The following is a 137,299-nucleotide window of genomic DNA, read 5'->3' as shown; positions in this document are numbered from 1 at the left end:
TTCATCAAAACGGAGGAGCTTGATTAGTGTATTGATGTTTTGGGGTAAACCTTGGAAATATTTTGTTCTAAGCGATTCATAACATGGACAGATAAGCATAAAATGGTATTCGTTTTCAATAAATGTGGGGCAAAAAGGACAAAAACGCATATTTTTTTAAACTGAGGAAAAACGACCCGTATTACATACTAAATTGTTCAAACCTAATCTAAAACGTGTAAAACACACTCTTAGTTTTCTGTCTGTTATTTCTGTTAAGTACTGTTCTGGAGATAATGTTGTAATCAAATGGGTCTTAATTTTTTCGGAAAGTGCTTCAAATCATGTAAACACCTTGGTTAGAAACATTAAAAGATTTGGAAAATATCTGTTGATGCCGAGTTGGCGGTACGCATGTTTTTCAAATCCTGGCCAAAATCTGCAGGTCAATTCACGAACCGGATATCAATTTCGTTAAGTTATTTTGAAGCGGTTTAGTCCAGCCAAAACATAACTCCATATTTCCACCCTAGTTCGGCAAGGGTGGAAACTGGACTTTTATAGTCAGTTAACTCCCTTGCCTCAGGAAGATGGGTTAGGTTACCAATCATGACTGGTAATACAATGTTGACAGCAGCAGTAAATAACAGACACTGCTGTTTTGATCAGTGTACCCATGACTGCCAGTTGAATGTCTGGATGTCTCAGTTGAATGTCTGGAGTGAGGCACCAGCTCTGTTCTTGATTCGTAGAAGGGAGCTTCGAACCCCCCTTCGTCTGGCTGTTATATAAGGACAGCAAGGCCGTACTTAACTTTTTTTTGACAGTTTTATTTGAATAAAGTTGGGGACAAGTGATACTTGTACAAATAGTTGCCCCCCTGTAAAAAAAAGTTAACTATGGCCATGTAAGCACAAAAGGTTTGAGCTCAAACTTTCTAACTGGCGCACATAAGACAAGTAAACCTGTTGTACTTTACATTGTTGCTAGATTTTCTCCATGAGTTGAACTTATGTTTCAGCTGGTCTGAAGACGACATTGCAAGATATCAGATATCCCTGCACTGTCTCAGACTCGTGGTTGGCGCGACAGTATTTGGTAACTGGCGTTATCCATGACAATGACACTGACGTTGTTCAGACTGGGCCGTAGTCAGTGTTCCAACCAATCTATGAACACATCACCATTCGTCCCCTTATGCCCCCTTTCACTACGACCACGAATGTCCCGACTCACCCCGAATCGGAAACTTTCGAAATTCGTGATGATTCGGCAATAATGCAAACTTTCGTGGAGAATCGGCAGGAGGTACGAAGCAGTTACGACAAACGTACGACGGAGTTACGAAAACTCGTGACTAATCGGGTTGAAATATATGAAGAATGCCAGGAATGGGTTGAGAAACATGTACGAATTACAAGATACATGTACGGATCATGCACGAATTGTAAGAATCACCTACGACTAAGTGACGAATATGCCGAATGCATGTACGAATGCAGGACGATCGCAACGAATAAGATACGACTAATACGACATATTTACGAACAGTTTGCGGAAATCGGTACTTTTCCTGACACTTCGGCATGATCTTGGGTCCCGAAAGGCTGACCAACCCATCATTTCCACCATGGAGGTTCAACGGAGAGTACGTGTTGCTCTGGTCCTGGTCCTTGTCCTTGTGGAATCGTGTTGTTCTTACCTAATTCTTACATAATTCGTAGTTGACTCGCGACATTCGTTGCTGTTTCGGGATGTTTTCGGGCTGAGGACAAGAAATTTTGGGAGCCACGAATCGCTAAGACTAGCCAAGAATGCAAAAGAATCGATTACGAAGCTGTTACGGAAGATAAGAATTAATTACGAATGGATTACGATACAGCCACGAAATTGCAATTCGGGGACTCTTCCACGAAAGATTTTGAGAAACAAAAACTTTCTCGCCGATTCGACGAACTTCCGCGAACTGTACGAATGTTTGGGAATCAAATAAGATTCATTTAAGAACTTCAAGAAATAATTGAGGTTTATCTACGATCATGAAAATATTTATCTTCGGGATACTCGTGGTCGTAGTGAAATGGGGACATTATGATAATCACCAGTGTATAGAAATCACATCTCGTGGAGACCAATAATTAATGTAATCCAGTAAGATTAATTGTGTCTTTAATTTCCTCCCGAATTCTAATGCAAGTCCGGGGTTAGTCCTGCACCATGACCGTGAAATATATTTATTTTATGAAAAATAAATAAATCTAGAAATGCATACAAAAGCAAGTCTAGCCAGCTCAAGCTAGCTCTGAAATCAGCATAGGGAATTTTTTATTATTTTTAGAGTCAAGAAGGATATTGTGTAATTTAAGATTTCAGAGACTAAATGTTAGTCTAGTCCGGGGTTACCCTCCTCTCATAAAGTGTGTGGGGCGGTCGGGTAGCCTTGTGGTTACAGCGTTTGCTCGCCACGCCGAAGGCCCGGGTTCGATTCCCGACATGGGTACAATGTGAAGCCCATTTCTGGTGTCCCCCGCCGTGATATTGCTGGAATATTGCTAAAAGCGGCGTTAAACCATACTCACTCACTCACTCATAAAGTGTGTACACTGTACGCCTCATTACCCCTTTATGGAAGCGGTCTGATATCCTTTTGCGTCCCGGTTTTGTTTTTGAGACGACCCCTACCTTCTTTGTTTTATCTATCATACCATAGACTTTTGTATGAAAGCCCCAGAGCTTGGTCAGTTCGGTAATACACCTTATATGAATTAATAGATCGCTCCCCTCTATCTCTCTCAAGTGTAAAGAACTTGTGTATATTTCCTACCACAGACTCTATGTCGTGTATACCATGGCTATGGCTATGTGGTGTTATTCAACAGGCATCATGGGAGCAGTGTTGACAAAACCACTGCAGCGTCATTTTGTTATTTTCTAAGATGCAAATGTAGATTTTTCTCCAATTGACTTTTTGAGTCGCATGCGTATATTTCTAAAGTCCGTTTCAGACTTCCCTCATTGGACTACAGATCTTGATTACCGATCAGAGTGTCTTCACTGGGCACCGTCATTTAGTGGGAAGGAAATGCAAGTGATAAGAGAGGTGGACTCATAGGAGAGACATAGAAGGGACATAACTCGTAATAACCACTGGTGGCGCTACGATCGAGCCCAGAATTCCAGCCTAGTTCGGCAAGGATGGAAACTGGACTTTTACAGTCATTTAACTCCCTTACCTCGGGAAGATGACTGTATATATACTCTCCTAAATGTAGGGGATAATGAAATATAAATGTTACGCTCTCTCGTCAGAAGAGAGATCTGCTTTCAAAAATGACTACAGGACACCCCAGCATTCTCAAATGTTCAAGGAGTCTCAGTCTGTGATTTGCAGACTTGGAGGTTTCTGCAGACATAAATTATGAATAATTGGCCCCCCACCCAGGGCGCCCTAAGTCTCCGACCAATTGATCAGAAACCAGACCATAAGAAATCGAGCCCAAACGGCCAATCAAATCGCTGTTCATTTGCGCTCGGCCACCGGAGTTCAAGGTCCTAATCAGACAATTAGAAATCGTCTGCATGCAGCTTAACTCATTATCGGCGACCAGGAGTTGTACCACCGTCAACAAATCGACACATCTCGACAAATCTAGCCAGACGCCAATGATGTTCAGGGTGAAGATACTTGGTGAATCGACGATTGTTTCGTATAATGTCTCAGCCTTCAGACACAGCCATGCCTATCCAGAAAGTCCAGAGTGAATCGAAACTCATCTGAGACATTAGTTTCCACCCTTGCCGAACTAGGGTGAAATTCCTCGGCTCGATCGTAGCGCCACCAGTGGCTATTACGAGTTATGTCCCTTCCATGCTTCTCCTATGGACCAATCAGATTCCACCCCTCGTCTCACTTGCATTTGCTTCAAACAAAATGACGGCACCCAGTCAAGACGATCTGATCGATAACCAAGATCTGTTTTGTGATAAAACGGATCTTACATCGCGAATTGTATCAAATCACGTGAGCACCTTGATTAAAAACATGAAAACATTTGGCAAATATCTGTTGACACCGAGTTTGCAAATCCTGCAGTCGACCGAAATCTGCATGACAGTTTACGAACCGGATTTCGATTTCATTGCGCGATTTAGATTGGACAATGCATACACTCGTTAGTCCAGCCAAAGTCTAACTCCATGATACCAGCCTTGTTCGGCAAGGGTGGAAACTGGACTTTTAAATTCAGTTATCTCTCTTGCCTCGGGAAGATGTCTATAGAGTGGTTTATTACATCTTGAAAGGTATCGATGCTAAGATGACAGTAGTAGCATTTGAAATATGGCTGTAATAGTTACACATTACTCTCAAATGAGAAGAAATCGTATTTTGTAAACTATTCGTGAACATACAGTTCAATACGTTTTTACGGGTATACCTCTTTCCGACCCCACAGATACTTCCCGAGAACGAATTGAGTTTTCTTACCTCAACATGTCTTTCAGTTTTGAATGAGGATTGTTTTTATTTGGAGAATATATGTTATTGTAAGCAATAGCATTGTCATTTTCTGTTGTAATGATGATGATGTCGTATTTCAATGTTTTTGCTCAATATTACTGGTAACTTGGCCTTTAATTGATAGACATCGTTACAGTATACAGCAAAGTATTTCATATAGGTCATGTGTAAAAAATAGCAAACATTACATGTCTGTGGGTCCAGTTGTTTTCATTTGACCTGCATGTATGTCATGCAAATAGCCGCCATTTTGTATGTCATCCGTTCAAAATGGAGGGCGTAATTCATATCTGTGTTCAGCGATTCCATACCGAGGGAAAGGCCGAAGTCTTCTGAAGTCATATACATGTACCAGAGAAATAAAGTCATGGTTCACGGGGAATGTCCTTTTATTAGTAGAAGGTACAGAATCTCGTGGAACACATCTGCATCCTGACTATCCCCAAAGGTTCCACTGTTCAACTACAAAAGGGTTCAGTAACAATTAATATGTTATTTTCTTGTACCAGGGCACTCTCGGTTCATAGCCATTTCGCAGAGAAACCCGACGTTGTAGGTGTGCTTGCAGTCGTCGTTGGTCAGTTTATTATCTTGTTTGTTGTATTGAAGACATATCTTGGTGAAACAGCCGCCCATTTCCATTGGCACACAATACGCGATGCTCCTAAGAAGACATTGACAGATGCTGAAATTAGAGCAACTTCGTTACTTCACGTGTTTGGGGCGGTGGGATAGTCTGATGGTTGAAGCGTTCACATGTCACGCCGAAGGCCCGGGTTCGACTCCCCACATGGGTACAATGTGTTAAGCCCACTTCAGGCGTCCCCCGCCGTGATAAAGCGGCGTGACGAGTGACGAGTTTGTAGTTGGTTTGTTGTTTAACGCCGCACTCAGCAATATTCCAGCTATATGACGGCGGTCTGTAAATAATCGAGTCTGGACCAGACAATCCAATGATTAATATCATGAGCATCAATCCACGCAATTGGGATCGATGAGATGCATGTACCAAGTCAGCGAGCCTGACCACCCGATCCCGTTAGTCGCATTTTACGACAAGCATAGTCACCTTTAACGGCAAGCATGGGTTGCTGAAGACCTATTCTACCCCGGAATCTTCACGGGTCGACGAGTTTGTATACCGTATTTCCTTGAATAAACTCCCGAGAGTATATTTCTTTCGTTTAATCGCAAATGTAAGAATGGGAAGTATTCCGTGCATAAAAAAACTCTACGGGGTTTAATAGAGTTTCGAAACAAAATAATTCCGATCTGGTTTTATGCATGTACTATGAAAGCCATATTGAAATTATAAACGGATAAACGTATATCTTAAATAACAGGTGGTTGATCCTTCTCACTCACTTTCTTTTCGAAGATTAGTTTTTTCAACAACATTTTCACAAAGCCGATACAATGCTATTTGTTCACCACTCACTTTAAGGATGTGTTCTACAACTGAAGCAGCGAGTTGCATGACAATACATATTCACACATCAAAGTGACCCTATCGCAAGCTATCCGTTAGGCTTCGGTGACAGCACGTGGAGCCGTACAATCAATGTAAACATAGGATAACTACGCAAATGGAAATAGTTTTTCACGATTTAGGATATTTTCTCAATGAAAGTTAACCATTCGACGCCATATGTTTATCTAGATATGTAGACTTGTCAAAAATGAAACAGATAAAAAACACATGCAATATCTTGAATGGACTGTGTAAGATGTGACGAATCGTCACATTGCGCTGGCCTGTGACAGAGGCACTATGCTGGTCGTATGGAACTCTGGGTAGGAGAGTGATTCATTGGGAAATGAATGCAATAACACAAGACGAATTCAGCTAATCAGAATGCAGGAATTTTAATGAACACTAGGTTGGTTGGTTGGTTGTTTGGTTGTTTTACGCCGCACTCAGCAACATTCCAGCTATATGACGGCGGTCTGTAAATAATCGATTGTGGACCAGACAATCCAGTGACTGACATCATGAGCATCGATCCACGCAATTAGGATCGATGACATGCTTCAACCAGGTCAGCGAGCCTGACCACCCGATCCCGTTAGTCGCCTTTTATTACAAGCATAGTCGCCTTTTACGGCAAGCATGGGTTGCTGAAGACCTACTCTACCCCGGGTCTTCACGGGTAATGAACACAAGGAAAATGTAATTATACCCACAAGGAAAATGTAATCATACCCCTCTATGTTTGCCCTCGTAAGTAATAAATATGTAATATGTGGAATCTATACTCAACATTTGGAGAGGACATGGGCGATATAGAAGTTCTGCAGCTCAACAGTCTTCGGCATTGCCAGGTCCCCGTGATCCCGTTTGCAAACACGCCGCCCCTCAGGAAATGTTTTTGTTCGTGTATACATCCTGTAGCAGACATCAAACTCCGTGTTGTATTTATACCCAAGACGATCCTCACAACAACCTGATGAAGAAAAGAAAGAGTGCGCAAAAATACAACCTCAATTATCCAGCGTATTATATCTCCATCACAGACTTTTTGTGGCTTAATTATCGCTATCTTATATATGTATACGAGTATCGGCTGAGCGTCTCTTTGTTCCAGGAGAATATTTTGATGAATACCCCTGACCTATTCACCCCCATAGGTTCGTTCACCCTAATGAGTGAGTGAGTGAGTTGGGTTTAACGCCGCTTTTAACAGTATTCCAGTTATATCGCGGCGTGTCAGCTTAATGTGGGAGGAAAGCCAAAAGTGATGCAGGTCTCAGACGTTTACCACCTCGGTGAAACCCACGAGCACGGGTATGGTGCTGACAAACCTAGAAACATAATCGGGGCGAACCGGGATTCGAACCCACAATCATAGGTTTCTGGCATGCCCAAGGGACGCAACTCTGCACAGCGAATCGCGGCGCCTTAGACGACTGGGCCACCTGTGCCCCCTCACCCCAATGAGGTTTGCGGCTTAGAATTGGTTCCCAGCAACCTACGCTGGTCGAAAGAGGCGAATAAATGCATCGGGTAGTCATGGTTGGTTACTTGGTTGACAGTGTGACATCGTACACCGACAGCGTAGATCGTTGCTCACAATATCGACCACCGGATTGCCTGTTCCAGCACGATTATTGCTGGAATACTGCGTCGTTAAACAACAAATACACACAGACAACACAGCTTCGTTCGGAAGTGACGTCGCCCCGCCCTCCTGTGTCGGCAGCCTGAACTTAGTAGCGGGTTCGTTTTTCGTTATTCGTTATTCGAATAACGAAAAACAATGAACACACAAGGCTGATTGGGTTAGATCGCTGATTTTGTGTGCTGGCTATTAGGTGTCACACTCTGGAAGTGTGGGTTCGAATCCCCCAAAAGTACTCAACCCCAAAAAGTACGAGAATCTGTACTTTACTCAGAAAGTGTTAACCAAGATATAACATTTGTTACAACGGAAAAACAAAGGCTGCTGCGGATTCATTATTGTGTATTAGACTGTATATTAAACAACAATCTCATTCAAATCCAATCTCAATTCTCGCTAACGCTAACCAAGGTCTGATTTAAAAGAGATTGAATAAACAACTACAGTAATGTGGTCAAATACACTGAAATTCAGTGTATTTGCTGTAAGTTAACACGATTGGAATCCATCGAATGATAGACCCGGGGTCTAATAGAGGCCTGTCTCGTATTTTTTGGACAGAGCTAGGACCCTGTGTCAATTAGATGCTGTCTACTAGAGAAAATACAGTATCTTAATTTTGTTATACAAAGTTTAAATAACCGGAACCCGGTGCTGGACAGCGTCATCCTTTTCAGTACAGTTGTTGAAAGATTGCCTATCTTATATTTGAAAGGAATGTTGGACATAAACTGAATAATGAGCCCGGTACTGTCTTGTATTTCGTTTTTCAAAAGTACTGAATAACCAAACTGATTTGGTTAATGGTATACCTATCGGACGAACATTATTCCATGAGTTCAGGACCCGTGAAGACCGGGGTTAGAACAGGTCTTCAGCAACCCATGCTGGTCATAAAAGGCGACTGTGCTTGTTATAAGAGGCGATCCGGTGGTCTTGGTTGATGCTTGTCATTGTATCCCAATTGCATGGATCGATGCTCATGATGTCAATCACTGGATTGTCTGATCCAGACTCGATTATTTACATACCTCCATTATATAGCTCGAATATGTCTGAGCGCGGCGTAAATCAAACAAACAAACAAACACGAGTTCAGTGTGTTTCACCACATTACTGTACATGTATTTTCTTTATATACATCTTTTGAATAACGAACCAGGCGCTGGCTTGTTTTCGTTATTCGAAAAAAACGAATAACGAAAAACGAACCCGTTGCCAACTTCAGGCTGCTTCCTGTCATTGCTGTTGTTGCCTTAAATGTTTAAGAGGTCGTATCTGCCTTAGCAATTTCTGCTGACCTGTCCCTATTTGTGACTCATGTGTGTGAGTAGGGTACACGTATCTATTTGAGAGTTTAAGAATTCATAAAACTTTTGTTTTTGTAATGATTAAAATTCTATTTTCGAATATTGATATGATTTCATTTTTTATCTTTGGCTACTCTGTTTATAAACGTTCGAGTAGATGTCTATCTCTCAGTGTTTGGTCCACACTCGATTATTTACAGATATATTTTTCATATAGCTGGAATATTGCTGAGTGCGGCGTTAAACAACCAACTAACCAACCATCTCTCAGACATAATAGAGTTAGTTTGGCCTTCGCTATTGCACCTATTGGCTTTAGATAGCTGATCTAACTGCAATTCCTGTTTTAACGAGCCGGGCTTGAGCATGGTTTTGACATTCCAGTAGAAAGTGAGCAATGGATTCTGGCGTGAGATGGCTACGCGAATTTTCTTTTCATTTGAGTATATGGCTTTTGGTGGATCTTAGGTTGAATTTTGTATAGCCATCTGCCGACCTTACTTGCGTCCCACTGGGCTTGCCATCTTTGGGATATGGAGGCTTTCATTTGCTTTTTATTTCTAGTTTCCTGAATGGAAAAGGCTGTATCTCCGCTTTGTCTAGAGCTAGCTTCGCCAGTGTGTCTGCCTTTTCATTTCCATGAATATCTAAACGAGCCGGTATCCAACATAGCTCCACCTGTTGTTCTCGGTCCGATGGTGAACCCCCATTTAGTGCACAATTGATCTACTCAGTCCAGGGCTGACTGGAGTGTTTTTCGGATTTGTGGAATATCTCTCTGTTTTACCAATATTGCTCCGTCATCAGCGAATTTAGTTTGGGTAGGAGGGTTAACATGATCAAATAGATCATTGATCATGATATAAAACAGTGTGGGGCTTATAATGCTGCCTTGTGGTGTGCCATTGCCCAGTGACATAGGATCAGATTGACTGTACCATATTTTAACTGATAGTGACCTGTCTTGCAGGCAGCTGTCTATGAAGTTTGCCATGTTCCCTTCTACTCCATTTTGTGCTAGTTATGGAGGAGTTCGCCATACCATACCATGTCAAAAGCTTTGCTTAAGTCCAGAAATACTCAATTTCATTAAAATCAGATCTTAGTTCTCGCTATCGCTAAGCAAAGATCTGAGGACATCCCATTACGGGTCACGTCAGAACGACCTTTCATCAAACCAATCAGAGCGTCGCTTACCAGATCATGAAAGGAATGTGTTTTCTGATCATGCAACCTCGAAATATTTAACAGAGCGTATTCCGAACGACAGTTACGGGTTTTATGATTATATCCATACAATCTAGGCCATCTGACAGCCATTCAAGAATGTTCTTTTTATCAGTTTTAAAAATCTTAACCGAGAATACGTCAAAATATGTTTCGACGCGTAGTCGCCAGTTTGAAACTAGTGTCGTAAAGCTCGATAAAGCTGCCTTCTGATTGGCTAATGTCGATTTCATGTAAGTCATTTCATTGATTGGTCAAAGTTTGCGAGAGGTCGTTCTGACGTGACCCGTTATGTGATTTGGCGGTAGCGAAAACTAAGATCTGATTTTAATGAGATTGAGAAATACTGCGCCTAGGTATTATGTGTTTAATTGAGGTTTTTTTCGTTTTAATTTCCAGTCTAAGTATATTAGCTAGACATGAGCGTCCCTTCCTGAAGCAGTTTTGATAAGGTTTGATATGGTATTCAGTTTCAAGGTGATGCATGATCCTTTTGTAACCATGGCTTCCATAGCCTTGTACACGTTTGAGGTGAGTGAGATCGGTCCTTAAGAAGCCTATAACGCTGATGCGGACTAAAATGATCCACCTAACACAGAGAAGACAAGAAACATTCGGAGCTCACCCAGTCAGTCTCTCCGAGTTCTGTGACCTGTAGGAAACTCATGTGGTTTGGGTAATCGACAGTTAGATTACCGGTTTTATGTATTATATGTGAGAAGTGTTTGTTGGATGAAATCTATCACCTACACTTCTCGCGATCCGGATCATCTCCTGACCATTACGAAGCACCAATCCAACGACTAACGGCCTGCTGCGTAGTTTTGTTTTAGTTTTGTTTTAGTTCGTGAGAACTTCGCGTTTGCGGCGGTATCTGGAACTAATGTAACATAAATACCTACCTCTCCGATTGTTAACCCACAACTGATGTGCCGATATCGCGACCGGTGTACCTGTAAAATATTGCAGAAAGTGAGGGCATAAATATTATATTGTGATTTTAATTGAGATGTTAGTGAACGTATATTTTATATCCCCAGAGTGTGTTTGAAGTCGAATAATCAACTTATAGATTTGTTTTGCTTCAGTTTGCCGTTTGATTTAGTTTGCCGTTTCAGGACACATTCCGCAAAGGATCTTCCTACGTGATCCATGGTTGATTTCTGAAAAACGAGCACCTGCACCACTTGATTGCCCAAACACCATGGGTCTCCCGAACACTGTTACACGACCGAAAAGTGAGTAAACTAACAGGATGTTCATCTTAACTTGAAAACCCCTCAACAAGTAAACAAACACAGTCAACATACTCGTATTTTCTTCTCAAACGTATTTTCTTACTTTCTCTGAAACCATGATGTCATTGAGGCAGACCATGGTGTCATTGAGGCAGACCATGATGTCAATGAGGCAGACCATGGTGTTACTGAGGCAGACCATGGTGTCATTGAGGCAGACCATGTGTCATTGAGGCAGGCCATGTTGTCATTGAGGCAGACCATGTGTCATTGAGGCAGGCCATGGTGTCATTGAGGCAGACCAGGGTGTCATTGAGGCAGACCATGTGTCATTGAGGCAGACCATGTGTCAATGAGGCAGGCCATGGTGTCATAGAGGCAGGCCATGGTGTCATTGAGGCAGACCAGGGTGTTATTGAGGCAGACCATGGTGTTATTGAGGCAGACCATGGTGTCATAGAGGCAGACCATGGTGTTATTGAGGCAGACCATGTGTCAATGAGGCAGACCATGTGTTATTGAGGCAGACCATGGTGTCAATGAGGCAGACCATGGTGTTATTGAGGCAGACCATGTGTCAATGAGGCAGACCATGTGTTATTGAGGCAGACCATGGTGTTATTGAGGCAGACCATGGTGTTTTTGAGGCAGACCATGTGTCAATGAGGCAGACCATGTTGTCATTGAGGCAGACCATGGTGTCATTGAGGCAGACCACGGTGTCATTGAGGCAGACCCTGGTGTCATTGAGGCAGACCATGTGTCAATGAGGCAGACCATGGTGTCAAACCCATCTTCCCAAGACAAGCGGGTTAACTGACTATAAAAGTTCAGTTTCCACCCTTACCGAACTACGCTGGAATTATGGAGTTACATGTTGGCTGGACTAACGAGTCTACGCATAGTTCAATCATAATTGCGAAACGAAACCCGACGTCTGCTTCGTAAACTGCCGTGCAGATTTCGGTCAATTGCAGGATTTGCAAAGCACGTGTGCTGCAAAGTTGACATCAACAGATATTTCCCAAACCTTTTCATATTTATGGTGAAGGTGCTCACCTAGTTTGATGCACTTCGCGAAGTAAGGCCCGTTTAATCCCAATATAGATTTCGAATATCGATCAGGTCATCTTGACTGGGTGCCGCCATTTTGTTTGAAGCAAATACACAAATGAAATGAGAGGTGGAATCTGATTGGTCAATAGGAAGGACATAGAAAGGACATAACGTGTAGCCGCAGACCGTGGTGTTATGGAGGCAGACCACTTTGTCGTTGAGGCAGACTGAATTAACTAGTGGGGGCGGCACAGGTGGCCCAGTCGTCTAAGGCGCCGCGATTCGCTGTGCAGAGTTGCGTCCCTTGGGCACGCCAGAAACCTATGATTGTTAGTTCGAATCCCGGTTCGCCCCGATTATGTTTCTAGGTTTGTCAGCACCATACCCGTGCTCGTGGGTTTCACCGAAGTGGTAAACGTCTGAGACCTGCATCACTTCGGGCTTTCCTCCCACATTAAGCTGACACGCCTTGATATTACTGTAATACTGTTAAAAGCGGCGTTAAACCCAACTCACTCACTCACTCACTCAGACGGGGTAGAATTGCGAATGGTGAATACCGTGTTTGTGTTCGCCTTTGCATGTTGGTGTAGACGATACTGGTATGCTTTTGTTTGTCGAGTCTGGGCCAGATAATCCAGTGATTGACATCATGAGCATCGATCTACGCAACTCGAATACGATGACATGCATCAACCAAGTCAGCGAGCCTGACCACCCGATCCCGTTAGTCGCCTTTTACGACAAAGCATAGTCGCCTTTTACGGCAAGTATGGGTTGCAGAAGACCTATTCTACCCCGGGTCTTCACGGGGGACTGGTATACCTACTTTGTAGTAGTACATATATTCATACTTACTGAATGACAGGCAGACAGTTCGGTTTCTGGTTACCACACATCTGTTGATTGTGTTAGAGGGGCAGTTATTGGTTTTGCAGCCGCCCGCCTGAAATGGTATACATCGATCGTGAAACGGGTGTAACGGGACATTCGTTAATACAGATATTTTCTGTTAATCTTCATCAAATCAAACATCTTTGAAGTGTGTATAGTTCATTGTTGACTTACAGGCCCAATTTACGTCAATCAACTGTTAATTGTTGACAGCTGCAGATTTCATAATGCTGCTTAACTGACAACGGACATCTAGTCTAGCTTCAGTTATCTGACAGACAGTTGATTTTCGTGTATTAACTGAACCACGTGTTCCTGAGACAAGAAAGACACGTCAACATCGGACAAGTTATCGGACTTGTTTTGTGACTAGTTATCGGTTTTGTTATCGGATTAGTTATCGGATTTGTTATCGGACTAGTTAACGGACTAGTTATCGGATTGGTTATCAGACTAGTTTTCTGACTACTTATCGGATTAGGTATCGGACTAGTTATCGGATTAGGTATAGGAATAGTTATCTGATAAGTTATCGGACTAGTTATCAGACTAGTTATCGGATTTTAAAGGATCAAAAAGGAATTTCTTTGCGCGTCTGCATTCAATTTTATCGTTGGTTAACAACGTATTGGGTCAATGGCTTTTGCAATTATACACAAAGCAGTTTTGGTTTATACAGTTTCAACTGTAACATATCTGTCGAATGTGTATAACATATTGCGGTGGCATATTAAAGGAGGGATTCAAATAAACCTAATAAGTCTGCTGTCCCGAAAAAGGGTAACACCCCATAAGAAGCCTGAAATTATATACTGCTGGGCCCAGTATATACCCATTTTGATTTTGGCTAAAATGAAACATACAAGGAATGCTTATGCGATGGTGATGTACACCTATTTGATAGGGGTATCATAGTTTTGGACCTAAAACTTTAAGTGTTTCCGCGACTGTTTTCAGCCAAATAACTTCATGATAATTATTTTTGTCAAATCTAGTTTTCAAGTGTAAGAGGCGAATAACGGGATCGAGTGGCCAGGCTCGCTGACTTGGTTGATGCATGTTAGTGTATCCCAATTGCATGGATCGATGCTCATGATGTCAGTCACTGGATTGTCTGGTCCACACTCCATTATTTACTGACCGCAGTCATATAGCTGGAATATTGCTGAGTACGGCGTGAAACAACACACAAACCATACCAAACCAAAAATTAACATGACGGTATAAACTGACCTACCTTCACCAGTCGGTCCAGGCTGGCGTCTATTTCATCTTCAATGGACTGGGGGCACATGCTTCTCCGCAAGGAGCACGGGAGGATGCCGTGTCTATATGCGATTAACTCACACCAAGACGTCTCGACACATTTACTGGTGCACAGTTTTACCCCTACTTTGGAGAAGGGAAGAAAACACTGGACATGAACAAGATTAGCAGAAGCTGCCTGGCTCCCAGCATAGCAGAGCACCCGATCCCTGAAAACAAGAACGGTACCGCCGACCAAGAGAACCCGTACCAATGTGTTAAACATTATCATGGCTGTTTTATGGACGAAAAACACCAACCCGACGTTTTGCAGCAAAGTTCAATATCGACATGCGCATTTTGTGAAAACCATGGTTTTTCATTTGGGAGGCAGTTAGTAAAGTTTGATAATCGTGTTCCATTTCACCCACGTAGTCTCAAAATAATGATGTCTAGAATGATGTTAAAGCCTGAATTGTTAATGTTAAGTGGGTCTGTTGCTGGATAGTGTTTCTAACTGGAACTTATCAAATGCACAGCAGATGAATACATGGCCTTTGAATGGTTTTTTTTAAAAACTATACTACTCAGCATTTGGTAAGGCCCAAAATAGTCATCTTTAGCCAATGTTTTGGTCCTTAGGAAATATTGAGCAGTACATGTGATATCAACGACAGCTCAAGGACACATCTGCCGGTAAACCATGTGACTCACAACTTTAAAAAAAGTCGCTGTATTCCTATATTTCGTGTATTTCCTAATATCTTTCTACAAGCAGGAAATATCGCCTGATTTGCAAACACCTCTTATCTTTACATTGATTCGTGATTTTTGAATTTGTTGCTTGATTATTTTGTTTGGATTCTCCATTTTGTTAGACATATGTTGATTGTAACTCAGTCTCATTAAAATAAGTTATTTTACTCCAATATTATACCTTTCTGCGTGAAGATTTGATCTGATTTGATCGAAAAAAGAAAATTGTCCTAGAAAATACATTGTTGCAAGATGTTTTTAAAAAAGAAATATTTTGGCTGTGTTAAAGTTCATTATTTAACATTCAATATTCCATATTTATAACTGGAATTTGATGAAACTTGGCATACATTATCACTATAGAGTGGGGTCTCAACCACTTCAACTTATGGGAGACCTCTGCATAAGGTCAAGGTCACATGAAGTCAAATTATTAATCATGGCTAAAATGTTATTTAATTTCATGGATATTCATGAAACATCGAATCATTTTCCAATACGTTATGATAGAATCAAGTAATTAACTCAATGCCTGTCATATGTTGGGGCGCCTTGCAGTTTAGCGAAAAAAATATATTGTACTGAAAAATGCTTGAAAAACATAATTATGCTTCAGACTGTTAAACAAAAAGAAATTGTCTTCCACAAAGATACATTGCAGCAAGATGTTTAAAAAAAAGTAATATTAAGTTATTATTTATGACTGGAATTTGATGAATCTTGGTATACATTTTCACTAAGGTGAGGTCTCAACAGCTTGAACTTATGGGAGACCTCTGCATAAGGTTAAGGCCACTAGTAGTCCAGAAATAAATCCTGGCTTAAATATTATGACATTTCATGTATATTCATGAAACACAAAATCATGTTCCAGTAAATTATAGACTCCAAGTAATTAACTCAATGCATGTCATATGTGGGGGCATGGTGAAGATCCGGGGTAGAATAGGCCTTCAGCAACCAATACCTGTCGTTAAAGGCGACTATGCTTGTCATAAGAGGCGACTAACGGGATCGGAGGGTCAGGCTCGCTGACTTGGTTGATGCATGTCATCGTATCCCAACTGCGTAGACCGATGTATGATACAATGGAACAATGACTATAACAGGGATCGGGTGGTCATGCTCGCTGACTTGTTTAACGGCGGGGAACATCAAAAATGGGCTTCACAGATTGTTCTTATGTGGGGAATCGAACCCTGGCGTGATGAGTGAACGCTTTAACCGCTTGGCTACCTCATCGCGCCTGTCCTTGAAGAAGAAAAAACTTCCACTGTCGATCGTATTTCACAAGTTTCCATAATGCAGACAGGTTACAGAAATTCTTCAACAGCTAAACTACATCATGTCTGCATCAATAAACATTACAATCTTATTTTGCTGAAGACTGGTGATAGTTTTACTGGAAGATAGATCGTTAGCTGTCAAAACTTGAAGACGCACGACGGGAATAATACAACAAAGATAACATGATGAGATCCATTTAGCTCGAGTGAAGTATTTTCCTTATCAGACGTGCGTTCTACGACAAACATGTTCTATTAACGTTGAACAGGTGAGGTGAAACGTTACTCCCATGACAATAGTGGCACAATGCATTGCCTTGGCCTGGTTCATTTGGCTTGTCATCGTTCCTGTTTCATTTCACTTGCCTCGGACAGGTTTCAGCAACTTTAAATTACAGTAATGAGAAGTTTAATTTTAGTTAGCAACAATAGATACTTTAATTCCCAGAAAAGTATTTGCCTCAATAATATTATAATATATATATAAATTACATTACTATTTTCAATTTGACAATTTATCATTATATTTTCACAATATTATTTATTCATCGCTTCAATTTCATTCTACGAGGGTAAAACAATCCTTACGAATTGTTGCCTTTAAGACGTAAGTGCAAGTGCGAAATGTACCCCAGGGAAAATGTTATTGTGACGTGCATAGTTTTCACTCACAAATCTAATTGTGAATTTTGGGATTTTTGAGGAATATGTTTATGAAAAATTTCAACCACCAAAATATCACTAGAATTGCATGTTTTTTTGTGCAACATAACTAATTTTCGGGAGAAATTGCTTTAATTGTTCTCTATAAAAAGCCAGAATTCCAATCCCATATCATTGCCAATCTAAGCAATCTTCGGAAGTGTTCACAAAAACACCACTTCTTATCGTGACGGCACTGATATGTCCTTTTAAGTTGAAAAACGAATGGAATGCTTGAATTCGTGAAGTCGCAAGTCACCCCAACGTCTACAGGGACACTTTGACCAACCATGTAAGAGATCGTCCCCGTAGTAAATTATGGATTCGAACCACGCTTTTCGACATAAGTTCCAGACAGCACCTTTCACAGTCCGTACCATCCTTGGCAGACCGATGACATCTACGTATCTAAAGCATCCACGTAATGCGCCAAGCCAGATGGTGATTCCCGACTGCAGACCCGTGAAGGTCCGAGGGAGAATAGGTCTTCAGCAACCCATGCTTGCCGTAATAGGCGACTATGCTTGTCAAGTCAAAGTCAAGTCAAAGTCAAAGATGTTTATTGTATCAAAGGCCATCGGCCCATATACAAGTTCAGATAAATACAGTGGGTGAGAATTTACAGATTGGGAGATACAACAAAAATTATATAAATATAACATTCATTTAACAATCGGTGATAATCATGAGGACTTTCAAGGGTGAGGTAATTAAAATTATGAATTTCCACTCAACATGTTATTTCGTAGTTCCATCCCATGTTTTACAATTAAAGACAGTTTAAACATTACATCGGCATCATTCGATGACAAAATAGAAACAAAAGCTATTCTACTCGTCTTAGATAAGAAACATTCTGGTATATATTTAGTACGTAATTCTGCATAATAAGGACATTCAAAGGTAAAATGTATTTCGTCTTCTATTGCAGAGTTACAGAATGGACAAATTCTTTGTATTCTTTCAAGTGATATATTCCGTCCATATTTAATCATAAGTTTTGACAAGCCAAGTCTGTATTTAATATATCCATTTCTTAGGTGACTATTTGTTAAAACTGATAGATATTTTTCTAGGTCTAATAGAGTCTTAAATGTTCTGTACAAATCATAACGTGAACTATTTTCCAAGTTGCATTGCCACCCTTGATAGAACATATTAATTGCTATTTTACGAAAATCATTTAGAAATAAATGTTGATCACCAACAGATTGGTTAAGCCATATATACCCATATCCATGTGAGAATAATAGTGTCCTAATATGCGATACCCATGTAACCTTACCGATACTATCTAAATGAAAGAGCATGTTATAAGCTTTTTTCGGAAGCCGATGTTCTGGCATACGGATGATATTAAACCAATATTTTAAACACTTTATTTGTGAATTAATGTAAAGTGGGTATCTTCCACATTCTCCATATATCATATTATTTGGTGTTGCTATTCCAACGCGAAGAAACTTTTTACATGCCAGTAGGTGAATTCTTTCTAAACATTCATATCTTCGGTAACCCCACACTTCAGATCCATACAATAAAATTGGCTGTATTTGAGTATCAAATAATTTGAAAAATACTTTTGGAGTAATAACTCCAAGTTTATGTGAAACAGACATTATATTAAGTAAAGCTCGTTTCCCTCGCAGTTATAAGTCAGATACACATTTGTTCATATTTAGTGTTGAATTAAACATTATGCCGAGATACTTATAACCATTAACTACATTAATTTGTTGTCCATTTAAGTACCATCTTTCCCTAAAATTTAAAGGACCCCCTTTTCTGAATACTATAATTTCTGTCTTATCTAAATTTACAGATAAATTCCATTCCTTAGTATATTTATCTAATACATTCAACTGATTCTGTAGACCAATAACAGTGTCAGGTAGTAAAATAACATCATCGGCAAAAAGGAGCATAAGAAGTTCAAGGATGTCAGGATACATCTGTATACCATGCTTGCCGTTACATGGGATTTCATAATATAATTCGCTTATGAAAAACGAAAATAACAGAGGACTCAGTATACATCCCTGACGTAAACCAGATTGGCAATCGATAAAATCAGTAACACCATAATCACTACGTACACATGACTTGATATTTGAATACATTGATTGTAGTATATTCAACATCTTCCCTTGTAGTCCAGCTTTTCTTAAACAACACCATAATTTATAAAGATCAACTGTATCAAATGCCTTTTTAAAATCAATAAAAGCAACGTAAACCTTGTGTTTACGACGTGTTAGACATTTTTGAATTGCAGCATATAATGTAAAAATATGATCTATGGTTGAATATTTTTTTCTAAAACCAGCTTGAACTTCCGGTATCTTATCTCTCATATTCGCCCAGTTAGTAAGCCTTTTATTCAAAACAGAGGTAAAAAATTTCCCCAGAACACTCATTAATGAGATCCCCCTGTAGTTGTCAGGGTTTCTCGGATCGCCTTTTTTATGTAGAGGGACTATTTCTGAACAAGACCAACTGTTTGGAAATATTTGATTATCAAAGAGTTTGTTGAAACATTTATGAAGAAATGGCATAATATCTAATTGGGAACATTTAAGCATTTCTATCAGCACTTGATCGGGCCCGGCGGATTTTCCTTTTTTTAACTTATTTATTGATGATGTAATTTCATGTTCAGTTATCGTAGAATTTAGTATGAATGCATCAATATCTGTAAACTGATTAGAACTGAGTTCATTTTCATCATCTAAGTGAGGAGAAAAAACATTGTCATTTGCAAAAACCTCTCTAAAATGGCACAGCCATTCTGCTTTCGTTATATGATTCTTCTGTCTGGGTTTGTTTTGTAATGATCTTATCTGTTTCCAAAAGCTAGATTGACTATTTATGCTTCTATGCAATCTTTCAACTGATTTCTTACGTGAAATGGATTTAAATTTTCTGCAACAAAATTTATAATGATTTCTTTGTCTACAGTACACAATTCTGTTAGCGACTGTTCTTTGTGTTCTAAATCTCCTAAGTGCCCTACGTGTTTCTCGTTTCGCTTGTCTACATTCTAGACTTAGTGGTTTGTGATTGGCAAATTGTGGATTATGTCGTATTGTCTTTTTCATGCAGCTAGCAGAGTCTAATACAATGTCGACAAAGTGGCTAATTGCGTTTTCAATAGCATTATCAATTTCTTTAAGGACCATTTCTTTGTTTTCAGTAAAATTATATCTCAGGTTATCAAGAAACAAACTGGAGTAATGATCATTCCATACAATTTTCTCTGATGCTTGTGGATCCATACATGAATCATTGTTGCACCTCTTACCCATATTTGGAAATCTACACATCAATTCTAATGGAAAGTGATCAGAATCAGATCGATCACCGACAGTGAACATATTGATAAACTGAAAAAAATCTGGCGAACTTATAAAATAATCGTTCACACTAGATCCATGTTGGCTACAATAAGTAAATTCCCCATTAGTATCACCATATACACGTCCATTTACGATGTAAAGTTTAAAAACATAGCATAAATCCAACAACATTTGACCAAATCTATTTACAACTGTATCCTGTGAAGTACGATCCTCAACAGGGTCATCCTCCTCCTCAGGGAAAGGGGAGGTATGATTGAAGCTATCATCATTATTGCTAATATCAGGGTTATTTCTCTCACCTGTTCTCGCGTTCATATCTCCACAGATTAAATTGTATGAATTTGAAAACATTTCATCATTATCTATTAAGAATTCTTCTACTTTTACAATGTTACTATTGGTGTTTACATGATTATAATAAGGAGACCCCATTGGAGGGATATAGGTACATAACAAATTCACATTTTTGTCAATTCTAAATAAATCTTTAGATAACGAGAGACCAATTATGTTGTTATCTGCTTGTATAACATTACAGAAACTACTCAGTGATTGACGTACACACAGACAAATACCACCTGATAAACGTCCATAGTTTGATAACTTAACTGCAGGACAGTAAAAAGTACCATACCCATGTAGCCAATGTTTTCCTGGAATATTTACAACAAATGTCTCAACAAGGCACATAATATCAAATTTACTGATGTAAGTTAAAAAGTCAACATCATTTATTTTGCTGAGAAGACCACCAATATTCCAACATACAAAGGAGAACGCGTCTCTGTTGACATCAGTAACACTGTGAGCGCGAGTATCACCGGTGTGCACATCAGAGGTTCCTTGTGGGAGATGACCGGGCCATGGCCATTGTGCTATTTCCCAGGGCGCGACTTACTTCTGTTTGGCCGAAGTCTGACCGACATTCGGTTTTCTGAGTCTTGATTTGTAGATCCACGTTGGTCAGCCGACGTACGAGGCATCGTAACAAGCTTGCCATTCTTGAAGAAGCCGAAATTTCCCGTTCCTTTTAGGGCTTGCAATTGTTCGCGTTGACGCGTGGTTAAATCACTTCCAATTCCAAGTCCATTCGATTTAAATGTCGCTCTGGCTTTCAATGTTCGTACCTTGTCGTCGGAGAGTACCAGTTTTGCAATTATTGGTCGTGGTCTTTCACTACCAGGCTTCTTCACACCGAGGCGATGGGCGCGTGCAACGTCAGTCGGTTGCCAAGTTTTGAATGTTGCGTTTTCATTAAGTACGGCGATCGCTTTTTCTTTACAGGCTATAGATTTTTCGCCTTCATCTTCATCAACACCATAGATAATGATATTATCTCTTCGGCTAAACGACTCGAGTTTATCAAGTTCAACATCAGTTTGCGAAAGTTTGTCATTTATGATATCCACTGTCTCAGCAACCGCATCGACGTCAGATTGCATTACGTGGTTCTCAGCTTCAATTTTCTTCATGTCTGATTTCAGTTCCGAAACTGATTTTTCTAGATTGTCACACTTAGTTCCGATACTTTTGACTTCTGTTCTTAGATTAGAAATGTCGTTACCTAGGTCGGATTTGACGTTTCTCAGTTCGGTAAGGATTGCTTCTTTTATGTTGTTAAGATCTTGTAGGGTAACACGCCCGGGGTTTGTCTCCACGTCATTTGCACACAGTAGCATAAGCGCTATGACACGCTTGTCGTAATAGGCGACTATGCTTGTCGTAAGAGACGACTAACGGGATCGCTGACTTGGTTGATGCATGTCATCGTATCCCAATTGCGTGTATTGATTCTCATGATGTCAATCACTGGATTGTCTGGTCCAGACTCGATTATTTATAGACCACCGTCATATGGCTGGAATATTTCTGAGTGCGGCGTTAAACAACAAACAAACAAACAATATTGTTGAACAGCATCACGCTCACAGTACTGGAATGTCTTCTGGTTTCTTGCAATTCTTTAACAGCACTGTTGCAGTAAATACTTTCTTTGGCGTCCATTATTGGCTGTGCAGTGAGGTGACAACCGGGACAAGTTTAGGACAGTTCTCAATTCAGGGTGGGGAGGTATTATAATTTGCCAGGGTGGGGGTAATTGCAAACTAGTGGATAAGATTCACACATTCAAAATAAGTAAAAGAATAATACTTAATAAAGTTTGTTGATATATAATATAATTGTTCAGCGTCTTTTGTAACTTTTTCTGTAACCTGTGAGACCCGACAAAGGAAGATGTCACTTGATTTCCAAGAAACCACTTAGTTGAGACCATGCAGTGGAAATATGCAACGGGTTGCAATCAAATGAAAACATGTCTGAAATTAAAACATATCTTCGGTGGATGATTTGACAACTTTAAGAAAAACCGTTATTATGAACTATGAGAATTTTAATTTTGAACTTCAGTAAAATTTGTTACATTGATAACTACCTGTGACCCCTTTACGGAATGTTCTAAGATAGCGGACTTTCTACCCTGTGTCGTTACGCGTTGCAAGAGAGCACCGTTTTTAAAGCGTTGTTGCCGTCATGGTAGAATGGCGATACACCTCCGCTAAACCGCTCGATTCCAAATTAAAATACGGGGTATCTACTCTATAGTTGGACTACATCAAATTTCACAGTACACGGTAGGTTTATCTCCTAAATGATATGCTAATGTTAATAGTGCCATTAACTAACGATGCATTAAGAATGTAATGTATCATTAGGATGTAATGTAGCCATTAGTTAATGAAGGTCTCATACCATCGGGTCCTGATCATTGTCAAATCAAAATGGATATGGTCACTTTAAGTCAATAGAAATTATATTATTTGAGCTTTAAAGCACTTATACAATAATCATTAAAGAGTTTTAAAAAATAGTATAATTTCTTTTTAATTTGTGAGAGGAAAAAGTGTATTTGGAAAGTACCTTTGAATTTGTATTTAAAATAGATCTTCGTTGGGTTCTTAATTCCGTGTCTGTATGTTTTAAAATATTAAAAATACAAAATTACCACATTACTATCTACCTTTTCCCGATCACACTTGGGATGTAATCATATTATTTGGCAACAAACAGCTACCAATCAGTCATACAAATATATGTTTTTATATCTATATAACAAATACCAAAGACTCGCTTTCTCTCGTCAGATACTAGAACTACTCACGAGTTTCATAAAATTGGTATTACACGGGAACTCGTTTAGTTTTCTATTTTTATATGAAATGTAATGATGACATAATGTGTTAGTACCTGTTTCTTTCACAATTTCCTGAACATAATTTTCTCACTTATTTCAGTAATATCCCTACTAAATACCTATGCTGCTGTCAAAATTCACAATTTTCTGACCAACTGTTCGTGCTACATAAGACCTTCACATTTCGCGTACCATAACCTTATCACCTCATGCACGGTGTAATATGTAGCTCCACTGCTCGTATGATAGCCTTTAATCATCAACACGACGAGGCATAAAAAATCGGCATTTGTTTATATTTGTTTTTCTATTTTACAACCTTGAAGTAAGTTAACATAGATCATTTCTTAATCAACTCATAGCCTTGATTACGCTTTTATATAAAATATAGTTACGTTCGTGATAATATAAGCATTATATAATTCAGACCACAAAACGTCTGCTACGTTAGATATATGTAATAATAATAGGCTGTGTACACACATACCACAGGAACTCGTTATTGGTCAGTAAATAAAAATATATACCCCCTATATGTAAGTACATATAGTGGGGTATTTATTTTTATTTACTGACCAATAACGAGTTCCTGTGACACATACATGTCGCTTCGTTGCCGGCTGTTCACTTCACGGACTGTGATGCATATTTCCTCGAAGGACGAGTGATTCACTTCTACTGTCGACCAGTCTCAAGTGGTTGTATTGTGAACTTCTGTTTCCTGACAGATGGCAATATCCTCAGATGATTTCAGGCCTCGGGTTTGTTTTTATTGAGAATTTACATGTGGGTGAGTAGTACAGAGTACCAACGTGTCACTGGCCATGGTATAATGTTTCCCACCAAAAACGACTAATACCCAGTCTTAAAATATCGCGAGTGCTTGATTAAAAATAAATCCTCACTCACGGGAACTAATTTCTCAGAAATATTTTCAATCTAACCATGGCCATAGAAAAAACTCACAAACTTTTAATTCTACCAAATTATCTTTGCTATTATGAATCTTGAAATAGTAATTACTTACGGTTAGGGTTAAACAAAAAACCTGGGCCATCACTGACAGCTACCCATGGATATTCGAACTAACTACATGCTCCAGATTATAACAATGCCTTTATATAAACAATGATCAATTACGATGAGAAATTAGCCCGGGCAGGAATTGATCTAACTAGTAATTAAGTTCTTTGGTTCTTCTGGTTCCTGCGTTTTGACTAGAAATAAAGATGAAAGTTATGGACGCTATCACTATAGTTATTATGGCTAGCACACGTTTAAAATCTCATATTCTATCCATGCGACCGTTTTGGCCACTAAGATGCGATGTAATAATTTATCGCCAATGATAATCATGCACATACCACAAACAGATTACCACTTCTTCACGGTTGTTCCTCACACAACATATGGGCTCACGCATATTGCAACAGTTTTTCGTTCGGCGTTTTTCAACAGTACTTCTGTATTTGGAGCACATATATTAAATATCTTTTCTACATAAAACATTGATTCGGTGCCCCGGTGTTTTCTTGTTGGATTATGTGAAGTACCTGATAAAACATTACCTAGCGGCATTCCACATACACATTAAGTGAGAGTGGTCTCCCTTTCGTCGCTGTCAGTCAAGCTCCTTCCCAGCGCGTGACACCTCCGTTACACTCTCGGTCTATATAGAGAGCTCCGCGAACGGTCTATCGCGAGGAGCTTGCTTGACGAACCAAGCTCCTCACAACTATAGCCCGTTCGCTGGGAAGGAGCTTGCTTGACGACCCAAGCTCCTCACAACTATAGCCCGTTCGCCGGGAAGGAGCTTGCTTGACGACCTTAAATTTAACCAGTGACTTCCGAAGTCCAAAGACGCCATTGTTGTTTCATTATCTTCAGCATGTCTCTTGGGTTTGAATAATTTTATTTGCGCTATTTTGAACATCGCTTTTGATCGCTATGCAGTCGAGCAGTTAGGTTCAATTAAGGTACAATTGGGTGTAATAGCTTCCCAAAAATTCAAATGCCAACATAAACTAGTGTTTAACATTTCTCTTGTTTTATCTTCCTTACTCTCAGCGTTGTGTGACCCGTCCCCACCCTCTGCCCCCCCCCCCCCCCCCCCCCCCCCCCCGCATTTGTGTCAGTGAACATCACTGGTCAGGTCATCATGGATGACACTGATTTCATTGAGATACTTCTTTGTGAAGATGACGCGTGTGAATCCCCAGTCTTTCTTGAGAGCCTTCCTGTCCCGTGTGATCAACATGATCAAGAGAGTGTTCACATCCAACAAGATGTATGCTTGAAGCAACATTTTGTGTTGTCGTGCCACCCTTAAACCTTTGTGATTATTTTGGGACTGTTTAACAAATCATTAGAACATTTTGGGAAATGCACAATAATATTGTGTCACTAGTTTTATGTGTAAATATATCTGTTTGTTGGTGATACCCCCTTGTTTCTGACTTTGTTAACCACAGTATATGGCTTGGTTTGTATAATGTGCCAAGGACTTCCGTTTCAAATGTTTATCCCATTAAAGCGAGAGATCGACGATGATTTTAACGGAAACAGCCGTACAGCCCCGTGTTAACCTTTTCGAGGTTGCATTCTGACTTTCTGACTTTAATTTTCGCGATCTCGTTAGCGCCGCTCAGATTTGTAGGATGAAAGGTCGTTCTAACCGCGGTAGCGAGTACTACTACAATATTTGATTTGAATGAGAATGGAATAATTGCATCTATTTCCAGGCAGCCTGTAAATAATTGAATCTGGTCCAGGCAAACCAGGTACTGAACACACGAGCAAGGGGTCCGAGCGTTGCCATGGAATCAGCAACTCCCTTACCAGCCTCATCTCTGATAGTATTGGATCAACTAGTTTCATTGCACAGCAGCAAGCGCCGTGCCTTATTTGTCATGGGTTTGAGAAAATTACATGGGGGCATGGGCCATGGGGAGTAATCGTTGGAAAGATGTAACCAAACTTTTAAAATAATTTTACCTTCGTCTCACATGTGTATAATGATGTTCGTACTTACAAATACATAAATAATTATGAAATTATGTTTTTAAACATTCCTAAATGTAAATTAATACAGGGAGCCACGTCCTTTCCTAACCTGGTTTACCTGCCCTACAGTGCTTGCGCAACAATATTAACAATATCCGAGTGTCTTTTGATATCAAATATATCAACACGAGTTAATAGTGGAAAGACTCGGAAGCTTGCCGAGGAGTTTTTCTACTTTTATCAACGAGTGTTGATATAGTATTTGAGATCCAAAGCCACGAGGGGGAGATTTTATTTATCATCCAACATCATTCTTCCAACTTTTTCAGTTTGTAGACAGTAATAAGCAGTGTTTTAAGTGTTAAAAGTACTGCTAACAGCAGAGTGGCAGTGCGATTAGTGATATCATTTGGCTGTGACGTCATGGTAACCAATGACGTCACAATGGTCTACAAAGCATTGTGATGCAATTTCCCTGCTGTGATATCTACAATGTAGATATCGCTTGATCTCACCCAAGCATATCTCCTGTGGGAGCCAGTTTTGGATGATAAAACATTGTAGCTATTACTTTAAATAATTATGTCACTGTATTAATAACTTTACCTCTGTAGATATATCAATGTCAACAGTATTATGCATACCACTATGTGTCAACTTAGTACCCCATGGTCCTTGAAAATAATGTAACATCTTTCAGGAAGTCACTTTTGTGAAAACATATAACTGGTTTTGTTTTCATAATATATTTATTTTCTACTTTCATATTACATAAGTATTAAAACTGAAATGTGCCATGTTCTCATTCCTGATTCTGAAGGTACCACATGCAAATTCCAATTTGTTTTATCTTCTGAGCTACACGTGCGCATTATGAAAGTATAAGTACTTGCATCAAAAGGTAGATATGCTACAAAATTTCTTTTGCGCCGTGTTCATACTCTGGGTCAAAGTTATCTTGAATCACGTGGAGATTACACTGAGAAACCAGTGGTTGATAGTATGAGTAACATCACACACCGTCGGTGTACGATGACACGCATTCAACCAAGTCACAGACGTGACCGCCCGACCCATGAAGTCGCCTCCTACGTCAAACACAGGTTACTGGTGACCTATTCTAACCCGGAACCCTACAGGCCCAAATACATATTGATGCAGGTCGTGTTAAAGCTACACAACCTGCTTGTGTTGATAGAATATTATAATTATTATCCAGTAAATATGAGTTGCTGTACCATTGTGTCTGAAGGACTACACTATGGCGTTATAAGTCTTGGAGGCAAACAATCCCCAGGTGAGGTGAAATGACGTGTAACGCCGTGTTAATCTTTATTGAGATTATAATGCGACGTGTGTGTGTGTGTGTGTGTGTGTGTGTGTGTGTGTACTTGTGTCTGCTTGTACTAATCCAGACTAATGCCGGTGTTATAGTGTCAGTTGGTCGTCTGGAATACCATGCCGCAGTTTAATATGAATACCCCACTCAGAGACAGTATACTGACTCCAAATCCGACCAGTCCTTGTTTTAGCTCCTTAATGACGAGAGCCGGGCAGCGTAACAATAAGAACCATCTTTTGTTGGTTTGATGCGGCCGGGGATCGCAAACCCGACCTTCCGCTCTCTGGGCAGACGCTCTATCCACTACATACCACGGAGGCGGTCGGAAACCATCATGAATCTCACAGGTGCTTTGCACAACAAGAGACAGGAATGTAATTGGTCGATCCTGTACACCCCTGGTTTTTCTTTAAGCAAGTGCATTACTGCACCTGTTCATTCACGGGGGACAGGGTGGTGGGGTAGCGACTGGCCCAGTGGTTAAAGCGCTAGTTCATCACGCCGAAGACCCAGGTTTGATTCCACACATGATTGATAAATAAATGATGTGTGAAGCCCATTTCTAGTGTCTCCCGCCATATTATTCATAGGATATTGCGTAAACACACTGTGTAACATAGTTTGTTTGTCCGATAATTGACTAAGTGTAGTGTATATCTAACCTTGCTAGTCCCAAGTATAACCGTACGAGTCCGATAACCGGACACATGAGCAATATGTTCCATTTTCAGGGAGTGTCTGGAAGGCAGGGTTCGGGATGTCTGACCTCCGGTTTAGTGGAGACTCTCTGCAGAGGGACAGTCAGTCAGACAGACAGACAGACAGACAGAAGTGTTTATTAAAGTCTCACTCTTAAATATTACATTCAGTAAATAATTTTTTTATCATGTATAAACATTTAAGATCAAGCGATTTATGGGAGACTATATTTGTACATGATAATATATATTGATATGTCCGGAGGTGAAAAAAATCAGTGACATCCAATAACGAGACAAATAGAGTCTGAGCAAATCTGGGCTAGGAACGCAAATCTGCTCGGCGAATTTGGGGTCTTCGACCAGTAGATATTCTGCATGACACGTAACAGTGCATGCACGCACATGCTCGGCATTGAGCTCGATGGAAGCTAAATGCTTTGGGAACCAAAATAACCTAGATTGATGAAAGCCCAGTAAACTGAGGAGCAATAATTCGCTGTGCAGAGTTACGTCCCTTAGGCTCAACGGACATCAATGATTGAGGGTTAGAACCCAGATTCCCTGTGTTTATATTTCATGGTTTGACTGCATTATACCAGTGCTCTTAAAGGTTGTAGCAAAGTTGGTAAACGTCTTATCACGGCAGGCATATAACGGGAATATTGTTCAAAGCTGTTTTAAAACAAACTTTCTCACTCACAATAAGGTGAGGTGAAATGGGGTTTAACGTCGCGTCCAAGATTATTGCACTTATATAGCGACGTGCATGTACGTGTGTGTGTGTGTGTGTGTGTGTGTGTGTGTGTGTGGCTGTTTGTACTAGTCCGGACTGATGCCGATTTATAGTGCTAGCTCACTGAGATACCATCCACAGTTTAACATGAATACCCCACTCAGACACAGTATACTGACTCCGAGCCGACCAGTCCCCTATCCCCTTAATGCCGAGCGCCAGACAGGGTAACAACAAGTACCATCTTTTAACGTCTTTTGGTATGACGCGGTCTGGGATCGAACCCCGGACCTTCCGCTCTCCGGGCGGACGCTCTACCACTAGACCACTCACAATAAGTGAAAACTTGCCTGCAAACTGGTACCTGGCCCTCTCGTCTCCTTTGTTTAAAGCCGCACTCAGCAATATTCCAGCTATATGACGGCGGTCTGTAAATAATCGAGTCTGGACCAGACAATTAAGTGATTGATAACATGAGCACTGATCCACGCAATTGGGATACGATGACATGCATCAACCAAGTCAGTGAGCATGACCACCCGATCCCGTTAGTCGCCTCTTACAAGCATAGTCGCTTTTTTACGGCAAGCATGGGTTGCTGAAGACCTCTTCTACCCCGGATCTTCACAGGTAGGGGAACATGGCAAAGAAACGAACAAATATATATATATATATGTTATTGACACGAAGCATTGTCTGTGTTGCTATCTTACACATCTATGTTAAATTGGACCATAAATAAAAAGGTAGTGATTTACTTCATCTTGAGAGTAAGAGGTTATTTACTTCATCTTGAGAGTAAGAGGTTATTTACTTCATTCCCAGTGTAAGAGGTTATTTACTCTCAGAGTACATGTCCTCAAGAAACTGACAAAGGCAGATAGCGGTGCGGACGTGCCTGGCGCCATGTTTGCCCTTGAGCCGACCTTCGTTGTAGGCGGAAGTATAGTCACCACAGTGGTGTTGAATCAGCAGTGATGCCTGTGAAGACAAGTTGACATATTATACTTCGAGGTTACGAATACAATTGAGAGTGAAATTTTACGCACATGTGCTGGATGTAATGAATGCAACCCGTGTAGATCCGGGGTAGAATAGGTCTTCAGGAACCGATGCTTGTCGTAAGGGGCGACTAACGGGATCGGGTGGTCAGGCTCACTGACTTGGTTGATGCTTGTCGTCGTATCCTAACTGTATGGATCGATGCTCATGATGTCAATCACTGGGTTGTCTGGTCCAGACTCGTTTATTTACAGACCGCCGTCATATAGCTGGCATATTGCTGATTACGGCGTTAAACAACAAACAAACAAATAATGAATGCAGATAATCCACGATTCAAACTGCGTTTCGGTTTACCAGGCCTTAGCCAGAAGTAAAATCACGCAGCCAGCTTTGCCGTTGACATGCCCAAAACCTACTATCAGCGTCGCCAGCCCAACCTCACTGCCTTCATCACCGACCGCACCCCTACTACCTGCATCACCGACCAGACCCCTACTGCCTTCATAACCGACCAGACCCCTACTGCCTTCATCACAGACCAGACCCCTACTGCCTGCATCACCGACCCAACACCTGCTGCCTGCATCACCGACCAGACCCCTACTGCCTTCATCACCGCCCCAACCCCTACTGCCTTCATCACTGACCAGACTCCTACTGCCTTCATCACCGACCAGACCCCTACTGCCTTCATCACCGACCAGACCCCTACTGCCTGCATTATTGACCAGCCCCTACTGCCTGCATCACCAACCAGACCCCTACAGCCTGCATCACCGACCAGACCCCTGCTGCCTGCATCACTGACCAGACCCCTACTGCCTGCATCACCGACCAGACCCCTACTGCCTGCATCACCGACAAGACCCCTACTGCCTGCATCACCGACAAGACCCCTACTGCCTGCATCACCGACCAGACCCCTACTGCCTGCATCACCGACAAGACCCCTACTGCCTGCATCACCGACCAGACCCCTACTGCCTGCATCACCGACCAGACCCCTACTGCCTGCATCACTGACCAGACCCCTACTGCCTGCATCACCGACCAGACCCCTGCTGCCTTCATCACCGACCAGACCCCTGCTGCCTGCATCACCGACCAGACCCCTGCTGCCTTCATCACCGACCAGACCCCTACTGCCTTCATCACCGACCAGACCCCTACTGCCTACATTACCGACCAGACCCCTACTGCCTGCATCACCGACCAGACCCCTACTGCCTGCATTACCGACCAGACCCCTACTGCCTGCATCACCGACCAGACCCCTACTGCCTGCATTACCGACCAGACCCCTCCTGCCTTCATCACCGACCAGACCCCTCCTGCCTTCATCACCGACCAGACCCCTAGTGCCTGCATCACCGACCAGACCCCTAGTGCATGCATCACCAACCAGACCCCTAGTGCATGCATCACCGACCAGACCCCTACTGCCTGCATTACCGACCAGACCCCTACTGCCTGCATCACCGACCGGCCCCTACTGCCTGCATCACCGACAAGACCCCTACTGCCTGCATCACCGACAAGACCCCTACTGCCTGCATCACTGACCAGACCCCTACTGCCTGCATCACCGACCAGACCCCTACTGCCTGCATCACCGACCAGACCCCTGCTGCCTGCATCACCGACCAGACCCCTGCTGCCTGCATCACCGACCAGACCCCTACTGCCTTCATCACCGACCAGACCCCTACTGCCTTCATCACCGTCCAGACCCCTACTGCCTGCATTATTGACCAGCCCCTACTGCCTGCATCACCAACCAGACCCCTACTGCCTGCATCACCGACCAGACCCCTACTGCCTGCATTACCGACCAGACCCCTCCTGCCTTCATCACCGACCAGACCCCTACTGCCTGCATCACCAACCAGACCCCTAGTGCATGCATCACTGACCAGACCCCTACTGCCTGCATCACCGACCAGACCCCTATTGCCTTCATCATCGACCAGACCCCTACTGCCTGCATCATTGACCAGCCCCTACTGCCTGCATCACCGACCCCACTCCTACTTTCTTCATCGCTGACCAAACCCCTGCTGCCTGCATCACCGACCAGACCCCTACTGCCTTCATCACCGACCAGACCCCTACTGCCTGCATCACCGACCCCACTCCTACTGCCTGCATCACTGACCCAACCCCTGCTGCCTGCATCACCGACCAGACCCCTACTGCCTTCATCACTGACCCAACCCCTGCTGCCTGCATTACCGACCAGACCCCTACTGCTTGCATCACCGACCCAACTCCTACTGCCTGCATCACTGACCCAACCCCTGCTGCATGCATCACCGACCAGACCCCTGCTGCATGCATCACCGACCAGACCCCTACTGTCTGCATCACCGACCAGACCCCTACTGCCTACATCACCGACCAGACCCCTACTGCCTTCATCACCGACCAGACCCCTACTGTCTGCATCACCGACCAGACCCCTACTGCCTACATCACCGACCAGACCCCTACTGCCTGCATCACCGAACCAAACCCTATTACTTTTCTTAATGTATCTTGGCTCTGAGACTCCTAGATTTAGGGTTGAATGTCAATTGCATTCACAAACAGATTAATTTTGGTGATCGGCAAGTTCTACAGCTTCTGATCTGCCGAATGTTCGCGCTCGTGACTAGACTGCGCTTTCAGTCTTCTATGTGAACATATAAGGAAGGTGTGGTACATATACTTATTGATAACATTCAAAAAAATATTAATGTTATATTTATTTTGTTATTGGAGTCATTCTAAAAAGTCAAGTGTGTCAGCTAACCTTTGATGTAGTTAAACCCATTTCGAGATCCCTGTCTTCAAGAATGGTTTCCAAGAATTTCTGAAAGTAAGTCAAAACATACATGTTAATCATAAACCGTAAGCTCATATCATGTGTTTGTTATGATTTAATGTGTAAGTTGTCGAGATTTATTACACACGCGAGATAAATATCATAAAATAGACTAATCAGTCTCGATTATCCCCGGAAGCAGATTCGATTGGACGTAGAAGGAAAAAATAACTGTGAAATTGTATGAATGGATCACCGAAAATCAGTGTTGACACCAGGTGTTCTCGAAAAGGGTAAGCATGTCCTGCCCAACTGGTAGCACCCGCCATTCGTACAATTTGCTTTAAAAAAGTTAGTGTTTGTTTGTTGCCTGTCGACGCGTAGGAGTGCTCCGGCCAAACGACGGCGTTCTGTAAACAATCGAGTCTTGACCATACAATCAAGTGATGGACCCTTCAATTCAGTGACACGAAACCACATTTACTGTTTTTTGTTGAATTATAAACGATGAATTGAATATGAATTACGTCTGCTGTGTACAAATGCAGAGCTCACAAGATTTGTTTCCTGTTTAACACCGCACCGTATACCAACACTATGATGTCGGCCTGTAAAAAATCGAGTATGCATGGACAAGACAATCCGGTGATTGATATTATGAGCAAGGGTCCAGGCCATCAGACCACGATGAAACCCATCGCATGTCATTTCCGGAAAAAACAGTACTATTGCTCAACTATGACTATGTCAATATATACTTTTCTCAAGAAAATTTCATCGAAAGAATCACATATGGTTTAATATGATCTCAATTAATTCACATTTCACACAGTTAATAAAGTTATTGTCTTTCGTAAGAATACCTAACACTTGCATTTTAGAGGAATTTACAAATATGCAAACACTGAACAATGACAATTCACATATTGCCGATATGTCATTTTAAGTTAAGGGCAAAATTAAAATAATTCATCGCATGAATTATTTTGTACATACCTTGCATTCTGTTGGATCATAAAACCAAAATTGGAGCTGAAAGCAAACGATGTCAGTTATAGACACATATGGTTAAAGTAATAAATGCTTTGAATGAAGGATGCTAGTCACAGGTAAACCGAAATATCGTTATGCCTCTTCGTTAATGTTCGGGTTGGACACCAAATACTGAGTAAGTGAGTGATTTTAGTTTAACGACGCTTTAAACAGTATTTCAGTTATATCAAGACGTGTCAGCTTGATGTTGGAGGATATTCCATAGTGATCCCAGTGCCGTAGCCAGCCGGGGGGGGGGGGGGGGGGGGGGGGGGGGGCAGTTTTATTTGAGTCAAGTTGGGGACAAGTGATACTTGTACAAACTACGGCCTTGGATGCAGGTCAAAGATATTTACCACTTTTATGAACCTAACTAGCACACGTATGGTGCTTACACGCCTTAAAACACAATCAGAGCTAATCGGGGTTTCGAACCCATGGGACACAACTCTGTAGAGCGAATTACGTCACTTAGACGACTGGGCCATGCGTGCTTCCAAGATACCAATGGTGTTTGTTTGTTTGTTGGTTTGGTTGTTTAACGCCGCACTCAGCAATATTTCAGCTACATGACGGCGGTCTGTAAATAATCGAGTCTGGACCAGACAATCCAGTGATTGACATCATGAGCATCGGTGACCACCCGATCGCTAGTCGCCTCTTACGACCGCATGGGTTGCTGAAGATCTATTCTACTCCGGATCTTCACGGGCCACCAAGGGTGTGATGACATTTATGAAACTTTGTATTTTATGTACAGGAGTCACATCTTTGATTTTACAAGTGTATAACGTCATGTGTACTGACAAAGGTCCGGGAGAGAATGCAGCCGCCCGCTTGTAACTTAAATCCCACGATTACATTGTACTTCAGAAATATCGTGTTGACTTCAGCAACTGCCTTGCGGAGTAGGCACCATCTCTGAAGCGAAAACAATAGGAAAATACACTTATATTTCAGCTTGGCCATTTTTGGAGAAGGCGAAATAAGGAAACAGATTAATCAGGTATTATTCAGAAGGTCATAATCATTTATACTTTTTCATAATACTCAGGTCAAGTGTTGCTCATATTGGCTGAGAACAGACTTCATAAAGAGCGATTGTATGGAGTCGCCGAAATTCGATTCCTATGGGCGGGGGTGTGAGGGGTGTTCTAAACCACGCTTAGCATTACTTCAGTCAAATGAAAAAGAATGCCTTTACATATTTTACCCCAACGGGGAATCGAACGAGGGCTTTGTTGTCTTGAGCAAACGGTATAGTCCACTAGGCTACCCCGCCGGCCTCGGAGATGCATATGAAAATTAGCGAATAAATAAACATCATGAATAATGGATACATACGAAATTGCAAGCCCAATGTTAACCACCCCAGGGTCTTGCATAATAATTGCTTTTAGTAATATTTTGCGAAGGGTTTAAATTTTAACATTATAACTTATATATAAGCATGGCATACGAATTGATTCCGACGCACATGTGATGATTGCATATTTGTTGCACCAATGACATCTTTCTGAGCCAAGCCTATATCAGTCTACCCTTGCCATTTCAAGCCTAATTTTCTGTGCTAAAATATGAGAGGACTGTCGCACATATCGATAGCCCAATCAGAGAATGTTTAAAGAAAATCAACATCCGGATTCATCGTGACCAACTCATTTTTTCCCGTGACAAGCCGAATGCCATTCGTCACCACTCGCCCCTTTCCGTAACCTGTCCCGGAATAACACGAGTTGGTCACGAATGGCCGAATGCAGGCTACGGAAAGGGGCGAGTGGTGACGAATGATCCGGATTCCGAAACGTGGGCGGTGCTATGGCCTCAGCCATTGACCGTCGAATTTGCTCCGAAAATCTTCCCAAAATTAAGCGAAGACAATTATTTTTGAATTGGTTCAAAGATTTCAGTCAACTTGCCCAATTACTTTATGTACTAGTATTTGAGTGCCAGCCCAATCGCAGTGACTGAGATGCAGGGCTAATTCTCGACGACCCCGTGCTGATGGTTTCATGTCACTGCGATGTGCAGTGTTACTTGATACTGTGTAGTTTGTATAGCTATATTATTATATAAGCGAAATGAGGCAGTACTAAGTATTTTACTGTGGTAATCTATCATTGTGTGTGTCTATCAGGGATGAAATCTCGAATCATTTCGTTGCCTGGTCGACCAGAACGTTTTTGTGAAGCCACTCAAAATAAGAAGAGCGATGTGATTGGATATCGCGTTTTCATCACAAGGGACAGAACTCGTCTTCTATATGAGGTGGCGCCACGATCGGGCAAAGGCTTGAAATTGCAAGGGTGAGAACTGGACTTTGATATTGGCAAGTGGACACTCCTGCCTCGGGAAGATGCACCCATGAGGATCCGAAACACACTGCCTACTGGCCTCCAATACCTATAGCTTGCAACATGGCAAGAAAACACAGACACCTTCCGCAATTTTGGAAAGGAATGCGCACGAGCTCATTTAAAATACTTAGTCAAGTTAATCAATGATGTTAATTTGAGGTGTTTATGTATTACTTTGATATAAAATGTCGAGGTTTAATCCAATGAAAACTGGGTAATATATTTTGCTTATATTGAGTTTTATCGCCCTATATAAATACACTATAAAAGTACTAACATTGTCGCGTGCAGCCATACCGTAACCGCACACAAACATGGCAGGTAGGGGTCTGGTAAAATGCAAAATGCGAAAGGATACATTGACAAAACATCATTGCCGAATTAAACGTAATAAAGTGTGTGGAATGTTAGACATACTCGTCAAGAAACATCAGTTACATTTCTGTCAATGTACTTACCATCCTTCTCTGAATATAAAATGTTATAGCGATGGATGACCAAGGCAGCGATAGAGACCAACAGAGCGTAGGCGTTTGGTATCCTGTTGCGAAGAAAAGTACAATGAACATGATTCCTAAAACGAGTAGGCACGCAAAGACTGGCACACAGCAAGGTCCGAGGTCACAAAACAGTCGACAGAAGCACGATGCAGAACGAATGATGTCCATCGCCCGCTGAAACTCATCAGTTGGAACCTGCGCAGGCAACAAGAGGAGTGGGTGAGTGAGTTGGGTTTAACATGTTTAACGCAGCTGTAACAATATTCAAGACATATGACGGCGTGTCAGCTTAATGTGGGAGGAAAGCCCGAAGTGATGCAGGTCTCACGTTAACCACTTCGGTGAAACCCACGAGCACGGGTATGGTACTGACAAACCTAGAAACATAATCGGGTCGAACCGGGATTCGAACCCACAACCATAGGTTTCTGGCGTGCCCAAGGGACGCAACTCTGCACAGCGAATCGCGGCGCCTTAGACGACTGGGTCACCCTCGGCCCCCAACAAGAGGAGGCATATGTGAATGGACATATTCATGAATGAAGTGACTGTCAAGATATTGTGAGGTTTTCATTTGATTGAACTGGTATTTCTTCTTAATAGTCCTACGTGCATAATCTGTATCTACTGTTTCGCATACAATTTGATTAAAGCCTTAAGTTAGCTCCACAAATCATTTTGTCGACTGGCTGACCCAGTGGTATTTCAGAATATATTAGTATGGTTCGGAATAACAACATTAAAGCAATGGAGCTGAATTTGTTTCGAAGTAACAAACACATGCCTGGATACCCGATCACAGTACCAAACACACACCTGGATACTCGATCTCAGTACCAAACAAGCACCTGGATACTCGATCTCAGTACCAAACAAACACTTGGATACTCGATCTCAGTACCAAACAAACACTTGGATACTCGATCTCAGTTCCAAACAAACACTTGGATACTCGATCTCAGTACCAAACAAACACTTGGATACTTGATCTCAGTACCAAACAAACACTTGGATACTCGATCTCAGTTCCAAACACACACCTGGATACTCGATCTCAGTTCCAAACACACACCTGGATACTCGATCTCAGTACCAAACAAACACCTGGATACTCGATCTCAGCACCAAACAAACACTTGGATACTCGATCTCAGTACCAAACAAACACTTGGATACTCGATCTCAGTTCCAAACACACACCCGGATACTCGATCTCAGTACCAAACAAACACTTGATACTCGATCTCAGTACCAAACACGCACTTGGATACTCGATCTCAGTTCCAAACAAAACACCGGGCTATCTGGTATCAGTAACAATCATACCTGGCTATCTGGCATCAGTAACAATCATACCTGGCTATCTGGTATCAGTATCAAACACACCTGGCTATCTGGTATCAGTAACAATCATACCTGGCTATCTGGTATCAGTAACAATCATACCTGGCTATCTGGTATCAGTATCAAACACACCTGGCTATCTGGCATCAGTAACAATCATACCTGGCTATCTGGTATCAGTAACACTCATACCTGGCTATCTGGTATCAGTAACAATCATACCTGGCTATCTGGTATCAGTAACAATCATACCTGGCTATCTGGCATCAGTAACAATCATACCAGGCTATCTGGCATCAGTAACAATCATACCTGGCTATCTGGTATCAGTAACATTCATACCTGGCTATCTGGTATCAGTAACAAACACACCTGGCTATCTGGTATCAGTAACAATCATACCTGGCTATCTGGTATCAGTAACAAACACACCGGGCTATCTGGTATCAGTAACAATCATACCGGGCTGTCTGGCATCAGTAACAATCATACCGGGCTATCTGGCATCAGTAACAATCATACCTGGCTATCTGGTATCAGTAACAATCATACCTGGCTATCTGGTATCAGTAACAAACACACCTGGCTATCTGGTATCAGTAACAATAATACCTGGCTATCTGGTATCAGTAACAATCATACCTGGTTATCTGGTATCAGTAACAATCATACCAGGCTATCTGGTATCAGTAACAATCATACCTGGCTATCTGGTATCAGTAACAATCATACCAGGCTATCTGGTATCAGTAACACTCATACCGGGCTATCTGGTATCAGTAACAATCATACCTGGCTATCTGGCATCAGTAACAATCATACCTGGCTATCTGGTATCAGTAACACTCATACCTGGCTATCTGGTATCAGTAACAATCATACCTGGCTATCTGGCATCAGTAACAATCATACCAGGCTATCTGGTATCAGTAACAATCATACCTGGCTATCTGGCATCAGTAACAATCATACCAGGCTATCTGGTATCAGTAACAATCATACCTGGCTATCTGGTATCAGTAACATTCATACCTGGCTATCTGGTATCAGTAACAATCATACCTGGCTATCTGGTATCAGTAACAATCATACCGGGCTATCTGGTATCAGTAACAATCATACCTGGCTATCTAGTATCAGTAACAAACACACCGGGCTATCTGGTATCAGTAACAATCATACCTGGCTATCTGGCATCAGTAACACTCATACCGGGCTATCTGGTATCAGTAACAATCATACCTGGCTATCTGGTATCAGTAACAATCATACCGGGCTATCTGGCATCAGTAACAATCATACCAGGCTATCTGGTATCAGTAACAATCATACCTGGCTATCTGGCATCAGTAACAATCATACCTGGCTATCTAGTATCAGTAACAAACACACCAGGCTATCTGGCATCAGTAACAATCATACCGGGCTATCTGGCATCAGTAACAATCATACCAGGCTATCTGGTATCAGTAACAATCATACCGGGCTATCTGGTATCAGTAACAAACACACCGGGCTATCTGGTATCAGTAACAATCATACCTGGCTATCTGGTATCAGTAACATACACACCTGGCTATCTGGTATCAGTAACAATCATACCTGGCTATCTGGCATCAGTAACAATCTTACCGGGCTATCTGGTATCAGTAACAATCATACCAGGCTATCTGGTATCAGTAACAATCATACCTGGCTATCTGGTATCAGTAACAATCATACCGGGCTATCTGGTATCAGTAACAAACACACCTGGCTATCTGGTATCAGTAACAATCATACCGGGCTATCTGGTATCAGTAACAATCATACTTGGCTATCTGGTATCAGTAACAATCATACCTGGCTATCTGGTATGAGTAACAATCATACTGGGCTATCTGGTATCAGTAACAATAATACCTGGCTATCTGGTATGAGTAACAATCATACCTGGCTATCTGGTATCAGTAACAATCATACCTGGCTATCTGGTATCAGTAACAATCATACCAGGCTATCTGGTATCAGTAACAATCATACCGGGCTATCTGGTATCAGTAACAATCATACCAGGCTATCTGGTATCAGTAACAATCATACCTGGCTATCTGGTATCAGTAACAAACATACCTGGCTATCTGGTATCAGGAACAATCATACCAGGCTATCTGGTATCAGTAACAATCATACCAGGCTATCTGGTATCAGTAACAATCATACCTGGCTATCTGGTATCAGTAACAATCATACCTGGCTATCTGGTATCAGTAACAATCATACCTGGCTATCTGGCATCAGTAACAATCATACCTGGCTATCTGGTATTAGTAACAAACACACACGTAGCTACCTGAAAAATGTATTAAAAACATACCTCGATACCCGGCCTCAGTAACGTCTCAGGTATATAAGGGACCCTCATTTGTTCTCCAAAGAGACACTTGTAGTCGGAAGATAGTTCCGTCAACAAATCCATGTTTCCTTAAGACGGGAATACAATCATGCACATGAGTATAAAGTAGCAAGTTGTATTGTGATCTTGCAATGTGTTACTGTTTGTGTTTTTAAGACTCGTACCGTCAGCATCAACATTACCTTACATTCTTTGAATTCTTTCTTTAAATTGGAAACTGCACAATACGTTCACATACTCGAATGTATTTATTTCTATTTTTTACCAAGTTAATGTTGTTTTATGCATAATAAACATTATATCAACATTGTTATTCACTGATACGCAGACAGTAAGGAACCATCTGACATGGCGGGAACAGCTTGGCGGCGCAATTCACGTGATACCAGTCTCACCGTGTCGGGGTTCGATTCTTAGATCCTTTGTACCCGTTAGATTACCGAGAAGGTCATCTGAAATCGTATGGTTCCATTTTTGTTTAAATAAGTAAGTTCAAGTAATATCGCGACATATTTCTTGAAAACTAAACGGCCGGGCAAAAGAAAGTATAAACCCATGCTTGATGGTGGCTCAATATTAAACACACAAGAAATGGTTATTCGATGGTGACGTATTTGATAAGGGTATCATAGTTGTGTTTTGGACCTATTCGCAGTGTTTTAAAAACGTTTGTAATTTTTTGGTCAAATCCAAGTTTCAAGTATACTTTATTTTCCCCGGCAGAATATTATTTCAGTGTTCTGAACCGACAAAACTCTTTCGTATATATATGTTGAAATGATTTCAACTGTGAGAATTAAGTTTGTTGTCATATGAATCTGCTTTCCTTATTATGTGAGCCGATGTTGACATAAACAAATGTGTAATTAATAATTCGATATAAATAGGTATTGTAGTATCGGAAAGATGAGTGGAGTTTAATCATTCAGATCAATAAGTTCCTTCATAATCAACCAGGGAGCGTAGTGTTATAGAATAAGTACACTCACCTTTAGAAACTATGGCGTCAATGAAACGCTGCCACCACTCATGGCCGGGAGTTGCGTCGATGTAGGTGAGAGTCTTGATACTGTCAGGAACACGGCACTGCTCCACCATGACTGGCACCACCAGAAGCTGACTCTCCTCCATGCTCAGGATCATCCCCATCTCTATCTCAAACATGCACCAGTGGCTCTGGATGAAGTCTGGAGACAGCACTAACACCGTCTTCTCAGACAGTCGGATGTGTTCAGTGATGTTTTCAATGATGCGCTTGCCGCCATGAAAGTCTCTCTCGTGCATGCTGCACTTGAAGCCGAGCTCTGGCGACTCTAGCTGTTTGGTTACCTCCTCCACCCACTCCCTGTCGGTGATTTCATAGGAAAAGAAGACGTGGTACTTCTTTCCTTCTGAGAGCGGAGGGGCAACGTTCGTACATGGTGGTGAAATGGCTTCTACTGTGATCGCAACAGGGTGTGCAGATTCATACGAGTGTATCATTTCACCACATCGAGGCCGGGTGGTCACGTCTCTTGAGCCTGTGAAGTTAGTGATGTGGTCAGTTTGAAAAGAGTGATCAGTTAGTTGGGTCTGACGCCGCATCGAGCAGTATTTCAGTTATATCACGGCGTCAGCTTAACGTGGGAGGAGACCCCGCGGTCATGCAGGACTTCATCTTCCCGAGGCAAGAGAGTTAACTGACTTTAAAAGTCCAGTTTCCACCCTTGCCGAACTAGGCTGGTATTATGGAGTTACATTTTGGCTGGGCTAACGAGTCTATGCATAGTCCAATCAAAATCGCGCACCGAATTCGAAATCCGGTTCGTAAACTGTCGTGCAGATTTCGGTCGATTGCAGATTTGCAAAGCATGTGCACCGCCAACTCGCTGTCAGCAGATATTTTCCAAATCTTTTCATGTTTTTAATCAAGGTGCTCACGTGATTTGATGCATTTCGCAATGTAAGACCCGTTTTATCACAATATAGATCTTGATTATCGATCAGATCGTCCTGACTAGGCGCCACCATTTTGTGCGAAGCAAACACAAGTGACACGTGAAGTGGAATCTGATTGGTCCATAGGAGAGGCTTAGAAGGTACATAACTGGTAATAGCCACTGGTGGCGCTACGATCGAGCCCAGTAATTCCAGCCTAGTTCGGCAAGGGTGGAAAACTGGACTTTTAAAGTCAGTTAACTCTCTTGCCTCGGGAAGATGGCAGGACGTAGACGTTAACCACTTTGGTGGTGACAGTAAGTTTGTTTCTTAACGCCGCTCTTAGCAATATTCCAGCTGGTGTATGGTGCTGACAAACGTAGAAATCGGGTCGAATATGGGATTCGAACCCACGATCATAGGTTTTTTTAACATGGCTAAGCGACACAACTCCGGTACCCCCATCTACCAAATCTTGAAAGAAAATTAATTAAGATATGTGATGTAAACCCTTTCTCATTGACGATATATTTTGTTTGTTTGTTTGTACAAGTGTATACATCCAAGTTACATATGGAAGTTACTTAGCAAATTAATCTCACAGGGACTGTAGCATGCAACCCTTGGTTATTATTGCTAGTCAAAATCGCGTTGTTACAACATACAATGATTCTGTAAAGTTTTCAAAACATATTATGGTATAGACATGTGGAGCACCTTTTCAAATTTGACGCATCAGTGACAAATATGATGCCGTATGTAATTCCCTATTTTGTTTCCCTGATTTTTCAGGTGAACAATTGACTTGCCCTTGCATGTGTTTGTTTCGGGTACCAACTTTTAGGCATGATATACGTTCCCCTTTTCAAGAACACCTGCGGTACCATCGCCATTTGATAGTTAATCATAAACACATGCTTATGATGTTATCGGAATCGTACAATGAACTCTGCTTTTGGAAGAGATTTCTATGATTATGGAAATGGTTTTTGTTGAGTTAATTTATCAAAACGCATTGTAAAAAATGTTGTCCACACAAATGCCTATGACATGTATGCAAGAACAACGGCAAATATGTGGTCCTTTTTACCTTTTGTAAGAGGAGGAACAGACCCCGAGCGACTGTCTGCCACACTCGTATAGGTGTGGTTGCCATTGTGGCGAGGGTGAGCAGATAAGGCGCTATGGTCACTGCGAGTCTGATCACTGTAAGTCGGTGTTGAATGAATGGGGCTACGTCGTGTCATGTCCACTGCAACTGCATCATCATTCGTCAGATTAGATGAACAAACGACTTTTCTCATAGTTGGGTCTTGTTCCCCTTCGTGTTCCTTTAACCTGTCGAGCAGGACATTCGTACTGAGAGACGTGACGTTCCTGAAGTCGATGCCCGTCGCTGTGATGTCGTCACCAGGGTTTCTAACCTCAACACCACATCCAGCTAATTCATCCAGGGATGGGCCCCGAAGAGGCTGTGGAAGATGATATGGGGACCCTTGCATGGACCCATCATCAGGTTCTGACAGCAGAGGCGTCGTGTCCATTGTGTACGAAGGACAACAACGTGCGAACCGATTTACTTAATTTTGGAATGATCCAATTTCTGAAACATAAACTGTTAAACCTTGTACTGAAACCAAACTAATGATTTCATTATAATTGTCTTGTGATTTAATTAATAACAAGGTTATGCGGCTTTCCACTTGAATGACACCCCTTCTGCTTTTTGGATTTTGTTTTAAATAGGTCCAATGCCACTAGCTCCCTAAACAAACAATTTGCACTTCTGGTCTAATAACCTCGACCTTTAGTACATTTTCAAATTGCACGCAAATGTGATTTTATAAATGGAAAGTCACTGTAACAAGTTGTTATTAAATTACAGGTTTCTTCTTCACGCTTAATGTCATCCAATCATATTGAGTGAGTGAGTGAGTATGGTTTTACGCCGCTTTTAGCAATATTCCAGCAATATCACGGCGGGGGACACCAGAAATGGGCTTTACACATTGATCCCATGTCTGGAATCGAACCCGGGTCTTCGGCGTGACGAGCCAACGCTTTAACCACTAGGCCGCCCCTAAACCTATTGAGAGGAGAGAGGTCAAATTTGAGCAAATACGTACGGAAGTCGCCCTTACAGCTAGGCTCTGCTAAATAATGTATGCGGTTTAAAGGGGTATTGTATGTACCTTTGCCGTTAAAGGCTCGCTGACCTGGATGATAGATGTCATTGTATCCCAATTACGTGGATCGATGCTCATGATGTCGATCACTGGATTGTCTGGTTCAGACTCAATTATTTTCAGACAGCCGTCATATAACTTTTTTATTGCTAAGTGCGGCGTTAAACAACGAAGAAAGAAAGAAAGTACCTGGGAGGTCAGGAATATACATTGGCACGTGAAGGCGAAGGTCGCAGCAGAGTAAAAAATATTCACACAAAACAAAAGTGACCTTAAATACTGCACATACTTCTCAATAATATAAACAGGCGATTATGCTTGTTGCAAGAGAAGACTAGCGGGATCCGGTGGTCAGGCTCGCTGACTTGGTTGATGCATGTCATCGTATCCCAATTGCGTAGATCGATGCTCATGATGTCAATCACTTGATTGTCTCGTCCAGGCTCGATTATTTACAGACCGCCATTATATAGCTGGGATATTGCCGAGTGTGGCGACAAACATTTCTTTCGATCAACCAGATCGCGAAAGTGAAAGTACGAATGTGCTTTCCAATAGTGCAACCTCGGAAATGATAACACGGGGCATTCCGAACGATATTCATTGCTCCAATGGGATAAACTTTTGAAATGAGAATTTTATAGGTCGAAAAGACATTTCAAAGAATTTTCTTTCGTTCAATTTAAAAACTTTGAATCTAGTACTTTTTCATTATATTTTTCAAAGCGTTGTCTGGAATGAAAATCGCCATTTTGAAACTAGCACCGTAAAGCTCTGTCTTTCTTGCGGAAATTTTTAAATGACTAGTTTGTTCTGAAACTTGCCACACAAAAAAAAAAGTTACAGTTTTTTTGCAGTGGGGAAAATGAATAGTTTGTTTTGTAGAAAATACCCAAACGTCACATATATTTTTGTGTTAAAAGTGAAAATGAATTATATATATATTTTTTATGGTGCTCAGTAAATTAATAGTTTGTTGAATGTAGCTGGGGAAAAAATTGATTGTTCTCCAAACATTCCCACCCACCTCTTACAAATCAAGCACCGTGAAGATCCGAGGTAGAATAGGTCTTCAGCAACCCATGCTTGCCGTAAAAGGCGACTAACGGGATCGGGTGCTCAGGCTCGCTGGCTTGGTTGATGCATGTCATCGTATCCCAATTGCGTGGATCGATGTTCATGATGTCAATCAGTGGATTGTCTGGTCCACACTCGATTATTTACAGACCGCCGTCATACAGCTTGAATATTGTGTTGTTATAGTGTTGTTAAACAACAAACAAACATACAAATCAAATGGATGCTCCCTAAATAGGCCTACTGTTCAATTACTCCCATTCGAGTCCGAGGGCTCAATTTGGGATTTATGGTTTAACACACTTTTTAGCCGATCAGAAGGTTTAGTTTAGCCCCTACCATAGTCATGGCGCCATATATTGTGGGATACTATTTCGTCGCAGACAGCCTCCTGATCGTCTCAGATCCTGCTTCATTCGACATCTGCGACCTCCGGCGACGGCATTACACGGGAATTTGTCGCCGCTTACGACAAACACGGGTTGCTATTCTAACCCGGACCTTCACGGATGGATGATAATATGGATGATAAAGAGATTATTACATTCTTAACCATACACTGTTACATATAATCTCCATCATATTATGAAATCAATGTAATTAAAATCGGATGTGGTTTTAATGACGTTGTTGTTATTATACACGTGATTCATTCGCAAAAGAGTGTGTGAAGCAACAACTAAACAAAAAAGCAATCAATAACTAGTAATCTAATTGTGAACACAATCTAGTTACTGAATATTTTCAAAATGATAAGGAGGATACCTACGGTCCTTCCTGGAATCAGTGGAGGCAGCCATTTTGATCTAAAATTAGAACACGACGCAGCTGGTTCCACCACCACACGAAAGGATGGTGTTTCCCAAACTTATGCATGTTAGGAAATCAACGTGTCTTCCGAGGCCCATTTGACCATAGTTTGACATGTACGTATCATTTGGCCGCCAAATGTGCTATCATTGCACAGGTCATGACATAAAAGAGCATTCAATGGGCTATGAACATATATGACAGAGGTATGTAAAAATTGCCATTATTGCGCCTATTTATAAGTGAATTTATTCGTGTTAAATATCTGCATTAAAACTTAATTTCGTACTTACTTCTCTTTGATCAGCCAAATTCTAAGTGTTACTCAGTTTAGGATTTTTAAATGTGCTGTACCCGTGAAGATACGGGGTAGAATAGGTCTTCAGCAACCCATGCTTGCCGTAAAATGCAACTAAGCTTGTGTAAAAGGCGACTGACGGGATCGGAGGGTCAGGCTCGCTGACTTGGTTGGTGCATGTTATCGTATCCCAACTGCGTAGACCGATGCTCATGATATCGACCACTGGATTGTATTGTCCAGACTCCATTATTTTACAGACCTCCACCATATAGCTGGAATATTGCTCATTGCGGCGTTAAACAACAAATTAACAAACAAACTGAATGGGTTAGCTGCGTGGATGGCCAAGAAATATATACCTGTCTGAATCTCCAAATAAATCTTTCAGGCAGGGTACTGGCGAGTCCAGAAGTGAAGTATATATATAAATATATATATATATATATATATATATATATATATATATATATATATATATATATATATATATATATATATAGTACATGTCAAGTAGCAGTGTGCAATGTTTTAGATAAATGGAAAGATTAACGACAGAGAGACATCTTAAGATGTTAGCTTAAAGAGACACATTGTTTCCATATATAGAAGGCAAAGAAACATATAACTCTTCAGCATAGACACATTCAATCATAGCCCTACTTAATACCAATCATTGTTTATTTTTTTTAAGTACATGCATTATACATGTAGGCCCATTCTTATCCAGCATTTAGTGTGAGTGGGTTTGATTTTACGCCGCTTTTAGCAATATTCCAGCAAAATCACGGCGGGGGACACCAGAAATGGGCTTCACACATTGTACCCATGTCGGGAATCGAACCTTGGTCTTCGGCGTGACGAGCGAACGCTTTAACCACTAGGCTACCCGACCGCCCCTCCAGCATTTAGTTGCAAATAGCATATACAACATTGGGAGATAAAGTTATTAATACACTTCCATGTATATTTGTTTGTTGTTTAACGCCGCACTCAGCACTATTCCAGCTGTATGACAGAGATATGTAAATAATCGAGTCTGGACCAGACAATCCAGTGATTGACATCATGAGCATCGATCCAGGCAATTGGGATACGATGACATGCATGAACCAAGTCGGCGAGCCTGAGCACCCGATCCCGTTAGTCGCCTCCTTCGACAAGCATAGCCGCCTTGCAAGCATGGGTTGCTGAAGATCTCTTCTGACCGGGATCCTTGCGGGTCCGGCCATATATGATACAATGGAACAATGCCAATAACCGTCTTTCAGGTGCACAGACAGTCTTTATACTCTGAAGTGACAATTAAATATTTTCACCTGTGGTGAAAACACCAAATCTGGTGGTCAAAGTATTTTAAGAGAGGAGTTTCAAAAATTGTGATCGTGACACCATCAACGAAGCTCAATCATGAGTTTTAATTTCCTTAAAAACTGAATTCATGCATATGTTCTGTATAGTATAAGTTATAAACCGATCTCGAGGTGTACATGGTGTGTGGGCGTAACCGAGCCGTCATTTATTACTGATATTCATTCATACAAACCCGGAATATAATTATGTCCGATGCTTCACCGAGTAAAGCGCTTTCATTCAGCTATTTTGACAGCTAGCAGACGACGAAAACGAACCGAGTTGCTTCCCTTTACCCAATGCATTCGGATACTATACACTAATGCGAGATAGGCAAGTTACCTAAGGTGTTTTCCGATTGATTTCTCAAACAATGGAAGATAATTTCCCGCTCCTTAACCAATCAGAAGCTAGTATTTTAATGTAAGGTGAGATAACACAAATTGTACGAAAAGGGATGATTAAGTAGCCCAGTGGTTACAACGTTGCCTCATTTCGCTGAAAGCCTGGGTTCTATTGCTCATAGCGTTTACGTTGTAAAGCCCATTTCCGGTGTTCTCCGCCATGATATAACGGTAATATCGCTAAAAGCTGCGCAAACCCAAACTCAATCACATACTGACAACGAAAATTGATATATTTGCTGTATTTTATTTAGACCATATATGTAATCCCGAGTTCCGTATTTAGCTGAGCGTGAAACCTAGCGCAACACAATCTCATTAAAATCAGATATTAGTTCTCGCTATCGCTAAACAAAGATCTGAGGACGTCCCATCACGGGTCAAGTCAGAACGATCTTTCATCCGACCAATCAAAGCGTCGCTTACCAGATCATGAAACTGACAGTCGGAATGTGTTTTCTAATCATGCAAACTCGAGCGCAACACCAACACAACGAAGCACTCGTAAAATATACCATATGCATCGTGTTGATTTTCAACATGTACACCTTGCAGTTCAAAGCTTAAATACACTTGGTAATATATTCATTTAACATTATGATATTTCCTTCTGAATAATGACCGCGTAATGTGTTTATTATTTATTATTTCGTTTAGTACCAAAGCGCGTGCACATGTACTGCGGGAACAAATTTCTCGAACAAAAATTGAAAACTCTCAACATCCCTTGGCCTATTCAACGACAGATAGATCACTGAGAGGAGTAACTTCTTTGATAGGCGTTGAGAAGTTGGAGTACTAAGTAAGGATAAGAATTTATGGATGAACAACCTCTTTATTACAATTAAGAGCGACGTTTCGGTGTAGGTTCTAAAACCGTTATCAAATATACTGAGAGGAGCTTATGACGTTACTTTTGACGTGTTTGAAGTATTATTCTGTTTAACTCAATTGGATTATGCTGTGGATCGCGTAGATGTCTGCCTATTCACACACGACAGTGAAATTCTAAAAAAGCCATTAATGGCAAGTAATACATATAATACTAAGTTCGCTCCCGTGTAATGCCAATTTTATGAAGCTAGTTACACGGGAGCTCGTTTAGTATTCTATTTACACACACATGATTTGAATAGTTGGAATATGTGATATTTTTATATCAAATATATCGACACTCGTCAAACAAGTTCTAAACTTTTATCAACTTGTATTGATATATTTAATTTCACTCTGTGAGATTCTATATATATATATAGGTACAAGTTAGAGACGTGCGTTATCTTGTATTCAATGTAAACAAATGCACTTTAGGGGCATGATATAGTATTTATCATCCAAAACTGTCTTCCACGGGAGATATCACTAGGGTGAGATCAAGCGATATAGCCTTGGTCTGAATGCTTGTGGCGTCATCGACAACGACATTATGTTTTCCGACCAAACCTGAAATGATTCACTTGAATGTGAAAAAAACCCATCTCCGTCTTTCTGAAGTGTAAATTAATTGAAATGTTGGTTCCAGTTAACGAATAACTGACAACCAACTGTCCATTCCTGAAAAAAAATAATGGAATGTTCAAACAATAGAATGACGTCACAGAAGTGTATTTATGATCTGGTAACAGCTACTCGATTATTTACAGATCATCGTCATATATAGCGTTATATTGCCAGACGTGGCGCTAAACAACAAAGTGTCATTGTGGGGTTGTAAAGGGGTGTCTATATACGCCGTATGCCCGTGTTCGTTTCTCCATAAAGCCCATTCGTTTTTCTTCTTCTTTTTGTTTGTTTGATGTTTAACGCCGCACTCAGCAATATTCCAGCTATATGTCCGTAAATAATCGAGTCTGGACCAGACAATCCAGTGACTGACATCATGAACATCGATCCACGCAGTTGGGATACGATGACATGCATCACCTAAGTCAGAGAGCCTGACCACCTGATCCCGTTAGTCGCCTCTTACGACAAGCATAGACGCCTTTTACGGCAAGAATGGGTTGCTGAAGAACTATTCAACCCCGGCTCTTCGCGGGACTGAAGCCCATTCTTACCATGGTGTGATTGAATTATTGCCCCTCTACGTGAAGATCTGAGAACACCCGGAGCTTTGAAGGATGCCTGGGTTCGTAAGCAAATCAGACGTCAGCTTTCTGGAGCGATGGGGCTCATTTTCTTTATGTCCTATATTCGGAAATTTCAATTTAACAACAACAAAAAACCGCCCTAGACGTCAAATATTCCATCGATGGTACTCTCTATTGGGTGTACAGGCCATGGCTTTCAGAAACGACAGCGTGTATAAAATATCCACAACAATATAATGACACAGTCTTTATCATTTTCATTTTGAACAGGCCGATTAACTTTGATTTCGAGATCCAGAAATCAAATATAAAAGCCTCGACGCTAGAACGTTTATCTGGCGCGACCTCCTTAGAAATTTCCTCAGATCTTCACGAATATAGGGGGCGTATCGGAGTATAAGATCTGATTTTAATGATATTGTATTATTGCAACAACAAAAAATGTAAAAAAATCCATTACTCGCTCACGCATTATCAACCAAACTCTAGATATTTAAGGGTATGCCAGGTCAAAATGAAACCCCCATTTATCCTTGTCCTTTTATATCTTTTAATACTAGTATATATTCAAGTTGCAACGCGACAGTATATATCAGAAGTCAACATCCAGTGTCTCCCAAAGATCTTGTCCGCCTCAGTCCTCCAGATCATTTCATACAGGCGCTGTGGTCTCAGTATAATTACTCACGTTTCCAGTATCGACATATAGCATGAAGACAAGCGTCTCTCAAACGCTTACGATAAATATTTTAAACAATCACACGAGCGATTTTTACGGTCGATTTTCGTCTAAAAGCCATATTGCCTTCCGGACGTAATGCCATTGAACGGCGTCATCTGACCATACTGGAAAGAAATCGGATCGGACGTCACAACATGGAGCGTGGTTGACCATTGTGGGTGACCATTGATATGTATTGTTTTGCTGTCGCCATGTTTGGTCTGGCCGAGTATGTACATAAAGACGGCAAATATTTGTCGCTCGTTTTACCTCACCGTTCACCGCAAGAATTCGATAGGGGCATATAACGTTGTTTGAACGCAGGGATATGCGACTCGACGATGTTACATTTATTCTTAAAAAAAATGAAACGATTGTCACTCCGAAAACCAACATGATAAAAGTAGTAACTTTTTACTGGGAATGTCTGTATTATTCTTTCGTAAATAACAATATGATGAGGAACTAAAATTTTCGGCGTGCGTCCTTAATATGAACGATGGGATGGGGGTAAATCAACAACTTATTTTCAAGACCAGTTTGGAAATACATGTATTTATTCAAGATTCCGAGGCACTGTACAGATGTAATATTAACGGCATATACGGGTTCCTCGAAATGTGTCTTTAAAGACAACTTCACAGTCGAATGAACATGATCCATAAACGTTTTAACAAGTACGATTGTGTTTTATGAGGGAGTGAGTTGAGTTTAACGCCGCTTTTAACAGTATTCCAGTTATATCGCGGCGTGTCAGCTGTGGGAGGAAAGCCAAGTGATGCAGGTCTCAGACGTTTACCACTTCGGTGAAACCCACGAGCACGGGTATGGTGCTGACAAACCAAGAAACATAATCGGGTCGAACCGGGATCCGAACCCACAATCATAGGTTACTATGGCGCCTTAGACAACTGGGCCACCCGTGCCCCCTGTTTTACGAATACCCAGGTCGACTTATGGGCCTTACTGCATGTATATACTATGGGACAGACCCGGATTTTGTACACCGAGAGAAAAGTACGGGATCAGTAAACTCGTACGACTTGCCTTTCAAGAATTGTAAAGATATATAGTTAGGTGTTGCATAGCTGGATTACTGCTGTGCGACGTCAGGCAACAAACAAACAAACACTTACCTTTTAAAGCAAATTGTGTGAGTGGTAGGTGCTACCGGCGGGGCAGGACATGTTTACCCTTTCGTGAACACTCGGTGTCGTCGCTTACTCTCAGTGGTTCTTTCATATACTTTTCACCGCGTTTTTGCCTTTTACTTCAAATGTTATTTGTTTCGGCGGATAATCGAGACTGGTTATACTCTGGCGTTGATGTTCTATATTTCTATATTGATATTTCACTTATGTAGCCAAAACTGATGTGGAGGATCATCCAGTTGCATGGAACTTAAGAGATATGATGCCTTGGGTATAAACACTATTTTGTCCGGCGCTGTCGACATGGGAAATAAACGGTTTGTTATTGCAAAGTCTGACATGTGGTGCAGGTTCCACTGAAACGTTTAGTTCATGACCTCACAAGACTAATGTGTCGTAAACCCGTCATATTACGTCATTGACTTGACACATTGTGGGGTAAGCCTGGCATAATTATGTCAATGACCTGACATATTGCACCCTGACATAAACATATTATGTCATATTATGTAGTAAACCTGACACAATGCATCAGTAGCCTGACATTGTCTCAAGATCCTGACCTGACGATCCGGGTTAGAATATCTGGCATTTTGTATCAATATTAGTTTATTTTATCAGCTACACCTACAAAACTAGATATTATTTTATTGAAAGCTATGAACCTGAATTCCTGTTGGTAAGAAATCACCTTTCAACAATGGATTGTTTGTGGCAAGCAATTTCACTCTTTTTTCAACAGTATGAAGCTATATCAAATACTAGTAGTTGGTCCCTGAGAGGCGACTAACGGGATCGGGTGGTCAGGCTCGCTGACTCGGTTGATTCAATGTCATCGTATCTCGGTTGCGTAGACCGATGCTCATGATGTCAGTCACTGGATTGTCTGATATTGTGCCTTAAACCTGACATATTGTGCCTTAAAACTGACACACTGTGTCTTAAACTGACACATTGAATCATACACCTGACATACTAGATCCATGGCCTGACATGTTGCATGGTAAATCTGAGATGAGTGTCGTACACCTGGCGTGCTGCATCCTAACCAAGCTTGTGATGCGGTTTGGGTTTATTGCCTGGCCTTGATCGGTACGTCAGGTGTATCACAACGTGTCAGTGGGATTTATCATCCCAAACTGGCTATCGCATTCGTGACCAACTCGTGTTATTCCGGAACATGCCGAATAGTCTTGCATGTTACGGAAAGGGGCGAGTAGTGACGAATGGAGATATCGCTTTTGCAGCCCATTGTGACGTCATCGGTTACATTACGTCACAATCAAATGACATCACTAATCTGTGCGCTACAGAAGCAGTACTTTTTACACTCAAGACACTGACAATTTAAAAATAACAAGCCAATTTTTTTACCAGGAATAATCTCACCCTGGTATTCTGAGAAGAGTCTAACACTCTCATTGAAGTGCGATTATGTTATACCGATACGTTGGATATAGGGGAGGTGCGTGTCTACTTTCTTAATAGTTATTCTGCCTTGGCAGGTTGGCACTACTTCTGCACAGCCTGGAGGGTTTGATAAATACTGCTTTTACTTTTTCGATCGTAACGTAATCCAGAAATCCATATAAATGCCAATACATTACGATCTACACTTGAAATGACCCACTCATCAGTGATCCTCGCATTCTTTCCAACTAACAAGGGGGCACGGTGGCCCAGCCGTTTATGGCGCCGCAATTCGCTGTACAGAGTTGCGTGCCTTGGGCATGTCCGGTTCGCCCCGATTATGTTTCTAGGTTTGTCAGCACCATATCTGTGCTCGTGGGTTTTAACAAAGTGGTAAATGTCTGAGACCTGCATCACTTGGGGCTTTCGTCCCACATTAAGCTGGCACGCCGTGAAATAACTGGAATACTGTTAAAAGCGGCGTTAAACCAACTCTCAGCAACCCATGCTTGCCGTAAAAGGTGACTATGCTTGTCGTAAAAGGCGACTAACGGGATCGGGTGGTCAGGCTCGCTGACTTGGTTGATGCATGCCATCGATCCCAATTGCGTGGACCGATGCTCATGATATCAATCACTGGATTGTCTGGTCCAGACTCGATTTATTTACCGCCGTCATATAGCTGGAATATTGCTGAGTGCGGCGTTAAACAACAAACCAACCAACCAACCAACCAACCAACCACTCAAAATAACAAGTAAGAACGCGGGGACACGTGTGTTGTTTACCCCTCGACTGGTGCTATATGTATGACAGATTCCCATAATACTCACGGTGTAACCTAGTCTGTCATACACACCCTGAAACAAATATATCCAATACAGCCCATGCAAGTCTACAATATTTGGCAAGTCTAGATTACTGCAGTATCACGGGGTCACTGGGCTCCTTTTTTATTATATTTTTTATGACTATAATTTAACAACTGTTTTTATCTGTGAAATATGTTCATTTAAGGGACTAGATTTTAGCCAAAAGAGAACCCTGTTCAAATGTAAAGAACTTTATATCTCGGCTCAGATTGTTTCATTTTTGTTTTGCTTAATCCTATATCTTTTCTGCTCTATTTGGTTCTGCATCTTCAATGCGGGTTTGCTTTGTATACAACCCGCCTCCATGTTCTAGTGGACAGCATGTTTGTCTGGAGAGGGAAAGGTAGGTAGTTCGATCCGCGGTCGAGTCATACCAAAAGAAGTTGAAAGAAGGTACTTGTTGTTACCCTGTCGGGTCGGCATGTAGGGGACAAGTGAGTGAGTGAGTGAGTGAGTTGGGTTTAACGCCGCTTTTAACAGTATTCCAGTTATATCACGGCATGTCAGCTTAATGTGGGAGGAAAGCCCGAATTTATGCAGGTCTTAGACGTATATCGCTTCGGTGAAACCCACGAGCACGGGTATGGTGCATATACGGGTTCCTCAAAATGTGTCTTCAAAGACAACTTCACAGTCGAATGAACATGATCCATAAACGCTTTAACAAGTACAATTGTGTTTTATGAGTGAGTGAGTTTGGTTTAACGCCGCTTTTAACAGTATTCCAGTTATATCACGGCGTGTCAGCTGTGGGAGGAAAGCTCCAGGTGATGCAGGTCTCAGACGTTTACCACTTCGGTGAAACCCACGAGCACGGGTATGGTGCTGACAAACCTAGAAACATAATCGGGTCGAACCGGGATTCGAACCCACAACCATAGGTTTCTGGCGTGCCCAAGGGACGCAACTCTGCACAGCGAATCGCGGCGCCTTAGACGAATGGGCCACCCGTGTCCCCTGTAGGGGACAAGACATGGACTGCATGGACGGCTCGGAGTCAGTATACTGCATGTATCTGAGAAGGGTACCCATGCGCTAAAGCAGTGTGGTATCTCGGTGGACAAGCACGATAAAACCGGCATTTTTCCGGACTAGTACAAGCAGGGGTGGTGGCTGTCGTTCGCTCGTCACGCCGAAGACCCGGGTTCGATTCCCGACATGGGTACAATGTGTGAAGCCCATTTCTGGTGTCCCCCGCCGTGATATTGCTGGAATATTGCTAAACGCGACATAAAATCAAACTCACTCACTCCTCCAACACGGAGTGTTTACGTGAAGCACATGAAATGTTAATAATGTTGGTTATGTTTCTTTAGATATTATGAGACGTTGATACGATTCAATGTTATAAAACAAAGTCTGATTCAATCTGGGTAGAGCTCTCCCGAGCTCTTATCACTTTAACACGCCCACCTTATCGTGAGACGCTTTAAGGTCGATATATTGAGGTGATCGGATGGTTTGTGTCACAAGCTCTCGGCAGCAGTAGATATACCCTAATCCCCGACCTATAGACACTGGGGCTCGCTTCGAAACACAGGCTAATAGGTTGTCTGAGCAAGAGCAAATTCCACTATTCCGGTGGACGTTACTATTTTATATACAAACACTAAGGAACACAATTGTGGAACAGATACTCAATGTGCAAATCCGGGATTTAATTGATTGAGTGACTTCGATCTTTGTCACTAAATGAAAGAAATAAGTATAAGTAGATAAATAATGAGAAAGTATGTGGTTGATTTGTTTCTTTTACACCGCGTTATGCATTACCCTTATCATGTCACGGTGGGTGACACCAAAAGTAGGTTATCACCCATGTGGAGAATCGAAACTTTTAACCACTTTCAGCTATCGAGTTCTTTTTATATAGACTCTGTGATATCTTTACCTTCTGTCTTACTATACATGTTAACAGTTTTTTTCACGAAAGAATAATTGACTACTAAATGACTGTGATATTGACAACCGAACGTTAACCATTGACTCACTTACGTCACCATGCCTCCACATGCGTATATATATATAGAGTGAGTGAGTGAGTGAGTGAGTATGGTTTTACGCCGCTTTTAGAAATATTCCAGCAATATCACAGCAGGGGACACCAGAAATGTGTGAGAGAGATATAGATATTGATATATATAGATGCGTCATACATGTATATCCCCGTTTTATGGGTTTTCGGACGCTTAGGAAACATTCGTAGTTTTCTCTCTATTCATATGTACAACTGTTAACATCTCATTCAATTTTAAAAGACAACTTTCTCTTTAAAAAAAGCCATCATCGGAATATTTACAATGTCTGTGTTCTACTACACCCCCGTTATAGTGCGAGTAATCCCCATAACCTATGATCCGACGATATACCTAAACAAGGTATAACAAATAATACAGCGAGATACACAAATCAGTAATCTGATGTGTGTGTGTTTGTTTGTTTGTTGTTGTTTAACGCCTCACTCATCAATATTTCAACAATATGAGAGCGGCCTGTAAATAATCGAGTCTAGACCAGACAATCCAGTGATTGATATCATGAGTATCGATCCATGCAATTGAGATACGACGACATACATCAACCAAGTCACCGGGACTTACCACCCGATCCATTTAGTCGCCTCTTACCCGCATCCTGACATCCAAATTATATTTGTAGATGCATATATGCACAACAGGTTTATTACTCGTTTCTAGGGCATTGATCATGTGATTAGATAGGATTGACTTGAAAGGTAAAACAATAAATACATCACAAAGTATTGCTACTTTAAACAGGCACTTCATTCATAGATCTTTCATGCGTTTTCATTCTCGTAAATATATCATTGATCGATTTATTTCAGCCTTTTTCAAATAAAACAGAAGAAAGTATGAACACAAGGAACGTAATATCTGGCTCGATGAGACTTCCGTGATGCCTACGGTTCTTTAACCACAAACAAACTAACACTCTTGTACTTTAAGTGAACGCAACTGTTTGCTCATAGCGATATAAACACTCCTGACACGCATGGCTGTCGCTAAACGTGTCATAGCATACTCCAGCTCTCATGTTTATAACTATACTTGAAATATTTGAAACTGGCGCAATGACACGCGGCACAGGAAAGACACTCTGAGTTTTGGAGAAAAAAAAAATTGCACGTGCTTTTTTTTAAGTAAGAGACATATTAAGACAAAATTGTTATGGATGAGCAACTTCTTTATTACAATTGGGCCAATTCTTTATGCCCAATTGCAATAAAGAAGTTGCTCATCCATAATTAGTTACCATTCCAACTTCTAAATGCCACTCAAAGAAGTTATGAGACATATTACAGAATAACGTACGTGTATTTGGTCTAAAGCATATTTCAAAATCATTGTAATTATGTTTAAATAACAGTAGACAGTTGACCCTAATTCAGATTCTTATCAAGATCTATCATTAACATTATAATTATAATTCTATATCAACTAAACCATGATATTTGCGTTGTATATAATTACATGTTTCATTAATTGGGTTTCGTAATTTTGATTTTTAGCTATAAGGGCCAACAGATATCTCTCACATTTTGCCTCACAGATGCGTTTGTACCCATTAATATAAGTAAGTATTTATAATATTTGTTATTTTGAAGAACAATACCCCCCAACACAATATTTACTCAAATACCCCGAGAATACCTCAAACCTCAGTGTTTGGTGTATTAATATACTGAGTCACATAATATTGATAATCGGATTTGTTATTATCATTAACATCAACGCCCAATTGTTTAAATCATACAAGTAACGGTAATGCCCCTATTATCAGTTTACAAATGTATCCTGATTGATTGTTTCGGTTACGGTCTCATTAATGGGTCAAACCTCCAGCGCGCCTGGCGGTACAGTTATGTTCTCGTGAAGCGGTGTTTACGTTCTGCTGTCACGTGGCTTCGGGTCGCTTCATGTTGCTATGGGCGACATCGCAGTTCATACAGGCGTACTTGATCACATCGCTGTGAGTAACTAGTCCCTGGGATGAAAGTATTTTACACCTGGAAGTAAATATTTGGATGTGTTTAGTGTTTAGTTTCGTGAAAAACACATATATGTGGATTTATTATACTACTTTGTAGTGCTTGTTGTTGGTGGAATCATTGACCATAAATCAAACCGCGGAAGAATATCACCATTCAACTGTCTGCTTGCGATAGAAGCATGTTACTGTCATGTTAAAGGTAATCACAGTTTGCTGTAATAGATTATTTTAGCTGTGTTCATTGAAATCGACGCTGATTTCATATAACCGGTAGACATCAGGTAAGTGTCGAGTATCTCTCAAGATGCCGACAACTTTGCCTTTGTCGAATTTGGTGGACCTGGCCCTTGGGACACCTGAGGTGGGGGCTGTCAATTTCAATGTTTTACACACTTTACTCCATGCGATGATCTCTAAACTAAACATAAGAGATGTCAAAGCCGACATCAATGAAAGTGATCGTGATTTCCTTTCGTCGACCAAATCCCAAAGAGTGATGACAGGCCTTAGTGATATTGACAGTGGCAAAGGGGAAGATTCGGAGGATGCATTAAGTGAAATACGAGATTCTAGTGAACTAGACTCCCCTGCCTCCTCAGCCAAACACAAGTCGAAAAGATCAGTCCCGTACCATCATCTTGAACTACGGGTAGAAAAACTTGCTGAACAATTAGAAAATTTAAATGCGTTGCCTACAAATTCGGATCTGTTTGAAAGAGCCAAAGCTAAAGGTGATGGAGAAAGACCTATAGCTGATATGTGGCAGTACATGCAACTGAAGAAACGTGTGGATGCCAATGAAGAAGGCGTTGGAAAGGTAAATATATGTTTCTCATTAAAAATGTAGATCTACATAAAGAATATCTTGTCTCAAATACATAGACCTATTCAATATTGAATTGAAATATCTCAGAATGTTCTGTTTAAATATATTGTCAAACTGACAATGATATACGACATTTCAGCGCATATTAATGGTAAGGGCGGATAACAATATGTGACTGGTTTCAGTGACATAAATCAACTGATAATGCTCATGAATGGGTGGGGGGCATGGGTTGCCCAGTCGTCTAAGGCGCCGCAATTCGCTGTACAGAGTTGCGATTGTGGTTTCAAATCCCGGTTCGCCCAGATTATGTTTATAGGTTTGTCAGCACAACACCTGTGCTCGGGGGTTTCACCAAAGTGGTCTGAGACCTGTATCACTTGGGGCTTTCCTCCCACATTAAGCTGACATGCCTGCGATATAACTGGAATACAGTTAAAAGCGGCGTTAAACCAAACTCACTCATGAATGAATGGGTGTGAGTGTGGTGGGGTCGGGGAAGTTTATTAACAGCATCGGCAGATCCAAAGGGGGATCCGGATGTAGTATGTTGTCGGCTAGGGACGAGACCAATTTTTTAGTCCACTCGCCCTTATAATGATAACATAGCAAAACCCATAAAATAGCAAATTTCTACTAGTCCTTGTGATACCTTAGACATTGGGCAATTTGGCAAGGACTACAGGACTAGTGCAAATTTCTAACGCTTCATAAACTGAAGTTGACTGAAGTTAAATCTTAATTCAAACATATAAAGTCAGAAGAAATGCGTGCAAAGTCAGAAAGAAATGCAAACATTAGTTACTTATAGTGTAACCATAGAGTTCTAGATAAGTTTTGTCATTAAAATATATATCATGTGGGTCCGGGTAGTCCTTTGGGTACCTGAGTACCCACCCGACCTGAGTACCCGAGTTACCCTCCCAGCCCTATTGTAAAGCTGACCTATGAGCTATGAGGAATAACGGATTATACCCCCTAAAATACTTACCTTTAACACTAACATAATTATATTGGCAGAGCTAGTGGACAAGTGCTAATTTCCATCCCTGGTAAATTAATGCTGTAAGTTCCAAGCCTTGGTGATAATGTTTTTCCTGTAAGATTAGTCATGGAAAATACCCATAATTCCACTTAGCTTATAGGTAATTTAAAATTATAATTTTTTATCCATGATCCTTTTTTTTCTGAGAAAATGTAATTTTTTAAATTGAAAATCACAGAAGGATAATGTTGCTGCTAATGCTGGGCATCAAATATTGAATGCTCAAAACCACCCACAAATATAAAACATGTTACCTATCTTCAAGTGACAAACCTTTACCATGCTTTCAAACTGCTACAGGAGAGCACTGGTCCCATGCTAATTTTCATAAGTGTGACAGTGGAGTTCAAGGCTCAGTTCATGGTCAGTTTCATGTTGACCAAGGGAATGTGATGTCAGTCTGTACACACATCTTATAGTCACTTATGAACCAGTGAGACAGTGATGACAAATATTGATGTACACAGTCCTTGTCGTTATCTGCAGATTACATCAGACAACGTGAACATTGTCTTGTCCAAACAGAGTTAATAGAATCTGCTGGGAAATTTCTACTCTTATGTAAATATTACTGTAATATGTATGTCTTGATTATCTAAAATCATCATAATCCTAATCAGCACCATAAAACTGAGCTGTGTATGAGTACAATTTGATAAAACCACCTTTCATTTTGAAAATTTTGATATAGATGTCAGGCATTGAAAAGTTATGTCGTTTGACAAAATCACTTTACACTGTAAAACGTGAAATTAATACGTCTCCAAAAGAATGCGACCGGTGGCCCTTAGCCAAAAATGTGACTCAATATGAATGCGACACCCCCTCCTCTCAAGCATCAGTGGATTTATATCTAAACAAAATGTCCTCTGTCAGGTTTACAGGAGATTACTCGCCTTGATCCAACCTTACATTAATCCAATCACACACCAAATAGCACCGCTTATTAGCGCTGAGTAGAGTACTTCTGCTAAAACAATACGTGCACGCTAGCTCGTGTCGGCCTTTGATGCAGTTGCAAAGAACAAAACCACTGTGTTGGGTGGGTGGCGTCTGTCTGGACTTGCAGGTGTGATCAGTGATGACATAAGTGAGTAGAACGCTTGTCTTGACGACAGCGTGGAATACATAGTTGTTTGTTTTCAGCGTATGTCTAAGTTGGTATTTCTGCTATACAAAATGTCTTATTGTTCATATAAATGCGATGTTTAATAATGCGAGCAAAGACCACTCGCATTTTTCGCATTTAATTCACGCTTGCGTTAATTTAAAGATTTACTGTTTTATTCCGAAATTGTTTTCATGTATCATTTCACTAGGGACCATATAAAGAATTGCATCATATTGGCTGAAATCTCCCACATCTGGTGTGTGTGTGTGTGTGTGTGTGTGTGTGTGTGTGTGTGTGTGTGTGTGTGTGTGTGTGTGTGTGTGTGTGTGTGTGTGTGTGTGTGTGATTCATTAAGTACTATCGACATGCTTAAATATATTTCAGCAATAGTAGAAAAAGATGAGTTACAAGCCTGCCCAACAAACATTTCAATTTGGACAAACACACATGAGTGTTAAAACATTTCTGGGGGTCTGGGAGTCGTTGAATCTAGGAACACGCCCCATCCCTCCCCCCTTGATCCAAATGTTTAAGTTTTAATGTAAGTGTTGTGATGAGGACCTCTTGATTTCAGGTGTAATTTCGAACATTGTCTTGTAAATTCTAGATTTCTTAAGGTACATTCACTCCTATTGTAAGATCTGACTCAATTTTAACAACAAACAAGCCCAGATGTCATGGATGTTTGCTCATGTGAGTGAGTATGGTTTTACGCCGCTTTTATCAATATTCCAGCAATATCACGGCGGGGGACAGCACAAATGGGCTTCTCACATTGTTGCTCAGGTAGTATACCACTGATTTGCCTGGCTCTACCTCTTATCATAATTACAGGCTGCAGGGATGTAGCTGAACTTGATGACTTTGCTGTAAAGGCAGCATTCACTCAGACTTAGGGTTATAAGTGATTCCTAGATGCTTGCCCTTGTTGTAAGGTGAAGGTGAAATTGGGTTTAACGTTGCGTCCAAGATTATTGCACTTATATAGCGACGTGCATGCATGTGTGTGTGTGTGGCTGCTTGTACTTGTCCGGACTGATGCCGATTTATAGTGCTGGCACACTGAGATACCATGCCACAGTTTAACATGAATACCCCACTCAGACACAGTATACTGACTCTGAGCCGACCAGTCCTTGTTTTAGCCCTTTAATGCCGAGCGCCAGACAGGGTAACAACAAGTACCATCTTTTAACGTCTTTTGGTATGACGCGGTCAGGGATCGAACCCCGGACCTTCCGCTCTCTGGGCGGACGCTTTACCACTAGACCATGGAGGCGGTCCTGCCCTTGTTGTAAGTGGGGTCAACTGATCAGGTTGTCAGGCTTGATGTCCTGGTTGATTATGTGTCCTTGTACCCTGATGGTGTGGGGCATTCATAATATCAATCACTGGTTTGTTTGGCCCAGGCTCGTTTATTTACGAGACTCTGTCATATAGCTGGAATACTGCTGAGTACGGTGTTACACAAGAAATGAACAAACAGTATGCCGTAAATCGCATCATCGTTGTTATTATACATATCTTGTTGTCTGAGGTCATCTCACTGCTAACGTAAGTCAATTCATGACATTGTTACAGTAACAGACCAACAAGAAGAGAGTATAGATAAGATTGATTGACCACAGATAAGTGAAAGTGGACGCTCACAGCCCACGCATTCTAACACCTTGCTGTAATTTGTGTCGTCTAGAGTTCCCAAGTCCTTTTCACTGATCAGCAATGCTTCATTGCACACGCTCAGACATTTTATTCACTTCTATTGTGCCACTTGACATAGGCCAATACCGTTATCCTGTTATTCTGGCCTATACATTCGTGTCAACTGTGTTACTAAACTCATACTGGTATATTCATGAACAGGGCCTGTGCTTGGGGCATGTTTTGTTGAATTGGACTTCTTTCATGGGGGTCTTAGAGATCTTGAAGGATATGGTATATTCTGACATGGCTCTTTGTTACACATTCCTTCCATTATGGGTCTACCCTAGAGTGAAAAACTTTCCAATAGGTGCAAAGTAGTGTGATTACTTTCACGTTTATCGCTTTAGGTTGGTTTTATACTTGATAAAGGGCGTAGCTGCTGAATTTGTCTTGAATAATAATACAATTTGCTGGCTTGATTTTATTAGAAGTTTGTTTCTAAGTATTTAGAGTCTCCTATGACTATGACTGGGACAAGTATCATATAATAGTTTGAGTAGGGGGCTCATATTCATTTAATATCTTGTTTGGTGACTTGTTATTAACATTGCAATATAATTATATACTACTCAAAAGAAGTTAAGGAACACCCAATTTGTTCACATGACTACAGTTAGTTTGTCATGGCTGGTGTGTATTGCAACACACTGCCTTCCAATTGGGGGTGTTCTTTAACTTCTTTTGAGTAGTATATAATATACCTATTATGTACATGATGTAAGTAAGTGTCAGAAAATTAGCCTTACTTATCAACAAAATCAAATTAAATTCAATAAATGATATCAGTAACATTAGCATAATGAGCGAGTCATGTTTTGCTTACGATTTTAATTTGAAGTTAACTATTAGGCTGAACGGCCAAAAAGCTAATACTTCTTTTGGCATTTAAGTTTTGATTTTATTGTGAAACCATTACTTACACAACGGGATCGGGTGGTTAGGCTCGCTGACTTGTTTAATGCATGTCATCGTATCCCATGCGTGGATCGATGCTCATGATGTCAATCACTAGATTGTCTGGTCCAGACTCGATTATTTACAGACCGCCATCATATAGCTGGAATATTGCTGAGTGGGCGTTAAACAAAACAAACAAATAACTACATAACTGCTGATATATTAGCACTTAATATGATATTAAGAAACTGCTGGAATGGATGATGTGAGAGTTTCCAGACCTATATGATGAAGGAAGATAGGCACATAGCTGCAGATGAAGCAGACATTTGACATATTGGTGCTGTATATTTAAGGAATACACGATGAGTGGGAGTTGTTTATCACACCATAAATAGCTGCAGGGAGAATAAACTATGATGGGCGCAGAGATATCAACACTTTGTACAGCCTCTTTAATGCTGTTAACTAGAATGTACAAGCTTCATAAATATTTACCCATATTTAAATGATGATGACTCCCTTAATATAATCCGACCTCGGCAGTGTGTCCATTTTATTAACAGGGGGTTACGTTAGTATTGCCCGGATATTTTCATAATTTTCATGTCCATTCTATGTACCTTTTCTCCCAAATACAGATTGTCATATCTCTCCCACTTTCGAATGTGATCGCGTTTGGTCATGTGTTCATCTGCAATGCCCCGCTAAGGCTATGGGGATCATCTTACTAGACACTTCCCTCTCAAAAATACCATTGTCAAATGTACAGCGTCATCAAGTTGTGAGTGCATGTTCGAATCTCTAGAAATGATGTCATGATGGAACATTGTTTTATTGCGAAATAAACCGTGTTTGGTTCTTAATTGTTCTTTATCGCGTAGCTTTCCTATATTAAAAAGATTAACTACCAGTTATGTTTGTAACAGGGTCACAAATAAAGGTGACCAAAAACACTGGAGAACTTGTAAGTTATCTACATGTGCGTACAAGTTATGTCAAATGGCATTGTGACTATTCCAACTTTTTTCCCCAGTATGTTTACAAGGACTGAATTAACAGGAGTGAAAATGATAAGCTATTGAAAAGATCATTGATAACTTTCATGTGTGAGAAAGAAATTTGAAAGTCCTCTTCACTATTTTAAATTACAGTCTGATATTTTGGTATGCTCTTTCAGTCTTTGAATATGAACAGATTGTAAACCTTTATGTATATTGAATGATCAGCTGATGATAATTTACGATGGGTAATAGTTAACTGTAATAAATCTTCTCAAGTCCTTTGAATACTGGTGAAGGTCCAATTGCTAGACCATTGCTTGGGTGCTACACATATATATTATACCTCTATAAAGGCAAAAGATTATCAAAGTCAATCTTATAAGTACATATATGATAGATACGAGATAAACCGCAAAGAACAATGAAGAATGAAACATTGTTTATTTCACGATAAGACATTGTTCTATCATGATGTCATTTCTGGAGATTCGAACATACGCTCGCAACTTGATGACATGGTAAATCCCTCTTTCAGTCTTTACAAAATAAAGAATATATCACCACAAGTAACATATGTAGTTTCCATGCTATTTGAAAAATCATGCTCCACTGGGAAATGGCGCTGATGGACCTGAGGAATGTTCCATGACAATAACTGTGTTCTGTATCATGGGGTCCTCTTTGGTTCTGTGGAATTCCACATATCTGATGTGCCAGTATTGTGGTTTAAAAATTCAGCTGATAATGTTCCTGATTTAGTCCTAAAATAAATCTTCTATCTTTCGATATCATCACATTGTTCAGCTAGCATTATCATCCATTGTATACCAGCCATGGAAATTACACTGAAACATTTACTAACCCAGTAGCAGTGTTTTGCTTGTTTTTATAAGATTATTGGACAGGTTACCAAGAACAAAGACACTGTCGTACACCCATGGTGACACAAAACTGTTTGATGACCTGAGAAGCACTATATCTTGTGCCCAATTAAATTGTTTGTTATATATTGGTATGTCATTGTTTCCGCCCTTGAGCAGTGAACCTAACATGACTATAAACTCCAATATGTCCAGATTTAAATATGTCACTTTATCAATGTGAGCATTAATTTCATACTCATATTAATTTCATGATTAGCAGTATTTGATAATCAAAAAAGTTTAATTTAAGCACAAATTTTGAGGGGCCCTTATTATAATCCTATTGTAAAGATGTGTAAAAAAATGGGGATCCATAGATTCTTATAGTTAAGGAGCAAAATTCCTGGACCCCCGGATCTGCTTTAGCTTTGGAACACTGGTTCAGTCTACCGGTATGCTACATACATTTGAATCTACAACTCTAAACTTGTATTTAGGCATTAGATTAGTCTCAGTATAAAGAAGCAACTTTACTAGACTCAGGCTTTGGATTAGTGGCTAAAATCGCAGACAGTAGTTTTATCTTCTGATAATCTCAGATTGATTAACTGGCAAATACTAGTTATCTGTAAGAACGATCACAGTTTGTACTACCCTTGCAAACAGGCTGCCTGCTCTAGTGACTTTCTATTGGAGTAAACATTTTGTACAATTGTAAGACATGTATGTCACATTAGATCAGGCATTTGACAAGTGATCTCTGTATAGTGACACACAGTCTGAGGTCACAGTACGGGTGTGGTGATACGTATGACAGAAAATGACTTACGATAGGTTTTATTTGCTACCACACGCACACATGCAATGCTTGAAGTACTCGGAGCAAGCACTCAGACATCTTTGACACAAGTCAAGCAAATAATGTACTACTTGATACAGTTTTGTAGGGAAAGATAGTTTGATCAAAGCCTTAAAAGTTGTCATGATAAAAAATATTTGTTAAAAAATATAAAATCGATGTTTCACTCAAGTGAAGTACATTCTTTTTTTGTTGTTTTGTTTATTGTTTAACACCGCACTCCTCAATATTCCAGCTATATGAAGGCGGTCTGTAAATAATTGGAATAAAAGGAACTGCCTGTTTCACTTAATTTTCAACTAGCTTGAGCATATTAAGTTCCTGATTATTTCATTTTGATTTAATTTACATAAATAATGAAAACTAAGGATGAAAAGGAAAATTCTACTTGTTGTCTTTTACTTGAATTTTGTTTTTAAAATGTTGGGGTGCCTGTTTAAGCTATACTCTTAATAGGGCTGCAACGATACAGGAAGGTCACGATACGATACGCATCTCGATATTCTGGTCACGATACGATACGTATCTCGATACGAAATGATAAATAAAACAAGACTTAAAGCATGTCAAGTTTGAACCTTTCATGATTTTGGAACAGTCAAAATTATTTTATAATAACAAGACTGCTGTAGTTGGAACTGTATCTAACTTTCCTTAAAAACAATTCAAAGTTCAAACACCAGAAAATAATTAATGTACTCCACCGGTGATACAACTTCAAAGAATTGTTTTATCAGGAATAATATATTCCAATATCGTGTTACCTTAGTTGCAGCTTTTACTATATATATATTTCAAATTATAAGAACCACAAGTGTAGCATTTTGGTACTGGTGATTGCTTTGCAGGATATTTTTACGTATGGAACAATTTGATCAGTCACCCTAGGGACTTCCCGTGCTACATGTATTTCGATTGCGAAAACGTTATGTTGACATATATTCGCCAAATTGCCACACATATGACTTTTAACGAGTCAAAGTATGGCATTTTTAATATATGTATCCATTCTCTAGCAACTAAAGTTCGTTTCAATGAGTCAAAAGCGGTAATCTGACCGTGGTTGCAGTATCTCTTCACACACGATTTCACGTAACTTAATGAAAACAATATTAAATGAAATTTTGAATAAAATTAATAAAATATATTACAAACACAAGTCCAGATATATAATGAACACGTTTTAATAACAAGATAGTATAATAATGGTATTGAATTGCGTACTTCAGTTCGGATTTGCTGACAGGTATTTCTGGTGTTATGTGCTTGCGGGGATCAGCTGATAATGTTTTTTGAGATGGGGAAAAACATCTGTCGGTGTAAAACCTGAGCTTATTAAAAATGTAAGTACGTTTTTAGGAGCCATGCGTTACCGCGCGCTATAACCAAGTTAGCGGTTTATTGAAAGGCACAATAGCGAGGAAACGCTTTACTTGAGATTTGCGTTCCGTATCGTGGCGTATCGATAAATGGGCCCACGTTTATCGTATATCGTATCGTGGGTCAAGTATCGCGATGCATCGGAATATCGGTGTATCGTTTCACCCTTAACTCTTAATATGGAATACATTGTCAAGATTCTGAAAATTGGGTTTTTCCACAAACCAGTGTTGTTCCCATAGCTATGACCGTCAGTCTGTTAAAGTTGTTACTGTTAGTTATGGCAGTCGTATTACTAAGATCGCTTTTTTTTAAATAGGGATCTTAGTGGTTACTTATGTACAGACACATGGATCATCATTTGGCTGACATGGACACTTTCTAGTTAAGCTTGTGTTGTCCTGTTCCAAGTTTACTACAAAATGCTTAGTCGTAATACATAAATCTGATCGATCAAGTTATAGTGATTATGGTTTGATAATCAATCGTGCTTGACAGCTTGTTTGGCTAGGTGCTGCTTGTGGTTAATTCAGACAGGTATTAATATTTTTATGCTGCATGTATTGACTCATGTATTGATATGGTGGGTATGGAAATTGATGGGCCGACACATAGCTGCGGTGAACACTAGTGTGAAATATTGGCAGTCACACTGTTGTTATATTACTGTAGACAGGTGTGATATGGCGGTGTGTCCATGTCTATCCTTGACAGATGCAGATCCAGGATTTTGAAATATTAAAGGGGTTGCACATAATACCTGAGTCTCAACATGCGCCAGGGCCCAGTTAACATGTAAGGTGTTTGAAGAAAAGCGGGGCTGCAGCCGCTGCACTCAACTCTGGCAGTGTTAGGAATTAAATGGGGTATTGTATTGTATTTTAATCTAGATACAACCAATAATTTTTCATCATTTTAACCATTGTTAACACTGACTGATAATGATCAGAGATTGAGTAAGTAAATAAATATGATTTTATTTGCATTTAGACCTATCACAGTGTTATCATGGCAGGCATGAACTATGCTAGGTGGAGGATCCCTTGAGTTCAATCCTTAATTTTTAGGGTTAGAGATTTATCAGTTATATATTCACTAGTCCTGAAAAATGATCTGCTTCAGAATTGCCATTTACCAAATGGTAAAAGTGATGTCCACAAGGAAATGTCACCAGACCTTCCTGGAATTTACTAGACTTGGACTTATGGATTTATGTTCATTTCAAACCTTGATTTTGAACACTTTGACTTTGTAGTGTATTTCTGATAAATGGATTCTACTTACAATTAATGTGTTCACTGTTCAGTGTTCATGATAATATGTTAAAAGTACAAATCAGATGGTCAGTGGGGGTGTTAAGGGTTCCCATGTACTAGTTGATATGACTAAACAGATACAAAATAAGACATTTCTTTCTCTGCACTGTTAGGTTGGTTCAATTTCTAGGATGTTGAGTGATTGTCTTCATGGTCATCCAAAATGCCCTTGCAATATTTTTCTAATTTGGTAATGATATAGAAGAATAAAAAAGTCAGCCGTTGATAAAATCATGAAACTGTCCTAATGACATTTGTCTCTGGCAATATCAGTGGGTATAAATAGCTATTTTTAAAGTTTAAGCAAATCGGCTGCCTCAACAAGGATGGTGGCTAGAAATAGATTTATTAGAACAGATTACTAATTCTTTCAATGCATGGTTAGGCAACAAGGAAAATAACATAAAAACACACTCTATAGTATGAGATTTTGGAAGTGGATATTTCACTGAAGAGATTACAGAAATCTGTGGTGTCAGTGGACTCTCATTGGCAATGTCTAATCCCGGTTTGCCACGATTATGTTTCTAGGTTTGTCAGCACCATACCCGTGCTCATTGGTTTCATCGAAGTGGTAAATGTCCTAGACCTGCATCACTTCAGGCTTTCCTCCCACATTAAGCTGACATGCCGCTATATAACTGGAATACTGGTAAAAGCGGCGTTTAACCCAACTCACTCACTCACTCACTTATTGGCAATGACACAAATTGACAAAACTGTAGTCCATAGATATATAATGTTGGCAGGCAAACTGTACCAGTGTGATGTGTTACTGTTTGATCATTATCAATAAAAGACAGCAATAAAATGACCTTGAGCCACCTCTTAGACAGCCATGAATGTTGCAGTTGATGTCCCTTGTGGAGGACCTGATGAAGGAGATGCAGACGTTGCGAGACACAAACTCCAATCTGCTGGACCGGATCAACGGTGTAAGTGTAAATAAGTATTGAACTTCAGGTTTAGTTCGTTAAAATCATTCACAAGAGAGAGAAACTCAACTGTGCTTGGGTCTCTCACGGTTTCCTGAAGTATCGAGCTTGGATTCTTTGGTAGGCATTTGGAAGTTGGAATCGTTCTCCCGTTAAAGGGGCAATAAGTAGCCCTGAAGCTTCGATACATAGCATAAAGAAGTTCCCCATAAAAAGTTTCATGTCTTCTTCATACTTTGAATTCAGAACTAAACTTCATTACCTGAAAATACAGAAGATCATCGATCCAAGCAATTTTGATGGGATCTGCATAATACTACTTAATTTTCAAGCACATTGAATTTGTACAAATGTTGCATGTTCGAAACCCTGACATTTCTGAATTTCTGATGGATATGGTCATCATGGTTATATAATGTTGAAGTGATGTGAAAAATGGTTCACAGTAATAGATTGGTAGAATAGTTTCTCACTAGTATACTAATGTTATAATTATCATGATTAAATTATATTGTCAAAAGTATGTGTGTTGAGATTATTTCTTTTCTTTGTAGTTGAATATTGATGAGCTGAACAAGAAATTAGCAGCTTTGGAAAAGGTTACGGTGAGTATTTTTATTTTATAAACAAATATGATTTATATGATAGGTGGCATGTTTGTGTGTGCTTTCATCATGTTCCTTCAACTTGAACTGTATGTTGAAAATCTGATAACTGTTAATAGTATAGGTGTTGCTGTGCCAAAGACTTTGCTAACCACTTAACCAAAAGATGTTATTTTTGTCGAGTGTAATAGTGTTAATCTATGGCCTACGTATGGATTGGTGGTGACTAGAAGGAAGGATGTTTTATGAGACAGGCTTTGGGCTAGTGGTGAAGTCAAAGACTGTGTATTTTACAGAATGATTTGAATAACAAGTTCAGCACACTGCCGACCGCTGATGACTTTGCCCAGTTTGTGACCTGGCCGCTCCTGGAGGATGCCCTGAAGGGGGTGAGGAAGGACCTGGAGGAGCTTCATGGGTCTGTCCAAGAGAAGGTTGTCACTGAGACTGGCAGCCAGACAGATAATAGAATGGTAAGCCTTTAAAATGTATTTACAGGTTTTGTGTCTTTTAATAGAATGGATCTTGGGAGCTAAAGAAGGAATACATTCTGTAATATTTCTTGTTCATGCAAATTGAAATATACCAAGGCAAGCCATTGGTCATTATTAAGTTTATGTTTTATTGACATGCCTGCCTCAGATGCTTGTCTTTCAAAAGTAAAGTTTCAACTTTGTTTTAACTTTTATTTCAAGATATTTTACATATGGTTTACCTTGAAAGATTATATTCAGTAATAATATCCTTCATTCTTGGAATATCAGCTTGATGTTTAGCTGAAAACCCTTGAACCCCTTTCTTTTTTGCATTCTGCATTTTGGTCATAGATAACAAATCTGCTTAACAAGAAATACTCTTTGTCTGGCCTTCATGTTTTTGAAACTATACCTTGGAATCCCAGCTGAACAATAACATAGGTTAAGTTGAACTAATGCGTCTATGACTTCAGTGGGGGAATGTAGAGAAACAATTTCATTAGTTTTTCATGGAGTAAGACAGTTTCATAATCATTTTTCAGTAGTCCACTGTTCTTGGTGATGTGATTACCCATGGAACATAATGTTGCATTAGCATCGAGTGATGACACTCTTCCTTGCACACTGAGCATATGCACTGAAACAACCTTTTGTGTTTATATTGAGCACCTGCAAAGGTTAATAAAAAAAATCTGAATGTTTCAGGGGTGAGAAAATGTTTAATATACTCATGATGTTCATGCTGTTGGACTGATTTTTGGACTGAATGCTGGAATAAATTCCATGGATGTTAGTACACTCCTAAACATGTGGAATGACCTTCCAACTATGGAGAAATCTTCAGGATAAATAACCATGTGCACAATTGACCTATCTGCCTTCTATCACCATCATTTCAAAAGACATAAACAGAAGGAACAAATATTAAATAAAACTAGCATCCCTTTAATAATACAATCAAAATTACTGCAGTTTACAACATAATCAGCTCTAGGTACTTGATCTTGACTACAGGTACTTACCAGTGTTACAGTTAGTCGGTTTATGTCTATAGTATTAGTGTAAGCTATGAGTAGATTACTGCAGCTTACCAGAAATAATTCTGGTCAGCTTTACTGTTACCATATGATATTGTCCTTAAAACTAGCCCTAGAGCTGACATCCCAACTACCAGATTACCCCTAAAAATTATGAACAATTCTTATAACATGTAGTTCATTTTTTTATCCAAAATGTTAAAAAATTTCTTTTAACTGAATTCAAACTCCACAATATCGTAAAACCAACTTCAAAATAAAAGAAATTGATCCGTGTCATAACCCTAATGTTAAAAACTTAACATGTAGGGCTCCTAGATACAAAATACTAAAGTAAAACCTTATAGGGCCCAGCACCCTCATTAGATTCCAACACTGAATATCATTATGACATGGTTCATATCTTATCACTAAACAAATAATTTCCAGGTTTAACACAAATTATTTTCAAGAGGAACTACAGTGTTTCTTGGAAACCAATATCTTGGCCCCAGGGAACACATTGGAATGTGTACACAGATCTTGTTTCAAGGTTTACTAATTGGCTGAACAGAAAGAGGGGATAAAGCCAGCACCACGAGGCCCTAGTACACAACAGACTGTAGTTCCTGTACTAGCATTGTAGAGAGTCAGGGAGAGTCGTAATACCTGCTAGCCCCCTGGGGCGTTGTACTGATGGCGACATGCTCACACAGCTTTGTTACACATGAAATCCTAACACCCTCACAAAAGAGGTATTGTGATAGGTAACAATATCTGATTAGAATGAGACTTATTTAATCTTCCCAGGTGTCACCAGGTTGTAAATTGGCTTCTAAGCTTAGCATGTGGAACTATGGAATTAACTGCTGATCGGTCTGTGAAATCCCATTACGTTTTTGATATTGTATTTAGCATTAGATGGCGCCATAAAAATCTCATTGATTCAGTATTTCTGGTGTAACATTTAAGTGATTCTGGTACATCTTGCTGGTCAGTGAATGAACCGATTGGAAATAAAATCTTTTCATATTATTTTCCTGGACATACAAAAAAGAAAAAAAAATGCTGAACTGATTCACTGTCTTGTGTATATACAAGCAGGCCAACCACATGATTGCTGTGGTTTCAATTTCTAATTCAATTCTTTCTGTTCGGTGCCTACATTTATATGTTAGTGGCCTTTTTTTTAATTGAATACAAGACAACACAAGTTTCTAGTGATAGAACTGAGAACTAGCCTGATAGCCCATGCTAGCTGGTTTAATCTTAAAGAAATCCTAAGGACTATGAATTTGGGGGGCTGTTAAGAAATTATTATTTGAGCTGGTAGTTTTGATTCATTTCTATCTATTTTCCCAGAAATTATTTTTTTAATAGTAGGAAGAAACATGCCAAAAATATGCACCCACTCACTGTCCCTTGTTTTGAAATCTCTGTATTTGGATTAAGAAGTTTTTTGTTGTGCCTATTTGTCAAATTGGAAAATTTAGCAGCTTTGTGGAAGATATTCTGGAGTAATTCAAGATTTCAAATGATAGTCTTCTTGTATGGGAATTATTTTGCATTATGAGAAAAGAATCCATGTTTTGTAGGAAATGTAGATATTGTTTCCCTTGCTGTATATATTTTTAGCTGACTTATGAGAAGTTACATGAATTTAGAAAGAAAAACAAATGATTTAGTTTGGGCCAATTCTGTTTTATAATTAGCTAAAATGAAAATTTTATCACCACTGTCTGTAAGAAATGGTGAGTGAATAAATAATATGTTTTAAATTCTTTCTTCTAACAAATGAAACAATCAATTATCTTTTGGTATTAATTTGCAACATACTTCCGTGATGGTGTGACCTACACGTTTGCTTTTCATTCATGAGTCACAACTAGCCCTCCGACCCTCTCACCCTCCAACCCTCTCCGCTGTGTGTAACCCGAGACCTGTGTAATTGTCACATTAGCGGCATGGGCCAGAATAGATGGTTTGTCACAAGTGTGTAATGAATGTGGCTATTTACGCCATGCTGTAGTGAGGAGACAATGTGTGACTGGCAACATTCCTATGGCATCAATGGTCTCATATTACTCCAGTTGTTGCAGCCATTGTTAGAAGTGGATTTGGATCACAAAATTTAGAAGTGTGAACCTTTTGTTATGCAAGAGGTCATAGTAAATACAGGGCCAATTATCATCTCACATGACTTGTTGTTACATGCAAGTGCTTGTCGCCAGTTTTGTAATGTCAAATTAGTGAAGGGTTCAGTGCATGTTGTATGAGGGTTAGAATTCCCTATTCTGTATAGCATGTCATCATTATAGACAAATATATTATTATGGCTTTTAGTGAGTGAGTTAGTGAGTGAGTATGGTTTTACGCCGCTTTTAGCAATAGTCCAGCAATATCACGGCGAGGGACACCAGAAATGGGCTTCACACATTGTACCCATGTCGGGAATCGAACCTGGGTCTTCGGCGTGACGAGCGAACGCTTTAACCACTAGGCTACCCGACCGCCCTATTATGGCTTATAAGTTTTATGTTGACATGTTTAATGTATTTTAACCCAAAAATGTGAATAACCTTTCAAATTAACGTGTGTTAGACAACATGGAAGTATTTTTTACTCATATCAATTTCTCCTTTTAAGTAAATGCTCAGAATTTCATCTGCTATATAAAATAAATATGTGCAGTGCTCAAATTCCATAGAAAGATTTTGGAAAGTTTTATGACAAATACGAGGGAAATGCTGCGGCCACCTTCTGGCCATTGCAGTGAAACTTTTGTTAAAATTTGATAGTTGCCTTGCTAAGTTAGATTGTTCGATTCCCATGATTGCTTGTGAGACTTCTGCAGATGAGATGACAGTTGATAATGTCAAAATAGTTTTAGTTATCAGGAATGAACTGGTGATTAGAAAAAAAATCTAATCAAACATAGATACCGGGTATATTAAATGCTGATTTGCAAGGCATGCAACAATAAGCTGTTACAATGCGATGTGCTGCTGATTGGTGTGAGTATTGATTGACTGCTGATTGTAATTGACGCTGATTGAAGTTAACTAATCTACAGGTGTACGCTAGTGATAATGGGATAATAATTTCATGCACATTGTTTGAGTCACCGTGGATTGTTACTGACATTGATCAAGGTGGACCAGTTCATCCCATAAGGAAGAAAATTTTATAATATTTGTAGGTCTCTGGCAGGAAAAGTCAGTTCACTGTAGTGATAAATTCTGTGCAGAGTTTGTTACTTGCATGAATATTATGTGATTATAGATAGTACATCTGTCAGGACTTGAAATTCTTTGTTATAAACTGTTAGTATGTTGTATGTGGGTGTTCATTTTAACCATGCTGTATATATATTATTGTTATGCGCTACGTTTATATTTTTTAAGAATTGTTCACAACAATATGACCAGAAATATATTTTATTTAAATAAAATATTTCTGATTGCATTGACCAATTCCTCCATTTCATATACCGGTATGATTTGTCTGTAGTTCTGTTTTTAGAAAGAGAAATATTTCATATGAAATTAGATTTTTTATAACTTCAAATGTCTAATAATAGTTATTATTATCTCAATAAAAACTCATTTTATGAAAGTCTTATCACAAATTGAAAGATAATTTTCCAGCATTTCAGGATTTTGTCAAACAAAACATGTCCTGACTTATGCATGATTATCAAATACATGGATTGTCTTCCTTCTTCATGCTCTTGCAGCTAGATTCTGCCACATTGCTTAGTTTCATGTACTGTTTGCATGACATAGATATAATGATGATAAAGGCACATATGACCTGTTACCATGCTTCCAAATCCACATTTATATCTGTAAATATCTTAAGGATGTTTGCAAGGCTCACTTGCAAAGTCATTGTTGTAGTATGGGAGTTACGGTCGTCTTAGCTCTAAGATTGCTTTTTGTAACATGACCCTGGTCTGTGTTAAAAGTGATTAACTGTTTCTTCAATCCTGAGGTAATGGATGAATAATACTGTTTCATTGAACAAAGACCTTGGTTAACTTGAATCCATTATGTTGCAAGCCAGGAGGTATCAGTGGTGAGAGTTTTCTCCATATCTGCTGATTTGAAAATCAGTTGTAAGTGTTTGAAATCTCTAAAGTGGGGTCTCAGGGTCAATGAGGTTTGCTGGTGTAGTATTTGAATCTTGGGACCCCATAATTGTAAACTTTGAACATTAGCATTATCACAGGGATCCTGTGACTTTCATGCTTAATTTGAACACTGGTTGTTTGCTAATATTGCTAATCATGTTTATGTGAATATTATTTTGACCCCATTACCCTTAAATATGTTTTTCGCATAGTCCATTGATTTTGCATGACATAGATTAGAAAGTAGTTTGATGTTGATGTTGTGTTGCAGCCATCACGCCCCTCCTCGTCACACCACACATCATCACGCCCCCCATCATCACGCCCACTGTCACGTCTGAGCACAACCAGTTCAGGTCCCACAAATGAACTGCTGGACATCCTGGAGAGAATCGGGAAGTTGTCTGAATCCCACGATGCCCTCACTAAACGTGTGGAGGAGCTGGAGGTAGGATAATGTTTTGTGGTTTTATCATGTTTATAATCTCACACACACACACACACACACACACACACACACACACACACACACACACACACACACACACACACACACACACACAGAGAGAGTAATATAGTCTGTGCTAATATGGGATTCTGCAAGTCAAAGCACTTGGTCATCTACCACCTATGACTCGACCTCGGTTAAACCGCTGAGAGGATCTTATGCACACTTGATGACCCCATCAACCCTGTTGCCAGGCTGATGTCACTGTTTCCTCGGTGGATCTTGCAACAATATTTCACAAATTACGTCAGAGGGTATTGTGATGTGATTGTAAACTTTGTGGTGCAGGACCCCGTTCCACAAGGTGATAGTAGAGCAGTGACAGTTGTGCCTCTATGTATATGGGAGTTACGATAACCTTAGCGCTTTGATAGCTTTGTGGAATCGACCCCTGAATTATAAAGGTGGGCCGTTGTATGTTACTCGTATTAAATTAATATGTGTCAACTTTTGACGTGTTAGAAGTATTATTCTGTTAACTCAGTTGGATTATGCTATGGATCGCATAGATGTCTGCCTTTTCACACACGTGTCAACTTTTGACGTGTTTGAAGTATTATTCTGTTAAACTCAATTGCATTATGCTGTGGATCGCATAGATGTCTGCCTATTCACACAGGACAGTGAAATTATGAAAAAGTTATTAACAGCAAGTAATAAATAAAATATCAAAGTTGCTCCTATAAAATACCCATTTTATGAAACTCGCTTTTGCTTGTCAGATACCAGGACTATTCACTCGTTTCATAAAATTGGTATTACACGGCAGCAAGTTTAGTATTCTATACATTGTGTATGAACATAGTTTAGACAAGGTAGTATGAATATTCTATTATTAAACATAACATTTTTAAGTCACTACTTCTAAAGTCTGGATTTACATGAACTCTTTAAATTGTCAAACCTAACAACACATGACACCTTTTATGATCTGATGATGTCATAGAGTTCCATGGGCCATCATATTGCATGGCGATTAACATGTGCAGGAATCCTGAATAACTAAAATGCTGAAAATTGAAAAGTTTTTTTAGGGTAAATTAGTTTGGCTTTTTCTGTCTATGTTTCTGTAAAGCTAAGGCGCGAGATTTCAAATGTATGAACAACAGGTATCTAATCTAATCCAATCTACAGTCAGACTACCTCAAATTTCAAAACACAGTAGGTTTATCTCCTAATTGTACCCTAACAATATGGTGTGCTGCTCATGCTGTCCCCGACTCCTAGTCTACCTTGACTACTGTGATTTAGTTTAAATGTTGCTGATTTGGGGACTCAACATCTTTTACTCACCGATAAACTGGTAATATCGGATATTGTCACTGAGCTGATTTAGGGTACCGTATTCAACGTAATAAGCGCCCAGGGCGCTCTCAAAATAAGAAATAGGGGCTCTTATTAGAATATTATTTTGGTGAGAAAAAAAACAGAGTTGAAAGATCGTAAATGTCGTGGTTTATGCTGACAGCCTGAAATGTTTACATACGACAGGTATATTTTCCAGAATTCAATTGCCAATAATTAAGGATGCACATAACACACGAGTGCGTATTATACCGATTAAATAAGTCGTGTGTACATTGATCAATCGGAAGGGGTGCTGATTGGGATTGTTCACTAGCCAAATATTAGCAAATATCGCCCTGGGTGCTTATTAGACCGGGGCGCTTATTACGTCGAATACGGTATTTGTTTTCCTGATTAATGAATCTCGACCTGCTTGATGCTAGTTATGTAACAAAGTCTTGATACTGCCGACTATTGAGTATGACGCCCCTTCAACTACTACTGATTAATGTCTAAAGCACATATTTCTTAATCACCTATGCCTTGATCACAGAATGACAAATGACTCACGTTATTGACTGCTTCCAGCTGTTAGACTGTTGAAGTTATCATGGTATTCATGATTGAAAAACTCATGAAGATTGACACATGTAATTCCCGAAACAACAAACGACCTTAAAATTGATCACAGCTTTTCAGGTTATTGACAGTTTGCTTTCATTTATGACATATATCCGTTAGATCTTCATTTGAATTGAGTCTTGTCAATATAAAACAATTATTTATTGGACACAAAATCATTTCTTGTTATAAAATACATGAACATGTCTGAATAAGTTTCTTGTTTATTTTTAAGGCAAAATAGTTTATAAAATTCGAGAAAATAGAAATCTTTGTTAGATGTTATTATGAAATGTGTATTTCAAGGTTTTGGTAGACTGGCATGAATTAATTCCTTATTTATATAATTGTTAATGAAAATGATGAAACCACATGATGTGTGTATTAATCATATTAATCTTGTTAATCTTGCAGTTCCCAACAAGAAAATTGTCCATTTAGGCCTGGTGTAGCTATTTAGTTTTCTAAGGCTAACAAACATCTTAATGACTGTCATTTTAAAAAACAAATTCATTAGTTTTTCATCAGCCTTCAATGATCATTTGTGATTTTGACAGAATATATGTCTATTTTTGCAAATTATAGATTTGCAAATAAATGGTTGCAATGAACATCTATTGATTAGTGTAATTATCAGTCACTCAAAATACATGTCTTTGTCACTTTTTCGTTTTTTTATGCCTCTGCATGGCATTAAGTACACCGAATATGAGAATAACTGCTCATTCAGTAGCAAATCCTAGCCATGTACCTTTTACGAAGTAATTGAGTGTACAGACATCCAGTTGAGTGGCAGTAATCACGTCGGAATCGGACTATAAACATGCTTTGTTTGTTATTGATTGACTATTGATTAAGACATAGATTCGCATGCTTCAACACCTGCACGACACGGAGAGGAAGCCATGTCTCATTAACAAGGTCGTCAGTGACGAGGGAAAGTGCTATTTTATGCATAGTGCATTTGGTGCAGTTATCTGCCTGTTAAAGTACAGATGTTGTGAAATCAGGCTTGTCCTGATAGGCTGTGATTCAATATTTATAGAATTGGACCTCCAAACCGGAGGAAGATGAAGACCGAAGTTCTTATAAATCTGATATTCATGCTTAAGGTCTATTCGAGACCATTAAACATTAAAATCTGCAGTGTTTGAAATTAATGGGGGTTCCTGAGGCGCCTGAGGTTTGCTGCTGTAGTGTTTGAATCAATGGACCTCATAAATGTTTAACATTTAACATTTGGGTGTGACAAGGACTTGGTTGACAGTGTGTCACTGTACCCCGATGGCATGGCTTCTTGTTGTAATATCAATCACTTGATGTCTGGTCCAGACTTGAGTATTGACAGGCCACTCATATTGCTGGAGGGTGGCGTTAAACAACAAACATTCAGAGAACACAGATATGTATATTAAAGTCTTAATTATGAATCCATTTCGTGCAAATAACTTTTTAGAAGTCAGACCTTAGTTCTCGCTACCGCTAAACAAAGATCTGAAGACATCCCCATTAGGGGTCACGTCAGAACGACCTTTCATCCGACCAATCAGAGCGTCGCTTACCAGATCATGAATGTCACAGTCGGAATGTGATTTCTAATCATACAACCTCAAAAACTTTAACACGGGGTATTCCTAACGATAGTTACGGGTTTAACGACTGAATCCATACAATTTAGACCATCTATTAGCCATTCCAGAATGTTCTTTTGTTTCAAATTTGTAATCGAGAATTTGTCAAAATATGTTTTGAAGCATAGTCGCCAATTTGAAATTAGTGTTGAAAGCACGAGAAAGCTGCCTTCTGATTGGTCATTCCATTGGTCGGTCAAAGTTTGCGCAAGGTTGGTCTGATGTGATCCGTAATGGGATCTCCTCAGATCTTTGTTTAGCGGCAGCGAGAACTAAGATCTGATTTTAATGAGATTGCAGAAGCAAGGACGTAAAAATATGTTCCCAAACTTTTCTGATTCTGTTATCACGATTAGGGCATAAGAAAGAAATTGCATCCCTTCTGACAGGTCTTGAAATATTAATAAAAAAAGATAATTTTCCATCAAAGACAAAATAACACGGCTCATCCCCCAGAAGTTTAAATAGTTGTCACTTTACTTTTTCAATCTATGCATAAGGTAAAAATGATCCCACCCACAATTTTCATTTTGTTAGAAGCATCTAAGATAAGGGTACATAATATGGATGGATGCCACTGCGGCTGTAATTGTCACAAGAACCAAACGTTTTGATCACATCTCACCAGATCTCAATATCAGTCAGATCTCAAGACAAGATGTTTCTCCAGACACCTTACATTAAATCCTTTAATTTTGGAGAGAGATCTGCTCAATATGCAGCAGCTTTTAAATGGAACAATTTGCTGCTTGATATCAAGTAATCAGAAAGCCTGTTGAATACACCAACAGTAAACTACGTTTATAACGAACACACTTATAGCGAACTGACAGATATAACAAACTTTTTTTTGTCCCTGCCATTTGCTGTATATATGCTTATAACGAACTACGATTATAATGAACTAAAATTAGTGGTCCCTTTGAGTTCGTTATAAGCATAGTTTTCACTATACATGCCCTACCTTGGCTCTCAGCATCATTTTCAGAAGTATTTAGTGAAACTATATAGACCAAACTGAATTTGGCTTCAGACAACTAACTGTTGTTATCACAGACTCAATTAACATGGGCCCCATTCAACAAAGCGCTCCTATCACTACGACTATCATAAGTTTATGATAAAATATGGGAGTTACGATCATCTTAGCCCTGAGACCGCTTTGTGGAATGGGTCCGTGGTAGTGTGTCCTCTGATGTACTGTGTTGCGCCACAGACCTGCCTCTATACTACCAACATTAGGAAGGCCAGCACAATATCCCTAAAAGATTGCTCTACATTGTCATACCCATTCCATCACTGTAATACAATTCTCAAATTTCCCAAAGTTCTGCCAAATACTTTTCCTAAATTCAACCGTGCTTCTCACCTCTATTACAGGAACAGTTGAAGAATAAACTGGACAAAGAAGCTCTCGAAGGACTGAGTAAGTAACCACACTTATCTACTTCAGTGAGTGAAGGAATGACTTGAGTTTAACGTTCTTCAAACTGTAACTAAGTTTGGTTAAGTGAAACAAGTTACCTGAATTTGGGATGAGAGTCCAAGTGATGCAGATCATAACGTTTCCAACTTGAATACCCACAGGCATGGCTGATTATGCTGTGGTGCTGACAAACCATGGATAATAATCTGACCAAGACTGGGAATCAAACCCCCGGCAGGGTTAGAAATTCATTTTTGTATTCATGAGTCAGCAAAAACATTTTTCACCATCTACATTGATCTACCCAATGGTAAAATGGTAATCAATAAGAAAATGTCACAAGTCCTGCCTGAATTTAACTAGCCTTGGACTAGCAGATTTTTGCATAACCAACACAACCAGCAGATGCCTGCAGATCTAAGGAAGTCAACACTGCATAATGAATTGTGACAAATCAAACCATTGGCCCCTGGGCCCCCTATTATGTTCAGTTTCAATAGATTTGAATGATGTTTGTCTTTTGTGTGAATCATAGCACAAGGTGTCCCCAGCTTTCAGCTACATTGCTAAAGATGTCCTTGCCATCATCCCTGCATGAAGTTCTAGGTTAAAATAATGGATTAATTAGATTTCATTTTTGACATACATGTTATGGCACATTGCCAGTGTCATTTTGTCCATAAAATCCTCTTTTTATCAAAATGTTTCCAATGGTCTGGTATTACTTCATGCCCAGAGATTGCTAATACAAGGTGCTGAAAAATATCTGGCACGACATAAATGTTTTAAGTGACTCATGCAGACTTTTATTTTTATCACCGATTTAAAAAAACATATGCGGCTTGCTACAGTCAGCATTTTAGCTGCCAGTCGGTGTGGTGCAATCATTGTATCATCCAGTGAGACCCCTGCCATAATGTGTTGCTAACTCCCTGAAGTGAACTTCCTTGGACTTCAAATAATCATCATAATCATGGCATTATGGTTTTTGTGTTAACAGAGCTTCGATTCAAATAAGTAAATTTTTTTAAACAGAATATCATGCATAAGTCTATTTTAACTATTGGGAGAGAACGTTTGTGGAGGCAGAACCAGGATTTTGAAAAAAGGGGTGTGCACTTAAAACCCAAATCACATGAAGTGTCTTGGCCTGGGTTGCTGTTAAAACAAGGGGGGTGCACACCCCCACCCCATCCCTGCTACACACACACACCCTGGATCTACCAGTGCTTTCTGTATTGTCTCACAACTATTCCAACCAACTTGGATTAAATCTTGCAGCATATTTGAAGGCCAGTATTTCAGAACTTGATGTTATTTTGTTCCCACAGTGCAACAACTTGCAAATCTTTCTGAGAAACAGGAAAACCAAGAACCGCTGGTGGTGACATTGCCTGCTCAGATTGAGAGGTCGGAAGTGATCTCAACATTGTCTCAAACCTCCCCTGAGCCCAAACCTGACTCCCCTAAACTTGTAACCATTGTTGAAACTCCAGAACCAGTTAAATCTCCTTCCCCTCCTCCAGTAATAGAATCTGAGGTAGAAATAGTTATCTCCTCCTCTGAACCGGAAACTGAACCTGTGACAGTCTTCCCTGTTCAAGTTGAATCTGTCCAGGCACCAGAACCAGTTAAGCCTGAACCCAAACCAGTTGAGGTCACTTCCATCAAACCGGTCTCACCACCTCCAGCACAACCTGAACCAGTTATCATACACATGCCTGGACCGGGTATATATATTTGTATAGCAATGGAGATTGTAGCTATAGACTTTCGAATAGAACTCTCCGAGCTTACCTTCGTTGTGTTGTAGGATTCTTGGTAGAATAACTTAAACCTTGAAAATATCAGTACTAACCATTGTTCTATAGCAGTCTCATGAGCTGACAATGAAAAACAAGGTTTTTTTGTATGACATTTGTCACTTGCACATGTTGATATAATTAATCTATTCCTAGTTTCAGAGATGCATTTGTTCTTCAATTAGGAACTGAAGTTGAGAATTATGTAACTAGAATCTAACAGAATATTGCAGATGTTTTTGTTTCTAACATCCGTTGTTAACATGGTTAATTTGATGCTGAGTAACATATGCCTTATATTTTCTACAGTCTTAGAATCTGTAGAAGCAGAGTAGCAACAATGACTTAGTGACTTAGACTATAAATACACTCATATTTTAAGAATTTTTCATGAAAATGGTTTCGCACGCATGAAATGTATTAACATGACTTTAATTTGTGTAATTATCTGAACTTTTTCATTTATAGTCTCTTATTTTTAGGATAAAATTTATTCCTTATGTTCTGTCTCAAAGACAAATATGTCAGTAATAGTAGATAGACAATTTGTTAACAGAAATTCTGCATTATTTAAGGTTAATTCTATAGATGCTCTTGGCATTGTTATGTTGAGAGTTAAGAAACAATTCATCAACAGACTAATGTGTCATGCAATATTAACAGTAATAGTTTTTGTTCAGGACCGATTTTGTTCATGATTGATTATGTTCATGTCTGATGTTGTTCATGAATGGTGGTGTTCATAATCGATGTTATGACCAATGTTGTTGACTGGTGTTGTTCATGACTGATGTTGGTCATGAACAATGTTGTTCTGATCAATGATCATGATTGATGTTGTTCATGTCGAATGTTCATGTGTTGTGTTGTTCATGACTGATGTTCATGACGGATATTGTTGACAATAGATTTTCATGATTGATATTGTTCATGACTGGTGTTGTTCTTGATACAGACATCTCAGGGGACCTGATGGAGCAACTGAACAAGCTGAAGGAGGAGCTTGATGCCCTGCAGTCCATGAGAGATAAGGTGAGCTACAGGGTGGTTGTAGTGATAGGTAGACAAGAAACTGCTTGATAGGTATATCAGCAGTTAAAGTTATTCATTTCTCTTTTATTTACATAAACACATACACTGTGTCATAGATAGTATCAGCATGTTTAGTCTTGACAGAATGTGAAACAAATATTTTATGTTTGAGTCAATTAACTCTTCTGTTAGCTTCTAACTACTTGTTATTGTTCCAATTTGTTTGGGGTACCCCTAGCCCTTTAACTCAATTAAATATGCGGTTATTACTTTGTGTCTTAGCTGGAACTTTCCTTTACAAGTTTTCATTTTCCTGTGCACCATTTAACTGTAAATTTGGTTTTATGAATTCCTGCATGTTTCATAATTGCATGTCGATTACTTAGCCCATATGGGTACAATATGCAAAGACCATTTCAAGTGTCCCCTGCTGTGATATTGCTGGAATATGACATAAAACTATACTCACTCACTCTAATACCTATCCTCTCCTTCTTTCTTTCAACCATCTGATCACATTTCACCCTGGCTTTGCACTTTACTCTGTCACTCTCATCACTCTAACACTCTGCACCTGATGCTCATGGCGCTCCCAACAGTTGCCCACCACTATATCAACCTCTGGGTCTGTTGGTAACAAACACATGTCTATGGATGGCGCTGGGAAGATACACACCTCTCAGCCTCCTAGTGATGGAGAGTCATCAGACACTGGCACCATCTCTGCATCAGAAGGACCATCATTATCCCATAACCAGTCCAGTCAGGAACTGCTAGCCATCCTCCGATCACGTGTGTCGGACTCTGAAGCCTTTGAGGAATTGATTTCTCGTGTTGGAAACCTCGAGGACAATTTCAAAAACCTGCAGCAGGCTATCCTGAATCCATTGGCAATTGTTGGCTCCCAACAGTTGCCCACCACTATATCAACCTCTGGGTCTGTTGGTAACAAACACATGTCTACGGAAAGCGCTGGGAAGATACACACCTCTCAGCCTCCTGGTGATGGAAAGTCATCAGACACTGGCACCATCTCTGCATCAGAAGTACCATCATTATCCCATAACCAGTCCAGTCAGGAACTGCTAGCCATCCTGCGATCACGTGCGTCGGACTCTGAAGCCTTTGAGCAATTGATTTCTCGTCTTGGAAACCTCGAGGACAATTACAAAAACCTGCAGCAGGCTATCCTGAATCTAATGGCAATTGTTGGCTCCCAACAGTTGCCCACCACTATATCAACCTCTGGGTCTGTTGGTAACAAACACATGTCTACGGATGGCGCTGGGAAGATACACACCTCTCAGCCTCCTAGTGATGGAAAGTCATCAGACACTGGCACCATCTCTGCATCAGAAGGACCATCATTATCCCATAACCAGTCCAGTCAGGAACTGCTAGCCATCCTGCGATCACGTGCGTCGGACTCTGAAGCCTTTGAGCAATTGATTTCTCGTCTTGGAAACCTCGAGGACAATTTCAAAAACCTGCAGCAGGCTATCCTGAATCCAATGGCAATTGAGGACAGCGGCTTCTCCAGTGAGCCCTTTGGTGACCTGCCGTCATGCTTCTCCGACATGGATGAAAAGATTGTTATGTTGTCTCCTGTATCCAGTAATGTCACCGACCCTGCAAGTGAGGGCGAGAGCAAGGGACAGAAGAAGGGAAGTTTGAAGAAAGGGCATGATATTGGTGATTCAACAGAGGATGAATCGGATACTTATAACCTTAACTTGGGGTCTGAGTTGAACAGAACAAACGAAAAGTTGAAGCATCTCAGACGTGCTTTGGATGACCAGATGGGAGAGGTCAGGAATAAAATATTTGCACTGGATCACGACCTGAAACGGATGGCAAAGGGTGTGGAGTTTGCCCTCAGGCAATCACGGGTAAAAGGATTGTCGAACATGGTCAGTATCACCAAACCAAGGATGCCAGTTCCCTTTTTGGGCTTTTTGCCTTGTTTGTTCCATGTGGTCTAGATTTACTGCTGCAACTCCCACACTTCATCACAGACTTACAGGAGTTACAGGAACAGCAGCAACAGCCACAATTATACTAATATTTGAAGTTGGTTGCATTTGATCATGCATGTTTTTGACTTACTAACAACATCATCTTCACTGTCCTTGTGTGACAATTTTATGCTCTAATCCAAAATGTATTTCTTTGAAGGTTTCAGGAAGTTATTTGACATTTATCTCCCGCCCACCAAAGTTGACGGGGGATATAGAAACGGGCTCCTTCCATCCATCACGTTTCGTTTCCGGAGCATAACTCAAAAACCCTTCAATATTTTTTCATGAAACTTTGCAGGTCTGTCAAGTACATGCTGAACTGGTGCCTTTTGCTATTTAGAAATTTTAGAAATTTTAATTTTTTTTTGGTTTCCATGGCAACAAGATGGACTTAGGTTCTGTGAGGGTAGGGTTCGTTTCCGGAGCATAACTCATAAACCGTTCAATATTTTTTCATGAAACTTTGCAGGTTTGGCAGGTACATGCTGAACTGGTGTCTTTTGCTATATGGAAATTTTAGAAATTTTTATTTGTTACGTTTCCATGGCAACAAGATGGACTTAGGTTCCAAACTCTTCTTTTTTTTACAATTTCCATGATAAGTTCTACCTCGGTTAAAAAAGGTTAGGGTTTGTTTAGATTTAGTTATGTCATAAATTCTGCAACAGGGGCTGGGGATATAGCCACCTTAGTGGCAAACTCTTGTAATCTTTGGAAACAGTATGCTCTTTGATCCAAAAATGTTTAGCAAGGAAATGGAATTTTTGTCCAACCTGCCCAAAACAGCCTGGCTAGAAACTATTGTTGTACCTTATTCTTACCACTTGTAATTCCCAAAATGATCTGGACCACCTCCATGGCCTACTGGTAGAGTGTTCAATGTTTAAGGACACGGATGCTCTAAGCAGAGCTCAGAAGGCAATTCTGCAGCTGCAGGCAGAACTAGAGCGACTTGTGGAGGAAAGCAAGCACCACTCCGAACAGATTGAGGTGGGAAACAACACACATGAACTGCTCTTGCAACACATGATTCCTTTAATATGTCCAGTGGTCGAAATTATTATCAGAACGCTAGACTAGTAAACTTCAGGATGCCCCAGTGGCATTTCCATTTAGTTACCATTAAGTAGATAGCAACTCTGTAACTAGTGAAAATATAAATAAATTTCTGACCCTGCAATGTTTGTGGTTTTCACACCAGAAGAAAACTTTAATCTGGCTTAAAAAGATCTTAAAATATTTGTATTTGTCTTGAATTTGGCAACCATGGTTACCTATGCTGTTAAATATATTATTTCTCTAGTAATGTGTTAAAACATCATGTGACAAAAGATAAGCCTGTCACTCAAACTGGTGTTTACTTGACTCGAATATTTTATGTTGTGTATTTGGTGGACGTGCGCATGGTGCCATTGTGACAGTAGAATAAAGTAACAATGTTCTTGGAATCGGTTTGACACATATGGATTTTACTTTAAGCCTTTAAAAGTGTGGTCATTGCTTTTAAAAAGTAGGCATGGTATCTCAGTGGGCTAGCACTATAAAATTGACATTATTTCAGGCTAGTACAAGCAGCAGTAATCATGATCGTAATGTTAAACACCATTTCACCCTACCTCACCCATATGATCCAATACTCAAAGTATAGCAACATTTTGAAAGGATGGATATTCAAGTAATCAATAATTAAAAACACAACTGCCACCTATCAACCCAAATCCCAAATTAAGGGATGGGAATCATTGGCGTAAGCAAACAAAAATATTCAATGTTTAATGATAGCTTTGACCTGAAAAGGGATCCCAAGCACTAGAACTGTTACAGCTCCAATATACATCCAACATATATTTAAAATCAGTTGCATTTCATGATGTAGTCTCTTGCTGCTACAAATTTTCCCCATACTCAGTGCCGTCCTTGTGTTTGTCAGATACATTGTGACACCGAAGTTGCATAACTACTGCAAACATTCTGTATTGAATGACTCTTTGTTCTGCTGAGTCAATTGTCAGTGCAGTTCCATATCCCTGTGCACTGTATTGACTGGCGCAGCTGCACTTTAAGCGTTGTCATGCCTCGAGCCATGCAGTCATCCATCCAACATGCACTACTTGCGACACTGCATTGTGCCAGGCCCTGGAAAGTGTAGCCCTGTGTGTTGTGTGGGAACACAGATTAATGTACATGTGCTTGTTTCCCAGTCTGTCACCACGAGTATAGACATGTATGGGTAGCAGTGTTCTATAAATGGGAGCTTTGATTTGGTTAAGAAGAAAGACAAGTTCTATGGATGAACAACTTCTTTATTACAATTAGTGTGACGTTTCGGTGTCGATCCTAACACCTTTATCAAGCAAGTGATGGATAGTGCTGAACAACATAGGTATATATACTTATTAACATCATTGTTTTTACAGTATCCAGTTTTTACCCTGTCCCATTAGGCATTACCTGGCTTCCAATCATCTTAGTCAGCTCTCTGTGTCCATCAATCAATTTACTGTAAAAACATTGATGATAATAAGTATATATACCTATATACCTATATCAGTATGATACACATGTTCATGATAATCTCTATGTATGTGACTGATGCTTATGAAGTTTTAAATGTCATTCTGTGGTAGATTTGTAACTGAAGCAACCTTTTTCTAAATAGAGCTTATTGACGATGCGACGCAGCCTTGAAGATATTATAAAAAAATTTGTAAGCACAGACAACATTGCCCCAGGATCAGCGTTTTTTGTACTCACATATCTGATTCTCTTGATCCTGTTGTTTCATTAATATGTCACTGCTTTCTGCTGGTTTACTTCAGCAAGACAACCTCAGTTTGTTTTGGATTGCTTTGATGATTTTATTTCAACATTCACAGTTCAAGTGCTCCTGATTTCCTTTTTTTTTATTGTATAACATGTCTTTGTTTTTAACATATGACTTATTTTTCAGAATTGGTCCATTCCACAAAGCCATCTTTGCTCTATGACTGTTATGATTTCTGTACAGAGGCTGAGGACAGTCGTAGTGCTGTGATTGCTTTGTGAAACTCGACCTTGTTATTTCATGCTTTTGTTTTATGTTACCACGGTTTTGTTAATGTTTTATGCAGATTTGTTTACAGTTCACCTTTTTTGGTATTATTTCATATTATTTGTGATGCGTAACATTGAACTGTTTTATCTATTGTAACAGCATCATGATTAAATTAAAATGGGATATTTTCTAAATATGATAACTTTGTTATTGTAGATAAAGATTATGTAAAATTTGATATATTTCATAATTCATAAAATAAGTGTTTTAAATTCTTTTTAAAAATTGAAAAGTATCAAAGAAAGAGTCGTGACACCAGATTCCAGAGTGGTCTTACACAGCATGTATTGTGTTTAAGGACACGGACGCTCTAAGCAGAGCTCAGAAGGCAATTCTGGAGCTGCAGGCTGAACTAGAGCGACTGAACAATATCACACAGAACATTGTGGAGGAAAACGAGCACCGCTCCAAACAGATTGAGGTGGGTAACACCACACACTAACTGCTCTTGCAACACATGATCCCTTTAATATGTCCAGTGGTCGAAATTATTATCAGAACGCTAGACTGGTAAACTTCAGGAAGCCCCAGTTGCAGTACCATTTAGTTACCATTAAGTAGATAGCAACTCTGTAACTAGTGAAAATATGATAAATTTCTGACCCTGCATTGTTTGTGGTTTTCATACCAGAAGAAAACTTTAATCTGGCTTAAAAAGATCTTAAAATTGTATTTGTCTTGAATTTGGCAAACATGGTTACCTACGCTGTTAAATAAAATATCTCCTAGAAATGTGTTAAAACATCATGTGACAAAAGATAAGTCTGTCACTCAAACTGGTGTTTGCTTGACTTGAATATTTTATGTTTTGTATTTGGTGGACGTGCGCATGGTGCCATTGTGACAGTAGAATAAAGTAACAATGTTCTTGGAATCTGTTTGACACACATGGATTTTACTTTAAGCCTTTAAAAGTGTGGTCATTGCTTTTAAAAGTATGATCATGGCCTGTAAAAATGTGATCGTTGACTGTAAAAATGTGATCATTGCCTGTAAAAGAGTGATCATTACCTTAAAAGTGTGAAGATTACCTTTAAAGTTGTGTGATGATTGCCTGAAAAGTGAGATCATTGCCTGTAAAAGTGTGATCATTACCTTAAAAGTGTGAAGATTGCCTTTAAAGTTGTGTGATGATTGCCTGAAAAGTGAGATCATTGCCTGTAAAAGTGTGAAAATTGCCTTTAAAAGTTGTGTGATCATTGCCTGAAAAGTGTGATTATTGCCTGTAATAGTATGATGACTGCCTGTAAAAGTTTGATCATAACCTTTAAAAAAGGCCTTAGAATTAGATATGGTGGATTTAGTTTTGAATGAACTGTGCTGTTGCAGAACCTGCTAGGCTACTGTGATACTCTCCAGGACAAGAAGGCAGACAAGGAATATGTTGCCATGGAGGTGGATGTGGTGAGTGTTGGCACCAGCTTCATCTGTGTCTTAGACTGAACATGTCATAGCAGTCATGTACCTATAGATGAATAAATGGCTTTCAGACATCAACCAACCAGGTCTAAGTTGACTTGAGATAAGCAGAAATGATCACATGCAAATTACAACCATCTATGATTAATGTCAACTATATTTGTGTAGTGTCACCTGAGTGTTTAAAACAGATGAGAGTATAGAATTAAAGTACCGTATTCGACGTAATAAGCGCCCAGGGCACTCTCAAAATTAGAATAAGGGGGCTCTTATTGGAATATTATTTTGGTGAAAGATGGTAAGTTTCGTGGTTTATGCTAACAGCCTGAAATGTTTACAAACGCCAGGTATATTTTTCCAGAATTTAATTGCCCATAATTAAGGGTGTATATAACACACGAGTGCGTATTATACACAAATAAATAAGTCTTGTGTACATTGATCAATCGTAAGGGTGCTAATTGGGATTGTTCACTAGCCAATATATATCAGCAAATATCACTGTGGTCGCTTATTAGAGCGGGGCGCTTATTACGTTGATTACGGTATTTGCTTGATGTGCCTTGACAGAAAGCCGACAAGCGTCAGCTGGACAACAAGGTGAACCGCAGCGTTTTTGAAAATACCACAGACGAGATCAACAAGATCATCAAGGAGATCCTGGACAAGTTGGATGGAAATGTTAGTACCTCATCATTGCAATCTTAATCTGTGCCCAAACCTTTTGAGTCTACTAGCAGCATTTCCAGTGAATTTTAGTGTTCTTATAAGGCATATTAGCTGATCTCACCAGAAAGAACAGGTTTACTAGTCTGTATACAATTGTATGCTGTCTGAAATGTTGTTATTGATGTGAAGTATCGGTCATTTTGCTGCTGCAAGGAATCAGAAATAACTTATTGGATGATATTGATCATAGACATCCTTCGAGAGTATTCTGCAGTATCACATAACTCTAGTTTAGACAGAGCCCAGTCTAGGTAATTTCTGGCTGAGGATATTAACTCTCACCTGTGACTTCCCTGATTGTTATTCATGCTATAGTCTGTAGTAGTTACATTTGTTACCTTGCCTGTCTCCAGGAGAGTTCCTGGAAAGACGCCGTTGCCCAGTTGGCTGACGAACTTGAGGGCAAGCTTGACCGGCTGGAGTTAGATCCACTCAAGGAATGGCTAGAGTCCCGCCTCAAGGCTCTCAACAAGAAGATCATGGCCAACGCTGGCAATGAATGGTTAGATGACGATGCTGCTGGACTGAGGAAGTAAGACTGTCTTCATTCTTGTTATTTGATGAGTGAACGAGTGAGTGAGTTAGTTGGGTTTTACCCTATTTTTTGCAATATTCCAGCAATTTCACATCGGACACCAGAAATGGGCTTCACACATTGTACCAATGTGGGGAATCGAGCCCAGGCCATCAGTGTGATATTTGCTTATGATTCAGGGCTCCGTTCAACAAAGCAATTTTAGGGCTCCGACTGGCATGAGCCCATGTTAAAGTATAGGAGTTATGATTGTGGAACGGGCCCCAGGTTGATTTGTTCATAAAGGACTTGAACTGTGTATTACTGAATAAGACATAGTGTCTACATGGATGTTCCCATTGACATGAAAAGTGGTTTGTTTTGTGGTATATTTTTTTTACCTTTTTGATAGTTTCTTGTATTCATGGATGTAGGTAGCTGTTGTTATTTCTGTTTGCTTCATTTTTCTCTGCATGATCTGTATAATCTGTAACACTAACATGCATCATGTTTTTTTCCAGACAACTGCTGCAGAGATTCAACTGCTTGTCATGTGACCGACCTGTAGACCTCATGCCAACTGGGTAAGAAAGTTGAACTGTTTTTGCTGTAACTACACGTATTTCAAACAATTACAGTGATACGAGTCTTCTGGTTTGATTTTCATAAAAGTCCACAATTTCTGTTGCCAAATTCTGTGATTTATGTTATTTTCAACGTTTTCAATAATTTGACCATTTTACAGTTCAGCACAATACTTTATCTGGGTCTCGTTGTTTTGGTGTTGTAATTTTTCACTCAATATGTATCATGCTAAGTATATTGTATGCATGTTTGCATCAGTGTGCAGCATTTCATTTTACTGCATTTTTGTAAGTGCTGCATATAAGCAGGAAAAGTTTTCAGAGTATAGTGTATTTTAGTTGTGTTTAGAATACACAGCCAGATATAATGAAAGATAATATAAAGGTATTTGAAAATTATGGATGTAAGTTTGGCAGTGTGACTTCATGGAGTGAGTGAGTTTGGTTTAACGGCGCTTTTAACAGTATTCCAGTTATGTCGCGGCGTGTCAGCTTAATGTGGAAGGAAAGCCTTAAGAGATTCATGTCTCAGATGTTTACCACTTCGGTGAAACCCACGAGCACGGGTATGGTACTGACAAACCTAGAAACACCTTAGACGACTGGGCCACCCGTGCCCCCCTGTGACTTCATGGACCAGAAACAGTCATCATTTCAATGTCAAATGTATGCTTTAGATCACAGATAATGCACATTAGACTTTTATTGTTTGGTGTTACTGTCAATACTTGCATTCTCATCCCAACAGTCCAGTTCAATCACTGCCAAGTCAGAACGGTCTCCCACCCACTAGGTCACCCCGACCTTACACCACGTATGAGCTGGATCAGATTCGACAGAGTGCCAAGAGGTAAGTGGCAGATTGCCATTTCCATGTACATAGCACCTAGTACATAGCTGCTTCTCATTGTATACATACATCTGTAGATTGCTTCAAGCTTCATGCATCACTGCATAAATGTGTTGTGGATGACAGCTTGCTGTCACTTATGATAGCATTCATGACCCATACTCATTCATGACCCATTCATTCATTCTTTGCTAGAAGATTCAAACCCCAAATTCATGTTGAACTTTGAGCGCTGTTAATTTAGAAGATACATGACCTTGAAAGATTTAGTATATCATTGTACCCCCGTAACCATGGCGACATGGATTTATGCTCACATTATCCACCTCACTGCTTTTCTTGCTGCAGTGTGTCTTCATACATACCAGCCTACATGAAACATGAAACATGTCATGAAACAGCTTGGTAATTGCTGACTAGGGGACAAAACCCACTCACTCACAACATTTTGTAATCTGCGTCTTATCATTGTTTATTTGTGTAGACACACTATTTATGTTGCTTGGCTTTGCATGGCAGTTGTGTGCTTGTGTAATGGCTCTGGCCCACCTTCATCAAATGTTTTTCTTCATTAGAATTTACCAAGGGGTAGTTGACAAACAGCATTCTTCACATCAGTTTCGGTAAATTCTCCCAGATTTTGGTTCAGTTTGAGATTGCATGTCATGAGCACTTCATTCAGCATGGTTGACATCACTCCTAATTCACAGTACATACGCTGGCACCATTGTCCACTCGTCTCTTGCACCATGGCACTAACGGTTGGCACAATATGTATTCAATCCTTGAACTGCATGGTTTGTAAGGGTTGTTTGATGACTCTGTGAGGACTGATTGTTGCATATTTCTAATATTTGAAGGAGAATTGTGTTTGAGAAATCAGAGGGAAAATCTATGTGTGTGTTAATTATCTCACTGAAAATTTTAGGTATATAATTAGTGATAAACTTACTGATGTGTTGAAATTGTACGTGGCTGCGTGGAAACATGTTGATATTAATGCAATTAAATGATAAATGCAAAAGAAGGGGTACCAATCTCCTTTAATTTTCCATAATTAATCATGTTAATTATGAACTTTGGGCTTGTTTTCTTTCAAATTGAAATTGAAGTACCAAATCTGAATCTAGTCTTATTTAGCCAAATATTTCTTACTTATTTTCTGAAAATGTATCTGTGTGATCTTTGAAACTGGTTAAAATTATTAAACTGACAAGATACATCCTTTAACTGTAATAAATTCATATTGAACTGGGGACAGTTTTTCCATAAATAAACTGAATTTACCAGGGTAGGAGGTAAGGGGGTAGTGTAACAAATGAAAGGTGGTTGCTTTCACAACTTTTTCACTATTAATATTTGGACAAAATTAAGTAGACCAAATAATATTTGTTCTTGTCTCAGATTTCCCATGAGTTTTTCTAGGCCTGGTCAGAAACTGATATTCAGCCCCAAGTCTGCAACAAATGTCCAAATTGAAACTAAATATTTCTCACTTCTTGTGAAAATAGTTACAACTAATTAGATGGTTTTGTAGGCATGACATGTACTTAACTGATGACAGGACTAATAATGGGAAGATGCCTAATGATTTGTTTTATGCTATTGAATTGTATGTATAGGATAAAACACGTCTGAGGGTTGTTATGATTTTTAAAACCTGCATCCCGAGGGAAAGGGTTTTAAATATCATAACAACCTGAGGGGAAGTGTTTTATCTAACTTATGAACCGAGAAAAGAAACTTAAAACAACATTTATCAACATTTTTATGTTTCGAACATCCTTTCCATGAACCTTAGGAATTGGGCGTAAAATATCTGTTGCTGGCGTACAGATCTTGAAAAGAACATTCTAAAAAGCAGTGTGGCTTATCAGCGCCTCTGTAGCCTAGTAGTACACTCACTTGGCTACAGATATGAAGTTTAAGGTTGCGAGTTCGATCCTCGGGAGTATAAAAAAAACATTTGTCATTTGATTTTACATTTCATTACATGTTACAATCTGAACGGAAGATATATTAATAAAATACCCAGGACATTATATAAAATCCCTGGGATATTATAACACATTATATAGCAGATATGACTTGAATATCCTATAAAATCCCGGGGATATTATATAAAATCCCAGGGACATTACAATGTCCCTGTTTATGAAATTAAACACGACTGGAGAACAATAGGACGTCACGGGAGGTTTATAAGCAATGTTAAAATACCTCTGAATTTTTTAGAAAAAACATACACTTCAAAAGAAATCCCAATTTTGAACGAAATAATGATTACCGTATTCGACCCATTAAGCGCCCCTCCCCCAATAAGCGCCCCCCCCCTCCCGATTCCGAAAATTTATATACCGTATTCGACCCATTAAGCGCCCAGTGCGCTTAAAAAAAGATAGAAGGGATGGGCGCTTATTGGGGCCAATTCAGAGTCAAATTGGCGTAAATTCATCAGTAAGCCTTACCGTATTTTCTTGAGAATAGTGCGCACTTTTTTTCTCCAAAAAACACAGCTGTGTAGAAGGGGGTGCGCATTATACACGAATTAATGAGTTTTGATGTTTTTTCCCCCATGGAAAGACATTACTGTGAGCACGTAACACCGGAAATACCATGTCAACAAATCCATACTGAAGTTCGCAAATTATTCATGTAATTACACTGTCTGGCTATAAAAAGTGTTCTTTGTATATCTGGACTTTTGTTACAAATATCTAAAATAAACAGAATACAGTCATGCCCCGCTTATACGGACTTCAAATATCCGGAAACCTTGGTTCCCGGATGATTTTCATTTAAAACGAAATAATTACAAGATTCTATATAAATTTTCGGAACCGGGAGGGGTGGAGGGGCACTTATTGGGGGAGGGGCGCTTAATGGGTCGAATACGGTAGTAATTATTTCGTTTTAAATGAAAATCGTCCAGGAACCGAGGTTTCCGGATATTTCAAGTCCGTATAAGCGGGACATGACTGTATTCTGTTTATTTTAGATATTTGTGACTTTGAATATTATGTGCAGAAAAAAATTACACCGTACCCCTTCAGGGATGTCTGGCAAACTAACAGGTGATGAGAAACTTCGTCAGTACAAATTCGAAATTTGAGATAAAAAAAATCACCAGACATGATGATTTACCGTTTAAATTGTATTTTTTGTTCAGCTAGGCATTGTTTTATATACAGGGATTAAGATTACCTTGTGCATTTTCTCGTAAACTAAGCTGGACACAGCAATCAGCTGTACACACGTTTTCTTGGAATCTACCGGTGATTTGGTCAAGACACACCCAATGATATAACTTTACAGGATTTTAAATGCAAGGATCAGCAAAAGTTGTATCTGAAACTATTTTTTTATCAGGAATAATATATTCCAATATCTTGTTAATTTAGATGCAGCTTTTACTAAACATATTTAAAATAATAATAACCCTAAGCGAAGCAGCTGATCGCTATTGCCGGGTATTTATATTTCTCTGTCAACTAAAGTTCGTTTCAAGGCGTCAATAGCGGTAATCTGACCGTGGTTGCTGTTAATAACGGTGAGTTGTGTGATCTTCCGATCGCTTCACACACGATTTCGCCGAAATTAATTAAAACAATATTAAAAGGAATTTTGAATAAAATTAATGAAATAAGTTACAAACAAAAGTCCAGATATACAAAGAACACTTTTTATAGCCAGACAGTGTAATTACATGAATAATTTGCGAACTTCAGTATGGATTTGTTGACATGGTATTTCCGGTGTTACGTGCTCACAGTAATGTCTTTCCATGGGGGGAAAAACATCAAAACTTCTTAATTCGTGTATAATGCGCCCTGGGCCCTTAATGGGTCGAATACGGTATTCCTAATCTTCCTGCCATTGGCATTTAGTTTGAAATCCTAGATAAATCCCTAGTGGCTGAAGTCATAGACTGCACAGGTCCTGATTCCCTGATAATACAGATATGGTATCTCAGTGATCATTATGGGTCTATGGAAAAGGATATGACTTGATGACAATTAATGCTAAGTTCTGAATTATGACCCAACTATTGCATGAATGCTCCCTTCCTTGGCATGGGTGTTTTACTGTGAAGTTAGTTCATGTAGAACGTCTACCCTTTGAAAGGTGACAGCTCCACTGTACTGTTTTATGTCTTCGTTCTTCACTCACTCTTCTGTCTCTCTGTCTCTCTCAGTTCTAACTGTAGTGGGTATCATGGCACCAATATGGTGAATTTTGAGCGTGCTCTTGCTGACAAATCGCTGGCCAGGATGAGGCGTACCGACTTGAAGGCGTACCTTGTTCATTTTGGCCAGGACATAGATGCCATAACTCGCAATCAGAGGAGAGAACACGGCATGTAAGTCAGGGTGGGAACGTCTCCTATTGGAGCTCCCAGCATATTCCGTTCTTTCACTTCTTTATGTTTTTGCATTTCATGAGGAGATTGTTCAGTGCTAACAAGTTTTTGTTTGCCTTGATACTAACCAGATGTTTTTTGCATTGATTATGACAAACAATATTCAGCCCTGCTTGAGAAAGTAGGCGAATTAAGTCGTCTATGATGTATGTCTGTGAATATATACAGTGCACCAACATTAATCTGGATTAACAAATTTTCTGGTTAAAGAATCATGAGTACCGAGTAATGTCGATTTGTTTACATGGAAGTGTTTAGCAGTAATTGTCTGGAAGGATGGGTTTCAGGATTAATGGGGTGCAGATTAACAAGGTTTCTCTATACAGCTAAATATGACATCATTGTGCTTATTAGATAGGAAATATATTATAAAGGTTTATCACATCATTGGCAATATTTCAGACATGATGGAATCTTGGAACAGATAGAATAAACTCATCCTTAATGTTTATGGCAGCTTTGTTAATTATTCCTGGTTAGTTGGGAGATGCTGGTATATACATGGTCAACTAGATATAAGTATTTTGTTTTCAAGCTTGTTTGTACGTGAATAAATGTGTGTTACCATTGTTTGTTTATTTTCCAAAATGTCCATGCTGTTGACTTGGCTTTTTCAAGTTAGACAAGACCTAGGTATGAGAGGTGAAATTTCACTTTCAACACTGCAGTTTGTCTTTTCTGCTGATCTGGCCATAATGTGTGACTAAAGAAAGTAAAAGACCACTCTATTCTTTCATATTAGTGAATGGGCGGTTGGGTAGTCTAGTGGTTAAAGCGTTCGTTCATCACGCCGAAGACCCGGGTTCGATTCCAGACGTGGGTAAAATGTGTGACGCCCATTCTGGTGTCCCCCGCCGTGATATTGCTGGAATATTGCTAAAAGCGGCGTAAAATCATACTTACTCACTCACTTATATTAGTGACATAACTATAGTTAATCTGTCACGCCATAAGGACCTCATGATTCTTTCATATTTCTATAGGCATGACAGATTAACTGTAGTAATATGAAAGGTTCGGGTGGTCCTTAACTGTTTTTCAATATTATATGTATCTACAGTTTTCTTATATGTAATATTCATCTAATGATGCTCCCAAATTAAACCACTCCTTGTTGGTGAATATTGATTGGTTTCTTTTAGTTTACATGCAACCAAAAAGCCTTGCATTATTTATGAGCGATGCAACTATCAAATACCATCTAATTGTTGCCTCCTCAGTTTCAACCAGCAGGATGTCACTGACTACTACGCCACATCACGACAGTGCGGAGGGAACCACACTCTAACCTACCCCCACAAGAGGGTATCTCGCATGACGCAGATGAAGTAAGTTTGAGCAGATGAATTTTGAAATGCACATTTAACGCCATCTGACAGCCATAGTACATTGCAGTATGACTGGTTATGAGGTGTTGTAGACAAGGTATAATGTGGCAAGCAGAGTTCCAGATAACGTTTTGAGCAATTGAGTTTTAACTCTAGGGTTTCTATTTTAATTGCGTTATTACATTTTTCATTGGGTAACCAATATTTTTTCTCTCATCTATTCATCACTCTATTGGGTATTTCCCCCGAAGAGTGAACATTTTAAGATTTAAAAAAAACATGTAATAATGGTTTAGATGTATGTAACCATGATAACTGTACTAAATATACAGCCTTGACTTGGAAAGTAAACTAGCTCGTTATTGTGTTTCGGAAATTGACTCCTTTGTATGCATGCTGAAAAAGCTTCATGCGTTTTTGTACGCAAGTTAATTGAAAGTAATTGGGTTTTATTTTACGCAAATAAGCAACTTATCTGTAGCTCTGGGCCAGTGAAATATTTTGTTTTCATTCAGTAGATTTTCTCAAGACATTTTGGGCATTGTGTTCATTTCATTACAAGACTTTTCAACTAAACATGGTAATTTTGGCTTTACATTGTGAAGTGGGATACCTTACCAAAATTTGTGTCAGTTGTCAATTGTGTCCACATGACACTTGAATTAAAATTTTTTATTAAATGAATTACTCCCCTGTGAACATATGTGTGCTTGTTGTGGCAAATTTGTAGAAGATAGTTTTTGAGAGAATATTGGAAACATGGGCCTGGGATTTAGTTTTTTGAAAATAATAATCTGTTCCTGAAAATGTTTGAAAAAAGAAATTTCTCCTCAGGTGTTTATTAAAACAACAACAACAACAACTATTCACAGGACATGCTGGATGTTCTCAGAGTATACTGTGTTGTGGGTCCAAACACTTGTTGGATTCCTCCTTGTCAGCCTTAAAGCACTGTGAAACCTCTAACCTGTCTGCGACTAACAGGATCGGGTGGTCAGGCTCGCTGACTTAGTTGATGCATGTCATCGTATCCCAATTGCGTGGATCGATGCTCATGATGTCAATCACTGGATTGTCTGGTCCAGACTCGATTATTTACAGACTGCTGTCATATAGCTGGAATATTGCTGAGCGCGGCGTTAAATATCAAACAAACAAACAAACTCAAACACAAGTCCTGTCGTATGGTTATGGTGAGACAACATGATGGCTCACACCTGTGTATTTTCAGCAATCTGTTCAAGGAGGATGCCGACCCTGCACCGGCACCAGTGTACCCTATCTACAAGTAAGTTTAGCCAGGTGCTCACATACCCTGAGATTCCTCGGCATAATGTTTGGTTTTAGTGCAGATTCAATCATGGAAGGGATGGGAGAAGGGTTGGCGCATCTGACACCAGCAGGTTTCTCTACATATCTATGTCTGCATATGTATCTTCGTATCAACATATTCACTTCATTACTTTATAATTCTTTACCTACTTTTACTAGTTTTCTGTAGTTTCTTTTCCTTTCAAAGAAACAGAATTTTATTATACATAAGCAGTATTTCTTGTCATATTTTTGATACAATCCCAAGTGAGGACTTATTTGAGTTGTATATTCTTAGCTCTAAGGCCACGTAACTGAGAATTAGATTTCCACCCATTTCAAAGAAAATGGAGGTGAGAGGCATTCTATTATTGTCTTTTAAAGAGTAAACATATTCTGTTTTTTTTTAGCAATCTGTTCAAGGCATTGGTGTACATTAACTGTCAACAAATATGATTCACATGAAGCATGTATGTTTGATAGGACTATGTTAATGGTCTGTTTCATCAGGTAGAGAAGAAGGGAACTTAGGGACTTTCTTCGTCTGTAGGTACATGGGACAATAGAATTATGGATTGCAGGCAGGGATGAAAATCAAATAAATTGTTATCAGGCACATAGCTGGGGTATGGTAGATGTGGGATGGAAGCTGTGTCAAGCAGTGTTCACCAAGTTGAAAGTTTCAACATATTACCACACTTTAAGAATTGTCAAACAAACTGATAATTTCAATCAACTATGAATTGTTGAAATCATGCTGGAAGTTCAATATTGTCATTACAACTATGACATACCAGACACATTTTGAAGATATCTGAATACACTGCAAGAAGTGGTTTTGTAGTATCCTACATCAGGAGATCTGGGGTAGAATAGGTCTTCAGCAACCCATGCTTGCTGTAAAAGGCGAATATGCTTGTCGTAAGAGGCAACTAACAGGATCGGGTGGTCAGGCTTGCTGACTTGGTTGATGCATGTCATCGATCCCAATTGTGTGGATCGATGCTCATGCTATGTATCACTGGATTGTCTGGTCCAGACTCAATTTTTTAAAGACCGCCGTCATATAGCTGGAATATTGCTGGGTGTGGCGTTAAACAACAAACCAACCAACCAACCTACATCAGGATATGTCACTCGTCATTCTGTCAACTTTCAGATTATCACTCTTGAACAAGAGGGACCAGCTTTCCATGTTTGCTTGAAGCAAATTTGTCAATGATTTTATCATAGTTAAGTGTGAGTGGCATCCTTGTATATGCTGCATTGTCACCAGTGTGACTAAACACTTGCAGATTTTGGGGGTACCGTACATGATTTGTGACAGGCACTTGCAAAGGACGGACCGTAGACCATCTTGTTTTCCAACTCAAAATCTGTTACTGCTTACTTCAGCAGCAACTCATAACTTGTCGCCTTACTTGTGTAAGAATTGTTTAACTGTGCACTGAGTGTCACGTCAAGCTCTGTGTTTCTAGGGAGGAAGTGGATGTGCAGGGAGTGGACGGTCACATCTACCGTGGCCGAGTAGAGCGGATGCAGATTGAGGCTAAGATGCCATCCAAGATTTCACCACAACAGTCCAATCAGGTAGAGTCTTGAACTAATATAATGCATATATTACAATATTTGAGTTTTCTTTCATGCAGGACCTGAGAATAGAATAGGTCTTCAGCAACCTATGCTTAAAAGGCGACTATGCTTGTCGTAAGAGGCGACTAACAGGATCGGGTGGTCAGGTTCGCTGTCTTGGTTGATGCATGTTAATTGCGTGGATCAATGCTCATGATATCAATCACTGGATTGTTTGGTCAAGGCATGATTATTTACAGACCGCCGTCATATAGCTGAAATATTGCTGAGTGTGGCGTTAAACAACAAACAAACAACAACAATCTTCCATGCAGCATGTACCAGTAGTATAACCTATTTGTGCCATCTCAAATGCTTTATCCAGAAGACTAGTCTGTCATATAATCAATTGTAGGAATTTATTTGATATAAGTAAGAAGACATCTCTCAATGACGATCCTTGGCAATGAATTTCATGTTTTAATAACTTCTATAATTATGTTCTATGCATACATGTATACATCACTGCTTGAATTATGGTTATTATGATCAAATAGTACCAAATTCTGTCCAATGTTTGTCCGTGCACTATTGTAGGTTGCAGTATATTTGTGAACTGTGACTTTCTACCCTAGCTCTTCCTTTTTGTCTGCTGTTGATGTAAGACTTGCCTGGAATATCTCATTCTTGTAGTGTTTTGATTCGTGTCTGCCTAACGTTAACTAATATTGGTGTATAACACGAACACATTTGTGACTACAGGTCGCCCCTATATCACCTGCAACCCCAAGAACTCTGCGTAAAATACCTGGGCTGGAAACTGACCCTGTCAGAGGATCTCCCACCCCTCCCACTGGCATGAGAGGACGACCAATGTCAGCCCGAGGATCAGCATCTCCCAGACCTGTCTCAGGGCGAGTTCCATCAAGGCCACAATCTACCCAGCCAACGTCAGCTGCGCAGTCAGGCTTGGAGTTGTCCAGAACAACAACGCCCTACCAAGAGGACCCTATGCTACAAGATGGCGGCCCAACAGATCAAGGGCAGATAACTGTGGAGTCTGAAGCTATTCGGGTTGATGTTCCTACACCTGATATGATGGAGGAACAGACAGAGGGTTAAATATCAGGGATGTATCTTGTGCTGTCAGTGTGTAGATAGGATACATACTATGTAAGTTATTGAATCATCATCTGGTTTGCTATGAATTTATCATTTTGCATGATGCATTTGATCAATGGTAGCACCCTTCTGCTATACTAAGACTATGAGTCTATTGCAATATTTTCGTTTTAATATGGAAAATTATTTTGATTTTTAGGAATTTTGATACAGTAACAGGAAAATAATCATCAGATTTGATCTAGTAATTTTCTTCATAAAAGGATGAAAAGCTTTATGAGGGTAATTTCGGCATATATTTTGTAAATCTTGATCTGATGAAAACTTAATTGAATATTTTTTTTAGCTTTTTTTTTTAAGATGTAAATCATTTTTTATTTTTGATGGCTCCATGAATACTTGGTCAGTGTGGAATATTCCAGTCGTAGAATATCTACTGCAATAAAGGACATACTCGTAATCAAGGCGGACTCGTGAAATGTACATGCAATATACAACCTGAGTGACAATTAGTTGTAGTGAAGTGTGATCAAGAAATTGATACTACTGCGTGTGTTTTCAAACAGTATTCAACTTGTATGCAATGGTAGGTATCGTAATCATTAGTATTTATCTATTTCATGTTTTGTTCTGTTACCTTATTCTTTTGTTGCTATGATATGTGCAATCTGTTTATATTCAGCTATGATATAGTGTTTCTTGAGTTTGATATTCCTGAGAGTATTATTACTTGTTTCCATTGCTATTTGTTTCTCTCTGTTTTCCTTCATATTTCTGAGTATATCTTGTTTTGAATTTTTAAGACCAAGAAAGGTCAAGTTGGATGACCTGTGCCAAAAGAAAGACATGTACAAATGTTTCTGTGATAATCTTTTGGTCAGACAATATTTTGTTTACCCATTGTCCCTTTTATGCATTATTTGTTGAGCTTTTGTACTGAATCTTATAACCAGATATTTTAAGTCACTTAAATTTGATCAGATGAAGTCATTTGTTGATTTTTGTCAGCCCACAACATACAAATGATATTTCTTTTAATATGTCCTGTTGGAAACTTTGAGAATATCAATATTCATGACTGAAGATCAAAGATGACAGAGATGGGCCGCCATGGTATGAGCTTGTCTTGCTTGGGATGAGGCTGCTGAGTAGTCAAGTCAGAGTCATCACTGAATCTGTTTCACCTCTTGTGTTGTTTTATGTCCCATTACAGAATTAGTTTGTTTGTGTGTATCTCTAGTGTATTGTATATATGGACAAAAAGACATGTGATAGGAACTGGCCACTATGCAACCAGAGACTGTGATACTATTGCATATCGTGTTGATTATCAGCTTTGTACATGATGGGTTTAGTATGTGCTTACTTGGATAGAACTAAGTCTAAATAATTACTAATGACTTGAAATACAAACAGGTGGGGTGGGGTGGTCTTCTTGTTTATGGAGGGTGAGGGGGAGGAGAAAGTGGTCTGCACTGTGTTGCCCTGAATTACCCAAGTCGCCCCAATGTAGGTGCAGATGCCAGTGGTACTCACTGTTCATGACGAAGAGCACACATGAAATATATATCAAACATTGCTAACTTTACAGTAGTTCATCAACCATGTTGCAGGGTTGTTTTACCTACCTACCTTTTTTGATTTTTAATCATCAAAACTACAAAATTATTTTTATTAGGCCTCATGTGGAAGATTGGCTGCACCAGTGCCCGAGAACAATGAATATTTGTTTAGCCTTAGATCCTAGGTTAGACCTAAATAATCATTACAACAGAAGAAGAAACACAAGACATAAACCAAGGCTACAGTCATCGCCACCACTGAGATACATTTGGAGATCAACCCAGTCGTAATGTACCAGTTAATAGAGGATATTAAGGAGTGTTCATATGAGCATGGAACCACAATTTGTTAAATGCCGTCAACAAGCTTCAGATATGACATCGTTTCTAGTGTGACATCATTCCCACCTCACGTCACAATAAGATTCGAATGACGTCAACAATGCAGTCCAGATGGCGGAAACAATACACTGTTGTCTCATGATGTGATATGACCCTAGCGCACATATGATTTTTATGTTTGCCCTCGTAGGTAATAATGTGAGATATGATCATCTCTTAAAATTGTCTTGATTGCGCCGAATGGACCAGGTTTAATACATGTGTGTGAGATGTCTAGTTTACATATATGTATTTGTTTGAGTGTGAGAATTGATTGACTATGAAACTGGTACAAAGGTTTGGGAAAATGATCATGATTATGATCAATGATTCTTTTCAGTAGCCAATGAAAGATCTTATAACATCATAAGAGACATGTCCAAACTGTGAAGATGTTAGCATTTACTAACCACATTACAATCAGATCGTTTATTCTGATTCAAAACCCTTTTTTCATAAACATTTGACAAACCCTCCATATAAACATTACAAAACTGAGAGTTTGAAGTAAATGAAAGAGATTATATGCACACCCAACACTGATTATCTGTTTGAAAGAGTTCATGAAGTTCTTCTTTGGTTTGGAGTCTGTGAATCAGTGTATTTTGGACTGCATTAATTTCATTGAGCTGCTTTTGTAAGTGAGAACTGCTGCACGGTTATACTGTATAATCCAGATTAATTTATTGTCTAGTTTTACAGACAAGCCTACCTTTTTCACAAATAATTAAAAAAAACTGTTGTTGACTGAAACTATGCTTTTTTGACGTCTTCAAGTTTGTACATTTGTCAAAAAGAAATATCAAAAGAGTTTGGTTGTTTTAAAGGACATTAACCCCATGTGAATCCTGACCAAGGACATATGTAAAACAAGACATTAGATTGGCCTGACATTCTTGTCCATACAGGGTTTGAGGTACTGTTATGTTGTTTTTGCAAATATCCTTGTCATTGTTTACCTTGCCGACAGTGGGAAACTGCCATGTGTGTGGAGAGTAGTCTGGCCTTGCATGTTGCACTGGCTGTCATAGTGACTTATATGCATGCTTATTTCTGAGGTGAAACTAAATTGTTTTAATCAGCATCAGATGATCTGCAAAGATGAAGCTGAAAAGATCTTGTGGTACCAATGTCCTGCCCCTTTTTGTTTGAACTGACACTATACATTTTATAGCCATTTTTGTGGAATAAATGGCCATAGTATCTAATTCCATTAGGTCCAGGAAGTGTATTGAGTTACCGGTACTTTCTTTCGGCATTTTGTCCTGGAAGTTTGAAAACAAGGGTTGATGACTCGGAGCTCATTTTTGTGTGATGGCAATACACACCTTTAATTCAAAAGATATAAATAAGTTATGACACATTAGACTTGAAAACAAATCATTAAAGGGACGGTATAAAATAGGAACCACAACGTATCTTTTCAGGTCTGACATTTTGTTTTATTTCAACATGGGTATTAAAATAATGAGGGTGCCAACCCCATTTTTGTATGTTGGATGTCAAGCCCTGTTTAGTTGTATTCCAGAATGTTTATCTGGTACAAGGGTGCCAATATTTCAATCTTGAAATATATTTTTCGACTTTCTGTCTTGCAAAGAGTTACAAATCAATAATATATGCTACTCAACATTTGCTAAGGATCACACCTGTAAAGATGACTGTTGGTCCTTAGCAAATGTTGTGTAGTATATTTTTAGCCCTAAGGTAATGAGCATTCACGGTCATGCATTCTGTGTGAAAATCCCAGTCTAATCTACTTGTACCAGCTGTGTACGCTGGTATGACTGAAGAACTCAATGCCAAGATAAATAAAGTGGTATGCCGGATGTCTAGAGAGGATTGGCGCCCTCAGTAATGTGTGATGCAGCATACCAGTAGGTCGATGAATTGTTTATATCAGCATTATAACACTACTGATGAAGTCATAGAGTTTTAAGCTTTAATACTTATCTTGAGATATTTATCAGCATTTGTATTTAAGTTGAGTATCTCAGCATTTGATTGTTGTGTAGGCATTTTACAACAGTTTGTTTTCTGTAGGAACATCATTCTTGAATCAAAACTATAGAACCAAACTGTGTTATAGCCAAAGAAAATGGTATTTTTATTTTGAAAATATATTTTTGTACAACCACTAATCTTGTGCTGCTGTATATTGTATAATGGAAGCAGCTGTTAGATCTCCTGCATGTTCTTTGCAAACTTATGCCAGAAATGTTCATTTAGTATAATGCTTCAAGACAAGGTACCAAAAGTTTGATTTGTACCCTGGAAACAACATCTTTGTTACAGGAATGTGTTTTGTGAGTATCAGATCAGTAACATTGAAACTCTCTGCTTATACCTGGTTTGCAGGGATCTAGAAACTGACACAATAAATATTTCTCACTCTTCTTACCAATGTTTTTGTGTTGGCATTTCAAGTCGATTTTCTATCAGTTAAGAGATTTACATGAAACCTCTTCTATTTGCATAGTATAAAATGAAGGGGGTAATTTCAAGGTGATGCCTACTGTACCAGCATAGTACAACCTGTAGAGGGTAATTTCAAGGTAATGCCTACTGTACCAGCATAGTCCATCCTGTAGAGGGTAATTTCAAGGTGAAGCCTACTGTACCAGCATAGTCCAACCTGTAAAGGGTAATTTCAAGGTGATGCCTACTGTACCAGCATAGTCCATCCTGTAGAGGGTAATTTCAAGGTGAAGCCTACTGTATCCTCATAGTCCATCCTGTAGAGGGTAATTTCAAGTTGAAGCCTACTGTACCAGCATAGTCCATCCTGTAGAGGGTAATTTCAAGGTGAAGCCTACTGTACCAGCATAGTCCATCCTGTAGAGGGTAATTTCAAGGTGAAGCCTACTGTACCAGCATAGTCCATCCTGTAGAGGGTAATTTCAAGGTGAAGCCTACTGTACCAGCATAGTCCATCCTGTAGAGGGTAATTTCAAGGTGAAGCCTACCGTACCAGCATAGTCCATCCTGTAGAGGGTAATTTTAAGGTGAAGCCTACTGTATCCGCATAGTCCATCCTGTAGAGGGTAATTTCAAGGTGAAGCCTACCGTACCAGCATAGTCCATCCTGTAGAGGGTAATTTCAAGGTGAAGCCTACTGTATCCCCATAGTCCATCCTGTAGAGGGTAATTTCAAGGTGAAGCCTACTGTACCAGCATGGTACATGAATGGGTAATTTCAAGGTGAAGCCTACTGTACCAGCATGGTACATGAATGGGTAATTTTAAGGTGAAGCCTACTGTACCAGCATGGTACATGAATGGGTAATTTTAAGGTGAAGCCTACTGTATCCCCATAGTCCATCCTGTAGAGGGTAATTTCAAGGTGAAGCCTACTGTACCAGCATGGTACACGAATGGGTAATTTCAAGGTGAAGCCTACTGTACCAGCAGAGTACATGAATGGGTAATTTCAAGGTGAAGAATACTGTACCAGCATAGTACATGAAAGGGGTAATATCAAGGATTTAAATGGAGGGGGGTTCGCTCAGTCACAATGATGCCACCCCTTACAATAACCGACCAACCGACCACGCCTATCAAAGAAGTGCAAAGTGAATCGGGTGGGACTCTTTTGAAAACATGACATGTGACCAACGACGCTAACCCCACTTGACGACTGTTGGCAATATGACGATTTGTGAGTGTCGGCACAACACGTGGCAGTCGAGCATGGAGATGAGCTGCATGTAGACGATTTCTAATCGTCTGACCCGTAACTCGTACTCAATGATGAAAGTTTGCAGCAATTCGCCGTTTGAGCTCGATTTCGTAGAGCCTGGTTTCGGATCAATCGATCCTTTACTCTCGTCTTTAACCCGAGAATCACTGAACCGGATCGATCGTCAACGTCTTTGGTCTGTTGGTACCTGTTCCCTTGTCTGCTAATAACAGACCGGGAAACATTGCACGTATTGGCCACTGCACTCTTATTCCAAACAGTTTCCAGCATGCCCGTGGACGCTCCGCGAGTTACAGACGCCGCGTCGCTCGTTCTTACACAAACAAGGAATGAAATCAAGTAAACCACAACTGTATGATAAGCAGAATCAATAAGATTGACAGAAATACTGTTCCACAGGGATTAATCGACCTGCCTTGAAGGTGTTCAACTCCGGAATGACATCACTCGCTCGTGCGTGGCGCTACTGCAGGAGGCAAATGCAAACTACAGGATGTATTTTGGTGTTAGTTCTACCAGAGACCATATAATATCTATTATATGGTCTCTGGTTCTACAGACATAAACATTCTTGCCTAGGGTCTTTGTCGTCAACAGTTATCTTTGTTATAATACTTGGTAAAAACATTTATAGTTCATGATCCCCTACCTTTTTTAAGGGTATATATGAAGGAGCCTGAAGTAAAATGTCGCCTGACTGTGATTTCCAGATCATAACTTGAAACGTCGAAGATGGAATCTGTCTTTTAGGGCTGGAACGAGTCCAAATTTACTACCCGGGTACCCACTACCCTATTACCCGACCCTACCCGGGTACCCACTGTAAGTCTCCGGAGATGTCTCAAAATGTCCGATTGAGAACATTTTGAACATAGCCCTGGCAAAACGTATTTAGATACATGTATTAAACAATCTGGTCATTCATACACTGAAGCTGAATTAAGTTGTATCTTTATTCAACCATATGAAAATTCAGAAGGTATGGGTGCATAGTCAGAAAGAAATGCGAACATTAGTGACTTGTAGTGTAACCATAGAGTTCTGGATATTTTTTGTCATTAAACAATATATCACGTGACTAACGATGGGTCTGGGTAGTCCTGTCGGTACCCGGGTCCTACTCAGTACCCACCCGACCCGGGTACCCGAGTTACCCGTCACAGCCCTACTGTCTATTATTAGTTACTCAAAAATGTGGTTTGATAGCCAGGCAAACAGTGAACGTCAGATACGTTTTATATTCTATTTTAATCTAATGATAATTAAAGTCACCAAAGCGTCAGTAAAATCTAAAAAGAGCCAGTCTGGTTTGGAATTTTGTTTTCCGAGGTACGGAAGCAAGTCGTGCAAGGCGCCGCACCAAGCTGTGAAGAGTTGTGTTCCTCTGTGCAAGAAACCTACTCGTATGATCGTGGGTGCCATTATTCCCCGTTGCCTCCCAATGATACCATTATGCGTACATGTGTTTGTTTCTAGAGAAAAAGCGTCACCCGTAAATAGTCGTGCTTTCATTACTTAAGTTATACTTATCCTGTGATGTTGGCAGGAATGCACGTATTGTTTTGTTTGTTTGTTTGTAACACCGCACTCAGCAATATTCCAGCTATATGACGGCGGTCTGTAAATAATCGAGTCTGGACCAGACAATCCAGTGATTAATATCATGAGCATCGATCCCGCAGTTGGGATACGATAACATGCATCAAGTCAGCGAGCCTGACCACCCGATCCGGTTAGTCACCTATTACAACAAACATAGTCGCCTTTGTATGGCAAGCATGGATTGCTGAAGACCTATTCTCTACCCGGATCTTCACGGGTCAGGAATGCACGTATTTAAGCCCCTCCGTATATTTAGCTCATATAAACGCAAATTTTCTTATTGTTTTTATCAATGGGCTTAGATTAATAAATAAGATTCGAGCAATTCCCTCTAGCGGATGTTTCGAAACACATGGAATGTGACGGTATTATAAGAATATCATATTCTGAAATGAAATGGAGTCATCGGTCGCGTTTGTATTATTTACGTTCTAAACCCCAGCGCTTAATGTTGGATAAAATATCCGGTCCGAAATGGTGATAAAGCCCGAGTTTAGGCCCTGGGCTTTAATACTTCCGTGCCTGAAATCAAAAGTTCTTATCTCAGAGAGAGATCGGTATACAGGAATACGTAGATAGGGGAATTAACTCTTGCAGCCTTCTATAAAATCATTACGCGACTGTGCAGTCGGATCGTTGAACGTTATAAGTGAAGCTAACGTAAAATGATAGTTGATCTCGCTATTTCACGAGTCGTGTTCATCGGCAGCCCCGTGAGGGATTTATTTGTAACGAGAATGTTCAACATAGCGGACCAACGGTAACTCCAGGAACAGGCTAACCTTGTTGACTCAGGTCTAAACAAACAATTTGAGGAGTTTTTTTCCAATTGGTAAAGGCTTCAGATTTTCATTAATCTCGATAGACGACCATGTTCCTGGGTGCTTGGTTGACCCTAACACGTCCCAGGGTGCAGTTGACTGACAATGACCCAGACATGCTGTAGTTGAACAGTTGATGAAACAAAGGATTTGGCAAATATTTCAAGTCATGCACAGTTAATTCCGAATATGACGAGGTGAGGTTATGTGAAATGGGTTTTAACGTCGCGTTCAACGTTATTGTACTTGCATAGCGATGTGATTGCGCGCGCGATTGCGATATCATGGCGCAGCTAAACATTAATACCCAACTCAGACACAGTATTATTTTACTGACTCCGAGCCGACCAGTCCTTGTTTAATCCCCTGATGCCGAGCGCTCGCCAGGGTAACAACAAGTACCATCTTTAAACGTATTTTGGTATGACGCGGCTAGGGATCGACCAGGGAGGTGGATGTTACTAAGTGTGATGACGCTGATATTGTCCGTTATACCGAACCCAATGCTACTCCACTAGGAGTGGTAATATATGTTCATGATTAACTTCGGACATAACGAACTGAATTTGAAGGTTTTGTGCAGTGCGGTTCTTTCATATTAGTGCCAATCGGTCCTGTATTAAACTTCGTGTATTTCTGTGTTGTACAGTGTGTACAGTTTCTACATTTCTATTTCCTTTCATTTGACAGTTTTCCCATTTCTGTACACCTCTGAACATGTAGTTTTCCCATTTTTGTACACCTCTGAACATGTAGTTTTTCCATTTCTGTACACCTCTGAACATGTAGTTTTCCCATTTCTGTACACCCCTGTACATGTAGTTTTCCCATTTCTGTACACCTCTGAACATGTAGTTTTCTCTTTTCTGTACACCTCTGAACATGTAGTTTTCTCATTTCTGTACACCTCTGAACATGTAGTTTTCCATTTCTGTACACCTCTGAACATGTAGTTTTCCCATTTCTGTACACCCCTGAACATGTAGTTTTCCCATTTCTGTACACCTCTGAACATGTAGTTTTCCCATTTCTGTACATCTCTGAACATGTAGTTTTCCCATTTCTGTACACCCCTGAACATGTAGTTTTCTCATTTCTGTACACTTCTGAACATGAAGTTTTCCCATTTCTGAACGACTCTGAACATGAAGTTTTCCCATTTCTGTACACCCCTGAACATGTAGTTTTCCCATTTCTGTACACCTCTGAACATGTAGTTTTCCCATTTCTGTACATCTCTGAACATGTAGTTTTCCCATTTCTGTACCACTTTGTACAGAATGTACCGCATTGGTCAGATTCCAGATTTCTGTACCGCCTTGGTCAGTTTCCACATTTCTGTACCGAACTGGTCAGATTCCACATTTCTGTACCGCACTGGTCAGTTTCCACATTTCTGTACCGCTTTGGTCAGATTCCACATTTCTGTTCCGAACTGGTCAGTTTCCACATTTCTGTACCGTACTGGACAGATTCCAGATTTCTGTACCGCATTTGTCAGATTCAACATTTCTGTACCGCACTGGTCAGTTTCCACATTTGTGTACCGCTTTGGTCAGATTCTACATTTCTGTACCGCATTGGGCAGATTCCACATTTCTGTACCGCACTGGCCAGTTTCCACATTTCTGTACCGCTTTGGTCAGATTCCACATTTCTGTACCGCACTGGCCAGTTTCCACATTTCTGTACCGCACTGGTCAGTTTCCACATTTCTGTACCGCTTTGGTCAGATTCCACATTTCTGTACCGCACTGGTCAGATTCCACATTTCTGTACCGCACTGGCCAGTTTCCACATTTCTGTACCGCACTGGCCAGTTTCCACATTTCCGTCGTTTCCACATTTCTTCACCATTTTTTACAATTTTCACGTTTCCCTAGAACGTTTTGATCACATTGTGTCAATAAGTGAATTGAAATTGAACCTTTAAACACAATTCCCAAGCGACGTCCAACATCACGCTTGCTTGCTCAACCCAAACCAGGAGCTAACCGCCTTGCATACCACTAATGAAACCGATGTTCAACAGATTGCAATAATCGGTCCCCTGAGACAGTCGTCTCATGCATTAAAACAAATTCCATCAAAATGTAAAGCGGTGATGGGGACCAGTTAGTGTACATTTTATTTGTGTGGACTGATTACGACATTGAGGAGACGCGATTATCTCCCCTTACTGTGATTACTTTGGCAGCAGACGACGGCCATTCCATCGGGCTTGTCGTTACGGCTGAAGGTCAATCTGATTGCCTCAGTGAGCACTGATTACACTGACCACGTCAAGGACTGAGGACAAGATACAGCCCCCTGGCTATGTCTCGTTCAAATGCTAAAACATGAACCTGCATTTCCTTGATTTGCAGGGAAGTGTGGCTTCAGATGTCAGAAGAGCGTATGCATGGCCAGGGTGAATGAGGAATCGATTTACTCGAAATCTGTGTGACTAAGTGAATGTTGTGTTTACGCCGCAGTCAGTAATATTCCAGATATATATCTCATCTGGGTGTGAATAGTCAAGCGTTTGCATGGCCAGGGTGGATAAGGAATCGATTTACTCGAAATCTGTGTGAGTGAATGTTGTGTTTACGCCGCAGTCAGTAATATTCCAGATATATATCTCGTCTGCGTGTAAAAAGTCAAGCGTATGCATGGCCAGGGTGGATAAGGAATCGATATCCACTGATAACTCGACATCTGTGAGTGAGTGAATGTTGTGTTTACGCCACAGTCAGTAATATTCCAGCTACATATCTCGTCTGCGTGTAAAAAGTCAAGCGTATGCATGGCCAGGGTGGATAAGGAATCGATATCCACTGATAACTCGACATCTGTGAGTGAGTGAATGTTGTGTTTACGCCGCAGTCAGTAATATTCCAGCTATATATCTCGTCTGCGTGTGAATAGTCAAGCGTATGCATGACCAGGGTGGATAAGGAATCGATATCCACTGATAACTCGACGTCTGTTAGTGAGTGAATGTTGTGTTTACGCCGCAATATATTCCAGCTATATATCTCGGCAGCCCGTAAATAGTCGAGACCCGACATGGAGGAGAAAACGCCGTCGATGTCGCTACCACATACCAACTGCCAGCTTGGTTCTTTGTTGTAGGAACTGCCGCTTCATCGCGACTTTCTGTGAATACACCTTGGTCTGGGCCAGGCAAACCACTGGATAACCGCATGAATATTCATCCACGCCGTCAGGCCACACTGATACTCGGCCAAGTCACACATTGTTACCATCCGTTACTCGTTAAATAGACGTTACGACATGTTTGGGGAACAGAGGGCCCACTCTTCATGCTTCAAGACTTCCAGTTCTATATTTTCAGGCATACATTGTTTTTCTATGAAAGGAAAGAAAACACTTCTGTTTGCAAAAAAAATTGTGAACACTTATTTGCCATTTTAGTAAAATCTGAGCCCAAATTATATTTTTTCGATATTTTCCAGAACCTAAGTGGCCCCTTATGGTAATACACTAGAAAATGGCTTCATTTCATAGGCGGGGCACACACGACATTGCCTTATCTTTGATGCAAATATTACAAGATAGGATACAGCTTCTCATGACCTGTTGATCTCTACAAAAAAGTATTAACATCAGTTATAATTATATTTTCATATCGAACTAAAACAACAGAGCCAGGAAGGGATTAGAGAGAAACTACATCCCCCTTAAGAATGTTTCCTGCAATATACAGGTTAAATACGATGGTATATTTTTCAAAAAGATAAGACCTACGTATTAATAAATTAGTACATCAACCACTATACAAGTAATTAATTTCTATGATAACCATCATATCGATAATGTTCAAACATCAGCAAGTCGTAACTGAAAACGCTATTTCTATATTCGAGTCTTGTATGGTGAATGATGTATTGACCGGTTCCGTATGAATATGACACCCGCGAAGATCCGGGTAGGGAATAAGCCTTCAGCAACCCATGCTTGCCGTAAGAGGCGACTATGCTTGTCGTAAGAGGCGACTATCGGGATCGGGGGGTCAGACTCGCTGACTTGGTTGATGCATGTCATCGATCCCAATTGCGTGGATCGATGCTTATGATGCCAATCACTGGATTGTCTGGTCCAGACTCGAATATTGACAGACCGCCGTCATATAGCTGGTATATTGCTGAGTGCGGCGTTAAACAACAAACAACGTCTCAATAAGACTGTTTGATGCTCGCCTTACTGTGAAATCTAGTTTCTGTTAAGGGACTGAACAACTTATTTCGAACAGCCTCCTCAATTCTTTCTATTTTTAATAGTTACTGGAATATTTTAGTAGGAAAAGAAAAAAATATCTTTTTAGGGGAATAATCTTGCTTGTTGTGAAAAACGTAGTGCACCAAGTCAAAGTCTGATTTGGCTCACCAGAGGCGGGGAAAACTATCTCAGATAGATTTGAAATAACCATAGATACACAGTCACCTGAGTTGGAAGCTAATATATCTCAGGCTTCAAATAATCTTATCAATTAACAAAGAATAACATATTTTTTTTTACAAAATCCCTAGAAGATAATGTTATGTGTCATAAAACCAGCAAAAACGTCCTAGACTGGAATAGATTTTTTCAACAGAACAAACCTTTTGCCTTCAGCTCGTCACAGGACACATTGAATAAATGTACTGGATTGGTGATAATGGCGGCCACATGTGATATATCATTTCAAATGTCTGCTATTTTGTCATGCAGGAGGTATATTTCCTACTTAGGCATTATAGCATTAAAAAACAAGGAATGTCTACTAGTTGTCCCGGGTAGTTCCAGCTAGAATGTTTGAGTAATACCATGCCACAAAATAACGTTACTTACGACCACACAGGTGATCGGACAACCATCAAGGCTACTTTCACGCATGCTCAGGCATCACAGATCCGTATAGTTACGACTATATGTCATGCAATTTAACCTAGTCAGTCAGTGATATACCACTCAACATGATTAGATATGAATAAAAATATCCCAATCAAAAGTGGAGTAGTAGTATATTGCCTGTGAATAATCGAGTCTGGGCCAGGCCAACAACAAGTGGTCGACAGCATGAACATCAACCCTAAGTATTCTGCCATCGGATCCCAAAAGCGCTCGACGGTATCGGCGTACGCTAAACCCGTGTGGATTCGTGGAAATAATTATATAGGTCCGCAGCAAACTATGTTTGTCCTAAAAGGAGACTAAATGAATCAAGTATTCAGCCTCAATGACTTGGAACCCATTAAGATCCGAGGTAGAATAGGTCTTCAGTAACCCATGCTTGTCTTAAGAGGCGACTATGCGTGTCGTAGGAGGCGACTAACAGGATCGGGTGGTCAGGCTCGCTGACTTGGTTGATGCATGTCATCATATCTCAATTGCGCAGATCGATGCTCGATGTCTATCACTGGATTGTCTCATCAAAACTCGATTATTTACAGACCGTCGTCATATAGCTGGAATATTGCTGAGTGCGGCGTTAAACAACAAACAGAGCGTACAATGAAACACAATTAGCCCGGGTGCTTATAATAATCACCTGATCCCCATGTTCACCCGTTCTTACCAGGAATTGGTGCTTCAGTCTCTCTTTCCTGGACTCCCTAAGGGGAGTTCTTGCTTGGAAAACGTACACTTTCTTACACTGATGTATGTGAAATGTGTGAGTGAGTTGGGTTCAATGTCGTTTTCGCGATTCGCTGTGCAGAGCTGCGTCCCTTGTGCACGCCAGAATCCTATGATCGTGGGTTCGAATCCCGGTTCGCCCCGATTATGTTTCTACGTTTGTCAGCACCATACCCGTGCTCGTGGGTTTCACCGAAGTGGTGAACGTCTGAGACCTGCGTCACTTCGGGCTTTCCTCCCACATTAAGCTGACACGCCGCGATATAACTGAGATACTGTTAAAAGCGGCGTTAAACTCGACCTCTCACTCACTCACTCAATGTCGCTTTGAACAGTTGTTCAGTCCTATCACGGGTGTGAGCTTGACGTGGGAGGAACATAATCAGAGCGAACCGGGATTCGACCCCACGATCATAGGTTTATGGCAACTCTAAGGGACACAACTCTGCACAACGAAGTCTGACGCCTTAGTCGACTGGATCCTATAGTTTGGCACCCTAGCTTGACATATATATTATACAGGTGAATGACCGTTCTCGCCGTTCTCAGCCGTGGGTTCAATCCCGTCTTTGACAGGCATATGGAAGTTGGAAGAACATGAATACACGATGAATAATATCTTCTATTCTTTGTAAGGACGTTTCAGGGCTACTTCTTGCCCCCTCAGTACATCGTGTAGAGTTGTAGAGTTTATATCATTGTAAAGTTCTGATGAACTCCTGAAAGGAGAAACAGTACTTCGCATATAAAGTAGTGTATTTTATTTTTATTTTAGTTACTTTTCTATATGTTTGTTTCTATTTATTGCGGACACACTAAGTTTGTTTTGTTTGTTGTTTAACGCCCCACTCTTCAATATTCCAGCTATACGACGGCGGTCTGTAAAAAATCGAGTCTGGACCAGACAATCCAGTGATTTATCATGAGTATCGATCCACGCAATTGGGATACGATGACATGATGACAAGTCAGCGAGCCTGACCACCCGATCCCGTTAGTCGCCTCTTACGACAAGCATGGGTTAGTGAAGACCTATTCTACCACGTATCTTCACGGGTCTACATACTTAGTATGGAAATTATACATACATGCATGCATGCATACATACATACATACATACATACATACATACATACATACATACATACATACATACATACATACATACATACATACATCTTATTCTCGCTCACTCATTCTTTTCTCAAATCAACTAGAACCTTTCTTCAGCCCTCCTACAACACTCCTCCCCAACACCACCAATGTCTAACGCCCCTCCCCGCTCTCCCGGGACATCACCCAAGGGGTGAGAGACTCCGATATGTCACATCAGCAGGTGGGGGATATATATTAACCTGTTTATGCCTCTTTCACCTCCATAAAGACTAGGTTTCACGGGCGTGGCGTGTAATTATATATTAAATGTCATTGCAGTGTGGGGAACAATATAAACAGTTTATCTGATGCTAATGGAGTCAAACAAACCAGGACAATACCCTGCACATGTGTCTCGCACCGTCACGTGACACGCACACACTTATCTCCGACAATCCCCAAAGGCGAGACCTTGCACATTCGGCAGCCAAGATCTCACGAGAACACCCAACATTCGCGGTATCTGCATTCTTCGGTAACATTGATTCTTAGCTTACATCGCCCTCCGGAATTCCACTGTGTTGCAGCCATTATGTGCCATCTGGCACCATGACCTCTGACCTGGGCCGCTGTGCCACCACCTTGTTCCCGCGCCCTCCGACAAGACACCAACGACCCCTGGTGGCCTCTGCCACACTGCCTTCTATATCACATTGACTTTACTTTTTCGCTAATTCGAACCAATCGCAGCCATCTGTTTTACACTATCATACGTCATAAAAACGGCGTCCGGGACGAACAGGAATTTACTGCACAGAGCAAGATTGCGGAGAACACTGCTTCAGTCTTCGCCGACTGCAGGGAGATATTTGATAAAACGTCGGCAAAAACAGATAAAGCTGTAAAGAAATTTGTTGACGTGAAATTGAGCTGGAATGTTATTCCCGTGTATTTCTCCAGATGCAAGGGGTGGAGTAAACGCCTGGTGTTATTCTATCACCACCAGGGGGCGCGTATCGGGAGAGGGGGGCAGCAAGTGCAACACTGGAGATGAGAGATAACTCGAGTGACAGCATAATTGATGATGTAACCTATATATAAACACGTTACAGGGTATAGGTGTTCCGTCTCATTTGTGCCGTATCGTCTAAATTCCACGTGGCGGGGGAAGATAGGCACCTAACAACCCGCTCTTGAATTAATATTATTTCTTCCAATCACACGATGGATCAAGGTTGTCGACCAAAGATGGAGTTTCAGCATCCCAAATAAATACCCAGGCCGGTTTTGTCTGATGGGAGATTGACGTGTATGTAAATAAATACACGGGTGCCTATCGATACTGGTAATGCTCTATGTATCTTTGTTTTATGGGCGCTTGGGGCGTGCAGCATGTAAAATAAATCTAAGAGATTCCGCGAGCGAGCATAAAAATATCATAAATGCAGAACATAAATCTGGGATTATTTTTTCTCTTGATTATAAATTCGAAACTACTGAATTGCGATTCATATGACATGGCGGTGTATGTGACGTAACATCCGGTCATCCATTATCCCCACAGATGCGCACTAGCTATGATTAAAAGAACTCGTTCTAATAATAATTATTGCTTCAAATTTGTGATAACTTTGTACCTCTCAACTGGCCATGACTTATATTTATGTTTTATGTTTAATCATTGCAACAACACCTTTGGTAAGTTTTGCCATGTGCATCAAGAATGCGGTTTTTTCACATTGTTCTTCACTTATTGTATCATTATATTTGAGGGGCATTTTACAGATACTCGTTGTCTCGAACTCCTTGGGACCAGAAAAATAGGTCGACACATCCGATTCAACCTCATCACGGTCTGACCTAGTCTGTCTTTCAGACCCTGATACAAATGTATATCAAATACAGCCCATGCAAGTTTATAATGTTTGGCAAGTCTAGATTACTGCAGTGTCAATATCTGAACATGAAGAGAGTCACTGGGCTCCCTTTTATTATATTTTTATAAAGGTAACTGAACAACTGTTTTTTCTGTACGATATGTTCATTTCAGAGACTAGATGTTAGTCTAGGTCTGACCTAGTCATCGAAGAAAAGAAAGAAAGTGTTTCAGATCCTGCACGTTATGTAAATAGCATTGATATGATAAGAAATGAAAACAGAAACATTTGTCATATACAATTTAGCCTTCTATATGCGTTTTATTAACATCCCTAGATCATCATGGCATCAACCGCTGTGGAACCCAGAACCCCCCCTCCCCCTTCTGACAAACCACTTTTCCTTAATAGTTTTGAATTAATTATAAAATCACATTTTGATATCGCTTCACGGCACGATAGATTCAAATGCGATAGGGCTGAACGGCACCATACAAAAAGGATTAACCACTACTGTTTGACCATGCTATTATCAACCCGAGGTTAGAACATTTGAGGTTAAAATTTTAGCAATTTGCTCACTTTGCGCACAATCCAACTATTTTTCTTACAAATATCTCTTGAAAAGCACGCCCAGAAATCAATGGAAGCAAAAAGCGGGTATCGACATTTGTGTCAAAACTTGGAGTAGGATCAATGTGGTTTCATCACTCGGCGAGATGCTGCTAAGCGCGTCGCTTGATTGATGATGCACATAGCTTGGTGTCTGCTGGCGTTCATTGCACGTGTTGATCGCTGGGGGATACCAGTATTGATTTTGCATCAGCCTTACAACCTGCCTCGTGTTAAACCAGCACTAAACCTTCTCTTGAGCACCTCAACCCACTCAGCTCGGAACGCGGTATGTCACTAAAACATGGCCCACATGGCCAATACTAACCTCTAAGCTGATAAGCGGGACGGATCGTTAAAACCTGCTGACTTCCCAGCGCCGAGTTCGCCCAGTACCATATAATGCAGCTAGGGAGTGATGTATGGGATGGGAGCAGTGTATATTGCTGGATCCAATCTAGATTTCACGACCAGGATTTCACAATTTTTTCTCCCTTTATGCTTTGATTCTTTGGGCATCTAATGGCCACGAAATACATTAACGAATGCGTTGTTTTAGTCAAGACTTTCTGGTCTGACATTCTGTTACTGATTGTTCAAGTCGTCTCGCAAGAGATGGAACGCGCCCTCGATTATCCAGTGTGTCATATCTCCATTTTATTAAGATATCGATTATCCAGTGTATCATATCTCCATAATAGACTATATTTATCTTAATAAAATGGAAATATGACACACTGGATAATCGAGGGTGGATAGAACGGATGTCTTCTTCGAGTAATGATAACCATGGCTAATTAGAATGCTGTTTATGGTAATATTAGTATTAGACGTTCCACAGTCATTGTATATGTATATGCATTTAATCTCAGAAATGTCTAATAAATTGACTGATTGCCTTTTGTAAAATGTGTTTTAACATATAATAGAAAGAAACCCCGAGAATCGCCTCATTTTCTGAGACTGAAGCTATCTAGTCTTGCTAAAGGTGAGGTGAAATGGGCTTTAACGTCGCGCCCAAGATTATTGCACTTATATAGCGACGTGCATGCACGTGTGTATGTGGCTGCTTGTAGTAGTCCAGACTGATGCCGATTTATAGTGCTAGCTCACTAAAATACCATGCTGCAGTTTAACATGAATACCCCACTCAGACATAGTATATTGACTCCGAACCGACCAGTCCTTGTTTTAGCCCCTTAATGCCGAGTGCCAGACAGGGTAACAACAAGAACCATCTTTTAACGTCTTTTGGTATGACGAGGCCGGGGATCGAACCTATGACCTTCCGCTCTCTACCACTAGACCACGGAGGCCGTCGTCTTGCCAGGGTATCCTGCGATATTTTTAAGGGTCTGTATGAGAGACAGAATCAATATTGTTAGTTTATTATCACGAAAATATTATTTTTAAATCTGGTCACTTATACTTGCCAGTTCGATTGTCATAATCTATAATTTTGATCTTGCTGATGATTTCATAATGGCAAAAATGATCAGCATTGTAAGTGAGTGAGTGAGTAAGTGAGCGTGTGAGTTTGGTTTAACGTCGCTTTGAACACTAATCCAGTTATATCACAGCGTGTCAGCTTAAGGTTAGGAAAGCTCGACATGATATGCCGGTCTCACACGTTTACCACTTCGGTGAACAAACCCAAAGAAATATAATCGGGGCGAACAGGGATTCAGCCCAGGTTCATAAGTTTCTGGTGCGACCAAGGGACGCAACTCTGCACACCGAATTGGGGCGCCTTAAACCACTGGGCCACCCGCACCCCCGATCAGCATTGTGATCAGTGCCAGTTGGTGATAGTAAATGGTTAATGGGGCTTTGGACCATCGTCATCATCACCATTATCACCACCATCATCAACAAGCCGTCTCTACTCTCTCTGACTCCAGCGATTCACGGGTAAGTGCTGGGCTATGTCAAGTGCACGTGAACTTTGACCTGACGTGAAAGGGGGGACGAGACAATGTACAATTAACCCAGCCCCCGTACCAGATGTCCACGACAAGTAGAAGGGGGCGAGGGTTAGTTAACGCTCAATCGCTCCCTGTTTCCCCTGCAGCTATACGCTTGTTCCATGTCATAGCATTGTCAGCTGTGTATCTGCTCTGACCCCCACGATGCATGTAGTTGTTACTTTTCGTCTCAAGTCCTCTCAGCCCCGCCCCATCGCTGACTGTGTCCAGACCGTCCGACTTGACCTCAAGGCTTCAACTGTCAACCCTGCCCGCTTCCCACACCAACTAGGGTCCCAATCCTTCAATTTTTCTCAACGCCCTTAGACCTCCTCCACACACTTCATTCTCCTGCATGTCTCTCTGCGTCTCACTCTCTGTCACGTTCTGTGTCTCTCTGTGTGGCACTTTAAATCAAATTGAACTCACTCTGTCTCACGTATGTCTCTGCTTCTTGCTGTAGCTCTCTGTCACTGTCTCTCTCTCTCTCTCTCTATCTGGCACTTTAAATTGTAACTTACTAACTCCGTGTCACGTACTGTATGTCTGCTTCTTGCTGTAGCTCTCTCTCTCTCTCTCTCTCTCTCTCTGGCACTTTAAATTGTAACTTTCTAACTCTGTGTCACGTACTGTATGTCTGCTTCTTGTTGTAGCTCTCTGGAGCGCATGGAGAAAGTCTATATTATATTTTTAAAGACAATTTAACAACTGTTTTTTGTTGTAATATTTCATTTGAGAGACCAGATGTGAGTCTCTCTCTCTCTCTCTCTCTCTGTCTCTCTCTCTCTCTCTCACACACACACACATACACAAACACACACACACACACACACAAGCATACACTTATGCTGACACGCAGTGATAATAATCCACACTGTTGCAATCTGCCTTAAATCCAGCTCACCCACTCGTTCCTTCCCCCATCCTCTCTTGCAGAAAATTCCCATTAACTTTCCCATCTATTCTTCAGCTCTGACATCAAGAGAATCTAGACTTCATTAATAGTGTTATTTTATTTAAAATTGTACAAAATATATTTTAGAGAAGCAATTTTGCCGAATTCTCCGCGACAGACGCTCCCCCTTTTAAGTACCTGTTTTCCTCTGTCCTTCATTCCCAGTGCCATAAAGTCTGTATGAATCCCATCTCTGACCCCCTCGCTGCGATCTCCCATCCAAACCGGTCCACCCCGTCCCACCCCGTCCCACCCCGTCACCCATTCCTTTATATTAGTTTTGTTAGGCGATCCAGTGCTATCGTCAAGAGGTCCTCCAACGCTATTGCTCTGGACTCTTCAGACGAGAACTTCATTCACCTTTTAATAATGGCCACCGGGGTGCACGGTAAGTGTCGGTGCAATTAAACAAACAGATCCGACCTACTGCCAATCGGAGGAAGAGATCCCTGTAAATCACCGTGATAAAGGTGTGCAGTGAAGCCAGCTTTGGGGTTTTATGTCCGGGGCGTGAATAAGTTATCGCTTCATATCTCACCCAAAACTGTATGAAACACGCTTTCAATTCAGTTGCGTCGAAGGTGTGTGTGTGAGGTGTCTGGAATTTAAGATGTTACAGATTATTGCATTCGTCAGCACTCGCCCCTTTCCGTAATCTGCAACATTCGGCTTGTCCCGGGATTACACGAGTTGTCACGAATGACATTATTCCAGACACAACAGGGGGAGGGAGTGAGGATTGGATGGAGGGGGGGGGGGGGGGGGGGGGGGGGGATGGGGGGTGGTCGAACCCCGATTGTCTGAGTGACGAGAGAACACTACTACCATGGGACCACTCTAATACCTCTTTGATAGTAGCGTATATTGCTTACAATTGATCAAACCCCTTGTGAAGGTACCGAACAACCAGTGCTTAGACCGGGTACTATGAATAGGCTACACATGTTGTAACCCTGTAAAGGGTCGAACCCCGATTATCTGAGTGACGAGAGAACCCTACAACCATGGGACAACTCTAATACCTCTTTGATAGAAGCATATGTTGCTTACAATTAATCATACCCCTTGTGAAGGTACCAGTGCTTATTGGCATAAGAGGCGATTCATTGGATTGGTTGGTCAGACTCGGTTGAACACCGTACTGGGTTCAACGACGTACCCCGACGTCGTGGGGTGTTGCTCGTAATATCAGTCACTAGATTGAATGGCCCAGACGCGATAATTTCTAGGCGGGCGTGTTAAAGCTGGTGCGACGTAAAACAACAAACAGAAGTCTTTCATTCATGCCTGTTGAGGTGAAAGATTTAATAGGATTCTATTTCAGTATTTAGCTACAACAATGTTATTGTAAAAGCATCAGATGTTTCATAGTCGAGTGCATATTGCCAAGTTGTGTCTTGATATACTCCGCTGCGCGGAACAGTGACATTGTCCCCGTTTAATGATTAACTGCAATGGCAATATACCAGCACATCACACAATTTGAGTTATGATACAAATAATAAAAGCCTGCAACACTGTGAAAATCTCACGTTTTTAATTTTTTAAAAATCTTTACAACTTATCCAAGAACCAGTAAACTTACATGACAAAGGGAGACAACCGTGAGCGGTCTCCTCTAGATGTCATCCCCAGCCGATATGAGATACTGTTCACTGCGTGAGAGCGAGACAGCCAGGTGGGCTATTGTGCTTTTAATGACAAGGTGGGTGACAAACACCTGGCCAGCAGGTAACATACGAATACCGGTGTCCTCCAAGATCCACCTGTAGGTATTGCATCGTTACAACCACCTCGCTATACCGCTTGTCAATGGGGACAGTAAGGGAATCTTCTGAATGGACACTTGTCGGATGGGATAGGACCCCGGGACTGCTACAGAAAGGCCCGAGGCGACCGCAAATCCGTTTCTATGAGTTTCAGCAGGGAGTGTAAGATTGAGATGGCACTCTAGAACTGTATAATGAGGCTGCTGAGACATTAAAATAGCAAACATTCCATCGCCGGCGGGCAGGCGCCAGTCTATGCCTATGTCTATTATAACATGACAATGAACAACACCCGATGGTGTTGTAAATTATGACAGATTTTCCCAGATTTCATTCTGCCGAGGTGTCCCATATCGCTCCAATGAGTACGCTTCACTCGGGACAAGATAAGATTGAATGGAGCAGACGACAAATGACAATGGCGGGATTCTCTTGTGTAAGCCGGTTGATCTGTGACGTGCCCTCACCGCTGAGATTCGCACGCAGATTTACAAGATTCAGTTCGGGGGTTGATGCAGTGCACACCTTGAAGCCGTGTCAGGACACGAGGAGGTCCCCCCTCGCGTTATTGCTCACCTTCTTACCCATGTCAGACCAGCCACCTGACAAATGTCACACCTCAACAAGAATTCATTAGCTGCAGGGTATGCTGGCCTTAAAATACCTGCATATCAGCTGGAAGCGTCACCTGAGAGATTTGGATGACTGACCCCGAAGAAGATGCGAGGGAGCTTAACACATTTATTAAAGCTCGTGTATCTTTTATTTGAATAATGAGAAATATATTTTGGAGGAGGAATTTGGAGAGTTCTGAAACACATAATTATGAATATTTACTTACGAGTACGATTATCGTTCTCTCTTGATAATTGTTGTCGTTATTGTTTGCTGGGGCACGTGTGGCCCAGTCGTCTAAGGCGCCGCGATTCGCTGTGAAGAGTTGCGTCCCTTCGGCATGCCAGGAACCTATGATTGTGGGTTCGAATCCCGTTTCGCCCCCATTATGTTTCTAGGTTTGTCAGCACCATACGCTTGCTCGTGGGTTTCACCGAAGTGGTGAACGTCTAAGACCTGCATCACTTTTGGCTTTCCTCACACATTAAGCTGACACGCCGTGATATAACTGGAATACTGTTAAAAGCGCGGCGTTAAACCCAACTCACTCACGTTATTGTTAGTTCCCATAAACATCCAAATTATGATAATATAGTTTCTTACACTATCCACTAGCCTCTCTCCAAGACCCTTGAGAATTAAAAAACAAATCCAACTCAAGTCGCGAATGACTTGGCAAGTCTCAGTTGCCTCAGCTCTTGAAATTAAGCATTGTTCTTGGCTCCATTTGTTGTTTTTTATATATATATTTTTGTAAACAAATATTTAAAAAAAGATAAGTTTATTTCTGGGACGTGAGACAATTGAATACTGTCAACATTCACTCCTCATTTCCTAGGGTGGTCAGTCAATTGAAACTACTTCCTGTTTCCGGTTGTAGTACTCTCGATTATCCAGTGTATAATATCTCCGTGCTATTGATGAGAACCCCGGCCATAATATCTGCCAAAACATTGTTTAGAGCCCGATTAGATTAGCACAGTTTGTTTGTTGTTTAACGCCGAACTCAGCACTGTTCCAACTATATGACGGCGGTCTGTAAATAATCCATGATTGATACCATGAACGTCGACCTGCGTAATTGGGAAGTTATGACATCAACCAAGTCAGCGGGCCTGATCACCCGATCCAGTTAGTCGCCTCTTAGGACAAACATGGACAGCACGACACTGAAATCTAGAGAAACTACTCTCACGAGAAAGAAAAATTCTGTTAAAATTTGAGGATCGAAGCTATGGTGAGGTTGGTTGAAATTGTGTTTAACGTCGCGTTATTGCACTTACATAGTGACGTGCAGGTACATGCGTGCGTGCGTGCGTGCGTGCGTGCGTGCGTGCGTGCGTGCGTGCGTGCGCGCGTGCGCGCGTGTGTGTGCTAGTCCGGACTTTTGCATGTTTTATAGTGCTATCCCACCGTGTAGATCCGGGTTTGAATATGTCTTGAACTACCCATGCTTAAGGGTGAACCGATACACCGATATTCCGATGCATCGCGATACTTGACCCACGATACGATATACGATAAACGTGGGCCCATTTATCGATACGCCACGATACGGAACGCAAATCTCAAGTAAAGCGTTTCCTCGCTATTGTGCCTTTCAATAAACCGCTAACTTGGTTATAGCGCGCGGTAACGCATGGCTCCCCAAAACGTACTTACATTTTTAATAAGCTCAGGTTTTACACCGACAGATGTTTTTCCCCATCTCAAAAAACATTATCAGCTGATCCCCGCAAGCACATAACACCAGAAATACCTGTCAGCAAATCCGAACTGAAGTACGCAATTCAATACCATTATTATACTATCTTGTTATTAAAACGTGTTCATTATATATCTGGACTTGTGTTTGTAATATATTTTATTAATTTTATTCAAAATTTCATTTAATATTGTTTTCATTAAGTTATGTGAAATCGTGTGTGAAGAGATACTGCAACCACGGTCAGATTACCGCTTTTGACTCATTGAAACGAACTTTAGTTGCTAGAGAATGGATACATATATTAAAAATGCCATACTTTGACTCGTTAAAAGTCATATGTGTGGCAATTTGGCGAATATATGTCAACATAACGTTTTCGCAATCGAAATACATGTAGCACGGGAAGTCCCTAGGGTGACTGATCAAATTGTTCCATACGTAAAAATATCCTGCAACAGCAATCACCAGTACCAAAATGCTACACTTGTGGTTCTTATAATTTGAAATATATATATAGTAAAAGCTGCAACTAAGGTAACACGATATTGGAATATATTATTCCTAATTTCAGATACAATTTCTTCGACCATTGCATCAAAATTCTTTGAAGTTGTATCACCGGTGGAGTACATTAATTATTTTCTGGTGTTTGAACTTTGAATTGTTTTTAAGGAAAGTTAGAGAAAGTTCCAACTTCAGTAGTCTTGTTATTATAAAATAATTTTGACTGTTCCAAAATCATGAAAGTCCGGTTTCATTTATCATTGCGTATCGAGATACGTATCGTATCGTGACCAGAATATCGAGATGCGTATCGTTTCGTGACCTTCCTGTATCGTTGCAGCCCTACCCATGCTTGTAAGTGGGACTGGTGGGAACGGTCGGTCAGACTCGCTGACTTGGTTGATGCATGTCATCGTATCCCCATTGCGTGGATCGATGCTCATGATGTCAATCACTGGATTTACATACCGCCATCATATTGCTGGCGTATTACTGAGTGCGGCGTTAAACAAACAAAGAAACAAACAAACCATGCAAGTTGTAACACGAATAGTGAGTGAGTGAGTTGTGTTTAACGCCGCTTCTAACAGTATTCCAGTTATATCACGGCGTGTCAGCTTAATGTGTGAGGAAAACCCGAAGTGATGCAGGTATCAGACGTTTACCACTTCGGTGAAACCCACGAGCACGGGTATGGTGCTGACAAACCTAGAAACATAATCGGGGCGAACCGGGATTCGAACCCACAATCATAGGTTCCTGGCGTGCCCAAGGGACGCAACTTTGCACAGCGAATCGCGGCGCCTTAGACGAATAACCCACTCAGACATAGTATACTGACTCCCAGCCCTATTCTTTGTATTGACCCTTAATGCCGAGCGTCAAGCATATATATATATATTCATCAGTGCGCAAAATTTGCCCTTTCCCCATTGCGTTTAGCCGTAAGGCCCAACATTAAAATGTGACTACCCTTTGGAAAAGCATGACGTGTATCTTGTCACTTGATAGTTATGTAATTTTAAGCGTCTGTTAGAATGTGATCATTTTTGACGATGACATTAATATGGTCATTTATCTCATTAAATTCGCGAGAAGGTGCAGAATCAAAAAGAGTTTTGCTAATTTCAGAGACAAAGGAAAGGACTTGACATCTTGAACGTGACCTGCCAGTGCGGGTACAGTTGCACTTTTATCTATGACATGAACATATCGATTCTTATGTTAGATCGTCTTTTTAAAAATAATAGAAAAGTGCCCATATCATGTCTTCATGTTCAGGAATTGACTTTCCGAAGTATTGTAGACTTGCTGAGGGTATTCAGATATATGTTTAAGGGTCCGTGGGAGAGTCAACCAAGGCAGTTTGTAGACAGTGTTACACCTGTGGATACCTTTTCTGTTGTAGACTCTCGAAGCATCGTGATGTAGGGAACTGAAAATGGTGAATGCGTGATTCAATATATCAAAACGATTTCCTTTTATGCTAGATGATGACATCAGAAGCTTTGACGTGATTGGGAGTGAGTGAGTGAGTTTGAGTAATCTTTCCCTTCGGATAGTGCTTCAGTTACTACCTCTCATGGTGGAATGAGAAAGTACTTCAGTTACAGTACTACCTGTCATGGTGGAATGAGAAAGTACTTCAGTTACAGTACTACCTGTCATGGTGGAGTGAGTGAGTATTTCAGTTATAGTACTACCTGTCATGGTGGAGTGAGTGAGTATTTCAGTTACAGTGCCACCTGTGATGGTTGAGTGAGTGAGTACTTCAGTTACAGTACTACCTGTCATGGTGGAGTGGGTACTTCAGTTACAGTACTACCTTTCAAGGTGGAGTGAGTGAGTACTTCAGTTACAGGACTACCTGTCATGGTGGAGTGACTGAGTACTTCAGTTACAGTACTACCTGTCATGGTGGAGTGAGTGAGTACTTCAGTTATCGTCCTACCTGTCATGTTGGAGTGACTGAGTACTTTAGTTACAGTACTACCTGTCAAGGTGGAGTGAGTGAGTACTTCAGTTACAGTACTACCTGTCATGGTGGAGTTAGTGAGTACTTTCAGTTACAGTACTACCTGTCATGGTGGAGTGAGTGAGTATTTCAGTTACAGTACTACCTGTCATGGTGGAGTGAGTGAGTACTTCAGTTATCGTCCTCCCTGTCATGGTGGAGTGACTGAGTACTTTTAGTTACAGTACTTCCTGTCAAGGTGGAGTGAGTGAGTACTTCAGTTACAGTACTGCCTGTCATGTTGGAGTGAGTGAGTACTTCAGTTACAGTACCACCTGTCATGGTGGAGTGAGTGAGTACTTCAGTTACAGTACTACCTGTCATGGTGGAGTGAGTAAGTATTTCAGTTACAGTACTCCCTGACACGGTGGAGTGAGTACTTCAGTTACAGTACTACCTGTCATGGTGGAGTTAGTGAGTACTTCAGTTACAGTAGTACCTGTCATGGTGGAGTGAGTGAGTACTTTAGTTACAGTACTACCTGTCACGGAGGAGTAAGTACTTCAGTTACAGTACTCCCTGACACGGTGGAGTGAGTACTTGAGTTACAGTACTACCTGTCATGCTGGAGTGAGTGAGTACTTCAGTTACAGTACTACCTGTCATGGTGGAGTGAGTGAGTATTTCAGTTACAGTTCTACCTGTCATGGTGGAGTTAGTGAGTATTTCAGTTACAGTACAACCTTTTTTTTAAAGGTGGAGTGAGTGAGTACTTCAGTTACAGTACTACCTGTCATGGTGGAGTGAGTGAGTATTTCAGTTACAGTTCTACCTGTCATGGTGGAGTGAGTGAGTACTTCAGTTACAGTACTACCTGTCATGGTGGAGTGAGTGAGTACTTCAGTTATCGTCCTACCTGTCATGTTGGAGTGACTGAGTACTTTAGTTACAGTACTGCCTGTCATGGTGGAGTGAGTGAGTATTTCAGTTACAGTACAACCTGTCAAGGTGGAGTGAGTGAGTACTTCAGTTACAGTACTACCTGTCATGGTGGAGTGAGTGAGTACTTCAGTTACAGTACTACCTGTCATGGTGGAGTGAGTGAGTACTTCAGTTACAGTACTACCTGTCATGGTGGAGTGAGTGAGTATTTCAGTTACAGTACTACCTGTCAAGGTGGAGTGAGTGAGTACTTCAGTTACAGTTCAACCTGTCATGGTGGAGTGAGTGAGTACTTCAGTTACAGTACTACCTGTCATTGTGGAGTGAGTGAGTACTTCAGTAACAGTACTACCTGTCACAGTGGAGTAAGTACTTCAGTTACAGTACTCCCTGACACGGTGGAGTGAGTACTTAAGTTACAGTACTACCTGTCATGCTGGAGTGAGTGAGTACTTCAGTTACAGTACTACCTGTCATGGTGGAGTGAGTGAGTAAAATGTGTTTTAGCTAACAGAGGAAGAGTCATAACTAGGTTGGATTTGGGATTCGAACTGCTGGTCAGCGGCCCATTTTTGGCCTTGTCCAGTGGGAGTTGTGTCCTCTTGGGTCTTCCCACTTTGGACCGGGTCCACTAGAGGTGCTTGCCACTAGGGGTTGTGTCCTCTTGGGACTTGTCAACCGGGGCCTTATCCATTGGGGTTGGGTCCACTAGGGGTTGTGGGACTTGTCAACCGGGGCCTTATCAATTGGGGTTGGGTCCACTAGGAGTTGTGTCCTCTTGGGACTTGTCAACCGGGGCTTTATCCATTGGGGTTGGGTCCACTAGGGGTTGTGTCCTCTTGGGACTTGTCAACCGGGGCCTTATCCATTCGGGTTGGGTCCACTAGGGGTTGTGTCCTCTTGGGACTTTTCAACCGGGGCCTTATGCATTGGGGTTGGGTCCACTAGGAGTTGTGTCCTCTTGGGACTTGTCAACCGGGGCCTTATCCATTGGGGTTGGGTCCACTAGGGGTTGTGGGACTTGTCAACCGGGGCCTTATCAATTGGGGTTGGGTCCACTAGGAGTTGTGTCCTCTTGGGACTTGTCAACCGGGGCCTTATCCATTGGGGTTGGGTCCACTAGGGGTTGTGTCCTCTTGGGACTTGTCAACCGGGGCCTTATGCATTGGGGTTGGGTCCACTAGGGGTTGGGTCCTCTTGGGACTTGTCAGCCGGGGCCTTATCCATTAGGGTTGGGTCCTCTTGGGACTTGTCAACAGGGGCCTTATGCATTGGGGTTGGGTCCACTAGGGGTTGGGTCCTCTTGGGACTTGTCAGCCGGGGCCTTATCCATTGGGGTTGGGTCCTCTTGGGACTTGTCAACCGGGGCCTTATCCATTGGGGTTGGGTCTACTAGGGGTTGTGTCCTCTTGGGTCTTGTCAACCAGGGACCTTGTCAATCAGGGGTCTTGTCCGTTGAGGCCCTATCCACTCAAGGTCAAGGCCACTAGGGTCTGTGTCCATTTAGGGCCTCATCCACTGAAGGTATGGTCCATGTGCACTCATGTTGTCTAGAGGGCTTGTCCACTGTGGTTCTTGTCCATTTCGACCCTTATCCACACGGGGTCTTGTCCACATGGTGTTTTGTCCACGTCGGGTCTTGCTCACTTGGGCTCCTATCGGCTAGAGGCCTTGTCCACGTGGGACCTTGTGAATTGAGGGTAGTGTCCATCAGGGGTTTTATCCACTGAGAGCTATATCTGCAATGGATCCTGTGCACTTGGGATCCTGTTGAGGGGTCTTATCAGCTAGAGGTCTTAATCACTAAGGGTAGACCAGGGATTGTGTCCCCCAATTGCCATCTCTGCAGTCGCAATACAATACAGACACCGCCGAATAATAATCAGCTTCACTGGTTTCCGACTTACCGATTATACAGAGACAACCAGGGGGAAGAAATAATTTCAATATCCCCCATCACCAATACCAATAAAATAGTTAAGCCTATAAAGACGTTTTCTCTTTCGGTACAAACATAGCCTGACCATTTCTCGAGGAAAGATCAATGCCTGTACAGAGTGTTCATGTCAGGGAATCGATGTTCTGCCAATTGTATATCTTACGTGTACGTTACTCTAGTATAAACGTATTGAAATCTCAGTGTCTTGAGTTAAGGTAATGGAGCGACAGCTTTGTGAAGGAAAGCCTATTCTTAAGACCGAGGCAATAAATTCATGTGTATCACCACTCCATTGAACACATGGAAATGAGGAGCACATTGCATCAGAGTTGAAATTTGTACGCTTCTTGCCTTGACGGGTTCTTGTTTAGGTTTGTTCAATACAGCCTAGGCCGAGTGATCAATATTTCCGGCCACAGAAGGATTCTTCAAGCCCAATGCTGGCTTGGCAGCGCTGAAGATATGATCGAAGGGCCGCTATCTGTTACAAAGGTCTATACAGACTTCACAAAAGTGGTAAAAACTGTTCTGCATTAGTCTCGTCATGTTGGCCCGTTGACGCAAATTGACGTTTCGATGAAACCAGCACGCGTTGTCCGCCATGCTCGTCTGATCAATGGCGTTTTGATGAGGACCATTTCCGCGGCATTCAGAGAGAAGAGACAGCCCCCAACGATGCCCTCTATGGTTGGCCCTTTCAATCAGGTCTCATTTTCGATATGTCGCCGTCTGGGAACGCTACACTGGCCTCGGCCACTCGAGAATGCTGGTCGATGTTTCATTTCTGAGAGCAGCTGAGCATACGGTTTGGTTGCGGAGGTCGACGTCCCTCGCCCGTGTTGCACAACGTTTCGTGTTTACTTTCCCATGCCGTGCGTCCTGAGTTTCATCTCTACTCGCCTCAACACGGGGCTGTTATTTGCATACATTCTGTAATCAATTGCAAGGTTTAACGCGCTAGTTCCACTTGTACACAGCCACCTGGCGGTAAAACCATCGACCCGCCGCCATTTTGGAATTGGCGGTTGCTGGCAGCAGACTGTGGTTCTATAGATGTCCATTGATTCTTGTGTCGGCCGGAGTGAGGCAAGTGGCTCTCCGATCACACAACCTGCCAACGGACATAAGCATCCATTTATGACGGAGGAGTTCTAGTGCCTCCTATTGTCTCAGCCGCGATTCGCGCACCGCAGTAATTACCTCTCTATTTCAGCACGTGCAGCTCGCCCAGATAATCACAGTGCCGTTATATCACACACGACCGAACGCTGGTAACGAGACAGACTCAGACTGACTGACAGATGTCTACAATCTATCAATCTTTAAATCTTTTCTTCTCTTAATCTATCTACACGCCGTCCCATTTATATCTCCATCTATTTACCTATGATGCTATACATCTACCAAGAGCTGTAGAGTTGTCATTGAAGGAGGACTTGGCTCGGACAAAATGGCCGTCCTAGTAAATTTCAGTCAAGTCCCTCAAACAGCACTCTGTGTATCTGCTACCTGACACGGTGTGATGTTTGTCAATCAAGCAGTTCACGATTACCCTCATTATACAGAGACAATGTCTCCGTTCCTGTGGCGCTAATAACAACGTCTAGACCAAACATGAGATGGACATAAGTTGTGAAGGGCTGTCTCCCTTTATAGTTTGCTCCCCGCCGTCAATCGGTTTAACATTTCTAAAAGCGGCGTAAACACCTTACTCACTCTATATGTCTGTCAATAGCTCTGTCTATGTCTGTCTATAGCTCTGTCATTTTCTGTCTATAGCTCTGTCATTTTCTGTCTATAGCTCTGCATGTGTCTATCTATAGCTCTGTCATTTTCTGTCTATATCTCTGCATGTGTCTGTCTATAGCTCTGTCATTTTCTGTCTATATCTCTGCATGTGTCTGTCTATAGCTCTGTCTGTGTCTGTCTATAGCTCTGTCATTTTCTGTCTATATCTCTGCATGTGTCTATCTATAGCTCTGTCATTTTCTGTCTATATCTCTGCAAGTGTCTGTCTATAGCTCTGTCTGTGTCTGTCTATAGCTCTGTCATTTTCTGTCTATATCTCTGCATGTGTCTGTCTATAGCTCTGTCTATGTCTGTCTAAAGCTCTGTCTATGTCTGTCTATAGCTCTGTCATTTTCTGTCTATATTTCTGCATGTGTCTGTCTATAGCACTGTCTGTGTCTGTCTATAGCTCTGTCTATGTCTATCTATAGCTCTGTCTTTTTCTGTCTATAGCTCTGCCTCTGTCTGTTTATAGCTCTGCCTGTGTCTATCTATAGCTCTGTTTTTTTTCTGTCTATAGCTCTGTCTATGTCTGCCCATTGATCTGTCTATGTCTGTCTATAGCTCTGTCTGTGTCAGTTTATAGCTCTATCTATGTATGTCTATAGCTCTGTCTGTCTATAGCTCTGTCTGTGTCAGTCTTTATCTCTGTCTATGTCTGTCTATAGCTCTGTCTGTCTATAGCACTGTCTGTGTCTGTCTATAGTTCTGTCTGTGTCTGTCTATAGCTCTGTCTGTGTCTGTCTATAGCTCTGTCTATGTCTGTCTGTAGCACTGTCTGTGTCTGTCTATAGCTCCGTCTGTGTCTGTCTATAGCTCTGTCTATGTCTGTCTGTAGCACTGTCTATGTCTGTCTATAGCTCTGTCTGTCTATAGCACTGTCTGTGTCTGTCTATAGCTCTGTCTGTAGCACTGTCTGTGTCTGTCTATAGATCTGTCTATGTCTGTCTATAGCTCTGTCTGTAGCACTGTCTGTGTCTGTCTATAGCACTGTCTGTGTCTGTCTATAGCACTGTCTGTGTCTGTCTATAGCTCTGTCTATGTCTGTCTATAGCTA

The 137,299-nt window shown here is 40.5% G+C and overlaps 2 protein-coding genes across 8 annotated transcripts; one reads left to right on the top strand and one right to left on the bottom strand.

Annotated features, from left to right (window-relative positions):
• Positions 1–30,170: 30,170 nt before the first annotated feature.
• LOC124137220 lies at positions 30,171–47,084 on the bottom strand. 3 transcript variants are annotated; one of them, XM_046503422.2, is made up of 10 exons: positions 47,048–47,084; positions 44,106–44,618; positions 42,088–42,618; positions 41,494–41,550; positions 41,060–41,166; positions 37,318–37,554; positions 35,310–35,423; positions 34,467–34,502; positions 33,459–33,518; positions 30,171–30,643 (listed from the first exon to the last, which is right to left on the bottom strand). In XM_046503422.2, exons 2-10 carry the CDS (start codon positions 44,557–44,559, stop codon positions 30,497–30,499), a joined length of 1,743 nt encoding a protein of 580 aa, XP_046359378.2. In that variant the 5' UTR covers positions 44,560–44,618; positions 47,048–47,084; the 3' UTR covers positions 30,171–30,496. The 3 variants fall into 3 exon arrangements, with proteins under 3 accessions (XP_046359378.2, XP_046359380.2, XP_046359379.2); XM_046503424.2 differs by having other exon boundaries at positions 47,044–47,073; XM_046503423.2 differs by having other exon boundaries at positions 44,106–44,630; positions 47,044–47,067.
• Positions 47,085–59,360: 12,276 nt separating this feature from the next.
• Positions 59,361–109,178, top strand: LOC124137222 (glutamine-rich protein 2-like). Of its 5 annotated transcripts, XM_046503428.2 has the most exons (20): positions 59,363–60,215; positions 71,255–71,338; positions 71,893–71,943; positions 72,240–72,416; positions 77,839–78,015; positions 82,995–83,040; positions 85,798–85,874; positions 88,781–88,882; positions 90,552–90,599; positions 91,285–91,407; positions 92,316–92,390; positions 92,976–93,086; positions 93,488–93,666; positions 94,170–94,232; positions 94,981–95,082; positions 99,278–99,442; positions 100,723–100,830; positions 102,062–102,118; positions 103,620–103,731; positions 104,476–109,178. In XM_046503428.2, exons 1-20 carry the CDS (start codon positions 59,703–59,705, stop codon positions 104,833–104,835), a joined length of 2,730 nt encoding a protein of 909 aa, XP_046359384.2. In that variant the 5' UTR covers positions 59,363–59,702; the 3' UTR covers positions 104,836–109,178. The 5 variants fall into 5 exon arrangements, with proteins under 5 accessions (XP_046359381.2, XP_046359382.2, XP_046359383.2 ...); XM_046503425.2 differs by lacking the exons at positions 88,781–88,882; positions 90,552–90,599 and adding an exon at positions 86,474–87,784 and having other exon boundaries at positions 59,361–60,215; XM_046503426.2 differs by lacking the exons at positions 88,781–88,882; positions 90,552–90,599; positions 99,278–99,442 and adding exons at positions 86,474–87,784; positions 95,658–95,705 and having other exon boundaries at positions 59,361–60,215.
• Positions 109,179–137,299: the final 28,121 nt, after the last annotated feature.

Source organism: Haliotis rufescens, unplaced genomic scaffold (genome assembly GCF_023055435.1).
Source record: "Haliotis rufescens isolate VD_foot unplaced genomic scaffold, xgHalRufe1.0.p SCAF_11, whole genome shotgun sequence".
NCBI lineage: Eukaryota > Metazoa > Mollusca > Gastropoda > Lepetellida > Haliotidae > Haliotis > Haliotis rufescens.
The sequence above is the reverse complement of the archived record's forward strand: the minus strand, read 5'-3'. Positions and strand labels throughout refer to the sequence as shown.

Coding starts and splice junctions, on each gene's coding strand:
- LOC124137220 (XM_046503422.2), bottom strand. CDS start 44,559: ATGGACACGACGCCTCTGCTGTCAGAACCTGATGATGGGTCCATGCAA. Junction 34,503..35,309: donor GCATTCTCTCCCGGACCTTT/GTCAGTACACAT, acceptor GTTTGCTTTCAG/CTCCAATTTTGGTTTTATGA. Junction 33,519..34,466: donor ATGATCCAACAGAATGCAAG/GTATGTACAAAA, acceptor ACTTACTTTCAG/AAATTCTTGGAAACCATTCT.
- LOC124137222 (XM_046503425.2), top strand. CDS start 59,703: ATGCCGACAACTTTGCCTTTGTCGAATTTGGTGGACCTGGCCCTTGGG. Junction 83,041..85,797: donor AGAAGCTCTCGAAGGACTGA/GTAAGTAACCAC, acceptor TTCTTGATACAG/ACATCTCAGGGGACCTGATG. Junction 92,391..92,975: donor TTGCCATGGAGGTGGATGTG/GTGAGTGTTGGC, acceptor GTGCCTTGACAG/AAAGCCGACAAGCGTCAGCT.